This window comes from Podarcis melisellensis (genome assembly GCF_964234715.1).
Source record: "Podarcis melisellensis genome assembly, chromosome: 5".
Classification (NCBI taxonomy): domain Eukaryota; kingdom Metazoa; phylum Chordata; class Lepidosauria; order Squamata; family Lacertidae; genus Podarcis; species Podarcis melisellensis.
The window spans coordinates 55,126,891-55,271,069 of NC_138537.1; the positions used below are offsets into that span (position 1 = coordinate 55,126,891).

Below are 144,179 nucleotides of genomic sequence, written 5' to 3' on the forward strand. Positions count from 1 at the left end.
CGTACAGCTTCCGGGTTATGTGGCCAGCAAGACTAAGCCGCTTCTGGTGAACCAGAGCAGTGCACAGAAATGCCATTTACCTTCCCGCCGGAGCGGTACCTATTTATCTACTTGCACTTTGACGTGCTTTCGAACTGCTAGGTTGGCAGGAGCAGGGACCGAGCGACAGGAGCTCACTCCGTCGCGGGGATTTGAACCGCCAACCTTTTGATCGGCAAGTCCTAGGCTCTGTGGTTTAACCCACAACACCACCCATGTTCCATTGGAGTTGGCCAGTGCTGAACCTTGCCAAAACGTAAGCCAAAAAAGCAAGGTCTCACTGGGCAACCAAGTGCAGATTCCAACCAGGTAGATACCCCAAACCAAGCACGGGGATGCCAATCAGGTTGAGAGGGAAAACAAATCCCTTCTGGCCCTGACAACCGGCAACCCAAAATTGTTCAGGGAAGGCTTTAGCCCGAGGGGAGGTGGGCGGGAAGCTCTCAAGGCAACATGGCCCTGAGCACCAGAGGAAGCAGGCTTATATAGTTTTTCCCTTCCTTTTGCAAGGGTTCATGGGGCAGCTATTTTCCCCATGAGCCCATTGCACGGGCAAGATACTCACAAATAAGGCAGCTTGGCAAGGTCTATACTCAGATTCCTCAGGATATGAACCACTATATCCTATATGAACCGTCCAGTCAATATTGTAGGCAGACGTTTGCTTTGAAGCACAGCATGGACAAAATAGTAAATAGCGAACCAAATCATCTATGCAGGCATGTCCCTTTCAGGAGCAATATATACATGTTTACAGGAGTCATATTCTGAAACAGGTAACGCCTGGGTCATCTGCTCTTAAACCTGGCCCAAGCATTCATAATTTACCCAAAATTAACAAGTCTGTTGCAGCTCATTCCAAGAAAAGCTACGTCAATCAGGCAAAATGTGATCTGTTAAATTATCTATTGCACAGAGACTGGCTTGGGAATAATAAGCATAGCATATATATTTTTCTACCTCTTTCCATCAATGTGCATCATCAGTGTGCATCATCAGTCATGTAGACATTTCTTGATTTAATCAGCGGAGTAAGATTCTGGCCCTACACATTGCCCAGACATATGTTGCAAGTGTCCACAGTCTTCCTGCAAACCTACTCAAAATGTACTGAGATCCAATTCTGAAAGGAGCAGCTCAGGGGCAGCAATCTATTATGCCATCACACCTAAAGAAATGACTAATGTAATACATGTGACTGATTTAAAGAGTTGCATTTAACCCTATTTAAATGTCAAAGGCAACCTGAACTAAAAGGCTTGATTCTCTTCAGCTACCTTTCTACTCTGCGTACAGAAATAGCACTGATTTCAGCCAAGTGTTTTATCAGGACATCGTGGCTATTTTAAGACCCTAATAGCTTTTCACATGGCTGAAAACAGCTCAGAATTGGCTCAACTCTGGACCACCTCAGGCCAATTGCATGCTATGTATATTCAATATTCCTGCACCAAATGTAGCAACATAGAAATCATATACACTATTCAATCTCCAAGGTGTTTTTGCCCCTCGTGGCTCTTCAAATAACATCCCAAAGAAAGAAGTCAGACATGGTAGTGTTCATTTAGCAATGATTAACAGAAATATTAAATGAAAGCATTAAAAAACCCAGTTCATTTGGACAGCACAATAATATACGATGATTTATTATTTAAGTATTCAAAATTCACAGTGCTCTGCTCACAGCCAAGTCTCTTCTTTTGTCAGGCGTGTGCAATTTCTAACCTATCAACCTGGCCATGGTCTTCCAGCGATGTATGACAGCCTGAGGGGAGCTGGATAAATGTTCAGATTTTGCAGATTGCAAAGCAAGCATGTAGGCAAGGACACCACAAAATACGGCTGGTTGGGGTTATGGTCTCCACATCTTTAACCCTAAACCTCATTCAATACTTTGCGTTAAGGCCAAAATTCATGTGACGTTAAATGTGTGTAAGTTTTTAAAGTGCATGTTTTTATTCTTTAAATAGCAGTCATGAGATGAGGGGAGGAGAACCACAGTATGTAGGCCAGGTCAATTTATCCCTTTCCCTTGATGCAATGGTACCATCATTGCATATCCTCCAACATTCCTCGGATGAAAATAGGGACATTTCTCCCTCATTCCTGCAACTGACCCTCCTCAACCCTCCATTTTTTCTCTCCCCCACCTTACAGAGCATTTCTAGCACCACCACACCAATGGGAAACAGCACACCACTCTGAGAAAACCCCTTAATCCCGATTTTTATTTTATTTTATCCTATGGTAGTTTTACAAAAAGAAAAACACATACCAATAAATAAACTTTAGAAAGGGGAAAGTTTACAAAGGATTTTTTAAAAAAATAAATAGATGAATAAATAAAGACTCCTTGTGCTACACTCCCCTTTCTTCCTGCCCAGGGCAAGCCTGCTCTCTTCCTGCACCTCAGAGCTGGCCAGCAGCAGAGCAAGCCAATCGGGTGCCTGGGGCGGCGTGTGTGCCCTGTGCCCAGGTGTGGGCCAGCCGGGGCAGGACACACTGCAGGCCCTCCAAGGAGTCTGCCTGCCTCCTCCCAGCTACCCTACAGCTGACGAGGAGGCAGCAGGTGGATCGTTTTGTCCAAGAGAGAAGGTGGGCAGCTTGTAGCCGCCACATCTTCTGCCACTGGCTCATCCTCCTCCTTGAGCTTGGAGGTGGCACTGGCAGGGGGAATAGGGACATACCATGGCCAAATCAGAAGCCAGGATGCCTTTCATGATTCCGGGATTGTTCCTGGAAAATAAAGACACTTGGAGAGTATGCCAATTTCCCCTCATACCAATTAAATAAGTTACTAGCAAGCATCCAGGGTCTCACTGGGCAACCAGGGTGGGGCATGCTATAGCTAATCCTCCCCCTGTGCTGCTTGTGGAGGAGCCCTCTACTATGCTTACAGGCATGTCTTCTACACACACCTGCACACCTCAACCTTTCCCCCATGCAGGCCAGCAAGAGGCATTATCAGACTTCAAGGACACATTCCAGAAAGGCAAACACATTTGGTGCACCAAGCAGGGCCAATGAATGGTGTAGCTTGGGAAGAATTCCAAGGATGAGACAGAGAATTCTGGAGGGTTATAGTCAGCTTTCAGGTTTGGTTTTCCCCACCCCTGACTAAGCAAGGCCATGTGAGCTACTTTGCTCCCCCTCAGCCCCTTTTACTGTGTCAGCGCTCTTTGTTTTTGTGCATCTTCAGGCAAACGCCTGAGCATGGCTTCTAAGTCAAGGTGATGAAATGCTGTTTGAAATGATAATTTGCATTCATGTTTTTATGTCAAAAAACAGTGTAAGAGAGCGATGCCTAGAAGAACAGAAGAGGCGGAGACAACGAGCAACCAAGAAGATCAGTACATTCATTGGCACTTTTATACTCTGTTTTGCGCCATATGTAATCACAAGGTAGGTTTAAGTTCATCTTTTCTCATTTCCATCCGCAGCGCACTCCTGTTATTTGTATCAGCAGACGATTAAACTTCTGCTTGTCAAAATTATGCTAAGCATTTTTCACTGTGCTGAGAAGCGTTGCCATCTTAGGCGCCCGCATTTTATGGTCCCAACTGTGGCCAAAGATTTGTTAGTGGAAGGGATCAAATCCAGCATCCCAGTGGGAAAGTCTTTGATATGGATTAAGGAGAATACAGTGAGACTCTCATCAAAGAAGATCACATAGAATTCAGAATGTTGTCCGCACATTTCAGTGGGTATGTTGTGCTGTGCGATGCAGAGCAGATGTTCTGGGACACATGGTGGCTACTTTAAATTAATGCACACAGATGTGCCAAGTTTACAACAAGCATTTGAATGAAGGGACTGCCAGCATTTTCTGAGTCCTGGTCCTTATTATCAAAATGGCATCTTCCATGCATAAGGGGAAGATATCATCAGTTTTAAAGAAACTCCAAGTTTTGCCAAAGTACAAAACCAGCCCAAAATGTGCTTAATAGTGACAGAATACTAATGACTTGTTCCACGGTGTATGATGGATGGATGGACAGAAAGCTCAATGGGAGTGGTAACGCAAGAGAATATACTGAACAGGAGAAGAGCTTACTGCATGGGTTTTCATTCAGGACCCACGGTATCTGATTACTATGAGGTAGAAAAATGTAATCCCAACACATTTTTCTTGAAAAAAACACCCATGAACAGAAAAGACTGTTTGGGCAATTTAATTCTGATAATATCCAAGAGCCCTTTGAATTTTGTCATTTACTGTATCTACTCTCTTCCACAATGTTTCTTGGCCCCCTTCAGCTATAACTGGTGATACCCCTTTTTTGCACACCACCCCAACATTTAGAAGCCATTGTGGAATAACATTTGAGGTTGCCTCTCCATATTCTTAAGATGCATCAGTCTTATGAGAAAGGTTCATCACAAACAGGTCATGTCACAGTTTTTCAGACCTGGAGCTACAAAACCAGTATTGCTGTTCACAGCTTATTCCTGATTAATAAGTGCTAGAAGATGCACAACAATGTTAATTTTGAATGACAATTGTGAAACAAATAAATAATAGATATTATGACATTCCTTGTTGAATTATGAACATTTTTGCATCCAGTATCAGAGAGGTTCACAGAAACCCCTGATTGTTGCTATGTTGCAGGCAAGAAGCAAGAAGGAAAAGGGGAAAAAACAACCTCTGCATTTATAAACCTCACTCAAAATTGGCCTGGTGGAAATGAATTATTGAAATGTGGATTACTGTGCTTCAGAAGCAACATAAGAGGGAATGAGCTAAAAGGCTATGTTAGCTTCTCTGAACATTTGGAATGTGTTGATTTATTTTTGACCAAGCGCTTCATGGAAAAAATGATAATATCTTGGCACCCATTAAACTTGGAGTGGGATTAACAGCAATGTTCAGCGCCCTGATAAAAGTCAAGACCGTAGGAAGCTTGTCACTCACCTTTCTTCCACTTCCATTTTTTTTTTTTTAGTAGATGGATACTCAGAAGTGCTTATTAAATAAAAATCAAATACTTGGAGGGGGGATGTAGTTCAGCAATACAGCATGTGCTTGTCTGGTTGAAAGCGCTTTGGCTTGCCTTGAGCAAGATAAAGCAGCTAACACTTTTAATAAACAATTTAATAAATAATAATGCTTTGTACCCAAGAGGACCTAGATTCAATCTTTGGTATCTTCAGGTTGGGCTAAGAAAGATCCCTGTCTGAGACCCTAAACAGCCACTGACAGGCAGTGTAGGCAGTATAGACGATACTGGGTTAGATGAACTCACAGTCTGACTCAATATATGCTTAATATGTCCACATTCAAGGTCCATTGATTCTAGTGTGAAAGACTGCCCCCCCAGTGGGTTAGCTGGTTCAGGATATACACCCAATGCTTATGCCAAAACCTACTGATATCTGTAATCAACAATATTGGGGCCATTTTGATCCCGTGCTTGTGATCCCTTGTCATTATTTCTCCTTATTTCTCATTCTCTCTCCCCATCCTGATGGCCTGGGCACACTGTGCCTGGTTCCGTAAATGACACCTGCATTTGGATAAGCATCTAATTTAAGTCCATGAGCATATGCTTGTGCACGTAGAGCTAATTTTCTCAATTAGAGTGCAAATATATAAATTATATCCAGTGGGATATAAGACACAGACACAATTTAAAAATAAAAACATTATCAGTTGTATTTCCAAGTGTTGTATGGTATGAAAATTTGAGGGGAAAGGAAGGGCACTCAAGGAAATGTAGTAATAAGTGTCTAAACTCCCCCTCCCCTTTGAAGGCCATTTCTTCTCGATGTTCTTTTATAAAAGGTTGGTTGGAATTCATAACATTGATTGATAGCAAGTAAGATATAAACCACTTTGCATCTTAGTGTTTCAGGGTATTCACAGAGCTTTCATCAACTTCCATCAGAATATCAATAACTCTACCTTTCGAGCGGGGAAAGTATTCAGATAGCAATGAGAGTATGAATTATGCTTTTTCCTACATTGTGACTTCCTTAACCTATTCAGTGAAAGCCTTTCTAGAAAAAAAAACCACAGAATGGCCTGCATAAATTGAAATGCTTCTTAATGGAGATCTTACACACAAGAGTGGCACTCATAGCATGTGACAGAAAAATCCCATCTGGAATCTGACAGAAAGTAATTATAAGAAAGTGGAACTAATTGTTCACTTTAAAATCAATAGTATACCATTACCTTCAAATGTTCCCCTTGGGTAACAGTGCCTATAAATAAGCTCAGCTCCTGCGTCCATTCTGATTTACCTCTGCACTAGCAGTAATGGTGTGCAAGGGGACTAGTGTTCACCTAGGGCATGACTCTTCCCTACACAGGTGCAACATCTATGTGGGGGAAGGATCCACAAGGGTTCAAAAGTGTCCTGTTTTCTTCTCTCCTCCCCACTCTCAGTTTATATTAAGATGACAAGATAGGGGGGAAAGCATCAGGCTCCCACCCCTTAAATGCTTGTGAAGAAGAAATTGAACAGGCGTACCTTGCCATACAAACTATTAAAACAGCAGAACCCTGTCCTTGTTCGTATCTGGCCACTGTAGTTTATGTAGGCAAGTGCACACTCCAGCAATTCACTAGGTCAGCCCAGGATAGAGAACATTGTCCAGTTCAGAGGGTCCTCAGAATTACTCCTTGAGTGACATATATATGTTCACAGAGACAACATTGCTATGGGGATTTTTCAGGAAGTATTAGGAGGTGGGGGGTTTCAAATACCTGCTTCCCCACAGGTCCTGATGCCAATCTTGAAAATTGCATATGGATAACCAGTTTCAAAATGCCATTTCTGAAATTCACTGCTCTTCGTGCTAGCTTGCCTTTTCAGAGACAAGCAAAACCTCCCCCCCCCCCATCTCCAACAGAAATTGTTTTGTTTTAGTCTCGTTTTTATTATATGTTTTTGGTATCTTGTATAGTGTTTTAATTAACTGAAGCTGTCTTGGTTTTACAAAGATAAGCAGCATATTTTAAATGAATAATAAATGTGCTCCTTCACATGGGAATTATTTCAAATGCAATTGAGTCAGCTATACCGATTTCTCTGGATAATCTTTTTCTTGAAATAAGGAAAGGTACATTTATAGAGATGGCTGCAACTATCTCCCTTAAAATAGTCAGTCCCCAGTATGGTTTTCCTATGCAATTATGTACTTGAGTAGATAAAGAGAGAATAAGCACAATTTGTTTGTATGTGCTAACTATATCATGTTGGTGATGTAGGTATTCAGATATAAAAGTATGGGTGGTTTTTTGGTTTTTTATATCTGTACATATACAATCAAGTTAACTAAATGTCAGCTTTCCACAACCTCATGTCTTCCAGTTGTTGAGTCCCATCAAAACCCAGACAGTATGGCAAATAGACAGGGACTAAGGGAATTGTAGTCCAAAGCATCCAGAGGACACCACCTTGGGGGTGTCTCCTGTATTTTCAGAAGCAATTTAGCTAGACTGGTGACTGGGAGTGGCTGCCGAGACCATATAACACCAGTCCTGAAAGACCTACATTGGCTCCCAGTACATTTCCAAGCACAATTCAAAGTGTTGGTGCTGATCCTTAAACCCCAAAATAGCCTTGGCCCAGTATACCTGAAGGAGCATCTCCACCTCCATCATTCAGCCTGGACATTGAGGTCCAGCTCCGAGGGCCTTCTGCTGGTTCCCTCCCTGAGAGAAGTGAGGTTACAGGGAACCAGGCAAAGGGCTTTCTCGGTATCGGCGCGCTCCCTGTGGAACGCCCTGCCACCAGATGTCAAGGAAATAAACTATCCGATTTATAGAAGACATATGAAGGCAGCCTTGTTTAGGGAAATTTTTAATGTTTGATCTTTTATTGTGCTTTTCATATTGTCTTGGAAGCCGCTCAGAGTGGCTGGAGAGGCCCAGCGAGATGGGTGGGGTATAACTAGTATATTATTATTATTATTATTATTATTATTATTATTATTATTATATACCAGATGCTGTGGACAAGCAATAACTATGGGCAATTGTAGTATTCTCAGAGGCTTTAATGCTGGTGGGAATAGAATGTTTGAATTTTGGTCTAATTAGGAGGTTCTAGTCCTTGATATGTTTATCTGACAATCATATTTACTCTTTTCTTGACAGACTGGTAGAATTATCATCCATAGTCCCCATCAACGCACACTGGGGAGTTATTTCCAAGTGTCTGGCTTATAGCAAAGCTGTTTCAGATCCCTTTGTGTACTCTTTGTTACGACACCAGTACAAGAAGACATGGAAGGACATAATAAACAAGATGCTGAAAAGGAGCTCAATAAATTCATCAGCCCTCACAAGTGAATCACAGAGTCGAAACATTTTGCAAGCAACTGATTGAAGAGCTGAGGTTAAACTATTTATTCAATGTAGCCTAATACTGGAACAGTCGAGGAACAATAGCTGGTGCCATTAGGATGATCAGCTGACAATATTTTGGAAAGCCTGCCTTTTAAGTCTTCAGCAACTTAGGTAACGAATTTCATAGCAAAGTTGGCTGCCTTTTAGTACTGATATCTTTAGTACTGATAGTATCTTGTTTGCAAAGATCCCCACCAATTTCACAAAATGTGTGGAAAAGCAACATTCTAACCTCAAGGGGGTTTAGATATGGATAATGATAAGAGATTGTGTTTACATATTTCCCCACCACCACCCAAACAAACAAAAAACTGGATAATATTTGTGCCAGTTTTGATGTGTGGCAGCAAATTGACATCTGTGACCATGCCAACTATGCGATCAGGTGAAGACAATCACTCCTAGTTTTTCCTGAGATTGCCCCTACTTAGTCACACATACCTAATTACACATAAACCTGTTAAGATAAAACTCTTAGGCTGCAATCCTATACACACTTACCTGGGAGTAAGTCCCACTGAACATAATAGGATTTATTTCCGAGTAATGATACATAGGATCGCATTCTTGGTTTGCACTGGTTTTCTATGTGCAGAAGGAAACTACTATTGAGCCATGGCTGCGTTTACATTTGTCAAATGACGCTCTTGCCTGTGGTAGGCTGCAGAACAATTGCTTTCATACATCAAAAGAGACACAGCTTTGTGACTCTTAATTTCAGCTACTGATTGCACTGCTTCCAGTCTGCAGACTTATGGGTCTTGGTGACCCACCATTCAAATGGTTGACCACCAATAGATTAGACGATATAGTCCATAGTCTGCATCTGTTTGGGGAGAAATGGGATATACTTGCAGAAGGAGTACAAGTCTTTTCACAAGACACTTCTGATGCTCCTCAGTTGTGTGTTAACAAAGCTATAACAAAACAGTAGGAAGCTGTGTCTCACTTTGCCCAAAATGTTTCCATGTTGTAATGGTTTTCTGACTGTGAAAATACCTAAAGTGTTGTTGCATTTAAAGTGTCAGTGTCTAATGTCCGCAGTGCTCTGGCTTGCGTAGGCTGCTGGCAGTCTAGAATGTAATGCTCTTCACAATGCAATAGCTAACTTTGTTTTCTGTCTGATCGTGACGCCCTGGTTGGTTGCTTCAAGAACGTGTACAGAAATGTTGCATAGGTTTCCTTAATCAATTCTCAGAACTAGATATAAGTGTTTGCACAGATGCCATAAGGATAGGATTAGCTAAATCTATTTTTTTTAAAGGAAGAAAGACTTACGTAAGAAGTTTGTTTGTTTGTTTGTTTTTTAAAAAAATGCTTGTTATAAAAATAATAAGTATGACACTTATAGCCAAATTTATTTTTTTTGAAAAATCTCTGGAAATATTTTGTTTCCAGTGAACGCAGTACTCCAAAACTAAAGAATGCTGGGAATTACTTTTCTAAAAGTTAGTTTCTAAAATAGAAACTCAGTTTCGAGAAATGCAGAAGGAAAAGGAAAAGGAATAATTCAGGCATCAGCCCCATCTTCTCTTTCCTCTTGTGCATAGTTTGCTTTTAGTGTGAGAATCCCCTTAATTACTGATCCCACTCCTGTACACATATTGCTGTGTGTACCCAGTGGTGTGTATAAAGAAGGGACTGGGTCAGGCCTCAGATGAAATAAAAACACTACACCTAAAAAAAAGCCTCTGTTTACTTTCTATGCCTTCTGTAACCATGATGGACAATTTAATTTAAAGCAAGCAAATAACCCTATAAAAATGCTATAGGATTTGTAAGAGAGTTTCCCTTCCATTTTCTAGTTCTGCTGTTTTTGTTTAGTACCCATATTTCCTATTGATTTTTTCAAGCATTAGCGTACAAGGGACTTCTCTGTCAAAGATGCATAGGCTATTTGCCTTTATGCTTTGTGCTGAGTTGGAAGGGAGAAAATCATTTTCTCTTAGAATTAGACAATGACCGCTCCCCACTTAAAACGGGGGGCGCCCTTTGCGTGGACGCATGCAGCCCCTAGATCTGGAGCAGCTTCAACAGCATAGGCTTGGCTTTGCCTTCCCTCAGGTGGGATACCTGGAGGTCTCCGCCTACCTCAGTCAGTTGTCCAATCCCACCTGGGGGAAGAGTTGCCAAGGAGACCAGGCCAGGTAGGGGAGGGATTACTTGCCCACACAAAGGAGGGAGGATCTTACCTGGGAATTCTCACTTGGTTCCAATTATGTGGCAATTATGTGGGCTGTTTTTTCTTAATCCATAATTGATTTCAAGGGAGATGCTAAGTATATTCCTCAGTGGCATTGTGGGTGTGGGTGTGGGTGTGTGCACGCACACACACACACACACACAAACTGTACATATGAATGTCCTGATGTGAACTGATGCACCTACATAATTTCCATGAACGTTTATGAATTTCTTTTCTCCAAAATGCATCAGTCAACTGCTGAAGTCTGATCTGAAAAATGTTGCCTCAATCCATAACTCCTACAAACTGCAGTGCTCAAAGAAGCATTTGCAAACATGAATTGCCCTGTTTAATGGCATAATGATCTTCTTCTTCCTTTGAAATGAATTGTGAGAACAATGGCAGTGCTGTGGATGGAAGTGTTTTCTTGTGGTCACTTTCAAAGCTGTTCAATTAATTACCAACTGTAAGCTGAATTCATATCTCTGAGCCTGTCATGGGGATATCTCCAGCTTCAATGAAAGTAAGTAAGAGGATGGTTGTAAATGAATAATTGATTTCATTGGTGTTATAAGTTGCTTCTAATGCTAAACTGCTAAAGATACTAGTAACAAGATTTCTTAAATGTTCTCTTGCAACCAACTTAGTATTTAATCAAAACAAGCACTGCCTACTGTTCATTTAATATTCCACCATGTAAATCCCGTTTTTCTTTCAGTATTTGTTTGGCATACTTACCACATAATTAAATGGTTTTATATATTTGACCTACAAGGCCTTCTTCCAGTGATTCATACAAAAGTAGCTTCACTGATTATTTTGACGCTGTAGCTTATTAATAGCACTCAGTACAAGCCAAAAAGTCATATAGAAGTAGGGGAAAGCCCAAGGATAGTACTTTTGAGCAAATCATTTTTGCTGTGGTCGGTTCCAGATAATAATCGAAGAATCCAGTCCTGTATTTATTTCTCTGTAGACATACATAGGATTACACTGCAAAACCTATTTGGTTCCAACAATCTGCCACACTACAATTTCTTGAGAGACATACTTCCTCCTCCTCTTCCTCCTTCTTCGCCTCCTCCTCCTCGAATTTACCCTTTGTGCCACTCACCCAAATTGTCTGCTACCAAGATCAAAGGATAATAATATTAAATAGGCCAATCATTTCCCCAGGCTTTGCCTGTTATAACATTAGGATGTGGTTTACAAATCTTCAAATCTGGCATAGTGAAAAACTTAAAAGTGAATAAAGATATGAGATTCAAGAAATAATATTGGGAATTTTTGATCCAGCTAAAGTGAAGCCCTTTCAGGGCCCATTTAATGATATCCCAGTGAAATCAAAATGACATTAGAAGTGTATCACTTAGGCTGGATCCTGGTTTGTGTACTTTCTGTATTCCAGAAAACTAACATTTTGCTTTGGTTTTAGTATTTTTGATGAATTGCATGTATACCTAAGAAAAGATAGCATGTGGCAAACAAAACACTGCTGAAACACTGCCCCTAAACTATTTTTCAAGCTCACAACACTGAAAATGTTTATTCTGGTTGGGGTCTACAGATAAATATAAAGGAAGAATAGGGTTTTGTCAGCCAGACCCTCAGCACTGAAAAAACGAGACCTACACTGGGAGGAGATGTATGACTGATACTATGTTTTGTTAAGCTTATTGGGATAGAATTGTTGCTTATTAATGCCTCAGTTCAGAATCCTGTATGTATATCACTGTACATATAAAGCTGTTAAATGTGCCCCTTTAATTTCATGGGGTGGGGACTAAATTCATGGGTTCAAAGAAGGGCCTATTCAGAGCCGTTTCTTCCACTGAAGCAGAAAGTCAGCCTTTGGAGTAAAACAAAAAGCATCTTAGCACATAAGAAAGCACTTGATTTTAGCACATGGTTTTGGTCCATATGTAAATCTTGGTAGCAGCACCTAGAAGGAGTGGCTTTTATGTTTACCCATGAACAAATCCCAATGAGTTAAAATAGCTTATGGAGAGAAAGTCCCACATACGATTGTTTTCTGAGCTGTGGCATTCACAGCTAAGTACAGGATCTCAAGCCAAGCCAAAACTAACTTTGGCTGAACTGTAAGACGTTGATTTAGAAATCAAGAGGACTAGACAGTCCTTAAACCCTAATTTTGAACTAGGTGGTATAAAAATGCTTCCTAAATTGTGCAAAGTCAAATGGTTGTATCCAACTAAGTTCTACTCTGAGTACATCCACGGAAATTAATGGGCGTAAGTTACTTATATCAATTAACTTCTATGGGTATACTCTGAGCAGAGCTTGGTTGAATACAATCCCCAAACATTCCCTTAATGTTTTAACCATGTTATTTGTTTGTGATCAGCTGAGTATTCCAAAATGTTTGTTGCTACTGCTAACACTGACCTCAGAGAAACCGGATCCAAAAAATGATCACAGTTAATTTAATCAATGATTTTTGAATCATGTCCAGAATATATCTATATTAGCTGGGTTTCATTTTTGTTAAAGTCCTGGTGGCCAAAGAAAACAAGGGGAAGAATCACAAAAACTGGGCCTTCATGGATAATGGCATGCTGATGGAACTCCTGGTTATAGCCATGTCAGGGAGTGGTGAGCTTCATCCTCTGCTATGTGATGACATCACCCTCTTCAATTGCATTGCCCAGGATCTGTCATTTGGAGTTCTGTATTCTGACGAACCATCATGCTCTGATTCTTTACTGGAGGACCTTCTATCTGAGGTGAGATGATTTACAAATAATTGAAAGACTTATCAGAGAACGGAAAAGAACCTATGGGTGTGTTTACACTCAGACTTAATAACATGATGTCATACCCTCCATAATGATAATTTTACTATTTATACCCCACACACCTTACTGGGTTGACTCAGCCACTCAGGGCAACTTCCAACATATATAAAAAATAATAATCATTTTTTAAAAAAACTTCCCTATACAGGACTGCTTGGGGTTCAGATAACTTCATACCCTCCAACATTTCTTCAATGAAAATAGGGACATCCTAATAAAAAGTGGGGCATTCCTCGATCAAACCAAAAACCGGGATGGCTTCTCTCAATCAAGGACATTCCTGGAAAACAGGGACACTTGGAGGGCCTGTGATGTCTTCTTGCATCTGTGTGGCCACTTTGAAGTCGCACAAATGTGCTCTAGTGTCCTGCCAATGGCTCGTGCTTGTAGGAGTTCAACATGCACTTAAATCTGCCTGTCCTCATAGGAGGTGACTATGTCTATAAGACAAATCCAAGCATGCCATTGGCATGGCAAAAGCTATTCTCTGAGCCCACAATACTCACATGTATATATATAGGGGGAGGGGAGAGAGAGAGATATTAAATATATATATATAAGACACATAAGCAAACTCTCAAAAACAAAAAACAAAAAATTAAAGATCTCTATCTCAAGGAACTTTGAAACTAATCATAAATTAAATTTTTACTGTAGTGGACACGCACCAGGCATAGGATGCAGAAAGTTCCTAACAGAGTGATCCTTGGGCATGGATTCACCTTAAGAGTGATAAAAGGTAGAAGGAATAGAAACATTTTTCTGTTCAATCATATGTTGGTTGAATGTGTTACCGGTATTTTGAGCAGTATATCTCCCTTGTAGCTTGTAGCTCTTTCAGGGTACATGTCTCTGTCAATTACACTTATAGGTAATGTCCCCCCATTTCTCCTCCCAAAATGTATTGGTCGAAATGCACATCCCTAGCTTCTGCTTACAGTCTGTATTTCCACATTGTGGAAGACCATTATGATTTTGAGGAGATAGTGCCCAGCAATAGCCCCTCTCATGAGCAGCTAATGCCTTAAGATCTTGTGGGACTGGGATCTTTAAGAAGCTTATTCTGTTTGTTTCCTGTTATTCTATATAATAGTAGTTTCTTACAGCTGGTTATGTTGAGATGGCACCATGAGGATATTTTAGTCTTTCAGATAGGTTTCATACAGTATTAGATGTTGTTTACGTTATCTGTCTCCCAAGAATGAAGCAGCTTTTATTTTGGGTGAGAACAGAGGTGTCACACAAACCCCACATGTGAATGTTAGCTGTGGCTTACATAACCCCAATAATATATAAGTCCCAAGAGCACACCAGTTGGTTGAGTTCCTATGCGAGGCTATCTGGATAGTGATGCACACTGGCCACCAGCTCAGCCTCAAAAGTCGTGTCCATTGCTGACTGACATCCCAAACCACCAGAGGGCCTTAAGATAATGGCAACTCTTTGTAGATTTATTTGGGCTGTTTAATAAAATATTTAACCTTCACCCCATTTGTGTGTTGATTCTGTTCTTTGGCAGAATATAGTCAAACAGAGAAAACATTGGAGACAAGTATACTAAGGCCCATTAAATGAGTAAATTAGCCATTAGGGCATCAGACATACCAGCTTCTATGTGGTTTGTCTTCATGACACATAATATTGCATGCATGCAGTTGGCACTGTGGTCTAAATCACTGAGCCTCTTGGACTTGCTGATCAGAAGGTTGGTGGTTTGAATCCGCACAATGGGGTGAGCTCCTGTTGCTCTGTCCCAGCTCCTGCCTAGCAGTTCAAAAGCATGCCAGTGCAAGTAGATAAATAGGTACCGCTGTGATGGGAAGGTAAACAGCGTTTCTGTGCGCTTTGGTTTCCGTCACTGTGTTCCATTGCAGCAGAAGCAGTTTAGTCATGCTGGCCACATGACCTGGAAAGCTGTCTGTGGACAAATGCCGGCTCCCTCGGCCTGAAAGTGAGATGAGCGCTGCAAGCCCATAGTCACCTTTGACTGGACTTAACTGTCCAGGGGTCCTTTACCTTTACCTTACCTTAGACTTCCCTGCACCATGTGAACTAAATGCCAGGACCTGTAAGTTCATGAACTGATACATAAAGATATGTGCACATTTTATGAAACTTTTGTACATTGTATGTAAATTGATTTATTGTTATATTAATGCCTGTTACATCAATTAGTTAGACTGAACTATTTTAATAATGCACAACACATGACACAAAGTAGATAACAGCATGTAATATGTAATCTTGTTATCTGTTACCACATTGTGCAGTTAACACATTTTGGGCATCCATTGCTGCATCTTGCATGCAATGTGTAAATAGATCTGGATATTAGCCCCTAGCAACCTTGCAGCTTTAAGAAAAACACACTGATGAGATCTTTGAATATCCATGTCTTAATTCTATAGTCAAACTCAATTAGGTGTGTACTTTCCTAGTTGTGTTTTTCAAATTAAGCTGTGGGTGAATATTGTGCATTAATATGTTAAAAAACCAGAATCAGATATATCTTCTAACTCCAGTAGATTTCTAGCTGAGCTATGTAAGCAGGAGAATCCCATTCTGCAGCTCTTCTGCACTATACCATTTCAGCCTGGGGTGGGTGGTTAAGTATTTGAATGCTCCCCTTTTAAAACAACAGGACCCATTTCCTGTGAATGGATAGGAATTTTCTTAAAGAGTTCACACATGCAAGTAGTATATCTGAAGAAGTGTGCATGCACACAAAAGCTCATACCAAGAACTAACTTAGTTGGTCTTTAAGGTGCTACTGGAAGGAATTTTTTTTGTTTTGACTATGGCAGACCAACACGGCTACCTATCTGTAACATGCAAGTAGGTGCTTGCAACCAAGGTTTTGACTCATAACACCTTTGTACACAACATTTCCCAAATTCATCAGCAACTCATGGGAGAATAGCCTTCCTCTATCTGCTGGTCTCATTTTTAAGAATTCACTTTCCTCCAGTACTGACTCCCCAATCAACACCCTTCATATTTTCCTTCAACCATAGAGCCCACTTTCCACCCAAAGATTTTAATCACAAATCCCACTCTTTTATTTCCTCTTCTATCCCAGCTCTCTCCATCTCTTCCATCTTACCTTTCCACATGGTATCTCTTTGTCTTTCTGTTTGTTTCTCCCTCCTTCCCTCCATGTCCTTTCTGATGTGTACACCACTGATGGCAAAGCTTTTCAGGAGCAATGTGTTATAAGATGTCTCTGTCCATGTTTCTTGTAGTGTGGCTCATTGGCTTATTAACACAAGTTAAAGTTACTTAAGAAAAGATATGGTTTTATTATTTATACCTATATCCAGAGCTTGAATCATATAAGTTTGTGGTGTGTTGTCTTGGCTTTTCTATTCAAGTGGTCACTGGGTAATTTCTAGTGAGCACATCATGAGCTCTGCAAGTACATTGGAATTTCCAACCAACACAAAATACCCTGGATAAAGTAATCTTGCTGCTGTTCCATGCCTACAATGTTTTGTAGGGTCTAAAAATTCTTCTAGTGATACAGGATCAAGGTGTTTTTGCTTTTGCTTCCTGGATGGTGCAGATCACAAATGGTGGGTGATGTGCAGTCCTTAAGCATTTAAGTTTTCATTTTTTGAAAATACTTTGGCTTTCCCTGATAGTTACTAGAAAAATAGGAGGACAATAACCTCAGCCAAATATTCAGAAACCAATGGTTTCAACTTTGCTTATGCAATATTTAGTATTGTATTGACAGTCAAACAGAAGACATAGAAGATGAAATATAAAAAAAATCTCTTTTCAATGCTGTAAGTCAGTGACACTGATTCTGTGATCAACTGTAGCTGAGCTTTAATAAGATTACCCATAATATTTAGAGTACTTGTAAGCAATGTGTTTGGAGGATCAGGAGATAATTCCTTTGGGATAACTGAATATTTAAGCCCATATGAGTGGGCTAAACAGAATAATAATTCAGCCTTAACTGTCCCTTGTTCAATATATGATTAATATAATTTGTGTTAGTCTCAATATTTTTTATGTTATATGTTCATTGATGGACGGGTGTGTGGAAGGAAAGAGCAGGGTGAAGCTTTTTTTAGCCGCTCTAGACTTTTTAAAAGATATATATAAGTGTGATTTTCTGTTCACCATAATAATTGTTGAGTACATGTAAATTCTTGTTTATGGATTTTGTATGTTATAAAATTATTTTTAAAGAGAGAGAGAAAGGAATAATATTGAGCTAATGAGCTATAATATTTGTGACCATTTGTCATGAGTATGTCTATATTTATGCAGCAGGTTGTCATCCTAACGGGCCATGGTTGTATTATATTGAAAAGCAGATACACAGGTGATATTATAACATGAGTCTGATGCCATGCATGCCAGTGCAAGTAACTCTGTGTAGTAAAACAGACATGTTATTGCACATAGCTACTGTATACCCAAAGGCTCGAGTCAATATGTTGACGTATGTACTGGCAAAAAAATTATGTGAAAAAGTTTGTTTTGTCAATGTTCTTGTTGGGGTGCTAGACAAATATAGTCTTTCTTCATAGAGTTTAAAGCTATCTGTGTTTGAAGGGAAGGGGATTCATCCCCCAAATGTGCAAACATTAAAAGCATAAAAACCTTTCTGGTTTCACTAGAACATTTCAATAATGAAAAAAACTAACAAAAGAGAATGACCAAATTAAGTGGAATTACTATATTCACTTTGCTAAATGTACTAGCATCTATTATATTTTCTGCCGTTGATAGATTTATTGATTCTGGTTCACAGCTTCCTGAAATCAGCAGAAAGCTTCCTGTTAATATGTTTGCCAAGCACATTTATTTGGAGCATTTGCAGCCAAAATCTTGGCATTGTACCTTGGTAAATATAAACGCTAGGACCTAGTTTTGGAGAAAACATAGAAAGGCAAAAGCAATTTCTTAGTGCAGGCATGGGGAACCTGGGGCCCTCCAGATGTTGCTGGACTCCCTGTCCCATCATCCCTGACCATTAGACATGTGGGCTGGGGCTAATGAGAGTTGGAGTCCAACAGCACCTGTAGGGCCACAGGCTTCATATCCTTGCACTAGAGCAGGGGTCTGCAACCCGCGGCTCCGGAGCCGCATGTGGCTCTTTTACACCTTTGCTGCAGCTCCGGGGCGGATACTAGCGAGGGGAGGAGGCACATTGTGCGCCCCGACACTCCCCACTGTGGCGGGCGCTGTACTGGCTGTGACGTCACATGGGGGCGGTGTGTGCGTTAGTCACTCACCGTCCCGACGTCACCTTCCCGCCCGCTGTCAGATCGCGGCTCCGGAGATATATTTGTTGTAAATGTCGCAATGGTTTTGCGGCTCCCATATTTTTTTTTTCCTTTGGAAACGGGTCCAAGTGGCTCTTTTTGTCTTAAAGGTTGCAGACCCCTGCACTAGAGCTTCAGTCATGCCAGGTAGGCAGTATTCCTCCATGTAGTGCCCTCTAAATGTTTTGGACTCTCTCATTGGCACCAGCTAGCAGGGCAAATGGCTAGGAATGATATGAGTTGTGGTCGAAAACATCTGGAGGACTCCGGGTTAAGTAAGAGCTGTGTGAGCCATTTCTGGGGCAGTAGTGGATCTCTCAATTCCCAGACCACACTCCCTGCTCCATAAGTTGTTGGATGCTCCAGTTTGGGAATGACAGGTAAAAATTAAAGACGCAAGCTCTCATCAGACAACTGCCTGCCTCACAGGTCCAGTGAGCACACCTGCTGACCCCCACAGGGCTTCTACTTGCATAGAAGAGCCCTTTTCATAGACTCTTTGCACCTAGGCTCCCCTTCCATACTCCTGTCAGACACACAGCTCCTGGGGGCATGGATAGTGCACATGAGTAGCAGGCCCAAACCCAGCTAGGGAAGGGTGATAGCTCCGTGAAGAGCATCTGCTTTGCATGCAGAAGGGAATGTCTCTGGTCTAAAACCCTGGAGAGCCGCTGCCAGTCAGCATACCTAACACTAATCTAGTTGAACTAACAGGCTGACTGAGTATAAGGCTGTTTCCTATGTTCCATTCCCCCGTCTTGTGTTAAGTGAATGCATGGAAGAGATTTTATGGAAAGGGCTATAGTGAATTGGCTCTTGTGGTTCTGGCATATGCTACACATCATCATGATAGCATAATGTCATGTAGATGGCATGACTGTGGACTCAAAAAATTGAATAAAACCCAAGCCTATCCCTCTTTAAGTGGACTTCATTGTGTAAGCTCTGGGGTACAAATATTGCAAGGATTGGAATTTGGATTCCAACTCACGTCCAACCCCAGCATGGCAAATGGGTACTGAAAGGGAAATGGAATCCAATAACATTTATAGGGCCTGCTCTATAAGCTTCAATGGCTAGGAAAGACTATAGGAGTGGATTCTGTTTAGGAGGTAACTGGCTTCAGAATGGCACATTTTTCTGTATCACGTCAGTGGTAGACATAAAGAGATCCTAAATGGTCAGACCTTAATGAAATCATTGTACTGTTATGAAGTTGTCCTTCATAATAACCATAAAGTAAATTGGTGCACAACTGCTAGAGCGGAACAAAGTGAGCTTCCCTGTAGGAAAACATTAATTGATCACAAATTGCCTTGAAAGTAAAGGGGGTGGGGATAATGGATCGGTGCCTTGATTTGCAAACTGTATTTATAAACCTAAGGCATTTTCTTCTATGGCTATTTTTGTAAAGACCATTTCAGGGTGAAATACTCATATCCTTCTGAGTTACGTATCACTCTTAGAATTCTCAAAGGAATGTAACATTTAATATTTATTCTAGTGATATTTGATATATATTGTCCCAGACAAATACAATTCTATTTCACTGAAGGCTTTCATGCCTAGGATTTAAGATCCCACTTTATATGTTACTAATACCCTGGTACTCATTCATTTATTCATTCATTCATTCATTCAGCCTTTATTGGCATAATTAATACTCTAGTACAGGCATGGCCAAACTTGGCCCTTCAGCTGTTTTGGGACTACAGTTCCCATCATCCCTGACCACTGGTCCTTTTAGCTAGGGATGAAGGGAGTTGTAGTCCCAAAACAGCTGGAGGGCCAAGTTTGGCCATGCCTGCTCTAGTATTTTCTTCTTTTTCTGCAAGTGTGAGTGTCAATGGTATAAATGGTATAAGGAATCTTGAAGCTAATTTACATGCCATTTTCATGGGGTGAGGGGTTGGCTCCTAGGCAAGTGGTGAGCAGCAGCATATCCTCCAGGAAGTTGTTGCAGAGCAAAAGGCAGGACAAGGCTCTGAAAGAAGTGTCCAAACATTAGAGATCCATCACTGGAATGTGGCCTTTATTTGGACTTCCTCTGTCAATCACTCAACTAGACCAATAATACCTTTTATGACAACCTAGCATTTATCACAGCTTGTCAATAATGAAATTAAGTGATCAATTTCTCAGTGGTTTGGAAATGAAAATGAGTTCAGAAACTATTGGGAACCAAACATGGCAAATTCCAAGGATGTACAGAAACAGAAGGTGGTTGAAGGGGAGGATGCAACTTTGAGGTCCACTCCCCCCCGCCCACTTCACTGCTGTATCTTTCAAATCCCATGAGATTACATTTCTCAGTTCCATTCTTACATTTAAACCTATAAACCTATAAAGTTTGAGAAACCATAACTATTCGGCATAGTTCTGCATATCAAGGGAACAGCATTTATGGGAGCCTACCTCACATGATAAAAAAATTCTGGTTGCAGAACTAAAGTTATGGGTTGGAATCAGACTTTGCCTTCTTCAGGCAGAAAGATTCCTTCCATCAATGAAACAGTTTATGAGCCAGCAGGACCAATGGTCAGGAACTGTGCAGGAGGTAGCAGTGTGGACTGTAGTAGAGTTTCTCTCACCACCCTGCATCAGTTGAAGAGTCTGTCTGAGTTGAATTCTGATCTGGGGATGCTGCTCTTGGAAGGAAGAAAAGTCTAGATGCAACTCATTTTCAGGTATTGGCCAAACAGCTTATGCCAACATTATTTCTCCTATTCTTCTGTATTTCAGATATATAGAATCTTCTGCATAAATAGATTTCCATTATCATCCTTATTTTGATTTCCAGTCATTCTTGGATTCCACAACGATAAGAAGTGATTGTTTTGTACATTTACCTGATTATGTATTTTTTTAAAAAATAAATCAATAAGGGGCCTGTGTTGCCTGTTTTGTTTACAATGGCTTGTGCTGTGTGAAGGCATATCAACTGTTGTATGATATTTTTCTTATGTAAAATTCACGCTGAAAAGACCATATAAATGTATGTGTGTGTATATGTGTGTGTATTGGGATTTTGTTAAACTCTACTGGTATAAAAATGTGGTTCTAACTACATGAACTTCTGTGATAAATTTTTATCATAAAAGTTTACATTAAAAATCAACAACCATGCTGGCTCAGTTTATATCATTATTAATTAACCATTAGAACACAATTGTAAATATGAAATGATTGATAGATCAGACCTGTCTGATGACTGACAATCATCACCAATGTCATATTAAGGGGCAGACTCAATGTGAGATCAAGCACATAATTACCCCTTGGCATTTGTTTTTTAAGCAGCCACTATGCTTAAAACTGGCCTCTTTTGTTTTGAATAAATAAATACAGACTCGGGGGGGGGGGATGTGGCACTGTTTACTACAGACAAAACCTTCATGAGCAAAGAACAGCTCAGCGGGGGGGGGGGGGTGATTCTGGGCTGGGAACTAGTGGTAGACCAAAATCCCACCTTCATTTTCATGTGATCATTTGCTCTCCTGTAATCCCACTATCTAAGGTGCCTTCAGTGGTTTTCAAAGAGGTGGAGGAATACATTTATAATCATTTTTCATGGGTGAATTTTTCTGGGGGTGGATGGAGTAAAATACTGAAAAAGGGGGCAAGTTAATTTCTCACTCAAAACGAGAGGGATAGTGCCTGTTCGTTTTAGATCTTATCTCAGGTTCTACTAACACCACTTGTGTTGAAACTGTGAACTATGATTTATTTCTCCACCCTGTAGAGAACCACATCTTCCTGAGTATCTCTTGCGGTGTGAGATCTGGCACAGGAAGTGGAACTATTTTTTTTTTTACTCCCCCTTTGGTATAAAAAATGCAGTACTAAACTGGGGGAACCTAATTCAAATTGGGATGACAGCAGAAGGGAGGGCATGGTTAATATTTTCCTCTCCAGCTACTATTTGAGGTAGATGAAATGACTAATTGCAAAATGACTAATTGGTAGCTGGCACCTTGGGAACCATCAGCATCTATGGGAGAAGATCGTTAACAAGCATCTTTCCACACTTTGTTTATTTTCTCATTTCACTGTAGTAAGCAAACAAAACTGCTTCCAATTACTGTGGGCAGAACACTAAACAGCTGGCTTTCACCAAATATCTCCCAAATGTCACAACTCTAAAAGCAAAGTGGCTGGCATATGAAGCTCTCTGATACTGTGTAAACTGAAGAAGGTTTTTTCCCCACCAGAGTTCACTACCAGCAGCTGGGAGAGAGTGGTTGCATTCACATCAGATTGCTCACCATGGGGACCAGTGTCTCCTTCTCCTGCTTCTGCTTGCCATGCCATTTAGATAAGGGATGGTGTCAGAGCTTGGCATCACTGGGCACCTCTTAAGTTCCACCTCTCTGCATGGGGCCCACAACAGATCACACACACACACACACACACACACACCCCTAGGCCCCTAATGCTCCTCCTGTTTGTTATTGCTTCCTGTTTATATGTCTACATCTCTTGCCAAAGCTTTCAATTTATGCATCCAGTATGTCTATCAAGGAATCCATTCATCATGATGTTTCTCCCATCCCTATCTAGGTAGCCCAGGCAGCTGCTCATTCTTGAAAGCAGCCAACTTTCCCCCAAATTTTGCTTAGCAGCATCTAAACCACTGTTCTCCAAACTTGGGTCTCCAGATGTTATTGGACTATAAATCTCATAAACTCTAGCCATTTTATCAAATGCTTGGGGGTGATGGGAGTTATAGTCCAACAACATCTTGAGCAAGCAAGGCTGAAGAACACCGATATAGCTGTCCAATGAATATTCCAGAGTCTTTAAAAATCCAAAGCTTGCAATGTCAAGAATAGTGCAATGAGTTAAGAAAGAAACTCAGGCACGACAATCAGATTTATGCGCAACTTGAGTGGAAATCAGTCTGAAGGGAAGGAGAGATTAACCACCACCCCAAACACACACTCTCTCACACAGTTCTGCATCTCCCCACCCCAGTTCAAAACCATTTGTATTTCTTTTCATTTATTCGTATTTTCTTGGCAGCCAAGCTGTAACGACAGAGAACATTAGAGGAAGGAAATCAAAATTAATTATGTGGCAGTAAACAAAAGCTTATTCATGTTTAGCACTTTGTCAGCAGACAGAAATGATGCTTGAGAGGAAAACAGGATTAAAATATATTAACCATTCTGCTTGTCACAAAATATAAGTGCCTTTGACAAGTGAGAGACATTCAGGAGGTGTTTCCTAACGAAATATGATAAAAGAATGGTCGCACTGGAAGACAGAGGAGGCCTTTGAAGAGGCAAATAAATCCTCACATGGCCCACAACCATGCTGATTCAGTGTTAATAGGTGAAGGGAACTATCCTATGCTCCTTGGAAGGGTGGTTGCCAAAATATACATTTTTTGTTTATTTCATAAAAAAATTATATACCCCTTGATTGTGAGAAAACCTCAAAGCAGTTTACAAAAGGTAAAACAATAAAAATTTCAATAAGAAGAATTAACACCAATAAGACTTCAAAAAGTTAAAATAATGATAAATTCAATATAGATTGAAACTTTCCTAAACTTTCTAAATATCTGGATAGGCTTGTCTGAACAAAGGCAGGGAAGTTCAGGGAAGTTTTTAATGTTTGACATATTAGTGTATTTTTGGTCTTTGTGGAAGCCGCCCAGAGTGGCTGGGGAAACCCAGCCAGATGGGCGGGGTACAAATAATAAATTATTATTATTATTATTATTATTATTATTATTATTATTATTATTATTATTATTTCTAGCAGGTGCCCAAAAGAGTACAGTGAATGTGCCAGCCCAATATCAATGGGCAGGTATTTCCATTGTTTCTGTTCTTAAACTACCACTCTCATCATCCCTGATGGGATATGTGGTCCAACAAAGCCTCTCCTCCTACAAGAGGAGAGGTGTTGTGGGCGGGACACGATTTCTACGTTGTGCAGGGGGCGTTACGCCCCCTGCCCCACTCACCTGGCTGGCGCACCACGCCCACAGGTAAGCACCCAACCGGGCAGCAGTTTAACTTACTGCTGCGCCAGCCATTCCGCCTCATTTTCCGCCTTCTCGTCGCGAGTCAATACCTTCTCACTTGCTGTAATCAATAAAGTTGTGGCCTTTTCTTGCCCATTAACCTTATACTCTGTGTCTGTGTGTCTTCATTCCACAAAGCGGGGATCGGGTCCTCGAACCACAACATCTGGGGACCCAGCATTGAAAAACTGTGCTCTAAAGTGGCTGTTACTGGAGTGCTGGTTCTGGATGTGGGGAGGAAAGGTCCAAATTCCAGCTTTGTTATGAAGTCTGACATCCGATTTGACCAATCTTGAACAATTTAATTGGAAGACTTCCAAGCTGTTCATTTTCAATATATTTTACCTAATTGAATCTTCTTTAATTCTCAGTCTGTCACTTGATAGAGATAACATCTCCCCTTTTCATTTCATTTTGCCTTTTGTATCTTCCTGGTAAAACATTACTGTCACTGAACCTGCCATCGCTTATGTAAATTTCAATACTGACAAAGGATTTCCTGGTGAATATTCATATAGATGCCATCATTAAAGCGTACTTAAGCTTTTGCAAATTAATTCTGCAGAGGGTTTTGGTTTTTCTCCCATTTGCATTTGCATGTAATGCATTTAGTTATGATGGATCCCATTCCTTCCTAATTAAAGCTGCTATTCCAAAGTATTCTTCAGTTTCTGCCTTGGGGGTGATATTTTTCTTTTCTGTATTATATCTAATTTCTATTCAGTGCTAAAGATTACATCTTCTGGCTTTCATAGCAGATCACACTATCATCTGGCTGTAATCCAATCTCTAATGAAAGCAATGGCAAATCTGCAGAGACTTTAGCTAAGCTTTGATTTTACTCTACAGAGAGCCATGTTTAATAAGGCTCTTTAAATTTTTCTCTTTGCCAGTGAGAGCTAGATCTTTTAAACTTTTCACTTTTCCCAGACTGGAAAGGAAAGGAGATGTAGCCAATCAAGTTAGGTAAACAGGCTCGCAGCCATGAACATCTTCAATCATTAACAGTGCGAACATTTTCATTGCCATGCTTGGGGATGTGTATTAACCACATCCATGGCTTTGAATAAAACCAACTTTGAATGGAAGCAAGCCACTTCATGTATGGCCATGATCATGATCAAACAGCAAAGCCTTGAAATTTCAGATGGTGCGACTTTCAAGGGACCTAAAGAATGTACTCTCAAAACTGCAGGCCTTTTATTTAAACATTATGTTGAACCCTAGTATGGTGGGGCACAAGATCTTATCCACATGTGACCACATCCACCCTCTTTGTGCAGTCATCAGGATGTTTGGAATACTGTGCACATGTAAGGACAGTGCATACACTCCTGAAGCTCTGCTAGGCATATGACTGTGCTGAGCAAGGGCTTATGTGAGCATGGCAGAGGAAGTGAACAGCATCATAACTTGAACAACAACAAAAATGACATCTTTGGCATCAAAAAGATAAGAAAGATGGTGTGAGGACAATAATATCTGAAGCATCATGGCAGAGCAAGCCCTGTCTGTAGGTACCACCCATCTCTCACATAGGCAGAGGGAGGGAGAAGGCTTTCACCCTATTTTCAATATTCATTAATAACATTTGTAGGTTGTCCTGAACTTCCATTAAAAGAGCAGCATCCAAATGTGATTGATAAACTGTGAGGATTATGGTAACCTGAGATCTAAGGAAGGAAAAATACATTTATTGAAGCTCTTTGGTTGCCCATTTCATTCTGAAATGTTGTGAATGTTAATTAAAGTTTTTCTGTGGTTAACCTGGAAATTACGCCACATGCTGCACATGCATTCAGCAGGCACTCTGAACAGTCCTTGTGTGTATTTCTGGGACATTATATTGCTTTGTTTTATTTTTAAAAGGTGCAATTATGCTCTTTAGGGCATCATTTGTCATTTTGCTATGGCTACTGGTGAGTCACTTTCTCTTTAGACACCTGCCTCCTAGGTGTGTGATTATAATAATCTGAAGCTCGAAAACTTGTTGAGCATAATCACTTTGTTAGATTCTGTTCAGTCAAAATCAGTCTTGCTTTTGTGTCATGTAGCTTTTGCATAACCATTTTCTGCCACTGAAAATGTTAACACCAATCACAACCTGCACTTTCCAGACAAACACAATCTTTGCCTTCTTGTTTTTACTGTTCCTTTAAAAAATAATGGGGGGCACCTTACTGAGGCAGGCACGTTGTGCATGGAAATATCCTCTAAGACTCAGTAGAGTCTTGTTTCTTTTTCTTCCTAACTCAGCATCTGCACATGGGTACTTCAAATCATCCTGGTACATTTCTGATCTCATCAGTGGTCCATGATAAGACCTGGCTTTCTTTCAGGTGACGGTAATGTTACACAGTTGCAATGCGTTGTTGGTTTTTGTAATGTTGGGGCTACAAAAATCACAAGCTGTTAATATTTCTCATCAATGTATCCTTATAGGAAGTGGTCTCTTTGGGATATGTAGGGGTTGACATATCAGGAGAATAAAGGTATCACAGGAATGAGTTGGTACCAATAACAGAATACTGCTGAAAATGCAGCACACAGTCCAAAATAACACCGATTTGGGTAAGAAAACCTGTGGTAAGTCATTTTTTCTGTTTTGTTGTACCCTAAATTTTGAACAGCACACTGTTATGGATAGAATACATTAGCAAGAACCTCAAGTTTTTTATTCTGCAGTTTTCACATCTTTGTAAAGCAGTGAATTCCACCCACCACAGATAAAAGCCCTGTTCACATCTACATGATTACTTACTTCAGTAAAGCTAAGTCAAGAGCCCTTGATCTGCCAGCAGTTGTTGATGGTCTTTCAACATATTTAATTTCAACCTCTGATTCACCTCTTGAAAGTTTAAACAAATCAGAGGGTAATTGAAAGTGTAGCCCTCAGCTTCCCAAGTGTTTTAAAATGTTTCCCAATTTGGGGGGACGGGGTTTGCTGTCAACATGGCTCAGCATGCAATGTTTCTTTAAAAAAATAAAAAATCCCAGGCAAGGTCACAATCTAAATATCCATCTACATAGGCATATACTCTTTAGAGATAAGGCTTCCATTAGGGCTGAGCAGACTGAAGACAGGATGCTTTCTGAAAACATTTACACCACCTTTGAAAGCCACCCCTTTCTACAATTCATTTGGGAGGCCTTTTTCTACTAGGGTTGGGAAAGCAGAGCTCTGACTGACTCCAGCTGCAAAAACTGAGGCTTTGGGACTAGGGTTTTGTTTAGAGGGTTTTGTATGCGGGGGGTGGGGTGTTGTTATAATTTTTAATATATTTTATATTTTATAATGAAATATGTGGAAATTGTTTGATTTGGTTGTGTACTTTTTGATGTTTTATTGTTTATTACTAGTTACAGATAGGTAGCCGTGTTGGTCTGCCATAGTCAAAACAAAAAAAATTCTTTCCAGTAGCACCATTTGTCATTTTGCTATGGCTACTGGTGAGTCACTTTCTCTTTAGACACCTGCCTCCTAGGTGTGTGATTATAATAATCTGAAGCTCGAAAACTTGTTGAGCATAATCACTTTGTTAGGTTCTATTCAGTCAAAATCACAGTCTTGCTTTTGTGTCATGTAGCTTTTGCATAACCATTTTCTGCCACTGAAACTTAGTTGGTCTTTAAGGTGTTACTGGAAGGAATTTTTTTATTGTTTATTACTATTGGTTATGCAGTTCGAAAGCACGTCAAAGTGCAAGTAGATAAATAGGTACCACTCCGACAGGAAGGTAAATGGTGTTTCCGTGCGCTGCTCTGGTTCTCCAGAAGCGGCTTAGTCATGCTGGCCACATGACTCGGAAGCTGTACGCCGGCTCCCTCGGCCAGTAAAGCGAAATGAGCGCCGCAACCCCAGAGTCGGTCACGACTGGTCCCATTACCTTTACCTTTAAATATGTATTTTGTCATATGGTGAGCTGCCTTGAGCAAGGCTGTATAACGATGGAAAGGCAGTGTACAGATAAAATTATGTAGGCACGTCAAAAGGATGGGTAAAAGTCTTCGTAACATGGTTCCATTCAAATAGCTTCTGAGAGTGAGAAGAACAACACCTTCTATTTCTGAACTGGCTTTGTGATATAATGTAGCCAAAAATGACTGGTAATAGAGTGTTACCACAAAGCCAGTTCAGAATGAGAGCTGGGAGCCTTGCTCCCACTTTGAAATGACTTTGTGTTTTTGTCATATACCCATATCTGATTGGCTTTTTGATGATAGTGATATCATCCCCTGTAGTGGTGTGTGGTGAGGTGGAGTCTCCATTCCAGCAGAGGTGTCACTGTTGCTCACCTGGATGGGCCAAGGCTAGGCAGTGATAAGGTTGGGGCAGCACAGGTACACTCTTGGCACCAATCCAGCACTCACTCCAACTGTGCAGCTGCAACCTGTCATCACCCCACTGCATCCAGGTAGGAGGTATGCTGTGAGTTTCCTGTTTGACTATTGTGCATGGCTCTGACACTATAATTTGTCATGAAAGTGCAAAAGAAGAGGCCAGGCATAGGGTAGAGGCAGCTTATAAAGTTGACGGTGTGCCCCAATGCCAATGTAGGCCTCTTGTGAAAGAGCAAAGGGGGTTGTAATGTTCATCTATGAAGGCTTATACAGAAGAACCATCCCTGCCAAAATGCAGCACCAAAATTGCCACCAAGAGAGATGGAGAGCTTCATAAACAATGGCCATCAAGATAAAGAGAAGGGAGTCTGGAATGCACATTTCAGTTCCTTCAAACCCATCTTTCATGCCACAGATATTGGGTGCTTAAACGATTGTCATGGCCCCAACTTTTGCTTTTTCAATGGACTGAAAATCTGTGTCCTGAGCAGCTGCGTAATAGACAAAAATTCACAATTGAAGCTTTTCGTAACTTACATATATAAAGACTGCCTGTTGCTTTATGCTGGTGCCAAACTCTTGACATTATATGGTGTGGTGCAAGTGGTCCTAATTGGCAAAGGCAGTTTTAGAAATATATTCCAAAGGGATTCCCACAAATAAATGCACTTTTCAGATTTCCAGGTCATCCTACAATACCATATTACAGAAAGCAGAAAAGTCACTGGATTGCACTGCGCAATCTGCAGAAAGCCCCCCCCCCCTTGCTTGTGACCTTCTAAAAATAGAGCTGTATGTTTCAATTAGAAGCTAGTGATAAAACACGACAGCATTCTGCACCTCATCGTGTGGTGTGAGCTTGCTTTGAATGTAGGGCAGGGAAGCAGAAAACCAACACTGAAATCACCTGTAATCACCACTTGAAAATCGACACAGGATCTTTAACAATTAAAGTTTGAAAGCGACAAATAAAAATAGCCTGTTTAAACCCCTTGGAAGGAGTAGACTGCATAATAATTGATTGCATGTTCATTTTTAGAAGATTGACCTTTCCTTCCAGTTGTGTGATGTGGAGATTTGCTTTCAGTACTTTAGCTATCATTTGCCTTTGTTTATTCCATTAAAGAAAAAAAAGGGGGGAAAGGGCGGGGGGGAGCCTCTTCTCTGCCCAGCATGGAATATCACTGCTGATCTCATTTGGTGTCTTCTAATAATTGCAGGTTTTAAGCAAGCTGGAGACATCAACTTTTGCAAGAATTAAGCATGCAGTGAAAAGGAACAAGGGGGGAAATGAGTGGGAGTATGGTAATTGCATCTCTCTAAAGGCAGGCAAAGTGAAACAGAGCAGCAGATGGTGTCGACATCTAAAAGAAAATACACCGTGGACAAATGTAGACAATAGAAAAGGAAATTATGAGATTTTTTAAAAAACAAAAAAATCCCCATAAGCCATGGTTCTACAGGGCAACAAAGGCTTTCTAAAGGGCACTAAGAGGTGGAAATGATTACATACACAAGATCATTGCACTGGCATCGTTGTAGAAGTTAGGGTAGTGAATGGAGGGGAGGAGTCTGCTCTGACTCCACAAACATTTTTGCAGGTTTGTAAGAAGCACTCCCGCAAACTGCGGGAGGCAGTGGAAGACAAGAGTTCCTGGCATGCTCTGCTCCATGGGGTCACGAAGAGTCGGACACAACTAAATGACTAAACAACAACAAGAAGAAGCACTGTGACAGAGGATTTTTTAAAAAATCCAGTAAATTCCCTTTGCTCTGTCTTCTCTATTTAATAGGCTACAAACCTGCTCTTGCTTCCAGTCCTATTCAGCAGAGGATAAACGTCTGAACCTGAACTATGCAGACAGTGGATAATTGGGTAAATTGTGTACCTGGACTTTGCCACTTCATCCTGCAAGAGGAGAACTGTATCATCTGAACAGTTTCCCGTATAGCTAGCTAGGTAGATGCTATATCTATATAAAGCCTCTTCTGCAGTCAGGCAAAAACCTTGCAAGAGAGTGTAGGAAATGGCAGTGGTCTGGGCAGTGTCCAGAGAGAGCTCTATGGAAACCACATTCAGTTGGCAGGCCAGAGATTCTCCTCCCACCTCCCCAGAATTAGCAGATTCAAGGAGTGGGACCTTCTGCTTTCCAGTGCTGCAGTTAAGGAATTCCCTGCTTTTGGTCAGGTTTTGAAACTTTTATTCCCATAGGTATTTGGCGTTGGAGATTTCTCTTGTGGTTAAAATAGTTTGGCACTAGTTTTAATGCCTCTCTCTGGGCTTATCCATACTTTCTTTTGTTTCATGTTTCTATATTGCAGCTTAAAGCAACTGGAGGCATAAAAGCTGACTCCTTCTGGAATAAAGCATTGTTCAGACCCATAGATTGTTATTCAAAACTTTACTTGCAGAACTTCCTTCAAAACAGAACAAAAACATCAAAGATACATCCAAATAATTCCATGCAATATATTGTGTATGTCCAGCACAAGCTCAGCATCTTATAAGAAATAAAATATAATTTTGAACAGACCTAGAAGCAAAGGTCTGTCTCTCTTTACAGCCTCCATTTTGTCTGGAGCTGTATTCACTCTCTGGACAGGGTCTTTTACACATTCTTACTCTCACAGTGTAAAGACAGCTCCCTTTTGAAATGGAGATTTGCAACCAAATACCCACATCACATGTTCAAAGGTAAACATTCACTTTTAAAGCAGATAACATTTACAGTTCATTATCAACCAATTAAAGCTCAGAACCCTTTAGTATGCTGCCATGGAAAAACCCCCATGTTAGCAATACGAGTTTAGCCATTCTCCATTTCAGTGTCAATTAAACAATTACACTTAATATTCTAGGCACAGGTCAGCACTTTAAAGCTCTGTATCTGAGCCCATCACCTTTTTTGGGTGCTTTTCCTATGAAAACCCACTATCACAGAATTGGAGTAAACGGCAAACCACATAAAACTTGAATTGCTGTTTGTTCCGATTCAGTGTTAAAGAGTGGGTTTTCTTGGGGGAAAGTGGTGTGGCCAAAAGGGGGAGGGGCTCAGACACAGAGCTGACCTGTACCTACAAAGCATAGGCAAAAGGAAAGTGTGAAAGAGCCTCCTCCCGCTATATATATTTCTAGTTTGATTTGTACTGTTCTGTTAGTGTTGTTTATATTGCATTCTGGTTTGGTTAGATTTGTAGAAAAATGGGGTAGAAATTAATGAATAAATAAAGTTCCTTAATGGGGCAATTCTATAACATTCCACTGAAAATGGTTTATTCCTGACACATTCCTAGTGCACATCTCTGAGGTTTTTTTCTTCACTGCTCTGCTTAAGCACCCCAGCACAACATACCCCAGCTTCTCTGTAAAGGAATGGCTTTCAAGGGAGCTGATCAAATTTACAGCCCAGATATAAAATATTTCATGTTAGACTTCATCTAGAACATAGCATAGGGCACCACTGTATTTTCAATGAACTTTTCAGGTATCATCAATAATAAAGTATACATTTCTTCAGGCTGAAAGTGTACTTCTGAATACAACATTAAATATGAAGAAGCAGATGCTGTACTTGAGATTTGCCAACAGTTACACCACACATTTCCTGTTGCTGTTGCTGCTGTTGTCATCATTATTAATTTCATGTATGAATTGCTTTCCATGAAGTATCCCAAACAATATACAAAGGGCTGTTATTTACCAATGGCAGTCATTTCACAATGCTGTATTGATTAGTTGCGTTCTGATCATCCTGGCCAATGCAATTTCATTTAAGCCCAATATAGGCTTGAGTTTATTTTCAGTAATCATGATTTAGAGACAGCTATGCAAACAGGTCATTCCAGGGTGTTTTGGTTTTAACCTCTTAGCAGTTATTTCTGATTATCTGCTGTGTTTCTCAATGAACAATAGTCCACAAATCAGAGATAGCAATGCTGCTGTCGAATCCACACTTTTCACCTCCCAATAATGGCAGAGGTGAGGGAAGAGCCTTGCTTTTGCCAAGTCGCTAATATCCACAACCTCTTCTGTTTCCCCTCTTTGAATGGAGAGTTGTTATCTGCGAATTACTAGCAGAGTACATTAGCCTTGCATGTTGCTTCACTGTTCACAGTGCGCATGGAGGGGAAGGAAGACTGCACCTTCTGGCCACACCTCCAACTTTGCCTACCAGCTTCACCCACATCTGAAAAGGAGAGACTATGCATGGACACATATTATTGTCACACTAGAGGCTGCTGCCCCTGTTCACTTGCCAACCCCATCTACCTAACAACCCCTTGCCTACCTGTCTCCCTTTATGCCTGACCAAACCTCCCTCTCTTGATACCTCACCCAAAAGAACCTGTCTTATCATCTCATCCAAAACATTTACCACCTTGCTGAAAATACTCTCTTCTTCCTTTGCACCTCACTCCCCAAAAGCCCAGCCCGTCACATGATCTCATCCCTGCCCCATTTTCTTAGCTGATGCAGATTCCCCAGCCTTGCAGTAAAATGAGGTTGCCATTATGAAATCCAAGAAGCGATACATCAAGGTTTATTGAGAAAATAATGTTTAAAGTTATATTTCTCCAGTGTAACTGTTGTCTGTTTTATATATATATAAAATACAGCCCTGACATTTGTTTGCAACATCTTTATTCCACATGCCACTGAAAAAAAAATCCTTGTTTAATATACGGAATAAGCAATATCTACTCTAGTTGTGCAGTCATTTTGTCTTCCCAGATAATAGCTCTCCTCATACAATCAACAGTTTTGTCCCTGATTACATTTTTATTCTGTGGAAAAGTAAGTGTTGGGAGTTTATATTTAGGCATGGATGAAGAAGGATTTTTTTCATAATCTATTTCATATTTCACACAGCACATTAATTATTTTAGCTACTGAATTAATTAACAGTGGCAATTTCCACCCGTATCTAGTTGGATAGTTTCTTTACCACATCTAACAGGAAGTTTCAGATAACCAGGTGTCAAGTAAGATGTAAGTCACCATCAGACTGCCTAGATGTTCTGCAACATTCAGCATAAGTAATAACTGAGAGAGAAAAATACCCATTACCCACTTGTCATTTTTGAGAAACAAAGATTCAGGTTATTATTATCCCATTGTCCTTTACAGCACTGAACATGAAATATCACTGTTGCTTTATGAATATACTGCTTGTTGGCCAAACCACAAACACTATTTGCTTTTAATTAAGTTTCATCTGCTTGTGATAATTTAATGGGCCCAAGAGCACTGCCCCTATTCCACTTACTCTGCACTCGGCTCCCACCTGTGGCTCCTAGAAGCTGTTACCATGCAACAGCGGCCACACCCAGGAACTGCTTCGACTGAACGACTAAACCTGGTGAGGAGAGCCGATGGGTGTCAAGCCCTCGTTGAGTTAAGGACCTCCCCTGCATGCAAAGATACGCTCTGGCAGATTGAGCAGACGAAACCAATAGCAGATCCAATGGTCAAGAAGGTGGTTTCTGCATGTGCTGTAGAGGTAAGTGACTGGCAGATGGGGCTTATCGACCAGGGAAGGTAGCCCATCTAGGCCATGCCTCTAAACTTCAATGGGCCTACTCTGAGTAAAGCCAGCATTGGCCACAAGTCAATGTATCTCACCGTGAACAGAGGGTGAGGGGTCATGAAAGCCAGCCCTATCCCAAATATCCCCAGGGGCTCTATCACTGCCTGTTCCACCCCCAACTAGGAAGATCTGAAGGGGTGCATTTGAGTGAACGTACTTTCAGGAATCCCACAAGTAAACCAGATAATGCAGTATTTCCAATTGTGGGGAGGCTTGTATACGTGTTCCCACACACTGTTAGAATCTTCCTTCATATCTTTCCACACAATATGAAATCATAGAATTGTAGAGTTGGAAGGGACCTCAAGGGCTACCTCAACTGCCTGCAATGCAGGAATTACAGTGAAGGGGAAGGCTGGATAAAGATAAGGAAATGGGGGGTGGGGCCAGAGCTTAAATTTTCTGTTCCATGAACACTTGGTATGCTCTCTTCAGGATCAGTCCTTCCTAGAGCAAAACATGTTTACTAGGAAGTAAGTGTCACTGTTTCCAAATGCCTAGGGTTCAGGTGGGTTCAAATATGCAAATTTCTCCACAAAAGACTTACTGTGCTTCTCATTAAATCTGAGTTGATTAGTTCTGATCCTGATGCAATTATATAAAAAATGTTTTCCCAGGACTGTATTAGAAGTACAAATATTGTTTATTCTCAGCAAAAAAATTCAATTAAGAGAAGAACACAGCACATTCCAATTATATAATACCTCAGGCTTCCTATGACTCACTCAAACCTATTGGCTCCAAGTATACTGATGGGTTTAATGAAGCATAACAACGTAAGCAAGAGTAGACGAGATGCCACAGCGGTCACATCTAAATGCTTTGTGGATTCCCTATAGTCTTTACACTGGCAGTTCACATTAACTGATTCTCAAACCATAGTCAAGAATCTAGATTACCTGCAAATATAGCAGATCTGTTTTGAATCAGAGCTTAATGTATGCAGTCAAAGTGCAGGAATAAAATGCAGGCAATTCATCCACAGAAAAAGATTCTGGAAATTACTGGCAATTTGAAAGGAATATTCCACTTTAAAAATTGGAATGTTAAGTACTTTACAGATAATTTGACTTTAATGCCTGGGGTTTAAGCATATTCACAAACTGAACTTCTTGACTTACATCAAACCATTGGTCCTGGCTTTCCATGGGTTCCTTATTGTGTTCACCATGGGAGGCAGTTGAGGAAAAGAGCGAGGAGATAATCCGGTCCCTGGTGCTGCTGGTGATGAGCTAGGGTATCTGTTGCCAAGTCATACCTCTCCTCCAGAGTAAATTGGCTGTGCCGGAAGGCCTCTAGGGGTGAGACATTGGAGTGGATGCAACTTCTTCCTTAAGATTCACTCCCAGGCTATCACTGAGGCCTTACCTAGTAGCAGGTGGTGTGATGGGGCTGCCCTCACCTGACCTTCAGGGCACAGAATTGCTGCCGCTTACTGAGAAGAAGCAGAGGACCAAGTTGGTAGGGAGGTCAGTGCAGTGCACACACACAAGTGGAGCCCAACCAGTGTTTCTGCTGCTGTGTTTGCACTGTGCTAACCTCGCCAATGCCCATCCCCTCGCCTCTCTTTCCTGATAAGCAGCAGAAATTCAGCCACCTGGAGGTCAGGTAAGTCCCACCGCCCACCATGCTGTCCACTACTGGCCTTATCTAGAATTCTAGCATTGGAGTAATTGACTTCTCCGCCCAACCATGTTTGTCATTTCTATGGACAAAGGTTAGCACCACTGGTTGGTGGGACTTTGGTTGCCATTCATCAGTTTTGGGAGACAATGGCAAAATGCTACTTTAGGGCTGAAGTCAAACTGTTGAAGAGCTACAGTACCTGCTGTGGCTGTAGAGACCGATATGTGAGAGACATGTTTTGCTGCAGTTGTGGTAGATGAAGGCATCCAGTTGTGCTCTCTGCACCCCTCCCAGCACTCAGTGATCCTCTAGACACTGCAGTGGCTGCACGACTTGGCTGATGGGGCTAGAAAGGAATTTTATGTGCACTCATGAGCCAGCTTCTAAAGATTTTTTTTTACCATAGATCACTTGAAAATTGTTGTAGAAATTGTTCTGCATTGGGCTGGATGCTGGATGGTTTTTAATTGTATTTGCATTGCTTCTTATAATAGAATCATAGAATTGTATGGTTGGAAAGGGACCAAAGGGTCATCTAGTCCAACCCCCTGCAATTCAGGAATCACAGCTAAATAATCCCTGACAGGTGGTCATTCAACCCCTGTTTAAAAAGCTCCAGTGAATGAAAGTCCCACTACCTTCCAAAGTAGTCTGTTCCACTGTCAAACAACTCTTGCCATCAGAAAGTTGTTCCTAAAGTACTCCACAAAGTGGCACTAGGCAGAGAGAGCAAATATAGACTTATTTTGTATGTAGGAGTAAGGAAAGGAGGAAAAGGCCCCTTTCGTGAGGTGAAAAATTGAAAGAGCCTCTGAGGTTTGGCCTACATAGCAAAAGGGATGCCACTTTCAGTAAAAATAATAATTGAAAGTTCACCCATTAGTGTAAATAGGGTGTCATCCTCTAGAGTCCCAGTTTTCAATTCCCCCTGCTTATCTTGAGTCAGCAGATGAGGTAAAACTGAAAACAGTCTTAGATTTACAGAACGCAAACATACCTTTCGTTCAGCAGGAGCCATCAACAGATTCACAGTAGATCTAGCCATTTTAGCAGATCAGAGCAACAAGCAGAAGTGGATTAAGCAGCCACTTGTAGATAAATCAAAATTCGCACACCACACCCTTCTATAAATACCTAATTCAAAACCTAGAGTGACGTCAAGCAATAATACATCCTGACAAATGCTAGTCAATTCAGGTGACGAAGTATATGCCTGAATGAGAGCAAGTCTTTGGACATTTTGAATTTTTGACTCATAGCTGAACCGCCACAAGATTGCATTAAACGTGATGGATTCACTGCCTCTGGGCACAGTTTTATTGCTCAGAAACTCTCTTGCTGTGTCAAAGCAAAGTGGAACAATCCTATTCCAGATTCCAGCCTTTTCATGAAATATCAATACAATAATTTACATTATGTACAGAACAAAACTGTGCCTTAAGTCCCTAATCCTGAGAACTGAGATCCAGTTAACAAAAGCATTGTCTTATTCTGCCAGGGCTTCAGAATGATTCATATATGACAAAAACTACACAAAAAGCACCTACCCACATGGGTACTTCATGAGACAGTATTGTACTTAAAAGATTTAAACTCCATGCTTTGGTCTACATTAGGGTTGCCATATCCCAAGAAACGAAAATCCAGACACAGATGTTGTTGAGCTTTCTTGGCAAAATTACAAAAAAATTATGTTTTTCAGTTATTGGGGGTGGGGGTGGGGGACGGCCAAAGTGACAGTACCGACATGGGTTGCCATATATCTGGATTTTCCAAAACATTTTGCCAATTTCCAACAGGACACTGCTTCCAACTGCAGTATTTTGGGTATGTCTAGGAAATTCTGGAAATTCTGGCACCTTCATTACATATCTTTAGGTGCCAGGAGAAAATGTTTCTCTATAACCAGGCCTTTGGCTGATTATCATTCCATGTCCTTTTAAATGTGCTTGTGGGAATGGGTTTATCGGTTTGTTTTTATTTTATTATGTATTTTGTATTCCCATTTTGTTTGTTTTTTCAGTTGTGAACTGTGCTGTTCGGATGAAGGGCGATATACAAATTTAATAAATAATAATGGTGATGCAGGAGAGATCCAAGGCCCAAACAAATTTGAGGGATTTGCACAGTCATGCAGTCAAATTGGCGGGGGGGGGGGGGAGATGTACTTCCCACGTCTGACCACATGTTTAATTACCACAACAACCATTCCAATCTTCTGCAATTCATTGGTCAGTGCCCAGCAGTTCCTCTATCTGCTCCTCCTGTGCCAAATCTCTTCTGGTTCACAGGACATGCCACTTGCTACTTGGTTGTTAGCGGAGAGATTAAAATTAAGCCATCATGAACAGTCTTCTGGGAGAGCATGCTGGCTGTTCCTTAGCAACCCGCCATTTTTTCTGTCCTGCTGCCTCCTTAGAAGGTGGCAGTTCTGCTCTGTGTCAGTCATGTGAGCATGCTTTCTCGGACAAGCAGAGGGCTTAGGGAGAGAGATATGGGGTGTTGGGAACATTTTCACTATATGCACTACTGGAAGTTAGGATTGACAACTGACCAGGAGGTAGGAACAGTGCTTGATAGTACCCTGATGTGGCCAGGGGATTATGTTACACTCTCATTAAAGGCACAGCTATGGGTGCCAGTTGAAAAGCCGGCAACCCCAGTGAGAAGTCAGTGGGACTAGGGGAAGTTTCATGCATATAATGAGTTGTTGAGAAGGCTGGGGGAGAAGATCTCCCCGGGTGGACCTGCTGTGATCCAAGGCTGTCTCAACCTGCTCCAGCCAACCCATGGATTGACCCAAACCTGTCTGATTTCATTTGGGATCTGGGATCCCAATTCACAGCCCTAATAGATGCCATCCATTATGGAGAGCACAGTTATTTTGTATAAAGATAACCCTTTTGGGACGGCATCGTCACTCAGTGGTCCAGCACATACACAAGGTCCCAGCAGGGGTGTAGTTTGGTAACCTTTGGTAATATGGTGCCCTGAGCAAGGCTAAAATTTGGCAACCCAAATGGATTTTCTCCATTATGGATCTTCTCAATTTTGTACCCCCTTCCCCACACGACCCTATATCCAGCACTGGTTCTAGATTCAATCCCTGGTATCTTCAGTTAAAAGGAGTAGGTAGCTGGTGATGTGAAGTCCTGCAAAGCCACAACTAGTCACCAGCAGACAACATTGGTGTTGATTGACAAAAATACTCACCTGGTATAAGGTATGTTCACCATGCAGTAACATATGAAAGGGAAGACAATCCTTTTTTAAGCTTCCCGTTTCCTTGTAATCTAAAGGGAAAGAAATGGAATTTGTATATATGTGCCCTTCATAATCAATTCTTTGTGCTGGTATCATGATGCACACATACATACAGCAGAGGTTGGATGCTCATCTGTCATAGATGCTTTCGTTGAGATTCCTGCACGGCGAGGGGTTGGAATAGATGCCCCTTAGGATCCCTTCCACCTCTACAATTTTGTGATCCTATGACATACATGCACACATTCTTCAGCCTCATTACCTGTAAGCAAGCACTATCATCAGTTGGCTGCAGCGTGAAGATTTGCAGTGGTTGGAATGTACGTGCTGCTTGCTTTTAATGAGACTTAGTCACTCTGCACATTTTGTGGCTTCTGTTCATCACAGAGGATATGTTGGTTAGTGTTAATAAATTGAATATAACAAGTATGTTGCACATCCACTGTCAATTTCCTACTTGCAGCAGTTTTATTTTCTTTAGTTCTGAATGTGACTGAGACAATCATTATTATTCTTTTACACGTCTCACAAGTATATACTGAGTAAGACAACCACTGCAATTAAAAATCATAACGGTTAACAAACAGTGTACAGTAGTACCTCGGGTTACAGACGCTTCAGGTTACAGACTCCGCTAACCCACAAATAGTACCTCGGGTTAAGAACTTGGCTTCAGGATGAGAACAGAAATCACATGGAGGGGGCACAGTGGCAGCGGGAGGCCCCATTAGCTAAAGTGGTACCTCAGGTTAAGAACAGTTTCAGGTTAAGAATGGACCTCCAGAATGAATTAAGTTCTTAACCCGAGGTACCACTGTACTTAGGAGGGCTCAGTAAAGTCTTGTTGCCATGCATGATTCTATATGTGACACAACTGGCTTATTTTCAGACATAAGAGAAGAGTTGAGGTTCTGCCATTGAATGGCATAATGTTCAAACCCTATATAGCTGATACAAGCTTACATCAAGTTACAGAAGTTGAAGAAAATGTCCAGTACTGACTGGTTGGTTGTTTTACAAGCTGATCTCATTCATTTATAAAGACAGTAGCAACACACCGTTTTCACATACATTATCCTTATATCTCTGCAAGGCAGGTAAATACTGTTATTTCTGTGTTGCAGGTGTGACGCAGAGATGAAAAAGAATCAATTTTCTAAGCTCACCTGTTGAGTTCATGGCAGCGATGTCTTGATTCAGGGCCCAGTTGCTGTGCTCCAAACCTCCTCATCTTTCTGGCCCATCACAATCTAACTATAAAGAAGCCTGCTTTTCCATCATTTTAACTAGTTTATGTCCTGCAAATCACTAGGAGGATACTCAAGCTACTATTAATGTTAGAGAATGGAAGTTTCCCTGGTATTCTATCTGCTAAAGATTTCTCCCTCTCACTTGTCCAGTAAACCTGGAAGTAGCAAGAATATGGAACACTAGTTTAAAGATGATGTTAACTTTATAGTGAGACCAAATATTGAGGTCACTTTTAACACATTTGCAAGGGTGGTGCATTTGTTAAATATTCAACAACAATATGGTGACTGGTGATGGGTAAGAGGTGAAGCTCAGTGGTCACTTTTGCAGAGCTATTTGCCCACCAAGCTGTTGCCTTCATGACATCATGCTGAAATCTGTTCCAACATGGCCCCAAGTTGGACTGATCTGGCACCACAAAGGTGGTATCTGAAATAACTCTTGAAAGAACCCACCCCGATCTAATGTTTCATTCCTCCATGAAAAATGGGCACCATTTTAATTGCTTTTGCTTTAGAAATCTTTGTTCACTTTTGCATTTTGTTTGTTGGATTAATGACAGAACAGGTGTCACAGATAGTACCTTGGACAGAATCTGAATTCTGTCTCCCAGCTTAAAAGTATTTCAGTGCTGAATCTTGAAGTCTCATTTCCAACCCCAAACCCAATCCTTGTATTCACAGAATCTTTAGTTCAATGGTTTCAAGGAAGTACATGGTCTGAGGTTGTGTATGTGTGGAATTTCTTCTGATTATAAAGTCTCTCCTCTGGGTCAGAGAATACCGGTGCCACATGCAATTGTTACGCATCAGATCTTTTTAGAAGACAATATTTTATTCCACATTTTTCAGATGAGAATATAAATCTAACATTAAGTAGTGGAATCCCAAGATATTCTATAATAAAAGATCCCTAATTAGAATACTGTCAGACAGGGTTGATATTACAATCTACTACGGGAGTAGGTCTCAGTTTAGATGCAGAGCATGATAGCATAATTTGTTACACTGTAGAAAGTTGTCTGTACTGCTGGCGCCTCTGCCTTGCTCGCTGTCTATTCCGCCGAAGTGACAGACTAATGGGCTGTTTCCCAAATTTCTCCATGATCTCTTTGATTCGGGCCAAGTTGGTTTTGCTGATGGTAAAGTCACACCGGGTGGCACCCATGTCATAACCCACAGCACAGTTTTTGGTGGCAGCAGTATAGCCCTCCGCTTTTGCAGTGACGACGTATTCTCCAGGGTTTAGAAGGCGCCAATAATCTCCATCGCTTGCTGTTGAAGAAGGAAAGAATAAATATTGTGATGCATTTTTGTTTAGCCCTAACTTCCATCTTTCTATTTAGTATCAAGGAGCTTATCCATCCTTGCACGTGAAATTATTGCTCTAGGATGGGGATTTGGGAATTGGTGTAGAAAAAAACTTAATTATCTCCAAGACTGGTCGCTTGTAACCTTGGGGATTTAGCTACCATTTTCATGTTCTAGTTATATAGGCCTGAGTTATTCAATTTATTGTTTCCAATTTGTAATGCTGGGGAGTCCAGTCTATATTTTGTACCAGTCCACCTAGGTTTGCAACAGTTCCAGTCAAAGTTTCACCCAATAGCTTTAGAACCAAGACTGGGGCAGCTGGGGACATGGATCTCTGGTGTGGTTTTCCTCATGTTTGTTTTAGTTTGTTTTAAATAAATAATTTTGGTCACCATCCTTTGTGCCAAGACTACATCTTCCAATAGTTTTCCTTCCCCAAACCTTCCCCAAGGAAGTTCTAACCAGCCTTTAGGAGCCATTTTCATCTGATTGAAAGAACACTGGAGACTTATGGCATTTTTCTAATAACCTGAAAATATACAGGTTGAAGAATAACTTAAGGCTTGCAGATACTAACACACAGGTAGTATGAGCAAAACAGCAACATCATTCCCTCAAAATCAACCTCCACAATGCAACAGAAAGGATGAAGAGCAGTATACAAGTTATAATAAAAATAAAAAAATAAAAAAACATATTCTACTCCACTGTTAGCAATGGAGGAGTAGGTAGATAGAACTGGATGTCACTGATCAGTGGTTCTGGAGATTCATTTTTCCAAAAGTCAAGAAAAACTGGGTTCTGTTTGAAGAATCGGAAGAAACAAAGGAAAGATTCAATGCTCTGCATTGCATTTTGTTTGATAATAGATTCTTGCATCCTTCAATAGGAAATGTAGAAGAAGACTCTGTATGATTAGTAAAAATGTGAATTGCCATCATGTAATACTGTGTGTGTTCGCATTACCACTTATTCCACATCCAGTGCACTCCCACTGCTAGTTTTTAAAGCTGCATTCACACTTTAGCCACAATCATATAGACCCTGTAGTTTATCAACAACAACTGCTGTCTGATGCACTTTTCCTCTCAAACCAGATTCAATCTGACTAGAAAACCTAAGCAGCATTCGCTTTGTACTGACAGCTGCTACACATGCGCAAACAGCAGCTTCACGAATAGGAGTTCCAGGGGGGTTGCAGGGGCAGGGAAGCCAAAAAGGTCAGGTGCATCAGGAGAAGACTTCCCTGCCCCCTCTTTGATGTAAACAACACCATGCAAATGCAGCTTGAAATTCAGCGGGGGGGGGGGGGGGAGGAGGACTTTGCTGTGTTTTAAGCCACTGATGTGAACATAGCCACCATTACAGTGTTTATGTCTCATTCTATCCTTCCACAATAGTGATTCTGCTGCCTGGGAAACTAAAGCGTATGATTAAACTTTGTTTCAAACCCATTGATTCCAATGAGACTCAATTGGCTGAAATCTAAATATTGTGAATTGGGCTGCTAATTAGCAGGCTGGGAATCTGTTGTGGATCACAGCAACACACATACACACACGGGGGTTCTTTTGGGGTGGAGTTAGTACAGTATATGCATGATTTAACTACTATGAGCTTTGCGGTATAAGAGAATGTTAACTGTTAGAAAATACGATAAATTATTGCGTATGAGGACCTTATCTGTGCATCCTGCAGAGTCTCCTTTATTTTCTGAGTGCATAATAGGGACACAGGAAGCTACCTTATACTGGGTCCGACTGTGGGTTCAGCTATCTCAGTATTGTCTACAGTCTGGCAGTGGCTTTCTAGGGTTTTAGGCCACAACATTTTCTCCAGTCCCTATCTGAAGATGCCTGGGATCAAACCTTTGACATGCTGCATTCTGCATTCTACTGAGCTGCCTTTTCTCCCAATACTTAATACAAGCTGCACTTCTTCTGGAGGAGTTGCCATCAAAATACTAGCTCACAAGGGAAAGAGGTAGGCAAATATTTGAACATATTTTCAAGTTTCCTATAAACAATTCCTATGAAGAATGTAGAAAGTCTCTTGCAGTTGACATTTCTTGCACGATGCAGGGCATTTCGAAAGGTAAATTGCCTGCACTTTGTTTTGAAGTATTGTCAGCATGCTGAATCTGGGTTATTCCCTGTGAAGCCAGTAACTTCTCCCGCAGATTACCTGTAGCCCGCTGAGAGCCTTTCTCCATGTTTCTGAGCATGTAATGCTACATAAAAACATAAATACACAAAACAGCTCCCTGTTTTCACACTAATGCAAAATGACACCGTTACTATTATTTGTCTTGCCCATGGGTAACTTACAATGCCCTGAAATACTATACTAAAAAGACAAGTTACATTAATGGAATGCGTGTTGATCAATGTTGGGCTGGTACTGCTCATATTTAAGAGGATATGAATTGTGCCCCAGAAGATAAGTGGGTCATGAGTAGCACAAACAAACAAAACAGCTTAAACCTAACCTAACCAGCAAATATCCAAGGTAACTTCCCTACCTCTTCCTGTGAGCAGCTGATAGTTGAGACTAAACCATCTATACTATAGCAGTGAACCTGAAAGACCTTGGCAAATTATACTAAATTGTTGAAATGCGATAGAACACACAGAGCAGGCTGATTGGAATTCAGCTCACCTGACTTTTCATACTGTCCCTCAAAACCTATTTGCTTAAGAATGGCACACAGCAAGCAGGTAAACATGCCAAACAAAGCTTGCCCAAATATTTGATACCTGAAGCACAGGGGTTTTGTTTCCAGATTAAAACTGGAGGCACATGTCAGTCTTCCACTTGGAAAATATTCTAGGTGTTTTTTGATCTGCAACAACTGGCAAACGTTCTGCCTCCACCCCCAATTTCTCTCAGTAGGTTAGTTATCCTGCCCTCTGTTATTTTTCTAGTCTGGGTTTGAGGAGGAGACTTTGCTTTCTGGGCAACAGTGATGCTTCTGAGATAGTGATATACATAGCAACTGTAAATATAGGCTGCCTCAGGGAATGCTTGACTTCTTCCCTTGCTATGGTGTCACAAGCTATACACTGTCCAAAGTAGGGTGTCAAGAAAGCCTGGTTTTGCTGTTCACTGAATTCAATGGGTACTACTTCTGAGTAGACATGCATAGGATTGCACTGTAAAGATATGCTTCATTTTTTAAAACAACAACAACAAACAAGCAAAACCTGATTTTTCAAGACAGTAGATAACTGACATGCATACTTAGACAAGTTATTTTATGCCATTTTTAAGCCCATAGAATCATAGAATCATAGAGTTGGAAGAGACCACAAGGGCCATCGAGTCCAACCCCCTGCCAAGCAGGAAACACCATCAGAGCACTCCTGACATATGGTTGTCAAGCCTCTGCTTAAAGACCTGCAAAGAAGGAGACTCCACCACACTCCTTGGCAGCAAATTCCACTGTCGAACAGCTCTTACTGTCAGGAAGTTCTTCCTAATGTTTAGGTGGAATCTTCTTTCTTGTAGTTTGGAACCATTGCTCCGTGTCCGCTTCTCTGGAGCAGCAGAAAACAACCTTTCTCCCTCCTCTATGTGACATCCTTTTATATATTTGAACATGGCTATCATATCACCCCTTAACCTCCTCTTCTCCAGGCTAAACATGCCCAGCTCCCTTAGCCGTTCCTCATAAGGAACGGCTTAGCTGTTGCTCAACTCAACAAAGTGCCTCATTAATAAAGTTGCCAGCTAATTAACTTGGCATTGTGTGTTCCAGCCCTTCTCTTCCGACACAGAGGCATGCAATTACCTGTGCGAATGTCGTGGTTAACGCCTTCTACAGAAATAATAGCATTTGGAATCCCCTTGCCATGTAGATCCCTCACCATGCCTTTAATGCCTCGGTGCACCTGTCAGTAGAAGCAAGTACATGGAAGTCAAAAATGAGGCATTGACAGAAAAAGAGAAGACATGCCAGTCATGATGAACCAAATGATGTCAGCTAAATCATAGAGAATGGTATTTTTGCATGATATATATGCTGTTCCAAAACTATGTAATTCACGTCAGGCCAAAAGCCTGAAAAGAAACATATGCTCTTAGAAACAAGAAACAAGTAAAGTGATGAATGTCAGAGGTGCCCATGAATGATATTTTACTGTAAGTTTATGAATGAGATCATTTTCTATCAGTATTGGGTGGTGCCATATTTCCAGCATCAAACATGACATGGATCTTGTGGGATATATTCAGTTGGTATTTATTGACTGCATGTGTTTATGCTTTTTTCTCCTTCAAAATATGACACCTTAACCCCTACAAATGTTATTAAAATGATATCTACTAAAGCACATAAAAATCATTCCCAAAAGTGTATTTAGCACAAACACACACAAACTTGAAAAAAGACCATAGCTTAGAAGCAGAGCAATTGCTTTGCATGCAGAAGGTCTCAGATACAATCTATGGCATCTCCCAGTAGGGCTGGGAAGGCCCATCCCCAACCGAAATCCCAAAGAGCTGCTGCCAATGGAATGACTTGATGTAAGCCAACTTCCTATGTTCCTAAACTCCTCCCATAGTAAGGAATTACCTCACCTTGAATGCCCATAAAAGCTTTGTTTTAAAACCTTCAGCGAAGGGCTCAGATGGAACGTGATAGGCAAGTTGTTCCACGGCCTTGGTACCATGACCCAAAAGACAGTGTGTCCTTCTTTCACACAGTCCTCCTCCCCTGGAGATCTGGCATGACACGACCACTCTTTATGGCAGGTGAAATGCCACAAAGCATTTAGCACCTGCACACAGCGACTTGGTTTGCATGATACGCATATCGTTCAAGATCCTTCCCATGGCCTCTTGAGCATGCTGTCGGATGGATAGGAGATGGCTCTAGCAAGATTGCATTAAATAATCCAAGCACACAACATGACCTGTGCACCTGGTGGCCATGGGTATTTGTATCATTTATATAAGAAGGGTGAGGGTTACGTGTAGATGGGCAGAAAAGATAAAAGCAGTGCAGATACGTCAAGTGGGGGAAAGAGTTGCTGATGTGTAGAAAAAGAGGAAGGCAAAGTTAATGCCGAGGACACATGCATAGGTGCGTAGAGTCTCACAGAATTTTCACCAGTCATTGCTTATCCAAATGTACTTTGCATCTCATCCAAATCCACATTTAATAGCATAAGGAGAAAATCAAAGACCCTGTATTTTGTTTACATTTAGAAACATGTTCCGCTGGCATGAGATTCATGGAGATGGCAACATGTACATATGTCTACTTCTGACATGTACGTATGTCTCTGCCTACTTCTCTCAGAAAGAGACACATAATATATTGCAGTTATTTCTGTTCTAAGATAGGGAAATGGTGGCACATGTTTTTCAAAAGCAACGTTGAAAGCTCTAAGTCTTGGATCCAGTGCTGCCATCTTGCTCATGTTTCAGACTTCTGCTTGTGCAATGTAACTTTCTCCTCAACCCTGCAGCCTTCGAACACCTTCTAAATATGCTCTGAAGCTGATTCTGGGGACACACCGGGGGTGGAGATGAAGTGGAATTCCCATTGCATGAGTGGAGCTCCATTTGCACATCACTGGACACAACCTCAGGTTTCATGGGGCAGGCCCCACGGAAGTAATTTGTTCTGACTTTTCGGAACGTGATGTGCCAGATGTATACCTTTCTGTTCTGAGTTAGTGGAGCCTGACCCAGATTTTGACTCAACTGCCAGTGTCTTTGGAAAGACTTTGCATTCTGCTCTCCCCCTTGATAAACTCATAGGCAAGTAATGGAAAACAGTGTTGTGGTAACCAGATGTAAAACACCCCAATTAAAGAAAAGGAGTTCACTTGGAACAAAACCAGTTTTGAATCAGCCCAAGTGTTCTTATTTCATACCTGCTCCATGAAAACAATAAGGGACTCCCTGTTATTTTCCCACTCTTCAGGTAATTCACTTTCGTGGGGATATTTATCACAGCCAACATATATGGATAGTTCAAAACAATTTGTATGTAGGTAGCTGAAGTCATTTATACCTGTCAATGCAATGAAAAGAATAAATAAAAATAATGTAATAAAAAAATAAAATACAGCTTTTATTTAATTTAGGAACTAGACACAATCATTTTAAATAATTAAATTTTCCTAATAGTTGTGTTAAAATAGATTCGATAAAAAAGCTTTTATGGAAATGCATGCATTTTGTAATGATATCAATAATTTAATTAAAATGAACTCATAAAACATTCTGCCAGTAAAATGTGGAGATTTATATTCATTTTTAAAAATATAACAGACATCTTGAAATTTAGCCTGGCCTTGTATTCTGTCGGGGTTTCAGAATCTGGATGGACTTCCAGGAACTTTTTAGAAAGTCATGAATTTTAAGATGGCAATGTTACAAAAGTCTTTAGTTTCAAAAGTCTTGACATGCATGTGATTAAATTGTAAATATTATTACTTTCTCATCCAAAGAGGTTAATGTCAGGCCACCACAACTTAGTCTGCAGGTCATCAGGATAATGTTAAATGGTTGGTAAAAAAAAGAAGTGCATTGTTCCAGAAACACTTGCTACTGTGAAACTGAAATTAATTTATAAATATTATTCACAAAAATGCAACTAAATTGCTGATGCCAAAGGTATGTGTACTATTCCTTAAACAGTTGTTACTGTATCTGGGAAATTCATTTATTATTATTATTATTATTATTATTATTATTATTATTATTATTATTATTATTTTGCATGCATATATATATATATATATGTGTAGTTTTGTCTCTTTATTTCTCTTAGTGGGAATAGGAATACTTTGTTCGTGAGCAAACTGAATTTCAAATTATATGGCAAGTTTTAAGCTTATAGATGAATTTTAATTGTTTTAATTCATTTACTTTATAATGACCAAATATAGAAGAACATGGATGGAACTAAGTGAAAAGAGGGTGGGGGCAGGAATCTATTACTATACAGCTGCTACCGAACACTTAATGAGCCTGAAAACACCTTCTGGTTTCTCTGTAGGAGGATTATGTAATGCAGATGTTAAGCTTGTCGATAGGGAAAGATTAAAATATCACAGTGTCGGGTTCTGCTGGTATGCTAAAGCTTTTCTCTTTCCCAATTAAGAGTAAGAAACATTTTTACTCAGTCTGAATTAATATTTTTCCAAAGATGCTTTATCTACAAAGTTTCATTCAGTTTTTTAGACTGTCCTAACCCAGAGATAGGTGCACGGGTGGCGCTGTGTGTTAAATCACAGAGCCTAGGACTTGCTGATCAGAAGGTCGGTGGTTTGAATCCCCGCGACGGGGTGAGCTCCCGTTGCTCGGTCCCAGCTCCTGCCAACATAGTAGTTCGAAAGCATGTCAAAGTGCAAGTAGATAAATAGGTACCGCTCCGGCGGGAAGGTAAACAGTGTTTCCATGTACTGCTCTGGTTTGCCAGAAGTGGCTTAGTCATGCTGTCCACATGACCCGAAAGCTGTACAGCAGCTCCCTCGGCCAATAAAGCGAGATGAGCTCTGCAACCCCACAGTCGGCCACAACTGGACCTAATGGTCAGGGGTCCCTTTACCTTTCTTTAACCCAGAGATGGGGCACCTCTGACCCTCCCAGTGTTGTTGGACGACATCCCCTATCATCCCTGACCATCCTAGATCAACCTGATGGGAGTTGAAGTCTACCAACATCTAGAGCAGGGTTCCCCAAAACCTCAGTTTCCAGCTGTTTTGGAATACAACTCCCATCATCCCTACCTAGCAGGACCAGTGGTCAGGGATGATGGGAACTGTAGTCCAAAACAGAGGGAGACCAAGTTTGGGAAACCTGATCCATTGGCAGAGCAAGCTGCATGGGCAGCTTGGATAAACATTACTGCTAAGAAGATCATAATTAAAATGTAGCAGGAATTCTGCGAAGTACTGTAATAGAGTCAGATATTTATTGAACACATGCTGTGTAAAAGCTGCTCTCATTCAATTAACACCTTTTAGCTAATTCCACTTTATGTTCATTAATCTGAGACAATTCCTCTTGTATGTCAAGAGTAAGTAGATGGAATTTTAAGTCAATATTTGAGAATCATCATCACACAATGTTCCAAAACTTATCATTGCATTAGGATGCATATTATTATTATTAAAAAAACATCAGAGTATAATATAGCTGTAAAAAATGAATTTGATGAACTAAATCCAAAGCAATAATTGCTACCAGGTAGTACTTATTTTTGTGGTTAAAGCCCTAGCATTCTGGATCAATTCATTATCAAGTTTGCACAGCACTTAAGAAAATGAAAGTCATCAATTAATGAAGCAGTCAGTTCTGAATTTAAAATGCATATTGTATGGGGGGGAATAGGACATGTATTGGGCCAACTTATTCAAATGTTTTTTTTTTATGCTGTACCACAAACATATGAAACTATCTCCATTTCCTGAGTTCAAAGAGTTTTTGCAGACAGCAAAAGAAATATTCTGCATGCTGGCATGTGAATCATTATGTCCAGGCCAAGATTAACTTCATGTGGTCCAATGCAAATATTATAAAATTAGCTTCCAAGTTGTGCACTGTTTGTTCAGTGAAAGCGCAGCTTGTAGCAACGAAACAGGCCAACAAAAGGACTGCAGGAACTGTTATCCTTATTACTGCTAAAGAGACAATGCTATGGAGCCATTCATTACTCTGTGCCCAACACACACAATTCACTTGAGGTGTTTTTAGCTTGTTTTTACCAAGGTTCATCTTGATGAGATTCATGCCAAGCAAATGTTCAAGCAGGAGCTTTGAAAGCAACTGAGATCTTGCCCACCCTGAATCCTCTACTTTGCACACAATATCCATGGAAGCCAGTTAGTAGTCTCATGTGCTTCTAATTGGGTACCCAACTGATCTGTAGGCAAAGGCATAACAGAACGTCTCTTCTCTCTTTCGCTGTTAGGCGGAAACAAGAGAGTTGGATGTGACTGATCATTTCTGGTCTCTGAGTACATCACAAGGACACTCCAGGAGAGCACAAGGGATGGAAAGGCCTTTATACCCAACACAGAAGCATTCTTCTCCCGCTCATATCCCAAAATATATTAAATGCCTTCCAGAATGATGATGCCGTTAGAATTCATCAATATATTATTCTTTTCTTAACATAAGATAACTGAATACTTATTTACCGATAGCAAAAGCAGGTGCATATGTGCAGCTAAGTTGTTGGGTGCATGATTTTCAATGTATTGTCAGGTTTCAAGAAGAGAGTTTTCTTCCCAGACTTGTATGTGTTAATTATATCATTTAATGCTTTAAACACCAAATTCTATGATTCTATGAGTTTGTGAACATTCTTTTGAAACCCGAACATCTGACGGGGCTTCTGCAGCTTCTGAATGGCTGAAGGAGCTTCCTGCAGCCAATAAGAAGCTGCAATTTGGTTTTCAAACATTTTGGAAGTCGAAACAGACTTCCAGAACGGATTCTGTTCAACTTCCAAGGTATGACTGTAATTAGAGAAGAAATAAACTGCAGTAGTGTACACCTAAGGCAAATAGCTTCTGATCCCTGAATATATGGCTTATCAACTAGGTACTTTAGGGCTTAGCTATATATTACATTAATTGCAAGGTTTGCGGCCATATGTAGGAACCTTTTTTAAAATAATAATAATCATCATCCTAGGTGCATCCTCCTCCTTGATTTCTATCAGGACAGGAGCAAGTAATGATGGGAGATTTGACTCTTCCATCTTCTACAATGATCCAGTTGGAAATTAGTCCCACACCATAAGTAGTGGTTGAGAAACATCAACAACTTCCCATTGTCGTAAATGGGACCTTTTTTATAGATAATTGCAGCATTTGCCACTGAAAATGGGGGAAAGATTCCATTGGGATTGTGGTTAAGGAGAAAAGGATTAAACATCACCCTCTCTACATAGCAGTTGTGATGGAAAATGAGCCCCCGCACCTTGCGACTTGGTTGCAAGTCACACGGTTAACATGTAGCCAAGCCCTTAGTTTCATATCAACTGCCGGTTGCTTAAACAGATGCGTAGTCCCTACTCTATTAAATCGCTTTGACAGGTACCATTTAAATTCATTGCACTATAAAGGCAGAGTAGTATGCACAGCTGTTGAGATCAGCAACAGAAACCAAAACCTCCATGGTGAAAATCTGACAGCTCTGCATCAATCCAGGATGCATTGTAAAACACAAAGAGGAAAAGTTAGTAAAGTATTGTTTCTGCGCTGCGTAGGTGGGTGACAGCCATTCAGTTTAAGTTAAGGTGCTAGAACAAATAGTACAGGCGGCCTTCTTTATTTTTGAAAGTTTAGGGGTGTTCTGCTTTACAGACACTTACTTCCTGCAACTGTATGCCATGAAGCTCCATTTACAGTCCCGTCTTCCTTCTGGAAGTCCTCCGTATGGCACACTCTCCGGCGAGCGTCTGTCATCAGCCGATGGGTGGAGGCATAAGAATATGCCAGCCACCTAAAAACATGGTCATCTGGGGTAGGCGTGTGCTCCTGGGTTTTCCACGTCGACCGGACCATATCATAGGGGTAGGCAACAACAAGTTCTCCACCTTGTAAGTTGCCACCAAGCACAAAAGGGTTTTTCTCCATCCAGGCAATCACTGCTCGTGTTTCAACTGCTACCTGGGAAGTGAAGGAAGAAAAATAAAATCAGTTCAAGAGGTATGAGAAACTCATCTTGGAACAATTGCCACATTTATTTATTTTTTAAACCAACAGCATTTTTAAACAAATGGCAGCCATTTCTAGCACATCTACAGAAGAAGAAAGTAGTCCCAGTTTAAACACTGTAGTTTCTTGGCCCATTGAGGGGTTGTAAATGGGAGAGGTATGGATGGGAGAGAGTCCCAAGGGCCAGATAGGGAAACATGGATGGCCGCATTTGACCTGCTTTAAACCATTTCAAACACAGAAGGTGAGTTTCCTTCCCAGTAGCATTGATCCTACTCACTGTAGCATTTTCAGACAGGTACCATTCTGGTATTGGTATGTGATGATTTGGGACCTTTCTCATAACCCTTTTACGATCTTCAGATTCCCAAAGCAGAGTATTTAAGTCAGGGAAGTTATTGTTGATGTCAATGCCATCTTGAGTCCATCTTCCTAAAGACCAGCCTCCTAATTCTGAACCCTGTAACAAATTAGGTTAGGTTGTATTATAGTGACAAAGTCTGTGTGCCTTTCTTATAGTAATAACACAAGTCTCCGGAATGCCTACGATTATGGCAGACGCTGCAGCGTTTTCAGGACCTTGGTGTATTCCCCTTTTCTAGAAAGCTCACATTCCTCTAAAAAACTTTTATGGCACTCCTGTTTCCTTTGTAAAATGTATCCCACTGCATGGCTTATGGCCAAAGATTGTGGTTTGCTGAGTGGAGATTTATAAAAGCTGAAAGTGAATAATATTCAGAAAAAACGCTAATTAATTTGTAGAAAGAATCAGTGCTGAGCCATAATTTTTTAAAAAATTACTCTGGTGCAATAAAGCATTGTTTATACACAGCTTCAGTTATTAACTTAATTGCAGGCAGGAGAAGAAATAAATTCAATATCACTTAACTGCAAAAATCTATCTAAAGACTCTTTATTGCTTCTCCTGACCACTCTTTTAAATTGCACAATATGCCACCAAGGCACTTTTAGGTCTTAAGAAATGTTGGTGCTTTGATCAAGATGTCACGTTAAGTGAATTACTGGAAGAAAGGCAAGTCGAGGAGGTAATATCAACTCAGAGCCGAAACAAAATCTCTCAAAGTTTCATGGTGTTCATATTTTGAAAACTGAATTTTGGTGTGGACATTCTACCTTAAAATATGACGCTGGAAATTCGGGTTCTAAATCTGGCACCAGAAACCACACATTCTGCTTATTTAAATAAAGTCATAATATAACATTAACCAAGTCCTGTTGCATGCCACCTATCATATACTGTAAAGTGCTGCTGCCAGTATTTTTGCTTGCATTACACGCCCTTAAAACGTTATCAGAATGGCATTGAATTTGACTGCCCATGAACAGGATGAAGAAAGGTGGGGGTGGAGAACATTTCAACTCAACCCAGTTTATGGCCACTATTGCATACTCTTGTATTATCTATACTCTCATACTTCTTGAAACTGTATCAACATGAATTACATATTATTCTAATATCTTCCATTTAATTTTTTTCATGTAATCCTACCAAATACCAGGAAACAATCTTCTGACTCAAAACTCCAACTGAAAGTTCTGCAATGCCCATGTTTATATGCCTCAAAAGGCAGCATATGTCTTTTCTATTAATCGATCAGCTGCATCCCAGCACAGTTCTTCCTTACCACTTCGTAGGCCTTTTCATATCCGTCTGGGTTGATTGAAGGTAGAAGGTGGATTCTGGTATCCTTAATGAGGCGTACAATACGTGGGTTCCCAGCCAGATATTCCTGGCACATAAACTGCATTAACAAAAGCAGTAACTCGCGTCCAAGCACCTCATTCCCATGAGCCCCTGCCATGTACCGAAATTCTGGCTCACCTGTTCAAAAAACAAAGGAAGATGTGAGCACACCAAAAAACAGAATCCAACTAAGGTAATGGGATTTGGAGGGTCTGGCACAGAAGGAAGACACAACAAAACTTGGTATATTCCAGCATATCATTCATGCCTCTTCAATACCATATGATAGGGACAGGAAACTTCATGGCCAAGAAACAAATCCAGTCCCTAATAGTTTTATAACCAGCAAAGCTATGTTTCCAAGGAAACTTCGTCTCCCAAGTGTATCTCGGTGACTTTTCTCTAAATGTGCAATGGAGGCAAAGGGGTCTCTTTAATTCCCTCTCCTGCACTTTGGACAGTAAGAGAGAAGCTTTAGCAGAGTCATCCCTTATTACATATATCAGCTGCTCTTTCCAATGCACAAAGAGAGATCTGTCAATTTTGATTTCCCTCAGCTTCACATTTTCTCAATCTTAAACTCAGTTCTCCATATTTCCCTATTTCCCTATCAGTTTGCGATTATTACTGCAAATTTCAGTGCAAATTAGCAAAAAATTCTTCTAGGGTAATTGTCTCTGTATACATTTGTCCCCAATATGCAATTTTTTGCAAAACAATTTCTCCCAATATAATGCTTTTTGTGTTATTTTCCTAAATATATGCATTTTTATGCACACCTTTAGTTTATGCACTTTTGTACAGATTACTTGGCTAGAGAACTGAACTGCAAAATTCAGAGAATCGCAAATTTCAAAGGCTGGCTGTGTTTTGGTTGGCATATTGTTTCACAAAGGGCAAGCTGGATGGGTTCACCTTTAAATGCAAACTGAATCAGGTTTCTCACCCACCCCTATGCACAAGGCAGGGAAATTTCTGTGTGGTAAAAATTGAGCCCACTAAAGCCTCCGCTGCTCTTCACATGGAGGAACAGGCTAAAGGGCTGTTTGTTGGTAAGTCAATTGGCAGACAGTGTTGCTGCCTTTCACAGTCAAAATCATTGCTGACTAGGACCACAAACTCTTTCTCTCCACATTTATGTATTCCCCCTACATGATTATGCAATTTGAACCACCACAAAGCATACAAATACTGGGGCAAATGTTTTCTTCTTACATCACTGTAACAATTTGGTTACTAATAACTACCTCATTATCATTAATATTTTTTTAATTATAGTACAATATGACCAGCAAACATTCATAATCTAGATTTTATTTATTAGTCTACAAAACCGCCAAGTTACCTTATACAGTGTGTGTGTGTGTCTGCATATATGCACAGAAAATTCATTAAAATATGTGATCATCTCAAACCATGAAGTCAAATACATCCATATTCATGAATATATGTATGTGCATATATAATAGAATTTCTCAGTTCAGAGCACTAAACGTGAAAAAATCACATTAAGTAACCATCTCTCTCTTTTTTCTCTCTCTCTGATGACACAAGTTCTCTATTGGGAGGGGTGAGGATACTTTAATCAGTTGGTGTAGCCATATTTGAAATATCAATCCTGTCAATGGTAATTCTGTTTTGGCTAGGCTGGGAGAGAGAACACAGGTAAATGCTTTTGCTTCCAAGAGTGGAACCACAAGTCATTTCCTTGTTACAGGACTGACTTACATTTGTTGTCTACACAGGAGGCAAATACCCCAACATTACTACTTTTCACATATTTGATATACCTTTGTTCAAAGGCAGAATGAAACATGATGTTATTCAAAAAAAAAGCCCTTCTATGCTGATCTGTTTTCAATCAAAAGCAGAATTTGGGGTGGGGTGGCTCAGAACCATAACCTGGTAGGGTGGTGTTTAACAGCATGGCTCTGATCAAAATCTGGTAGCCCCATATTTGCTATATGCAATTAGAGGGAAGCTCCCATTGGGACCATGCAGCATAAAAGTATAACATTAAGAAGGCCCTCGGATACACAGAAATTGTTAACCAGATTGTCTTCTAGCTCTTGCTGTCTATTCTGACAATGACTGTCAGTGCATACTTTTCATCATTAAAGTTGGCTCCATTTTTTTATTATTGCAAAAGAAGAATATATGATTAGCATAAAGGAGTTTGATCCCACTCTTTGGATGGCTTCTATTTATATTCCTCTTCTTCTCTAATTAGAAGTATAATCAAAATTCCTCCCACATGTACTCAACACCATGACTGCTTGTAGGCACATGCCTCCACTGCGAAGTGCTGCAGACATGTGGAATGTTAAAAATTTAAACATTCTAAACAACTTCATCCACCAGTCCGCCAGCCGGGATTTTATCTGGTCAGAATATATCGTCCTAACCAACTTCGTGTTCTCCTGGGTTGTCTGAGATTTCAACAGCATACAGCTTTAGCCCTTGGTGGCTTTTCCCAATATTGTAAATTCTTGTGATATTTGGACACATCTCATTCACCACTTTCATCAGCTGTAAAATAATCAAAGAAAGAAAGACATTTGTACAGATTAACGAGAGGTGTGATATAGATAAAAGCGTGTACCTCACCCCATGATTGTTTCCATGTTGTAAGACATGGGGAAAATGAGTATCACTGATAGCACTCGACAGGGATGGGAAACTAGTAGCCCTACAGATGCTGAGAGACTCTGTTGCCCAACATCCTTGACTATAAGCCATGTTGGCTGAGGCTGATGGGAGCTGGAATTCAACTTAATCTGAGAGGGGTGCAGGTTCCCCAGAGCTTGAGGCAGTATGCAATTTAAAAAATCACCCTCTGGTGTAGGATTGTGTTTAATGTCTATGAAAATGAAATAATTATGTAAAAGGGAGGAATAGTCTAATAAGAAGGATGCAGGGTTTTTAACGTCATTCAAGAAACTTTGTGCTTCGTTGATTAATCATACAGGTGCTGCTTTGGGGCTTCCCATAAGCATCTGGTTGGCTACTGTGATAACAGAATTCTGAACTAGATGGGCTATTGGCCTGATCCAGCCAGCTCTTCTCATGTTCTCTTACCACTTTTTCTTGGTTGATTCTTAGCTAATAGACTAAATATGTGGTTGGTTGGGCTGTGTGTATAGTATATACAACAGTTTCCACCATGTGTGTACTCCATAGAACAATTTCTCCAGTTTGAAAATGTACCCACAGGGCCAAAATGTGGGCGACATTTTGACATGGGATATATATATAGATATATGATGTTTAAATTAGCTGACAATAGCACTTGTTTGGTCTTATGGTAAAATGACTTTTCCTTTCCGCCCCCCCCCCCCAGAAATGCAGTAAATAAGAGAAAGCATTTTTTTTGCCCTATTTCCCTCTCGTTTCCAAAGCTGTGCAGTACAAATTGCATATTTGGCAATGTGATATGTTAATGCCTGCCTCCCCCCTCCACCTTTTGCTTGTGTTTGCAGAAACAGAGAAGCCTCTGATAATATGCCGTCAAAGCTATTAACAACCAGAAGACTATAAATCATGCCCAGAGTAAATTTGCTAATAGACAATTATTATGAGTTGTATGCAGCAATTATTTCTTCTATTAACTTTCTGGCAAAAAAGCTGCATAAATTCCCTCAGAGAACCCATTAGTTTCAATCTCAGCTCATGCAGTGCCCAAGGCTGCAGAAGGATTTTGAGAGCAAATCTAAGCCAGTTGTCGCAACCTTTGAGGAGAAAGTAGTGCTGTGGGGCCAATTTATGACGAATTCTCTTTCAGGTTGTTGACTAGGTCCTTAGCCAGACTCATTCCATATATTTATATTTATCTCTTTCTTTTTCAAGAAGCCCAACATTATCTGTTACAAACCATATGAGACTAATGCAGAGATCATTTCAATATCTCTTCCCTGCAACATGCAGCACATGCTGACATTCAATTGTGGTCGCAAAACACAACACGGCTTCTCTTGGCTCAGGGTTTCTTTTTCATTTTTGTTATGACAATTTATTTAGATATACAGTGGGAAACTGTTTGGTGTCCACCCCCCACATTGCATTGCTTCCTGGAACCTGCACACAGACTATAACAAGCCTATGAAACAGACCTACTAAACCTGTATTCACAATTGCCTGGAAGTAAGTAGCTGTGGGTTAAACCACAGAGCCTAGGACTTGCCGATCAGAAGGTAACCCCCACAATGGGGTGAGCTCCCGTTGCTTGGTTCCTGCTCCTGCCAACCTAGCAGTTCAAAAGCACCTCAAAGTGCAAGTAGATAAATAGGTACCGCTCCGGCGGGAAGGTAAACGGTGTTTCCGTGCGCTGCTCTGGTTCGCCAGAAGCGGCTTAGACATGCTGGCCACATGACCCAGAAGCTGTACGCTGGCTCCCTCGGCCGATAAAGTGAGATGAGCGCCGCAACCCCAGAGTCGGTCACGACTGGACCTAATGGTCAGGGGTCCCTTTACCTTTACTAAGTACATTGAACAATAGCAAACTATTGAGTTTGCTTCCAAGCACACATTTGAAGAAATCTCTGGCCCTCCAAATGTTGTTGGACTCCCACATCCATCAACCCCAGCCAGCATGGTCAGGGAGGATGGCAGCTGTGGACCAACAACATCTGGAGAGCCACAGGTTCTCTATCCCTGATGGATAGGATTGCACTGTAAGGTAGTTTTTGAAGGCTGGTTGAGACATTTTGATAATAACTAATATAAAAAGTAAAATAAAATATCACATAGCCAAAAGTGATTATGTAGCATTAATCTTGCATCATATTGAGTATATGATCCTAGAATGGCTGGTATCACCCATGTGATCAAAGAAGGAAGAAAAGGACCCAATTATTTTCTTTCTTTTTTGAGAGGTGGCAGTGGGAATGGCACCTAGACATCAGCAAAAGGAAAATCAATGCTAGCAAGCGACAAAGGTCAACATTAAGTCAATTATGGGTCATATTTTAGCCCCTTTGAGATATCTAGTTCTGCCCTAAAAATCAAAACAAGCAAATATTACCTCTAAACACATGCATTTCTTAGAATTAGCAAATCACTTTTTGATTACACCGTAGCTAATATTTGGATTGTGCAGAATCAATATCAGTGAAAAGAGACAACTAAATGCTGCTTAATGGCCCAATTATAATAATACTCTCCAAAGGCTCAGTGATCAGAGAAGCAGAGAAAGTGGAAGGCTCTGATGAAGGATTTTGCTCTCCACTGACCAGTTAAGCTGCTGCTACCATTTAATCACATATCTTTTTGCTCATTATATAAGACCAGAGGAAATAATTTTCTCCTGCTTTAAGCTATTAGTTTTCCCCAAATATATTTCAAACCTGACCAACCTGTCTTTGCACAATTAGGATCTAAAATGCATTTAACTTTATTGTTCTTGACACTAATTATGCCAATTGCATTTCTACTCATCTAATCTGTCTGCTGAAAATATAGGCCATGAAATCTCTTGTGAGCGCAGTATGTGACTCAGTACACAATTGCTCAATAAAAAATGAATGATGACTCATTCAGTATAAATACGCTGAAGATTCAGCACACTAAAAATGATTCACATACTTCTTGTCCAAACATATTACCTTTATATATTTGAAGAAAAAGATAGGAAGAAATATCTTTAACACATTCTACACCTACATCTGTGGTGATATAAATCTGTCCACAGTGCCATGTGCTTGAAGTTAAAGGAGCATAATTATAGCTGGTAGGTCTAAACTTAGACTGGCAGGGATTAATGCCTATGTGAATCTTGGTCATTTGTGTGGCACAAGCCTTCTGTTGCCAGTCACAGTACCTGTCAACTCTGGATGAAATACTGTTCACGTCTACAGTGGTATAAAATTATAGCTATAGAATTGTAAGGCTGGGACCATTTGCCTAAGATGCTCCACACATTAACCCAAATCCATGCCACAAATTCACATAAATGGTCAACCTTGTGTTGTATTACAAGGAGAGAAGGGATGGATGAATCAGTCCTTTTCTGATCTATTTCATGTGTTCATCCAAAGTATGTTCCATCATGTTTCTGCATTAATTTGCTACTTAAAAGAACTACATGAAAATACAGGTGTTAATGTATATATTTCTCTCATACGTTGATTTTTATTTATTTGTTTATTTATTTATTTTTTGGAGCCAATAACTACATCAGAACATTTGGGTAGTGTGAAGTCCAATGGATAGCTATGTTCTTGGGGTGTGGGACATACAGGAAGTCCCATCCACTCCAAAATAATGCTTCTGATTGTAGGCCCTTCTCTTCTTTAATACTCATCAGTGGAGCAAATGTTCTTAATGGGCTTGTGTGGAGCACAAGGGTCTACATCTAAGTGGTTTTGGTGCCAGCAGACTTTCCTTTTATCTCATACAAGTGGGATGAATATCCCCCATTCACATGTGCAGAACCAACCTGACAAAGGTCTTTCAGATAGAACAGTTTCAAAAATTTTGTGGAGTGAGGAGAGTTCTCCACTTGTGGAGGTGAGGACTTGTGTTCTTGTCTTCAACCACTTACGCAAAGTGCCTTGGCCCAGTTCAATCTCTGCCTTTCTCTCTCGTTCACATACACTAAGATGCATGGCATTCTGGAGGGTCCTTTAACCCACATTCTGCTCATGGAAGTCTAGATCCATGCATAGGTATCCAACCCAAAGTTCACAACTGAGGAATCTGCAAGCACGAATAGCTTTTTTCTTCTTAAACAAGTAATTACCTCACACTCCAGCCATAATGCAAAAAATTAAATTATTTGGACAGACGCAGTATGAATCTTTATATGAATATAAGTAAATTTCAGTGGGATAAGATTCAGCAGAAATAGTTTTTATGTAGCGTGCTCTGAAACCCACATATTGTTTCAGAACATGCTGAATTTGAAAAGTGATTCAGGTGGTGATGGCCTATTATTGCAGTGCTAATGATCCAGTCTTTTAAAGGTCACCACACAAAGACATTTGCACCAGAACCTCTATTTGTTGTGTCCTACCTGCCTCATTTCTTTGTAGTTGTGGTGCTTAAAGTCAAGGTTGTCTGTTGTTGTCATTTCATTTCTTCTGTGGTAATAATTATTTGGGTCTATGATAAAAAAAAACCCAGGAGGATACAATGAAGAACCACAAAACAATTTAAAAGTAAAATACTTTCAATCTAAAATTAGGGTCCCCGATGCGACTCTCAGACACCCACATTGTCACCCCCTCTAAAACTGAACTCTACCATGGTACCCTTGAAACCCACTAAAAAACCCCTCCCTTTCCATTTCTTTGTTTTTAAAAAAATATCCAGACATTTTAGCTTGAGGAGATGTTAGTTGATGGCAGATACCATTGGGGATATCAGAGAAGGGTTGCCCACTTTATTGTCTGTGGTGTACTTATTTTGATGGGGATATAAGTGTTTTGCCTGCTTTTTGGGGGAGGGAAGGGTATATAAGCATCATCAGTTTCTCTTCTGTGAAATGGGTACCTGAATCCAAATGTGTACCAGGCCCAAAAAGGTTGAGGGTTTTTTTTAAAACAAAAAACCATCAAAACAAAAAACAAAAATGGAGAACCTGTAGCCCACAGGCCCCTTGGAGCAAGCAATTTAACCCGCAGGGCCTTTTCCTCCAGAATAGGCTCACCTGTTAATCAGCTGGTATTACTTACGATAACTGCTGATTTGGGGGCAGGGGGGAGGTTGAATTCTGCATTGACTTTCCAAGAGTGAATAGGCACCTTCAGCCAATGCAGCAGTCAAGACATGTACTGGAGAATTCCCCAAGTACCATTTCAGAAGAAGTGCCAGCTTGGCCCTGCAACCGTGAGTGCCTGACCCCTTCATGGGGAATTTTGTGGGTGCTTGGGCACCCAGGGCCCCAGGGAGTTGGCACTTATGCACTTCAATGTGGTTACGGAGGAGGAACAGATGCTAGTAGTCATCTTCTGATCTTCTGATTCAGACAAGTAGCACGCTGTGTGACTATATTGTTATGGAGACCACAGCTTGCCCAAGACCACCCAATGAGTCCTGATCTGGATTTATGTTGCTATCTGCTACATTACCAAGTGCCTACAGGTGCATAATGATTCTCATTCTGCAAAAAATGTCATCCTGCCTTGAAGCTACCAATTCTATGACATACTCATAAATAAATAAATGTGTGTGCTCAAAGACATTTCCTTCTCTGCTTATATCAAGATACTTTCTTTTTTGAAAGTAATTTCCGGGTGGTTCCCTCCCCCCTCTTTTTTTCCTTTGTGTTCAATTTGTGAGAGAACTAGAAATAAAAGTACATTGATCCCTTTCAGGCAATTGCAAATCTCTGTATGTCATTCTGTATCCATCTGCACAGCAATATTCTGGAAACCAGAGAAGAATCTGAAGAGCTTTATCTTCCTCCTCTGAGCCTTCATTACCTTCCTCTTCAGTCTGTGCCTGTCATATTTCCTCTTTCTTTTTTGAAGACCATTTTGCTGATTCTCCACTGCTGGGACTATGAACTGGTTGAAGCACATCCAGCCCCCCAAGAAACCTCAAACATTAATTGCCTGCTTTTAACTAGCTCAGTGATTCATTGAGGAATTCCAGAAAACTTTCTGGGGATTCTGGGGCTATTCAGTAAGGATGTTTCATTAACTTTATCCCAGAGTAATACAGAAGAATTATTATGTGCTCTGAAAAAACATATCCAGCACATCCCCTGAACCAAGGGAGACAGGCAGGATGCTTGCCATCAGGCACAGTTGTTTTAATAAATAATTCAGACAATTCCCACTGGAACTGGTCCAGGAACTTTGCTATTATGCCAAGCCTGGTATTAAGCTTGTCACTTACCTGGGAGAGGGCAGCCTAGGATTTCCAGCCTCATGCAGATGCTTCCATCTTCATACCACGTCCTAGGGTTTATCCGAATGTAACGTGCAACAAGAGGTACTGGCAGCTCATTGAGGACTGGGATCTCCTTTTCACTGTTGCCTTCAAAAATCTATGTCAGCATACAAGTAAGTGAGCATCGTTAGTCACAACACCAGGAATAAGTCAAAAGGTTTTCTCCCTCTTTCATAACACCGGAACTCGTGGACATCCAATGAAGCTGCGTGTTGGAATTTTCAGGACGGATAAAAGGAAGTACTTCTTCACACAACACATAGTTAAACTATAGAACTGTCAACCATGGCAGGCAGTGATGACCATCAATTTGGATGGCTTTAAAGTAAGGTAAAGGTAAAGGGACCACTGACCATTAGGTCCAGTCGTGGCCGACTCTGGGGTTGCGGTGCTAATCTCGCTTTATTGGCCGAGGGAGCCGGCATACAGCTTCCGGGTCATGTGGCCAGCATGACTAAACCAGAGCAGCGCACAGAAACACCATTTACCTTCCTGCCAGAGCAGTACCTATTTATCTACTTGCACTTTGAGGTGCTTTCGAACTGCTAGGTTGGCAGCAGCAGGGACTGAGCAATGAGAGCTCACTCCATCGTGGGGATTCGAACCACCGACCTTCTGATCGGCAAGCCCTAGGCTCTGTGGTTTAACCCACAGCGCTACCCGAGAAGGCAGCTATTGATGGCTACTAACCACAATGGCTATGTTCTGCTTCCACAGATGGAGGCAGTAATGCTTCTCAGTGTCGGCTGCTGGAAATCACAGGAGGGGAGAGTGTTCTTGTGCTCAAATCCTGCTTGCTGGTTTCCCACAGGCCACTGTTAGAACAGGATGCTGGACTTAGATGGGCCAATGGCGTGATCCAGCAGACTCATCTTACGTTCTTATTAAATCTGGCCAAACAGAATGAAGAAACCAGAAGCACAGGATATGTAACTGGAATCCAGTATCAACTATCAGATATGCCTTTTGCCAATTTCAGTTATTCTGCTCATGAGAACTTGACAAGAAAGGCCTCCATTGAAATTGAGGGAGTGAGTGTTACCTTTGAGAAATTTTATTAAAATGGAGCTGTGATAAATAAGTGTGATGGAAAAAAAATATTATGTTTTGTGATACTAACCATGTCTCCAGAACCATTTTTGACAGTGATCCATGCATGGCTGTCATTGCTCACCATAACTTTGTAAGATGTTACCCAGTCACTCCTAGAAAGAATCAAAAGGTTTTACTTGTTAAGAAATGAATATTGATTTACTGACTCACACAATATTCTAGTACAATAAATCCAAACAAGGGAAGTTATAGAAATGTAAATTTAGCAGACAATGCAAGAAAACCTAAGTTTATGAGAAGCATGGGGTAAGAAAAGTAAATGTGGACAAATTCCTCAAGGAGGTTCTCATGCTGAAGCACCTTCAACATAAATGGGAGCTGTACAAGAGTGCTTGCAGAGTTTAAATTCATTTCAGTGGGAGAACTCCCTGGAGAAATTTTTGCCCATTCTTGTTTCTCATCTTTTCCTTTATCTTCACTGCAATAAAAACTATGCATGTCAACATAAAGTATATAACTCTGCTTACTTTTATCCTAATGGCTTGCAGATGAAGTGTTGATGTGTTCAATGAGTTGTTCACCGGAACATGGTCTTGCTTGCACACTATTTGAATTTAATGGTGCTAAACTCTAAATGAACTACATTTAAAGATCCACAGGATCAAAATTGCTTTTCCAAATCAGATCAAAATGCATTAAGTCCATCATTCTGTTTTCGAACGACACCCTGCTCCCAATCAAATGGAATGGGAAAGGTCCATGATTAGGTCTTCCAAAATCTTTTTCTTTAGATAAAAGCAACAGGGGTGGGGTGGGGTTTGAACTGAATCAGCGCTCTTTCCTTCATCCACCATTTCCCTTATCTTAAAGCTCTATTCAGGCATTATGACCACAAATAAGTAGATTCCCCACATGGTGTAGAACACACTTCAACTCATAGAGGGTAGCCGCCAATGCAATCATCCCCATTTACACATTTCCCCATACCCAATAAAAGTTCATAGGCATATTTATATCCCGTCATTCCTTCCCAAGGAGCCCTGGGTAGCAAACAGATAAGCCATTTACTTATATGTGCATCTGTCATCTACACTGCAAAAGTGAGATGGTCCTGGGCTACTATGGTTTGGCTGCTATTTTACAATTGGATAGCACATAGCCATATCACCCCTTGCAGTTCTACGGGAAAGGAATCACTAACAAAAAAAAGGCCGTACACTCAGAAATGAATGTGAACCTTTTTGCAATGCAATTTGAGGGCAGCAGAGCCCCTGATGCCAATTGGAATCATAGTAGGATGCAATGAGTTAAAGTCCCCTACTTATTGATTGTGTACCTGCCACCCACCCACACTGACAGTCTGTGGAAACAAAAGCAAAAAATCTTGTTCACTCCAGGACAGAACTATGCCATCTAATTTGTCTCTCATTATACTACGACCCTTAGGTTCTTGAGGGGCAGATAGCAAGGATAAATGATATGAAATTAATGTAAGTTTTGAACGTAGATATGTTCTCTGTTTTCTATTGTGTGACAGAGTTTGGTCTTGTTTTTGACAGATCACATTGGACTAACGTAGCAAGATTGATCCCACTTAAATGAATAGGTAACTTCACCATTATTTCAACAATCTGGTATTTAAAAAAGAAATCTGCTGAAGATACTCGGGGGGGGGGGAGAGATTTGTGGATTATGTTTGTATTTAAAAGCTGGAATCTAAGGGCTTTTTATACACTGGTTTAATGCTTGTCACACAATCTTTTGACATCAATAGTCCCCAAGCCCTTTAAACAGTTTCCTAATCTTCTATCTGTTTAGAAATCTCTAAGGGCAGAACTTTGCTCAGGAGGGGAAACAGAGTGGCATCTCAAGTCTTTCTAGATGTAAAGTGATACAAAACAATGCAAGTACGAGCAATTTCAAAGCTTCATACAAGTTCAGTAACTAATCTCACTTTGTTTCTCCTTCCCTGCTCCCCAACCACATTAATGAAAATTATTGTCCTACCTGATCCTACTGCAAAGGTGAATATTGCTTTGGAGGGAATATTCCATCTAGCAGCGTTAGAGAAGAGGAACCCAAGCCAAATGCCAATTAAAGAGAAAACCAGTAGAAGAGTGCAAAGGAGAAAAGAAAAAGCAGACAAATACCTTATCCTAAACATTCAAAATACAACCACTAATGAGATGCAGCACTACTGAATTTGTTAATGAATGAAATTGCCTAATTAGTTAAAAGCAGGGGAACTGGAATTTTTAAAACTCCATAAGCAGTGGCCAGTCCAGATTTTTAGTTTGCCTTATATAAGCATTCCTCACAATGGTTATCAGTTCAACGCAACTACCAGGAACATGTAAAAAACATCTGGCCATGTTGTTTGTCAGTCTTAGGTATGTCTATTTTGGAGTCAGGCATCCTCAGAATAATAGTTCTGAAGGAAGTCCTGCTGAGTTTGATGGGACCTACTCCTAAATGGGACGCTGGTGGCGCTGTGGGTTAAACCACAGAGCCTAGGACTTGCTGATCAGAAAATTGGCGGTTCGAATCCCCACGATGGGGTGAGCTCCCGTTGCTCGGTCCCTGCTCCTATCAACTTAGCAGTTCGAAAGCACGTCAAAGTGCAAGTAGATAAATAGGTACCACTCCGGCAGGAAGGTAAACAGCGTTTCCGTGCGCTGCTCTGGCTCACCAGAAGCGGCTTAGTCATGCTGGCCACATGACCCGGAAGCTGTACGCCGGCTCCCTTGGGCAATAAAGCGAGATGAGCGCCGCAACCCCAGAGTCAGACACGACTGGACCTAATTGTCATGGGTCCCTTTACCTTACTCCTAAATAGGTGTACGTATCAGAGTGCAGGTCTGAATATCTCATCAGGAAAAAAGCATGAGATTGATAGCATATTTCACAGTGAAGCATTTTGGATAGAAAAGCAAGCACTATTTTGTCTTCTCATTTATTTCTCCCTTTTTCCTATAAATCTGTGGTCAGATTTACCTATTAGAAAACAGATGCATGCTCTCCATGTTTCCAAACACACATTGGGTATGGCCAAACATACTTTTGGAAACACACATACAAAATTTAAAATGTGTCACGTACGCAGCAGGCAAAAAAATCCTAACTATAGGAAGCTGGCAGAAGTTACATTGTCTTAAGTTAAGCTGGAAAAAGTTGCCCCAGATCCAAACTCCCAGGAGTGGGGCTACTGCCAGTTGATCAGGCCTGAGCCTGGCAGAGGGAAAACAAGTCTTTATTTTGACTTTACACCACCATTTTCATATGTTCTGCAGGGTTGCTAGATCATGTAACTGAGCTGAAAGGTGGTTGGACTGGGTGTAAATCTGCCCTTGTCTTGTTCCCAGCAATGAGAGCTCCCCCCATGGCCCCAGAACACCCATTTCAGGAATTACACCAGCCTCGGTTCAGTCAGCTAGTCAGCTTCTGCTGAGTCCGGACTGAGTGCTGGCTGACCTGGGATGAAAGATTTACCATGGCCAGGGCCGGATTTCAGTTTGATGAGGCCCTAAGCTACTGAAGGTAATGGGGCCCTTTATATGTCCAGCTGTGCTTTGTCAACAACAAATTGTCACTGTTTTTTCTGTTGAATATATGCCATATGGTAATTTATGGACCTAATAGGTAACTAAAGCCATTTGCACATAACAAAATATGTATTTTATCAAAGTAATTGTTGAACTGAAATACAAATCCATCTGAACTAGGATGAGGGACTTCAGCTGGTGTAGCCTCAACTGAACCAAGCTTTGTCCACCTCAGCCAGAGATCTGCTTATTCCAAACTTGCCCATCCTGGTGGATCTTGGGTTTGGCTTATGGTTAAAAATGTAGTTTGTGAAGTACAATACATATACACACAGTGAAGTACATCAAACTGTGTACAGATTTCTCCCCCCCCCCCAAAAAATGTCCTTCCTTTTTTGGGCAGAGAAATTGTGAGGACCATTTCACTGATTTTCTCAGGGGGGAAGATAATTTCTCCAACAATTTATCAGGGGTGGGATTTACCATTAGCACAGCTTTTTCCTCCTCCTTGGTTTTTCATTTTCTGTTTATTTGTGTTGCCTCAGTGGTAGCAAGAAGTACTGTGTTGGCATTCTCCATAATAAGCAACATCTTGGATCTTCCACAATGCTCTAGGACCTAATGTCATCCATGGGCATTTGGGAGAGGTTCCAGAGAAACATGGTGGAGAATATTCAGAGAAAATTTTCTTTCTTTATTGAGGGGGATGGAGAAAAAGATAAACCATTTGAATGTTTTTTTGGGGGGGTGTATTTTGAGAGGTTTTGACCCAGCTCTGATTGCAATAGTCTTCTATATCAAAAATAGCTCACCCATGTTTATGTAAATAAGTTGCAATAAATAAAATCTGAAAGAGATTTTTCATGTAATTTTCAAAAATGAAAGATGTTTTTTAATCACAGAAGACATGCTGAGGGGCTGAACTAAATTAGTTCAAAACTACTATATGCCTGTAGCATGCAAAATTAGAGGTATGAATCCCATTTATGGCTATATAAAAATATAGGAGGGAAAATCAACCATCTGCATAAGAATAATGAATTCATTATCAAGGCTATTTTTGAGCATAGAACAGACAGTTCAAATCTGAATTTTTAAAAGCTTAAAAAGCAATGTTGTCACAAATATATTTTGTGCAAACATGAACTTTCATAATTCTGCACAAAAAGCTGAATCTAAAAAGAAAAAAATATTTAAATATTTAGCTATTTGCCCAACTGGGGTCATTTGGAATCCTGTTTGATTCAGATACTTGGTACGAATAATGTTCTATTTTCCGTTTGAGTCCATTTTTTGTCAATTGGCTTAGCTTCAGTACATAGGAACAAAAGGAGCTGCCTGACACTGTGTCATACCAATGGTCTCTCTGCCTCAGTAATATCCACACAGACTGGCAGTGAGTTTCTACCCTACCAGGAGATTCCAGGGATTGAACCTGTGTTATTGACATGATCATTCCCAAGAGTCCTCTCTGGTGTCGCAGAACTCACACTTCAGACAATGAAGCAAACTGGGAGACAACTGGAACTCAGGTGGTGGAAAATTCACACGAAAGCTGGCTGAACACTTGTTAGGTTACATAATTCTGCCTACCAAATGACAGGGAAGATGGCAAAGGAGAACTACTTTGCTATTGCGTTGCATTCTCAAAGAGTTGTTTTGGGCGGTCACAGTGGTAGATGGGCCTCTGGTGTACTCACAAGCATGCTGTGACCAGTTTGCATGGCACTTTGACAATAAAGCCATTAAATTCCATGTTGCCTCAAGTGCTGTGGCTGTCAAATGCAGCAGCTTCCTATACCTTCTGGAAAACAGCTCTGGTGGAGAGGGTTGTCAGAATCATAGGATATGCAGAAGAGGAGGACTAATACCCTTCCCTGCATACTGCAGTTCCCATCCCAGTTGCCCCCTTTCCCCACAGCTGCTATTTTTAAAATAAAAAACAAACACATTAAATGCTGTCATGCACTTGAAACAATATTCCGAACACAATCACATCCACTACTGGCCTACCCCCTAGAGAAGGCAGGGCTCCAGATCACATAGGCACAACACACACCTGTATAGTTTGTATGCCTTTAGACCGTACGATGAGCATGCATGGGGTCATGATCCTGCTTCTTCTTCCTCTGTGTGTGCTCACAATAACTTCTCAAGAGGGCCTTCATTTGAAAACATGGGAAGTTTCAATGTTGGAATTTCCAGAGATGAATACCCAAGCAAAGCTTCTGCCTTCATGAGTTTGTCAGACTAGCTCTAATCCCCAAAGCACTTAAAGGATTTGTCCCTATCACCACATAACCTCATACTTCAATGCAATTCAACATGATTGGCAGTTTCTCTTCAACAGAGGGTCAAGTCTCGAATAGCAATATTGGAGATTATTCATTGGGGAAGTTCAGGGAAACGCTCTTCGCAATATATGCAGCACCTGCAGATAGAATTCGCCTTTCATTGCCGCAGAAACCCAATTTAACTACATTACACAAAGCCATAAAGAATGAATGGAAATTCTAAATAGTCAAAAGAACGGGTTTTCACCTTAATCATAACCTTCCTAACATTTACAACTAGAACCCTTTGAAGCAAATCACACTCAAAGACTAGGTTGAGATTTTCTCTCTCTAATACTTTAAATTGGTAGTTGTTTCCTATGCACAGCCAAATGACAAGAAAAAAGTATAAAGCTAAAGGTACCCTTGACCGATAGGTCCAGTCACGGACGACTCTGGGGTTGCGGCACTCATCTCGCTTTACTGGCCGAGGGAGCAGACGTTTGCCCACAGACAGTTTTTCCTGGTCATGTGGCCAGCATGACTAAACCGCTTCTGGCGAAACCAGAGCAGTGCACGGAAACACCGTTTACCTTCCCGCCTGAGTGGTACCTATTTATCTACTTGCACTTTGACGTTCTTTCGAACTGCTAGGTTGGCAGGAGCTGGGACCGAACAACGGGAGCTCACCCCGTTGTGGGGATTTGAACTGCCAACCTTCTGATCGGCAAGCCCTAGGCTCTGTGGTTTAAACCACAGCGCCACCCGCGTCCCTATAGTATAAAGGTAGAGGTAAAGGTAGCCCTGACCGTTAGGTCCAGTTGCGGATGACTTTGGGGTTGCGCTCTCATCTCGCTCTATAGGCCGAGGGATTTAAATAAATTTGTGCCTGAAATGAAGTTGGTCCTCTTGGGCAATTGTGTTTTGCTTTGTCATTTTTTTTAAAAAAAGCAAAGGCGACACTCAACTTATTTTTCTAGTTGCACATAAAATTAAGAAAAAGGGGCACATATGGGTAGGGTGCCAAGAAGGGAGCCTCAGGGCACTATGGTGCCCAAGGGCACCATCTTAAAGACCTGAGGCTTAGTAAATCTTCAAGGCAGGGTTGGTAATCCTTTCCAAGTTTAAAATTCATTCATTTCTGCAAGCCAGGTTGCATGTCTGGTTCTCATTGGTGCCTTCTTTTTATTTTTCTAGACAGCCTCCTCAGGTTTAACCTCCTGCTGGAAAGGCTTTTTGGCACGTGGCCAGTATTGATGTCTGTTAGCAGCTTCGTGGAGCCACCAGCAAGCATTGAGTATCTGACTGGGAAATGAATGCCTCTTATAAAAGAATGTAGCTATCCTCTGGCAAAGTGCCATTGCTGGAAAGACAACAGAAACTGTGGGTGGGTGTGCGCGCGCGCACGCGTGTGCGTGCACACACAGAGAATTTCTTAAATGCATTTTCGTAAGTTTTGAAGTAAACAGATTTATTTGAAGAAAGAAATAAAAGAAAGAAGAAGGGAAGGAGAGAGAGAGAGAGAGAGAGAGAGAGAAAGAAAGAAAGAAAGAAAGAAAGAAAGAAAGAAAGAAAGAAAGAAAGAAAGAAAGAAAGAAAGAAATTGCTGCAAAATGTACAATATTTGGATGGCATCCAGTTTCCTTTCCAGTGTTGCAGCACTGAATAACCTATAGAACAACCTCATCCCAAAGCCAACCAGGTAGTCAGTATTTAAACAATAAGTGTCCAATTATCTCTGAGGCTCAGGAGCGGCTGGCAATGGGAAGGGAGGGAAGGGTTGCACAAATGCCCTCCTGACAGCAGGATGCTTACCTGGACAGGGCAGAACCAAGGGAGGGTCAAAGTTGGAGCTGTGCAGGCACACTGCCAGAGCCAGTCCAGTACTACTGCACAGTCCCATGCCTTGCCCGTTCTTTGACCTGATCCTGCACCATCCTCATAAGCTATAAACAATCACAGGCAATATGCCTGTGATTGTTTCTAGGTAGTCTGTTCTTGCAACACAGGGAGTTTCCTTTGTTCCATCCCCATAAGCAGCAGTGATGCAGCTGCTGGAAAGGCAGCTCCCCTGTGCCAGCTCTAGCATGACACTTCCAGACAGATTTTAAAAAAAGAAAAGAAAAAAAGAACAGCCAGTGTGCAATATATGAGCACTGAATTAAATCCACCACTGAATTATGGTGAAAATAAAGGCCTCAGCATTCAAGTCGAGTGAAGTAATTCTTTGGCTGTTGCAATGCTTTATGTCTTGTTGTTTAGTCGTGTCCGACTCGTGACCCCATTCGTGGACCAGAGCACGCCAGGCACTCCTGTCTTCCACTGCCTCCCGCAGTTTGGTCAGACTCATGCTGGTAGCTTCAAGAACACTGTCCAACCATCTCGTCCTCTGCCGTCGCCTTCTCCTTGTGCCCTCCATCTTTCCCAACATCAGGGTCTTTTCCAGGGAATCTTCTCTTCTCATGAGGTGGCCAAAGTATTGGAGCCTCAGCTTCAGGATCTGTCCTTCCAGAGAGCACTCAGGGCTGATTTCCTTCAGAATGGATGCGTTTGATCTTCTTGCAGTCCATGGGACTCTCAAGAGTCTCCTCCAGCACCATAATTCAAAAGCATCAATTCTTCGGCCATCAGCCTTCTTTATGGTCCAGCTCTCACTTCCATACATCACTACTGGGAAAACCATAGCTTTAGCTATACGGACCTTTGTTGGCAAGGTGATGTCTCTGCTTTTTAAGATGCTGTCTAGGTCTGTCATTGCTTTTCTCCCAAGAAGCAGGCATCTTTTAATTTTGTGAGTGCTGTCACCATCTGCAGCGATCATGGGACCCAAGAAAGCAAAATCTCTCACTGCCTCCATTTCTTCCCCTTCTATTTGCCAGGAGGTGATGGGACCAGTGGCCATGACCTTAGTTTTTTGATGTTGAGCTTCAGACCATATTTTGCACTCTTCTCTTTATATCTACTGTTGCACAAATGCATCCCTAAGGGGAAAAGCAGAAGCACCACACAGACAAGACCGGTAAAAGCTCTTCTTAGCTAGGTAATAACCCCAGCATAGGTGGTGATGAATAGTTTCAGCTCTTAATTAAAACTGTCAGCTGGTATTTGTGTTACGTCAATAGTCCCCCCCTCCCAACTTTCTCATAAACTGGTATTCAGAAGAATACTGCCTCTGACCATGGAGGCAGAACATAGCCTCTTAAATGGCTTATAGCTCCTTTAACAATTGGATGGAAGATTTCCCATTATTGTTCATTAGTCTGAATAAAAAAAGCTTCATTTTAATCAGCACTCCATAAGTGTTTTTGTTTAAGCATCTTAAATTAGTATTTTGATTAAGGCTACAATGCTAAACATACTTACTTGGAATAAAACTGAAATCAGCAACTTGCATCTGAGAAAATATGTTTTGGGTGAGTGCAATAATAGGAAAGAAAGCTCTAATCTATGCTTGGAAAGTTATAATATGTGAAACAAAGCTTCTTTCCCCAGCCAAATATATAGTTTTGCTCCTCCTGGCCCAAAACACACATTAGAGTGAAGACATGAGGCAGAGTTATGGTTATAAAGTGTCTTGACTGTGTGGTGGGCTGGATGAGGGTCAATAAACTGAAACCAAATCCTGTCAAGAGAGGCCCTGTAGGTGAGTGGTTCCACAGTCTAGTATATAAGCCGATTACCCATTCTGGAGTGGGTTACACTCCCTCTGAAGTACATAGTTTGAGAGTAATCCACAACCCATTGTTTTCCTTGTATGCTCAAGTGGCCTCAGGGGCTAGAGCTGCTTTTTACCAGCTTCAGCTGATATGCAAGCAATGACCATTCCTGGAAAGAGATAGCTTGTCTATAGTGGCCCATGCACAGGCAACCTTGACAATGGATTATTTCTATGTACTCTATGTTGGGCTACCTTTATGTCCAGAAGCTGCAGCTAGTGCAAACTGGGCAATGCCACTTGTGGCTGGCACTGCCTTCTGTCAGCACGTGACACTGGTGCTGAGGAAACTGCACTGGCTGCCAATATGCCACCAGACCAAGTTCAGGATTCTGTTGTTGGTATACAGAGCCCTAATGTAATCAAGAGAAAGATTCCCTGTCTCCCTGCTCAATCACTATGGTCATCTCTGCAGGCCCCCCTTCTGGTACTGCATGTGCCAGAGGTTTCCTCTGTGACTCTTTGCCCCAGAGCCTTGAGTGCAGTGGCACCTGAGCTGTTGAACATGCCTTCCCCTGAAAAATAAGGCACCAATGACCAGGACTTTCCATTGTATGCTAAAATATTTTTCTTTCTTTCTGCAGTTTTCCTAGAAAGAGGAGCCTATTCCCTGATAGGAATTTGTTGTCAATTTTTTTTAAAAAAAGGAAAGAAAATGTTTTTTTTATTTTAGTTTTATTTCTTGGTACACTTATATTCCAACTTCCTTCCAAGGGGCTCAAGGTGGAATACTTCATTCTCCCTCTCCCTGTTTTATCCTTTGAAGAACCCTGTGAGGTAGGTTAGGCTGAGAGTTGTTGACCACAGCACCACATTTTCTGCATTTTGATGTAGGTTGATCTATTTTTTGGTGCTATGATAGCTCTAAATATTTCCTGGTTTGTACTTATTTCAAATAAATCTAAAGCGGCCATGCACACTAACTTGGTGATCTGCACCAAACATTGACAAATGTAACTATCCTGAAAGAAGACGTAGGAACAGCCTCCCTGCTTTCTGCCTGAAAAATACTGCCCTGGCTCAAAAAAATACTGCCCTGGCTCAAAAGAGCCAGATTGAAGAGCGCCAATCCATGCCTTTCATCACTTACTCACCAAAAAGAGTCCCCCACTGGTTGAGTTGATCTGTATTTAGGGGCACAAGGGCTCCAGCACCCAAAGGTCACATCCTCTTGCACCAGCTGGCAATGAGAAGTAGGTTAGGTGACTGACCCTTCACCTTCCAGGTGCTTCAGGACAGCCACAGTCAATGCCAGGAATGATGGGAGTTGTGGTCTATCCCTGCACCAGAGAAACATTCATTCCCCACCTCTGCACAATATAACCAATTCCCAGGAATGTTTGTGTTACCAAACCCTAACAAATTCTTGTAGAAGGATAACACAAACAACTTCTGAGCACTTAATATCATGGATGTCTTCGCTTTTTTGGTACTCCTGCTCTGGAGCAGGAGTCATAATAAATAACCACTTGCACTGACATGACAGATCTTAACAGCTCTGCTTGACAGTAAGCAACAACATCTGCTCTGGGGAAACAGTTAGAATATATCATCCAGACCTTTCTCTTGACTTTGTTTTAGTTTCACTGGAGCAGGCTCACAAGATAAGGGTATAGTGCATGACTCTTCAACTCAACAGCAAAGGCAGCTAGCTTTGAAAGTGTATTGACAGCATTAATAGTAATAACATTAGATGAAAATGGTAATCTGATTCTTGGCCTAGCAGAAAGTCAGGAAGATCTGTGTGATGCTTGCTAGCAAATGCTAACTAGATAGTGCTAAGCACTTGAGGGCTTATCCTAAAAGCCACAAGATTGTACACAAACACCAAGCTATGATAATGTTTCTCAAAAAGCGGAATGTATCCCAATTGCCACAAGTAGTGCAAAACGTCCCTGCCTTCTAAAACAGGAAAGTAAGCCGTGATCATGCCTAGAGCAGGCTGGTAGAAGCAGTTTGGCTACAGACTCAGGATCTTTTGTTTACCGGGAGTCCAGGCTTGTTCCATAAATACATGGCTGGTAGGAACTTCATTGTGTGGCCTGAATTATCCACATCAGAAAAGTAGTGAGAGAAAAGTTTGCAGAAGAATAAGAGTTAAACATGAATTGAAATCCCTTGTTCTGTGTATACAAACTTGATTAACTAAGGGTGCTAAGTCAGCTGCATCACAAAAGGTAGGCTCAGTGAACTGTAAGCACAGTTCACCACTGAACAGATGGACAGACTCACCAGCCAATAGAACAGTGGTTCAGAGAAAGATCTTGCCCTTCCCTGCCCATCTTTCTACTTACTCTTTTGCTTACGAACGCTCCTGCTGCCTCCTCCTTCTCTTTCTACAGCAACAGGGAAAGGTTCAGCGCCCTGAAGTCAGATGCCTACAATGGAGCCAACACTGCCTTCCTCCCATTTGAAGCACCTGGCAGTGGTGCGCTTCACTACAGGGGTCTCCAATGTGAGGCCCATGGTTGCACATGCAGCCACAGACACCTTTCCTCTGCCCTTCGCCAACTGAAATAAGACCTGGAAGAGGCATTCTGTTGTAGCCAGTAGCAAAAGAGGTGTGTGTGATTGATTGATTGATTGATTGATTGATTGAGTGAAGGTGCTGTGTTTGTGTGGTGCCCATGAAAGTTTACTTACTGCAAATGCAGCCTAAAATCATGGTGACAACCACATTGCCAGAATATTAATTAATATCAATTAAATGTACTTTCCCAAAGAGACAGAGCAGTGGTGGGCAATCTCCAGCCAACAGGCTAAATTAGCCCTGTCTGTCCTTCCTATTTCTCTCAAGTTAAGCTCCAGTCAACATGAGTGAAAGAGAATAATCAGTCCCAACTTAGCAACCTGCCAAGAGCATTTGCTAACAAATCCCAGAAGCCAGAGTTGGGGAACTTCTGTACATGACGGGAAGTAGTGTTGGTTGTTTTAAAATATTGTCTTTCCCTTGAACAAGGCTTATTTCTCTTGTGTTTAATTATGTTGGTATCATTATTATGCATGCTATTGACTTTTTATTAGGTTTGCGAATCTGTCAATTTCCGTTTCTCTCAGTTTATTGCTGCATCAGCTTGTGATTCCCACTCCCACCCCCATTTAAAAAGTCCTTGGGAATATTTACCAGCATTTGCATTTCTCCTAATATCCACATTTTTGTTTGCAATTTTGCCTAATACACACATTTTTGCAAAGCCATTCTTTCTAAAGCAATGCATTTTCTGTGTTATTTTCACTTTATGCATTTTAATGCAAACATTACCTTAATACAGTATAAGGATTTTTGTACACATTACTTGGTGAGAGAACTGCATTGCAACATTCAGAGAAGTGTGAATTTCAGAGAAGTGCGAATGATGGCAGTATTTCAATTTGCATCTTGCTCCAGAAAGTATGAATGTGGTAGATTTGCCTTTGTAGGTTCTGAATCTAATTTCTCCTCCAGCCCTGTTTTTATATAGCACAAAACTATCACCCAAATTTCTGGGTTTTCCGTAGAAAGTCAGAAAGAATCCATGCACTTACAGCCAGAGAGAATTCCTTCCTTGCGTGATAACTCCTGTGAACTTTGTTAGTCTCCGAGCATCGACTTCAATCCACTGGTACGGATCATTTCGTCCTGCACACCAAGCACCATCATAAAAATCATTTTCATTAACACCTGCCTGAAAAGAAGGCAAAGCTGTCTTTATAAATATGAATAGATACATTTTGAATTGTTGTTGCTTTTTTAAACAATGAGAACATGAAAATATTGTTTCCTCTCACTTCATTTTTTTGTCAAGACTGATAAGTCAAGGCTGGGAACATGGAGCCATGTTTAAGATAGTTGTCAAGACTGGAGAGTTAGAACTGCCTTTCTCTCACATTTTTCAAAGTTAAAGTCAGTTTTCTGTATTTTCTCAGCAACTCGCTTTTTTAAAAAAAGGGGGGGGGGAGAAAAATCCTGATTAAAATCTGCCAGTATTTTAGTGCTAATTTATCCCAATAAACACATTTTTGTACACATTATACACATTTTTGCAAGAATTCTCGTTTCCCTAGACACACATTTCTGCCTATCTTTTCCGGCTAATGAGTTAGCAGTAAAAGCCCCATGCTATACCCTTAGACTTAAAAGCATCAGAACAACAATAATAAATTTGTGGGATGCAAAACAAAAATGAGAAGAGAATTATGTAAGCCGGTCAATACATTCTTCAGATGGCTTGGACTACAATTCCATCATCCCTGACCAGTGGCCATACTGGCTGGGGCTGATGGAAGATATAGTTCAACAACACATAGTAAAGGGCACCAGGTTGAAGAAGGCTGAGGCACAGGCAGCTATCATGCACTATGGATGGTGCATCTCTGTTTACCTGGAGCTCATTTAATCTAATGTTGTATTGGACAATTATGCAAAAAACTAGGCATCTTTGGAGTGCTTAGAGGATCCCTGCAAATCTAAAGCATGCAGAGCTGTTGCTACCATGCATTGTGCAATATCCTGAGCTTTCTTAACAATAAACTAGAATCTGCCCCCCCCCCCAAAGAAATACCTCTTCATTGACCCACAATCCCAGTCTAGCCGTAGCTAGACTGGTGACTGGGAGAGGCCGCCCCAAGACCACATAACATAGGTCTTGAAAGACCTACATTGGCTTCCAGTACATTTTTGGGCACAATTCAAAGTGTTGGTGCTCACTTTTAAAGCCCTAAACGGCCTCGGTCCAGTATACCTGAAGGAGCGTCTTCACCCCCATCGTTCGGCCCGGACACTGAGGTCCAGCGCCGAGGGCCTTCTGGCAGTTCCCTCATTCCGAGAAGCCAAGTTACAGGGAACCAGGCAGAGGTCCTTCTCGGTAGTGGCACCCGCCCTGTGGAACACCCTCCCACCAGATGTCAAAGAGAAAAACAACTACCAGACTTTTAGAAGACATCTGAAGGCAGCGCTGTTTAGGGAAGCTTTTGATGTTTAATAGACTATTGTATTTTAATATTCTGGTGGAAGCCGCCCAGAGTGGCTGGGGAAACCCAGCCAGATGGGCGGGGTATAAATAATAAATTATCATCATCATCATTTCTGCATGGCTCAAGGTGTCATCAAAACCACAATGCTCCTCTGATAGGCAGGACAGTTCTAAAGGAAGCTTAAAGCAAGAAGTTTAAAGCCTTGCACAATCTCTGATGGCATGGAATTGTGATGATTGAAACAATCCCAATTAGCTCCTCAGATGATTTGATGCAGGGGTTTTCAGGTGCTACCAAGCTTCTAATCAAGCCAGATGTCTTTGCTCCACAAACACTCAGCCAAATTACACGTTTCTTGCTGTCATTGTCAATATAATTAGCAAAGAAGAACTAAGGATGTCTCTCAGCGTACTGCAACTGGTCCTCCTAAACCTCTAAATGTGTATAATGTGTACAAAACCTCTGGGTTTTGGATTTTTTGTCAGAACGTTCTCAGAGGGTTAGAGTAGGGTCACATATGTCCAAAGCCCTTAGCCTTAACACCGGCTCACCACAGGGTTGTGTGTTGAGTCCCCTGCTCTATACTCTCTATACGTATGACTGTACAGCCATCTATTCCAGCAACAAAATCATCAAGTTTGCTGATGACACTACGGTGGTGGGGCTCATTTCAGGAGGGGATGAGTCCGCCTATCGGGACGAGGTGGAGCGGCTCTGTGTTTGGTGTGGAGAGAACAATCTGGCTCTTAATACGGCTAAGACCAAGGAATTGGTGGTGGATTACAGGGAAAAAAAGGCGGACATTCAGCCCTTGTATATCAACGGGGAACGGGTGGAGAGGGTGGCGGAATTCAGGTTTTTGGGAGTGACTATCGATCAGGGCATGACTTGGAGCGCAAATACCACTGCTCTGGTGAAGAAGGCCCAGCAGAGAATTTATTTCCTCAGACTTTTAAAGAAGAACAATCTGAGTGAGAGACTGCTGGTGTCCTTCTACCGAGGCTCCATAGAGAGCATTCTCACATACTGTATTTGTGCTTGGTTCTCCAGTTGTACAGCTAGGGAGAGGAAGGTGCTCCAGAAGGTCATAACCACAGCCCAAAGGATTATTGGTCATCCTCTCCCATCTTTGGAAGAACTGTACGGTTCCCGTTGTCTTAGGAAAGCAAACAACATCCTGCAGGATTCATCTCACCCGGGATACAGTCTGTTTGCACTACTGCCTTCTGGCAGGAGATATAGAAACATCAAGTCAAGGACAAATAGACTGAAAAATAGTTTCTATCCAAGAGCTGTGGCCTTTTTGAATGCTGTAACTCGATAGTGTGACCTGGGAGTTTGATGGGTGTGGGTGTGGGTGTGGCTGGAATGTGGTTTGTTTGGTTGTTGTTGTTGTTTTGCTTTTGTTGTTTTTTAAGGGATGGCATCCAATTTCGTTGCACTTGTGCAATGTTGCACTTGTGTAATGACAATAAAGAATCTATCTATCTATCTATCTATCTAATCAGCCAACTCAGTGGCTCACTCTCCCTTCTTCGTACGTATATTGGGTATCTGGCATCTGGGGACAACACTCCATACATATGACTAAGTGGGCACTGGGAGAACATGAAAGCTGGTGTCACGATACATTTGCTGGCCTTTAATGTGCTACCAGGCTCTTTGTTCTTTTTACAAATGCTGTGTATTTGATTTTAAATTTTGCTGACAATCGTAGAGTGAAAGACTTAAAGGTGGTTTCCTTTATGTACACAAGTTTCCCATACATTGTAATCATGTTTATGCGATGAGTTTGAATGATTTCTTCTTTGGGCAATATTATTACACTTTTCCTAAGCTTCTAAAATAGCAGCTATCATAAAATGTCAAAACTGGCAAGGACAAACCTAAGGGAATGGAAAATCTAGAAACGTCCCCCCCCCCCTCCAGTTTGAAGTGACTTGGAAATGATTGATTTGAGACCAGAATGATCTTAAATGGAAAGGATAAAGAAAAGAGTAGCAAAAAACCTCCCATTGACACAAACTGTCAGTCATGGTGCACCACATGAATTATGAGATCAGAATTATGAGATTAGCACCTGGTTATCTGGCTGCCACATAGCAGGAAAAGTGGGACTCTAGCATTACCGGGCATGTCCATTGCAGATAAAGTTATATCACAGAAAATAGGCAATATCTGAACAGGAAAAGCCAAACAGATAAACTCAAATGATTAAACACTGCCATGGATTAAACACTGCTCCTGAGTGATGGGATTATATATATATAGAGAGAGAGAGAGAGAGAGAGAAACTGATAAAACTAGAAGTCAGAAGCAACAGAGACTGCTGAACAGAGACTGGATGAAATCTCTATCCTATGGGAAATGATAGTGTTGTGGCTAATGGATTTCAAAAAGACACATGAATTTTGACCACACACAGGTCAAGTCTAGGATGTGAATGTTTCAGTAGGCTTTGATTTGAGGATCCTCATTCTAAAAAGTGACTTAAAGCTGAGACGTCCACATGACGGTGGAGTTAACCCACCTGTAGCTTATTACAGCATATGTGGGCTACATAGAGTCTCAAAGTTTTTATCAGTAGCTATATTGGCATTGCCATTATTATGGGAGTACACTTTGGAACCAGAAAGCCTGTATAACTTTAAATCTCATGCCAAGAGCAATTTTTTTTTTAATTCCCCAATATCATTCTAATAATAGCCTCATTATAACAGTACCATTTTTATCCAATTAATGTAATTAATAATGTCAATTATTGAAATGTCAAATTATACAATGTAATTAAACTGACCCCCTCACATACTAGAGTTGATGAGTTCATTCTTCTACATTTTTTCTGCATTCCAAAATTTTAATAATTCCATTCCATTCAGATGGGAACAGCTACAATCTTGTGATTTCAATTCATGTTGGTATAATAGGTAATTTATGAAGTTTCAAGTGAGGAACTTTAGCTGTAATCCTTATTCTTTCCTGTGTGTGACAATTTTTTTCATGATGTTTTCCCATCCATATATAATGTTGTATCCTTTACTCTCACTGCTGGTAGACTCCTTTCCTCCCTGCCGCTCATTTATGGCCATTTATCTCAAACACATTCCTTTGTGGATAATGGAGGTTAGGGATTTTGCTCTATATTTTCAAAGAATAGCATTTCTTTCCCCCTTCCCTCTCAGTTCCTTTCTCTCTCACACACAGTTCCAGTTTTGTTAAAATCCATACAATATTCCAATTTTCTCCATCCTCACTTGTGCAGATATTATTTAATAAAACTTGCATTCTGGGGGGCATTCTGTCATATCATAAATGTCAAGAAAAACCTTAAGTAAGCAAACCATGGGCTCCCCTCCTCACATCGTCTCTTTCACCAAATGAAATCCGCTCTCAATCCAAACCTTTCATATCCTTGTAGCTGGGCTGTTTTTGCAGTTTCTTATCTCATTGTCTCTGGCACATGCCTGTAGTTTACTCCAATTAAAGTCCAATTAACAGGATGACCTTTGCTTCCAAGAATGGGAGCAGGCTGGGGGTGAGGGTTGTGGCAGCCAGAGTGCTCCTTGCACCCGGTGCCTTTGTCTGCCCTCACATTCCATGGGGAATTGAGTGCCAGATCACTAGGCAAACTGTGGGTGAGAGACTGGTTTCTCTTCCAACCCTATCATTATCTATTATCTCCATCTGTCTCTCTCCCATGTTAGTAGGAGAAACTCTGTTCTTAGCACACCGGAAACAGGAAGCCAAGAGCAACTTGCTTAACTTTTGTAAACCTCCTTGCTGATAGTTCCCAAAGTCATTTTTTATCATCTGTGTTAAATTTTCTTTTGGACATTAATGCCAGAACATTCAGAGTAAAGAAACAAAATTAACTAGCATATATTCTTTAAAACAAACAAAACATGTTAGCCATCAGTATGGTCAAAATCTGTAAGTGTCCTTTGGGAGAAATTGCAGAGTAATCCCATCCTCTTGACCCGTTGGAAAGGTGAACTTACCTGAATATTTAGCCGTGCTCTGTGGGCCCCAAGGCCATATCGCTTTACAGTAGAAGCATGGAGCTGGAAGTCAGTAATTTTTAATGTTTCAAGACCAAGTGGAGGGCAACCTGGAAAGCAAGGATTTATATCTTAAGTTGAGAAAACAGTGTATGAACCACTATATTTGATTGTGTATATGCACAGGTTATATGTGTATAAATATAAACACATTTTCTGACAAATGCATCTCAGAGATAGATTAATTAGTTCTACAACTTCATATTGTTTTTTGATTTCAATTTAGCAAGCTGCCATACATCCCAGGTTACTGTTTTTAATTAAAACCAATTATCAAGTCCTTCATCCTTCTTTCCCTTTTCCTTTGAAACGAACTTAGTCATATCTATCCAGATTTAGACTGAAAAATGTTTTCCACAGCCCAAACATTTCAAGTTCTTCCACTCACAATCTCCCTTCCTGGGGCTTTTGGGCCAACTGAGGAAGTGAAAAGCAAGACTGCAAATCATAGTTCTTTAATCTTTGTTTCTAGTTCATCCACTTCCAACTATTAAGTTAGCATTTAGTCAACATACCAGTAGAATAATATCTGTGTTCAAAGTAACCACGGCATCCTGATTCCTCTAAGGTCAATCGCCAGGAGTTAGTAATGATTTAGAACTGTGTTGTCTTCAGTCTAAAAAGCTATTTAAAATCCATAGCAATGTCTTTATTAGTCCCATATGAGGACACGACCTCTCAGCAGTCCACTTGAAAAGCACAAAGTTTTCCAAAGAAAGGGTTGAGCCCTTGAGTAGATATAAACATGCTGGAGATACAAAGGACACAGTTTGAAACAGTTTTCAACAAAGTTGGTGTGATGATAACAGAGGTTTTCTCCCATTTTATTATCCGTAATTTATTCACAATTGTCTCATGGCACCACTGCAGCCACATTATTGCACCCTTCTGCAAATGAAACCACTTGCAGAATGATCTGTATTAATTTGGCTGGATTTAGAAAACAACTCTCATCTGACCCATACACATGGAGGAGACAGAGGAGGCAGTGCCTTGCCTGCTCACCTGTCACACCTGTCCTACCTTCAGTGTTCTAGGATGTCCACATAGGGCACTAATGTCTGAATAGCTCTGGTGTAAGTAAAATCCAATATACAATGGATTGTGTGGTGGATCACCAGTTTTTTCTGAAATAACTGAACATGCGAAACCGAATGGAGGATTTTATGGTCCTTCATGCAGAGACGTCCTGGGATGTTGTCACTGCTGTCTCTACAGATTCAGGACAGGTGTCAACCAGCCCAGCATCATAGAGGTTGCTACATAAAGCATCCTGGGTGAAACAGTGGAAGGATGATCAATTGGTGTTTCCTAAGAAGTAACAAATGACTGGAGATGTTTTCTTGAATAGGCCATTTATCTGTATGGTAGTGTCTACTCTGTAAGTGGTGATGCAAGAGAAGAAAGCAGTTGGAACACTGACCCTAGCGCTGACCTCTGGACTCCTCACTGTTCAAAGAAGTGGGGAGCACTCAACTGTTATGTTGCTGAAGTAGAGTCAGAGATGTTTCTCAGTGGTATGATCCTCCCATGTTATTTTGGTAGCATATGCATTGATGTTGGGCTATAACATGGCTCTTTCATATGTCAGCGTTGTCTGTAAGAAGAAAGCACATGGCTTCTGATTCTGAATGTTACCAGAGTGGTGTTGGACTGGACCTCCAAATGTACATAAGCGCATAAGGCCAAGGGACTATCCAATCCAGTACAGCATCTTGCTCCCCTCCTGGCCAACCAGATGCCTATGGGAAGCCCACAAGCAAGACCCCCATTTGCAATTCCCATATTGTCTCCAACAGTGGAGGGAGATTGTAGCCAGCACTGCAACTCTGGCAACATACTGATGGGGCTTCATATTCCTAAACCTACATTTCCAAAAAACAACAACAGTTAACTTATAATTGCTCTGTAAGCTCTTCAGATAAGAAAAACAGAATTGATTCAACCTGCTGAGTAAAAATGTGCAATACCACACAAGGGATAGAAGCTGGATGGTGCCAGAAAAATGATCATGAGTATCTTTTTCTTTCTTCTTTTGCAAATTTCTGCTATTCAGTGTCTTTCACATGCATAAAGTGATAGAAATTCAAAAGTCACCTTTGCATTTCAGTGGCATTTTTTACTCTCTGCAAGAACTCCATTATGATTATCTGACTAGGTCTGCCAATATTAAATCCAATGTTAGTAAAGCTTTTATGCTGATGTAATTAACTACTTGATCTTTGATACTGGACAGAAGAAAATGCAATTGACATTAACAGCAATGAGTAAAGATGTGAACAAGTTACAGAGAGTGAGGAAAATCTAATATTGGCCATCTCTGCTAAGTACAGATGTGAAGTTTTAATAGTATGCATTGTTTTTGACAGGAGAGGTCTGAATGTTGTATCATATCTAGAAAAAAATACAACACAGTGTTCAGCCTTCTGTTCTCAAGCATGAAGCCAAACTTTGGATTTGTAGATGTGCAGAAATGTGCCATATTCATTGATCTAAATTTGATTGTTACCAAATTTACAAATAAAAAAGAGAGGAGGAACTGGATTTAGTTTTGGAGACATGGCTCTGATTCAGAGCAGAAAATATATAAACATACAAACACTGCAGATAGACCTGAATAATATCTGAGTTTTTAGGCTTTTCTTCCAGCCTTATGCTAAAACATGGTCCAAAATTAGTTTTTGCAGGCATGGCTAAGCTGACATATTTTCATAGATATCAGGAAGGAAAACATGGACAAGATTTCTTGATAAAGTTGACAGAACATTATTGACTATACTAAAATATAGGGTTCATTACCACAATTGAGTTACGGATTAGAACTGTATTTGTGCTATTGTGAACTTCCCTGGAATCTGTGGTGAAGGGAAGAATAGAAATGTTTTAAGTAAATAAATAAACAAATAATATCAGCAGCATCACTTTTCTTGTAAAATACAAGAAGCTGTACATAAATGTACATGTCCCTGATTGCAAACCCTCATCCTACACCATTTCCTTCCTGCAGTCTATCCTTATCCATTTCCTTTGCCTTTCCTGAAACCTCTCACTCTATTCTCATCACTATCACACACACACAAAAGTGATGGACTCAAAAGGTTGACTTGCAATGCAGCTGAATCTTGCCATGTGACCCACAGGATTTTATCAGTATTGAAAACAATAGATGCACCGTTTTCTGCCCTGAAGCTTTTTTGAGTTGAAAATATGGTTTGATCACTTGGTGTTGTTAAACATTGCCGTGGACAGGCTTTGTGGAGGTTGGATGAGACTGAACAACAGACTTCATACAATTGAAATAATTCTGTTTTATTTATAGCTGCAGACAATTGATAGGGGGCGGAGGATAAATTGCAGCTATATTCTGCCACCTTGAGGATGGATCCACTTATATGATATTTCCACATTTGTCCCTAATTTATACCAGATGCTTGGTATATTAATCTAGAGTTTTGAGGGCTAAAATTCCGAACATGGAAGTTTGGGCATCTTGAATACCCCTTACAAGTCACCAGCAAAGAATCAAGTTCTAACATTTTCACACTTAGCCATTGTCGACTTTTGGAATGATGTTTTGCGTATTATGGGCCAGAGTTAAACACTTAATTTGTTTCTTATATTTTTAAAGCAACAGCCAAATATCGGCATTGGAAATAAAGAGAAATTGATCTCTGTTTGCAGTTTTATCTTTCTTAAGCCACAAGGAGACCCTGTTTAACATATCCTCATTAGAACACCTTCAATTTGGACTAATCCTAACTTTTGCCTTTAAGTAAGGTGAGCGGACATGGCACACCAGGAAAAAATACCCTCCTTCCCTACAGAGCCTTCTTGGGTGAAGATTAGGTGAGGAGGCCCTCGTTCACCATCAGAAGTATGGGAGAGAGGGCATTCTCTGTGAACACCCCTAAACTGTTTTTTTAACATTGTTGTAATCTGTCCTGGGACCTTATGGTGAAGAAATTTAAAACAACCACAAAAGTGTGAGAAGTACTTGAGAAAACTGAAACCTCTGAGACTCTTGAGGTAATCAGGGCTGGCCTAAGACATTTGCTACCTGAGGCAGAACAACAAATGACAGTCTTGCTGCCCACCATCACACACAAGTCAAGGTCCATAATACCTAAGGCCAGCCAAATTATTTTGGTATCTAAGACAAGTGCCTCTCCCTGGGAGTAAAAAACTGTTTTTCTTTTTCCTTGAAGTAAAAATGCAACAACAATAAACCATTTGCTAGCCTTAATGACATCCACAATGAGCTGCCTGTAGTTTCTAAGAGTTGAATGAATGAATACATAATAATGAATGAATACACATAAATAATTTTGTATGCCACCTTTCCACAGCTCAAATCATGCTCAAGGAGGGTTACAACATGAAAATAATATATAAATTGGCAACATAACAAAAATAGCCGTAAACAATCATTAGAAAATACACAACCAAACTGAACTACTTCCACTTAAATCACAGCAAGATTTAAAATAAAAATACAAAGATGCCAAAAGAAAAAAAAACCAACAGCAACAACCCCTGCCCAACAAAAAACAGCAACAGTGCCAAACAATACCCCAGCCCAAGAGTGTGTTCAGCAGCAGCTTTTGTAGCTGTAGTCAGTCAGGGCCCTGCCCTCCTAAACCTGCAAGGTTTTCCAGGACTCATAGCCTTAAGTACTGCTTGATACCTTTTGTCCCTGCCTGATCACTGAGGGCCTTGGGTAGTCATTATTCGTGGATTCCTTTGGCTCAGGTTTATGGTAGGGCTGCCATACATCTGGATTGTTCCAGACATTGCTGGGATTTCAAAGGCGGAATTGAGGTATGGGGAGAATTTTTTTTTGGGGGGGGGGGGAGCTCAACAACTTTGGTGGTGGTTTCATAAGAAAAAGCTCAACAGCTTTCAGTTTACGGCTCACATCAACCAGCAGCCATGTGTTTAGTGTTGTAGGCTAACTTCTTTGGAACTCCCAGCCGAGATCAGAAGGGCCCCCTCCCTGTTGAACTTCAGGTGCTTGATGAAGACCTTTTTATTATCGTAGACACTTTAGATAAGCTTTCCTGATTTTATGGTTAGTTTAAACCAGGGGTCAGCAAACTTTCAGCAGGGGGCTGGTCCACTATCTCTCAGACCTTGTGGGGGGCTGGACTATATTTTGAAAAAAAAATGAACTAATTCCTATGCCCCACAAATAACCCAGAGATGCGTTTTAAATAAAAGGGCACATTCTACTCATGTAAAAACACGCTGATTCCTGGACTGTCTGCAGGCCGGATTTAGAAGGCGATCGGGCCGGATCCTTAGTTTGCCCTAGTTCCTTAGTTTGCTCACCCATGGCTTAAATTGATTTTTTTCCTTTGTATCTCTTTAGTGATATCAGCGTGCACTGCTTTGAAACAATGGTATAAGTGGCATGTATAAATTGCTGAAATAAATAAAATTAAATAAAAATATTTCTGAAACAGCCACACTCTGGAAGCCTTTCCCTAGAAAAGCACAAATGTGGATTTTCAAAAGCGGGATGGGGCCCCCTCAGCTCTCCATTGTCTTTGGAATTTCATAGGTCTTCACTTATGCCTTTTAAGAGCTTAATGATATCGTTCCCTTTTCTGAAACCAGCTGCATCATGTTGCTTTCACAGAGACAGATCAGAATGCTTCAGCTTGTTGGAAATATTTTTGGAGTTCAGCATCAGTATTGGGGGTAATGCCCTCTCCTCCCACTGAACATTTCGTCATTCTTTGCACGATAGCAAAAGAACAGGGAGATAATTATCACTGTGGTCCCTCTACTCCAAACATGGAATTGTTGAACCAAACATTTTGGATATTTAGAAAGGCTGAATTGTTTATTCATCAGTCTCCAAAGGAGTGCTCCTTTGCACTTCTGGGTTCCAGCTGGCTGTGTGGCTGCCAACTTTTTTTTGTTTTTAAAAAGCACATTTAACGTTGAGCTTCTGTTATTTTGGCAGGCTTGAAAGTGGGAATTTCCAGTAAATCTGTTCTCATGAGATTTCCCCTCCAAGTTTTCAGACTGAAGAGGTTCAGTTAAGCTTTAGATAACATACAACAGGATATCTTTGAAACGGGTATGTTTGAAACTACTGCTGCTGCCTTATCTTGTCTTAAGCAATATAATTTTATGATGCTCATAAAATGAACGCTGTATATATATCAAAGACCCTGTGGACATCCTGTTTTCAAACTGTTCTAATGATTAAAAACATAGCTTGAAAAGAGGTTGCTTTCCTGTTTGCACGCACGGTAACCCAATACCAAAATGCAGGTAAATTATTATCATGTTCCTCCAAGTATATTGCTGTGATGTGTATCTCTAAAGCAGTAATGTAATGGAGCATCAATATATTTATTAAAAAAAAAAGAATCAGAAGGGATTTTTTGAGCAGAGAAATTGCAGGTAGTAAGAAAGACACTGTGGGTAGATACAATGTGTGGCTAAGTAGTTACAGTGCTAGACTAGGAGCTGGGTGACCAGGGTTCAAATGCCCATCAACCATTAAACTCACTGGGAGACCTTGGGCCAGTCATGATCTCACACTAACCTACCTCACAGAATTGTTGTAAAGATAAAATGGGGAGAAGAACCACCAGGTTACACCACTATGAGCTCCTTGGAGGAGCAGAACACCTTCAGTGGTGGCCAAACTCGGCCCTCCAGCTGTGTTGGGACTACATTTCCCATCACCCCTGACCACTGGTCCTGTTAGCTAGGGATGATGGGAGTTGTAGTCCCAAAACAGCTGGGGGGCTGAGTTTGGCCACCACTGACTAAATGATAAATATGGAGTAGAGAAGTGTTAGGAAAGGATGGGGTAAGCAGCCCCTTCCCTAATAACTTCTCTTGTTTAAAAAGAAGCCCCCTTTTGAAACTGTTTTGCTTTCAAAATAAAGCACAAGGACTCCACTACAAATCCTTTCATGTACTATTATTTAGAATTCTTTTCTAAATAATAGTACATGTATTATTATTTAGAATGCTTGAAGGAATTCTATCACCAAAGCCAGAATAATGATATAAGAGCCCCTATGTCCTCCTCACTAGGAAGCCATTTGCTTTTAAGTCAACAGTAGGAGGTAAGTCTGATTTTGTTGTGGCTCACTCCCTAGTGCATGTACTTCAGGATTATAGCCTAAGCCTTGGAACAAATTGACAGCAATAGTTATGCCACTAACAAGGCCCTGGTTATAATAATGCAATTGGAGCTCTTGAGACCTTCCTGGGTTGGGCCCTCGCAGCTTACCTAAATTTCCAACTTCCAGTTTTTGAAAAAAATCCAAGTCTCTAGCCCTTGTAGAACCAGAGATGGGAAATGCTCTAGATCAGAGTGAACTTGACAACATTTCCAGCACAATCATTTTGCGTTTCCATACTGGCATGCAACACAAAAAGACTACAGTGCAATCTGATCCTGTAGAACAGAGGACTTCCCTAGGAACACCATCATACAAAGAGAGTTCATATATGCAGCCTAACCTTAGGAGAATCCCTGGACATCTCAGAGATAAAACTGGAAAAGCAAGCATTTACCACTAGTGACCAAGGACAGGTTAAGGTTGTTAGAAGACTAAGAGCAGTTCCAAAATTAACAAACAAACAAAAATCCATATGTGCTTGTAGTGTGGTTCATCACCTTAGAAATTATCCTCACATAATCCATAGTAGTGACCTCTACTTTCTTGCCCACAGCTCAAATGATAAAGATTTTTTTAAAAAATAAAATCCACTGGATGCATCCAACCATGCCTAAACCAGAACTTTGGATCCTTGCCAAGGAAAGACAAATATCAGATCAATCGTGGGTTAAGCCAGGGTTAACCAAAATGGTGCCCTCCAGACATTGCTGGACTACAATTCCTACAATCCCTTTCTATTGGCCATGCTGGCTGCTGCTGATTGGCACTGTAGTCCTGGCAACCACTAGCTGTAAGAGTGTATGACTTTGTTTTTAGACATTTTCAATATGTTATTTTATTTTAAAATGCATTGTTTTAACACGGATGTGTTTGCCACCATGGGTTCCCTTGGTATCAAAGATAGATTATACAGTGGATAAATAAATAACATTAGAGGACACCACATGGGCTATTCCAGGGACATAGGCACTGACTCCTAGGGGCTGAGGCAGTTTTGTCTACCCCCCAAAAAAAATTTATAAGGGGGCCAGGCCCCCTCAATATTCAGGGGATGTCACATGACATTGTGCAACCTCATCCCGCCCCCTCCGCCTATCCTCTGGAGAAGCTGGCACCTCTGTCCGGGGTTAATAAGCTATGCAACTACTAGTATTAGGTAGGTACCATCATTGTATTGCTTTCACAATACAGATCTACTCAGGCATGCTATTTTTATTAGATGCATGTTTTTGCTTTTGTATTATTAAAAAATCTTCCAAAGTTATCTCTACTTTGATAATTTTATCACGTCAACTTTTTTAAAAAAAATATGTTTTTATTGCTTTTTAAATGTGTCACCATTCATGTAAACTAGTTAATGATTTATTTAGCGGTATATACATATTGCTAAATATATGGTTTTCTTTTCCTGCCAAGACACCCTGACTGTAATAATCTTCATACAACAATCCACCAAATATTCATTTTTCATAATGGAATGCATGATGGAATGGTTTACAAGTCAAGATCCTCTTGAAAAGAAATAAATATCAGTAGACAAAATGAATCACACACATATAGGGAGAGCAAAATAAGCAGATTTTTACGCAGTCTGGTCTGCATGAGGAGGCAGAGCAAGAAAAAGATGGAAAGGAAAATTGCTTTTTTAAAGTAGGTAACCAATATACCAATCAGTTGAAAAACTGGATCGTTTCTCCTCTTCCAAAATATTTCCATTTGCTTTCTGCCAACAAATGCTTTCTTTTTTAGGTTGCTTTAACAAATCTTCAATTCTGCCAGGCACAACAAGAAAAAAACCATTCTTGTTTTCCTACAGAACCCTCATGAATGATAGTGTCTCTCCTCCACATGAGTATAGGAAATGAGACTTATATAAGTTTTATAAAAATGCATAGGCCCATATCTATGCCAGCTCAAAGATTTTGGCTCATGTCTTCCCTTGTATAGCATGGTCAGAATGGAGTCTATTATTTTCCAACACAGTTATTATAGCTAGGTAAATATGATTTACGTTCAGTAATCAAGTTCAATTAGAAAGCAATATGCAATTTGTATCTTAAGATTTAATTGTAAGTTCCTCTTCAAAGAAATGAGGGAAACTAATAATGTCAGTTTGTCAAAGCGTGAACTTTAAGACAGGGGCAGTGCATCCTGTTTTGCCACCCGAGGCAAAGTGGGACTGTGCCGCCGCCCCACCCCCGCCAAAGCCTCCCTTACCTGGGTTGTGTGGCAACAACGGTGGGTTCTGGAAAAGATCCCACAAGTTCTTGAGGAGCTCTTGTGAGATCTCAAGGAGCGCACAAGATCTCATGAGATTTTGGCAAGATCTCATTGCCACTTTTCCACCAATGATGGAGGCTGCAAGGGCGACGCCTCTTGGGCTTCTGCAAGTTGGCTCTGCTTTAAGAACGTAAGATGAGCCTGTGAATCGGGCCCATGGCCCATCTAGTCCACCACCCTGCTCTCATGGTGGCCAACCAGAGGCCAGTGGAAAACCAGTGAGCAGTCCATGAGCGCATAAGCACTCTTCTCACCCATGATTCCTAGCTACCAGTATACGTGCCTCTCAGGATCTCATGAACTGCCAGGATGGCAGGGAAAAGGATCCCAGTGAGGGGGGCAGCCGACACTGGGACATTCCAGGGCAAACAGGGGGTGGAGAATGAAGTGCTCCCAGCATGATGGAGGATGGCAAGGGGATGAGGATCAATGCACAGAATCCAGAGCAGCAGGACCCATCACCAGAGCCAGAGGGACTCCTGTCCCCACAAACAAGGCAAGCTCTGAGGCACAGGGAACAGCAGTCAGGGTGCTCCAGGAGGCTGAGGCAGGCAAGGGCCCACTGCCCAGCTCTCTAGCTGGCCAGGTGGGCCTTGTTAGCTCTGGGATGAGATGTATGATTCCTCAGCTGAAGTAGGCTCAGAACAGGTGAGGACCACCTGCCTCATCAAGCCCAGATGCTGCAATCAGCCTGCAAAGTACAAAAGGGAAGCAGAGCTGAGGTGCTGTGTCTGCACAACTGCTTGTGTTGTGGGGCCTTGACTTGGATCCTCCTGGGCCTCTATTGGACTGTGTTTTGGGTTTGACTGGACTGTATCCTGACTGCTGGACTTCAGACTTGGCTACTTGGATTGACCCTGGACTGCATTTCCTGACCTTTGGATTTTGTGTGGCTTGACTCCTGAACTTTGGACTTGGCTTACTGACTTGCTACCAGGTAGGCCCAGGGGTTCAGGACACAGGATAAGTGAAGAATAGCTTAAGTGTTCTCTTTGCAATAGAGCTGAGCTTATGTTGTTGGACTCCCAGCCAACACAGCCAATGATTGTGAATTATGTAAGTTGTAGTGCAATAGCAGTTGGAGAGCCACAGGTCAGCTAGCTGGGTGAATCTCATGATCTGCACCACACCTCTCACTCTGCGAGAGGTCTGCCACTTCAGTTAGGCAGGAACCTGACAAATTCCCTTGCCTCTGGAACAGTCAATCTCTAGCCAAGCCTTGAAGCTAGGTTATTTTTCTAGTGTTAGTACATGTAAATGAATCAACGTATCCAAAGACAATGGCCTTTTTTCTTTCTAGAGAGCAGAAGCTTTGAAATTCCTTTTTATACTGGGTGAGAGGTTTCTTTGGCAAAGATTTGTGATGCCCTAGAGGATGAAATTTGGAAAGCCAAAATGCTCCATAACAGTAGTTGTGCCAGTACATGACTATCAGGCCAAATTCTTTAAAGCTCCAGTCCAAACTATTAGTCATATATGGTTTGGCTTCTTCCATTATAAAACAAATGCTTTCTTTGAAAATACCTCTTCTGATCCTATTTTGCATCTCATGGGGCAATGAATAGCCTTAACTCAAAATCTGCCAACGTTATTGAAACAGGACGCTTAGAAACTTTGTAGAGGTATTAGTCAAACATTATTTCAGATGAAAGCTTTGTTTCCAGTTCACCTGATTCTACTTTATTTCCCTTCTCCATCATAAAGCAATACCCTGTCTCTTTTAAAATGCATGTCAGAGCCCAGAACAACAAAGTATTCATTTTTCCTTTTCATTGTACTTGTTTAAACATGCCTTTCAATGCTTTTTTCCAGTCACCCCTTGATGGTTTATTCCTAATATATAATGTAGCTACTTTACAATACTTCATTCCAAAGATCAGACTGTTTGATAATGATGTACCTGCTCTCTGTAGTGGCAGATTTGCCCCCCCCCCCATGAGAAAGACACTCAACTTGGTCTCTCCCAGAGGGAGGGGGTCATGAGTCACAAGATCAGAGTGTCCAATGGAGTGCCAGAACAGTAGACAAGTCTCTCCCCGCCCTAACTGGAGATGCATGGGATTGAGCCTGGGACCTTCAGGCTGTTTGGTTTGACATGGCCAGAACAAAGCAGTGAGATGTAAACAAACTGGGACAAGCATAGTATTTTCTAGCTGGTGCTCTTGCTTAGTCAGGAGGGAATGTAACTGAACCCCAAAACCCCTGATTGTTCTGGCCAATGGTTAGGCCACAGCATGATTCCCTTCTACTTTGTTATCTCAGAGCAATCTGACAGTTAGAACCAAATATAATTTCTGACAGGCAGAGAGAAAGGAAATCTGCCATGCCTGTTCCTGCTCTGGATGAGGGATGAGGCCAAGTTGCCTCCCCCCCCCCTTGTGTGGATATTCTTCCTAGAAGGCAAGAGATACCACTTTTCTGTGGCCCTTGGTCCCCTAGGTGATGGATGGGGGCAGAGTGTCCTTCTCCCCACTCCATAGTCCCAGGAAGTGTGACAAATGGAAGCATGATTCAGAATTTGATGTCTGACTGTCAAAATGTGTTTGGCTATTTTTAAGACTATATTATTGATTGATTTATTGGTTTCCATGTGGATGCAATAATTTGAATCTCTTGCCAGATTTTTAAACATAAACAGTGAGGGTGTTTTGGCTAGAGTGGAACAAATGCAAACCATTCAGATTTGATTTCGCTTTCACTATTGCCAAACAAACGAGCCTTAACATCTGTTTCAAATGATCCTTCAAAATTGTCCTGGATACTAGAAGGAATATAACCAAGCAGCCATTCAAGCTCTAGGGAGCCATGCATCCCAAGTTAACCAAGGAAGCTCCTGAACAAAGGCGTTGAGAATCTTTGGGTTTGTATGACCTAAATTGAGGTAAGGATTAACCCAGGGTTGGAAAACATGTGGGCCTTCAGGTGGTGTTGGACTCCATTTCCCATCAGTCTTGGCCAGCATAGCCACTGGTCAGGGATGATGGAGTGGTAACCCAACACCTGTGCATGCTTATTCTCACCACAGGGTCATACTGTTCAACGTGTTGCCAGAAAACAGGCTTGCACAGCCTTCCCCAAGCCTGGGAAGCATTTACCCAGTTTTGGGAAGGAGGCACGATGCTCTGACAGGATCCAAATGCCCTCCCTCCTCCTCCCCCCCCCACAAAAAAGGGGACAGAAAAAAGCACTGGCTGCTAGCCACACTATATTCATGATGGTGCAAATGTTTAGGTTCAGCCTCCTAGCAATACTTTAATTCCTAATCATTTCCTGATGAGATTCAAAAGCATCAAAATACGTAAGTGTAGGTCTAAGTATATTGATAATACAACTGAGACTGACCTACCGTATTTTTCGCACCATAAAGGTAAAGGTACCCCTGCCCGTATGGGCCAGTCTTGACAGACTCTGGGGTTGTGCGCCCATCTCACTCAAGAGGCCAGGGGCCAGCGCTGTCCGGAGACACTTCCGGGTCACGTGGCTAGCGTGACAAAGCTGCATCTGGCGAGCCAGAGCCGCACACGGAAACGCCGTTTACCTTCCCGCTGGTAAGCGGTCCCTATTTATCTACTTGCACCCGGAGGTGCTTTCGAACTGCTAGGTTGGCAGGCACTGGGACCGAGCAGCGGGAGCGCACCCCGCCGCAGGGATTCGAACCGCCAACCTTTCGATCGGCAAGTCCTAGGCACTGAGGCTTTAACCCACAGCGCCACCTGCGTCCCCTTTTTCGCACCATAGGACGCACTTTTCCCCCTCCAAAAATGAAGGGGAAATGTGTGTGCGTCCTATGGTGCGAATGCAGGCTTCCGCTGAAGCCTGGAGAACGAGAGGGGTCGGTGCGCACCGACCCCTCACGCTCTCCAGGCTTCGCGGACCTCTTCGCAAGGAACGGGAGCACTCCGGCTCCTTGCGGAGAGTTGCCAGCATGCCGAAGCCTGCGCGCGCTGAGCTCAGCGCGCCCAGGCTTCGCGGACCTCTCCGCAAGGAGCCGGAGCGCTCCGGCTCCTTGCGGAGAGTTGCCAGCATGCCGAAGCCTGCGCGCGCTGAGCTCAGCGCGCCCAGGCTTCGCGGACCTCTCCGCAAGGAGCCGGAGCGCTCCGGCTCCTTGCGGAGAGTTGCCAGCATGCCAAAGCCTGCGCGCGCTGAGCTCAGCGCGCCCAGGCTTCGCGGACCTCTCCGCAAGGAGCCGGAGCGCTCCGGCTCCTTGCGGAGAGTTGCCAGCATGCCGAAGCCTGCGCGCGCTGAGCTCAGCACGCCCAGGCTTCGCGGACCTCTCCACAAGCAGCGGGAGTGCTCCCACGGCTTGCAGAGAGCTGCCTGTTTGCGGGCTGGGGTCGGGGGAAGCTCGAGCTTCCCCCGCCCCAGCCCCGCGCCTGGGGGGGGGGAAATAATTTTTTCCCCTTTATTTCCCCCCCAAAAAATGGGTGCGCCCTATGGTCCGGTGCGCCCTATGGTGCGAAAAATACGGTATATTTAAGATAATGGCTGCAATCCCACACACATACATGCAAGTAAGTCCCATGGAGTTCATTAGCCTTATTTCTGAATAAACTTACATAAGATTGCATTGTACTAAGCATGCACTTAAATACTACCGCATATGGGGGGAGTTTTTTCATCCTATTTTTACTGCAGATGTACAATTGTGTAAAGATGAACTTTGCACAGCTCCCTAGAGGAAACCAACCAGGAAATGTTCAGAAGCCCACAAGAGTGTGTAGTATTTGTTCAGTACGGTGTAAATCTCTGGAGAATAGTTTGAAATTGGTCTGGTGTGGCCTATCATTTCTTCATGATTCATTTTCATCTGTTCTATGGCACTTAAATAATATTTTTCTAGGGTTATACAACATCAATTGGAATTTACCTTTTGAGATAGTTCAACTCTATATTGTGGGGTGAGCTAGTGGCATTTATTTTGAAGACTCTATAGATTTGATTGAACTACTTAATGCAAAAGTAAACTTTACTGCTGCAGAAGTGTTTCTGCAAATTTTCTACAGGAGTCTAAGGAGAATGTGAAAAAATACATGTCAAGTGTCATGTAAAGTACACCTCAAATATTTTTTTTTAAAGTTTGTCTAGTTCCTGAGGGCTATTCCGTGCATAAAGCCACTTCCGGCTTGCCCCAGGAGGTGGGGTTGCGGGCTTCACGCCCAGCCCCCGTGAGACCAAGGGAATCCCGGCCAGGGCGCTCCCCCCCCCCCAGCCAGCCAATCAGCTGGCTGGCTGGGGGGCGTGGTTTGCCCTATTTAGAGCCGGCGCAGAGGGGGCTCGCCCTCTTTTCGCCGGCTCCCCCCTCACGTTTTCCCACCCTCCCTCCCTTTAGGTAGACTAGATAGGTCTTTGACTTTGCTATGGACTTCGGTCTGTCGCCGCAAGGGGCATGGTAGGAATTTTTCCCAATCGGCAATTTGCGGCCTTTTGGTTTTTCGCCTACCTCGTAGCAACTCATCACAACTTCTCGGCATTTGGCGGTAGGCATTGGTAAGAAGGGGTTAAGAGGATGTGGGGGGGGAGGAACGCCATCACCTCCCCCCAGCGAGTGAAGGGTGGTCCGTTAAAGGACTCCGGGGGGCGTGGCCCTGTCCGAAGCCTATGGAGGTGTGGGCCAAAGGCATGCCCCAAAGCGGTGACCCGGGGGAGCTCCTAGTCGACGTGCCTTGGCAGGAGACTCCCCCGATCTAAGGTTAACCCTTCCCCGTGTCTCCAGCAATTGGGCTGGAGCCGGATAGTCGTTAGGACCAATGCCTAAGCCAATGCCTCTCATTCCTGAATTCAATAAAGTTGTGGCCTAATTCGCCCAATTAACTTCAATTTATGTTGTCTCGTGTCTTTATTTATCCTGGTGGGGGACGGGAACTCGCCACGCAATGCAGATTAAGGTGCTAGATGGAGGTAATTTTGAGCCTGACTCCTTCCTACAGCAAGAAGGACCATATTTTGAATGCTCTCCCATCATAAAAAGAACCTCCCTGCCAATAATAAATAAGTGCCTTGGGAAGAAAGTTCTTCTCTGTTGTGTGGCAGTTCACTACCCGCAGGGTGATTCTTTTAATCCACTCAAAAATTCAAAAATATGATCTTTCCTTACAATTTGATTTCTGTCTCCCTGATATGCTGGATTATTACAAGCAGGTAATTTTTTCATTTAATCATTCAAAAATATTATGCCTTCCCTTTGCTGAATGAAGTGGTTCAGTTCAGAAAGCTACCACCTACATCTGTCCCATGCTGCCCAATGGAGACAACATTCAGTCCTGCTACTGTTTCAGAAACCCACCTATCAAGTACCTTTACAGTACAATATTCGTGGAAAACTAGTTTGGTTGAACAAAATCTCTCATAGGAATGAGGGCTGCCGCTTATAACTAGGCAGTTTATTCATCCACCCTTTCCCTTTCTGTGAGTTCAATGGGAAAAACTGTGGGGGAAACAGTCTCAAGGGTTAAATGTGGATCTCCACCCCTCTTTACCTGATCCACAGAACTCTCCCTAGACGACCTTCACCATTTCCCCAGGCCACAACCCTCAGTAGATCTCCCCCCCTCCATTTTTTTTTGCCTGGCTGGAATTTGTCCTTGAATTCTGATAATTTATGTTGCTTGTCTAGATGTGATATGGAGAGGGCTGGGTGAATACTTTCCCCCCCTCCACCCACTTTAGCATCTTAGCTCTGCCCACCACTTCCATGTGGCTCTTGGAAAGGTGCCAGAAGGGAATGTGGTTTTGGGGCTGAAAGAGGTTTCCCATCCCTCCCAGGACTGATCAACATGGCCTGAGGTGTAAATTAAAAGTAAACACAACAGCAAAAGCTGCAGGTTTCGAGCCTGTAGTTGTGGTCAGCAGCTAATAAGAAGGTTCCAGAACACACATCTGGAACTGACGAGTGTTTCGTAATGAGCTAGGCTCTCTTGAGGAGGTACCATTTCATCTCGTTATTTCTCTCACAAAATTGTTCACTAAAGAATGAAAAAAGTAAGATGCCATCTGAGAGGATTCAAGCTTACTTTCCCAGCTCTCCTCATAAGTGCTTCCTCTTTCATAGTCACCATCTGGTGTCCTTTCATTGCTTTTCTTGTTTTTCTCACCTTTCTTGTTCCCGTTTTTAACTGCAAGGAGAAAAGAAAAATATGGTGTATTGTTTTCCCCCAAATATAGACTATCAAAACATAAAAGACAAAATCCAGTAAATGAAGGGGGGACCCCATATTTTAATCCCTTCCTCTTTCTGCCAACAGCACAATATCATTCCGGTGCCTTTTTCAAAGGCCCCAAAAATGAGATGACTTGGGGGGAAAGGGCCATTACTCAGTGCTACAGCACCTCTCTTGCATGTAGGGGTAGATGGGCCTGTCAGTTACAGGCTTCTCACTTTCTCATTTTCCTACTCTTAAATCCAGTTCTCCACACTTATTTATTTATTTGGGTGGGAAAATCCTCTTGAAAATTCATGCATATTTATTTACTGTTTCATAAAATTCATGGTTGTAAGAGAAACCTTAAACCAGTTCGCAAATTGTGAGCATTGTGGATTTAGCCTAACAAACACATTTTTTGTATGCAGATTTGCCTAATATACACATTTCCTGCAAAGTACTTCCCCCTCATATAATTAATATCTGTGGGTTATTTTTGCATTTTCATACCCATTACACACACTTAACTGTTTCTCCCTGGAAATCAAAGTGGTGTGCAATTGCTTAACTTATGTGGCAGAGTTTTACCAACAGATGTTAGGACCTGATTCCTGTATGAAATCGGGATTCTTAACAGTGAGAATCTGTTTCCAGACTTCAAGTGTATCTGTATCAGTGAGGATGCAAAGTTAAGAGCCCTACAGACCAATGGGTTGATTGCGACCTATGTTTTTGTAGGCATTGCCTTATATTTTGGTACTCATGACATGACTCATAGAGAGCAGACAATTTCCTGCAGAAGTTCATGACCCAAATTCCCATAAGTATGCTGTAAATCTTAATATGAAGGTACCGACTACTTGAGTCTCGGGGAGTAGCATTAATAAAGGCTGTAAGAGGGGAACAAGCTGTGAGCTGGAAACACTCTTCCATCACTGGCAAGTATAGGAACATGGCAGGCTTCCTATTTTATCTTCCAGACACAACCAGTGAATTGGTTTAAATTCCATCAGGGGCAGAAAACAAAGAGGCAGTGTCTTTCACATGTTATGCATTATCCATAGACAAATTAAGGTGCAAATTTAGATCCTGGCCTTCACCAAAGTATTGGAGCTTTACTATATTTGGGAAAGTGCAATTGTGCTCATGAGCTGCTTGCGAGTTTCCTATAAGCATTTGTTTGGAGACTGAGAACAAAATGCTAGATGAGATGAGCCCTTGGCCTTATCTAGCTGGGTCCTTTTTAAGTTCTTATGACCTAATACAGAGTTTCAGAACAAGCATATGATTCACATCTAGTGATCTCAAGGAAGTTTTGTCTTGTAAACACTTAGCTGGGAGTAAATCCCATTGATGTTGATATTTTTGTTTTTAAATTATGTTGCTTGTTAGGAGGAGGACTCCATGATCCAGTAAAGATAGATCTTGACCCAGATGAGATCAGTGGTCAGCTTCAGAATCCACAGTTTGGTGTATTTTTATCAGGTGATCAGAAGATAGCACACTGCCCCCTGCCATTTCCCACCCCCTTTAAAACCTTTGAAACAGGTGCTCATAGAACATGGTAGCATTCTATTGCTACAAGGGGCAATTGTACAGAAGAAAGCATGGCAGTCCCAGTGCAGAAGTGGCAGTCCCATGTTGGCTTCCCAGTTGCCAATTGCCCCATGCAGACGTCCCTGATGCCTTGTCTCTCTTCATCCCAGTCCTTTTTGGGGGGGGTCGCAGGGGTACACATACCCCTAAACATTTTGTGAATCTAAGTTTAGCCTCACTGAGGGGCAGTATTTCAATATGAGTAGGAAAATGAGAGTACCCCTAAACATTTGGGGGGGGGGAAGAAAGGACTGCTTCCTCCTAATAAGCAACATCAACCCATGTGTTTGATAGCTGGTGTAATGGCTCCACTCCACCGGGCAGGCTATGTCTGCTCCAGAAGCCAGCCATTTTTTCATATAATTCCCCTGGGGAGGGATAGAACATCTCCAGATCCCATCATTCTCATGGGATCTTTCTTCATGTACTTTTAATACATACAGCGGCAAGTAGCGCTAGCCCCACAAATTTTGGGCAATTGGATACACTATTTCAAATGTTCTAAAGGGGAAAACCAGGGAGTGAAGTACTTTTAAAGGTGTACTTGTGTTTTAAGTGTTTCTGGGCATTTTAAAAAGGATTTTTCATTAACAATCTGCATCAAAGCAGGTCAGGACAGACTTCGCTCTGTAACCAAGAAATAGGATGGGCCTGATTTTAATGGATCTATCAATCCCAAGTTCTAAGCCATATTAGGCATCCGGATGACAGGTTGGAAAGCCAGGATATAAATATTTTAAATGAATAAGAAACAAACGTGGAGATTCAATCAAGGACCATTTCTCTGGATCCTCTTGACTATCCACTATTCGAATAATTTATGCTGATTTCACACATGGCAGTAGACTATGCAGCTGATAAAAACAGTGGCAAAAAAGAAGGGAAGACTGCAATATGCCATTTTGTCACTTTATGCACCCTTAGTGTTATTTTGCACTCCCTGAAACCAGCCCCCTCTTTTTGTCCCCCTTTCAAATTCTGAGTCACAAATTTGAGAATGTGAACTTTCGTCACACCTCTCAGCCCAACTTTCAGTAGAGGCTCTTTGGAGCCTCTCACTTTCTGCTGCAGCTTGTGTGTAAAAGACTTAAAAGTTATCATGCAGGGAGGCACATTTGCAATCAGTTTTTGAGTTTCCTGTGGCTTGTATCACATGTGAACCAATTGACATTCTTTTTGAAGAACATCGTCAGCTCCCCTTCCACCACTTCCCCCCCCACAGGGCTGGAATGAGCTTAAATGAGCATAAATGAGTTTATGTATAGTTTAAGCTTTCTCCTCTGAATGGAGTCCCTCTCTTTAGTCATTTGTCCCATATTAGGAAAGTTAGAAAGCCATATTGCCTCCCTGCTAATACTTTCCACTGCAGCAATCCTAGATTGCCATCATGTAGGTTTGTAGTGCTGAGGTTTACTGCTCGAAAGCACTGCTGCTACCAACCGCACACACAACATGCAGCAGGGAGATAGCAAGAGACAAGAAAGGGAAAAGAGATCCCCACTTGCTGTATGGCTGCAGCTGTTCTCACAGAGCAAACCTGAAAAAGAAGAAAGTGAGACAAGAAAAGATACAGGAGGAAGCCTTGATTCAGAGCCAGACACTTCAGTTCAAAGCAAGATGGGGAAGAGAGAGGAAGTAAAAGAACAGTGTGTGTGTGTGTGTGCGCACACACACGCGCGCACACACACACTCATTCAGCAAAGCAAGAGAGTACCACAGCAGCAGAAAATACTGACAGTGTACACCGACCACAAGATTCAGTTCAGAACCTGACTCAGTGCTTCAGAAAACAGCCAAATTTGATCCAAACCCTTTTAGAGGGTATCGTGCTTGGAGAAACATCCAGTTTTGTCAAAAGAAAAAAGTTATAGCTGTGCGAGCAGTGAGAGGTTAAATTGACAAAAATGCTTGCCTCGTATGCAATGCTATCAAGGTCAGCCTTACCTTTAGGCATAAGGAGGTAGCTGCCTCAGACAGCAGATTTTGGGTGTCATGAAATCATTGTTATCAATGATCGGTTTTTCCTTTGAGGTGGTGGGGCGGGGGGAGGTGCTTGCAGGATTTCCTGCCTGAGGAAATAACATAATTTGACCAGCCTTGGATGCTACCCAACATGACTTCGACCAGGAAGGGGGCACCATTTGCTGCCCCCACGCAGCCAGCAAAATGTCTTGGGTCAGCCATGAAAATAATTGCTTTGCATTGCTAAGACAGAGGAATGATTGAGCAGATAATGTGGCAACTCAATGTATTGTGGGTCTGTTTCAAAGTCTAGTTACGAAGCACTGCAGACCAGAATCCAAGATAGGTATGAGAAGGAGTATCTGCACTAGCTGGAGGGGAGATGACTGCATAACTTGTGTGTGGTGGTGACAGTGCATTAGCTGCACGGCAGATTCCTATTCCAAGCAATCACTGAAATGCTTAAAAATGTACATTTCATCCTCAGCATTCATAAGAAATTAACCAGAAATGGAGGCACGTGTTGACACTCATGGAAACGAGCACAAAACTAGGTAAGCACTTTCAGAACCATCTTAAAGATGAATACATTCCCAAGGAACTTTTCCTGATGTATATACAAAATGCAGAACAGTCAGGATTTGTTGGTTTGGCACATCAAGATTTCAGAAATTAGAAACATAATGCAGTTTGAAAGGCTTGTGTTTCTCAGGAATGCTATGGAGAAGAGACGTTTGGCATGGAGGCATTTCAGAATAAGGAATGTTCCCTTAAATAAATTACATCTGGCAACTCCGGCAAGATATTTTTATCCTACACTTACTTAGATGGAAAACATAGTTCTCATCCTAAAAGCCTTTCTATGCAATCTTTCCCTGCCAATAAAATCTTTATATTAGGGGTGGAGGGAATACAATTTTGTTGGCTACTTCTCGTCTGGTGCAACAAGGATTTATTTATTTGAAAAATAATAATGCTTAGCCTTCCTTTAATGTCTTGCATCAGCCTTCACCAGCCTGGTGCCCTCCAGATGTTTTGGACTACAATTCCTAGCAGCCTCAGCTAGCCCAGATGTCCTGACTGCTGATGATGGGAGTTGTAGTCCAAAACCTCTGGGGGCCACCAGCTTGGCGAAGGCTGCTTCACATGTATTATCGCAGTCCTACTTGCAACTACCTGATTTATACTTGATTTATACAGGAAGCTTATCCTGTACATGTTTGCAAAAAGTATCATGCACCTACTGAAGCACATACATCACAAGCTCCTCATATTCACATCCTATATTGCATTGCCTATAGATTTATAATGCATGCACCTATGGCAGGCTTCCTCAAACTCAGCCCTCCAGATGTTATTGGCCTACAACACTCATGATCCATAGCTAGCAGGACCCAGTGGTCAGGGATGATGGGAACTGTATTCTCAAAACATCTGGAGGGCCGAGTTTGAGGAAGGAAGCCTGAGCTATGGTCTATAATGTACACACACAGCTACTATGAACCAGAAAGTTTCCTTTCAGGATGCAGTGAAGAGAGTGGGCTGTGCACACCCTGACTCGCCCCAATTCCCATAGGGCTTCTCCCACCACAGTACTGGCCAGGGCCTCAGATCTGAAGGGAGCACCCAGGTTCCTCATCCTCTGCCCCACATCATCGCAGAGTCTTGGGCAAAAATGCTATGTGAGCCCTCTCAGTGGCCCTATTCCCCCTGTAGGACATAGAATCATAGAATTGTAGATGACCATGAGAATCATCTAGTTCAATTCCCTGCAAAGCAGGAATATGGGGATCAAACCTGCAACCTTGGCATTATCAGCACCACACCTCTAACCAACTGAGCTAGCATGGTCCTCGAGCTTCACTCAGGTTGTCCACAGCATGTCTGTGAAAAACAGTGGGAGCAGCAGGCATGTCAGCTGCTCCATTAGTCCAAGAACCCACAAAGTGAGCAGAATAGACCACTGATGCGTGGGAGGAGGCCAGAAATATAGAGCGGGGAGGGGGATCAAAATAAATAAAGGAAGAAAAAACAATTGCAAGTCAGACATCTAGCACAGTTGCTGCAATGAGCAGAAAAATAATTAAGTGCCCTTCCAGGAGCCTCAACAAATTTCAGGTGGTCTATGAGGTTGGAGTTTGGGAACCACTGTTGCAGAGCATGTCACCAGAAGTCCTGTAGGCTCTCACAAGACATCCTGGCTTGGGAAGGTGGTTGTGGCAAACCTGTCAAAGCCATAGCAACATAGCATTCGTCATTTTCTCTTTAGTTACTGACCTCCTACCTACCCTTGCTTTGATAGTAGCAACTCTGGCTTGCCACTTGGGCACTGGCCTGCTTTGTTGTGGTTGAGAAAGATGATGTCTGCCACTTTGGGACCTTTCTTGCTGCCAGCTGAGTTGTGGTCAGGGCCAGGGTTCCAGGCACCGCCCCTCATGGTAGATTTTTCATCTATCCTGAATTTAGTAGGTGACCTACTATCTTTCAACCTCTGCACTACATATGCAATGTGAGGTTAAGAAGACCTGATATACAGACTACAGGTCTTGCCAATGTGTGTATTCCTTGTCTGTCTGGTCTCTCTCTCTCTCTCTCTCTCTCTCTCTCTCTCTCACACACACACACACACACACACACACACACACACCCCTACCCCTACCTCTACCTACCTACACACACCTATCTGAAACCATCAATTGCTGGTGCGATAATAAGATTGCCTGCTTATGGACCAAATGATTCTCCATGCATCCTGTATAAATCATGGAGTGTTGAAGCTGAAAGATACACAATTAGTGAAGGACAACTACTTAGTTCATGGTAGCAGCAATATCTGAGCTGAAACTTCCCAGGTCAATCCGTTGGCTGCTATAGTATCTGCATCTGTATAATTCCCAGAAGTGAATTATAGGGTATAAATATGAGGAGGGCACTATAGGAAGTGTGTGAAGCAGGGGCTGTATGGCATTTATCACTTCAAATATGATGTGATCCACGATGTGTCATTGGTGGGAGGGCGAAGAATAGTTCTGTCAATTCATATTTATGCATTGTAATAAAGTGTAACTTTGAATTGGCCCAATGCAACTGATTTAAAACAATGGGAATGGAAGGCAAGCTATCTAGCACAGTGTTTGAAACAGCTGCATTGGAACTTTCTATCCCCATTAGTTTACATTAAGCAAACATGTGTATAAGTGTTCATAGTGTTCAGACTGCAATGAATTTTAGCCCTACTCTGATTCAGAGGAACTACTGATTGGTACCAGCTGCTCAGCCAAAGGGCAGATCACATGTTCCTAATTCCTGTCCGTCAGCTTTGCTTCATTCCGGTGCAGACCCAGCTGATTGCTTGCTAAAGGTAAAGGTAAAGGTACCCCTGCCCGTACGGGCCAGTCTTGACAGACTCTGGGGTTGTGCGCCCATCTCACTTAAGAGGCCAGGGGCCAGCGCTGTCCGGAGACACTTCCGGGTCACGTGGCCAGTGTGACAAAGCTGCATCTGGCGAGCCAGAGCCGCACACGGAAACGCCGTTTACCTTCCCGCTGGTAAGCGGTCCCTATTTATCTACTTGCACTTAGGGGTGCTTTCGAACTGCTAGGTTGGCAGGCGCTGGGACCGAGCAACGGGAGCGCACCCCGCCGCAGGGATTCGAACCGCCGACCTTTTGATCGGCAAGTCCTAGGCGCTGAGGCTTTAACCCACAGCGCCACCTGCGTCCCGATTGCTTGCTACAAACACCTAATTAATCCCACATGCCTTTAGTTCTGCCGAACTGAAGACAAAAGGTAGTTTTAACGCTAGCCAGTTGAATTTTCATCTTCTGTACACAATCTGTTTTCTCAAATCCCATTTTACACAGGCAGGTTGTTGTTCCTGCAGGCAGATTCACAGCTGTAAATTAAGGTTCCTTATCTCCTATTGGTACTGCCCTATGCTGTCCTGTCCTGTCCTGTCCTTAGGAAAATAGTTGTTTGTCTAGGCATGCTGTGTAATTAATCTGCATAGAAGAATCTCACAAAGGTCTATCTAAAAGTCCCATACATCAAAAGGCATGCAGAAAGGCAGTCGTCATGTTGCTAAATTTCAGTGAAGTGAGACTGGTGCAAGCAGACACATCTTTAAGGTGCAAGGGTTCCCTAGCAGTGTATGCTGTATCAGCATATTCCTCCCAGAGCACATCCCTCTATCTCATAAAGCCATATCATAACTGCACAGGTCCTTAATGTTTCCTGTCCAACATTCAAACACTTTATGGTCCTAAAAAGAGGGGGGGAGATACCTGTGCTTATGTCTTGAATGCAAATAAACAAAGGGCACAACTGATACAGTTCCCAAAATCTGTACCTTTAAAGCAACAATGCCAGGTGAAAATTATCTCTCAGCGATGAAATACCTTGAGCAATTCTGGACAAATATTTGGAACATATTTCAATATTCTGGGCCATATTTCAGCTGCCTTAGCTTACTACACTTAAAGTATTGATGCAGGAATAATAAGCAACTTATGTTACATAATGTGCTATAAAATAATTAAAGTCATAATAATATAATGATCATAGTAGTGTTTGCCGAGGTCAGATTTGCAATCATAACCATGTCTACTTAAAAGTAAGTCCTGTTGAATCCAGCATGGCTTACTCACAGGGAAGTGGAGTTAGGACTGCAGCCTCAGTGTCCTGACCCCAAGGCCCAGACTTTAATCACTGAGTTATGCTAAGTCCTGTTTCACAATAAAAATTACAAATTGATTTTAGTTTATATCCACTGAGATCTGGCTTTTGCAGGGGAGGCCTTTGTTATGAAATCAGAAGTTCACACTTCCTAGAAGCAAATCCCAGAACCCATATATGAACCTGGGCAACCTGCGAACAAAATTCAGCCCATCTCTACCCTTGTTGGCAACATGACCATTTTACTAAGCAAAAAAGAAAGATGCTGTTTGTTAGAGGGAAGAGTATGCACACAGGATGTGTGACTTCAAGAAAACTTTTCCTGAAAACCTTTAGAGCAAGAGAGAAAAGGAAGTGGAAGCAAATTTTAGTCTTCCCAAAAGAGTGAAGGCAGGGGTTAAAATTAGACTTTCAGACCAGCATGATCACTAATTCTGTTAGTATAACAGCTGTGATTAGTACGAGGGTGTTTAACGTCATTAGCAGTGCAGTTACTATTTCTGCTTTTCTGCTTCGGATATTAACTTATGGGGGCGAAATCCTTTGAGACCCATCTGGAATCTCAAAATTTCGGGAGTGAAAGAGGAAAGTTACCTGGCGGGGTCTCGAGAGTGGATTTATCTTTTTTGTTGGTTTTCTTCATTTTTAACTCCTTCTTGCCCAGCTTGAATCTTTGGGGTTCTTCTGTCTCCAAAGGGAGCTCGGTTTCTTCCTCCCTTGGCTGTTCTGTGAAAGGCGAATACTCCTCTTCAGGATCTGGAAAGGAATAATAATGATCCCTGTTGATGATTTCCTGCAGATAGTAATCCTGCTCTTCCATAGGTAGAGCCCAGGTTATATCACCAAGCAGTGTCAGATCAAAAGCACACAGCGCGAGGCAGAGCTGAGCAAAAGAAGCTTTCTCGACAAAGGAGGTCATTATTATTTTTTTGCTTTTTTGCAGTAGAAAGCTCCTCTGTGAATATCCAATGTAGGATCAGTAGAGAGGGAAAAACAGCTCTTGGCAGTTGGCAAATTCCAGAGTCTGGGATAAGCACTTCTGCTTTGGAGTAGTTTGCAGAAGTTGCAAGTAATGAAGAGGGAGTGAGGACTGGAATCAGAGGGAGGGAGGTGGTTGCCTGAGGTCCATGTGATCGTCGGGGCTCACCAGCCAGCCAGACACACATGCAGACATACGGGAGAAGAGAGAGCTGGCATTTGGCAGGTGTTAGACTCTGTGAATCCTTTACAGATCTTTGCTCCTTTCTCTGCTTTCTCTTCCCTCCTGCTCCTCCCCGCTCCCCAGGCAATTAAAAACTTTAATCCAACTCTTGGCACCTAAGATGCTGTGTTTTGAGAAGTGATATTAACACAGAGTCTAAATACTGTATATTCAAAGAAATGAAAAACTGGCCATGAGCCTCGCTCTCAAAATCCCTGTACAAAAAATGCATCTCTATTCTCTTGCCAGGACTATATGCAGTGGGGTGTTGTTGGATGAAAACTTGGAAGGGGGAAATGTTTTCTCCTGTGGTTTAGGGGCTCCTGCTTCCCCTTACAGAATATTAAGATTGCATTCAGATTCTATGGAACAGAAAGGAAAACATGCTTGTGAAAATTCCTTCTACTCTTCCAGCTCTTGATGAAAAACAGGTGCAGACCGTCAACAGCATAGAAAGTTTACATTTTACATTTATAATCCCTTGATAGACTAAAAGGTTAATAATCAGGATTCTTTCTTTTGCAGATTTTCAACTTTATTTTATTTCAGGCATTATTATTTTTCTGAACCCCCTCCTCCCCTTAATCAGGTGGCCCTGGATAAAAGATCAGTTACTGAAAGCCTGAATTCTCCTTGAAGTATGTAAAATAGTTCCACGTGAAGGTTTTTCAAAACAGGAATGAGTTAAAAGCATCGGAAAGATACCTCACCTTCCAAAACACATTTCAACAGCAAAAATAAAATGTTGACATTTCTCTTTACTGGAGTTCTGTATTTGTACCAATATAATAGAAAGGTACTACAAATCCCATGTAACTTTTCCCCATACACAAGTCAGTGTCATTGCTAATCCCGAGCCAAAATGACAAGCCCATTTTCACATTCATTTTCATCAATTGCAAAATAAAAAGAAATCAAGTACTATTCTCAGCTTTCCCCCTGCCTCCCCACCTATGTCCAGATGGAATTTGTATAAATGGTCTTGCAAAGAAATAAAGTGACATCAGCTTTTAATTGCACAATCACAGACAACTTTCAACTTCCCAAATTTGCTCTAGCTTCTTACCAGATGTCAGTGATGGGAGTAGGCTGTGCTATGTCACACACAGCATGGGAAAGAGTTTTAATGCAGGGGTGCTCCTGAATTTATCTAGAAATACAAAATGGAACCAGTAATTCACCAATCAGCTCTCTTGTAGAACAGAATTTCATGGATATGCATTTTGGTATGATTTCATATGATGCAGATGTTGATGTGCTTACTTTTACTTAAACCCTTTATTACTTGCTCTCCATTGCAGCAGCAGAATAAACAAACAAACAATAGAGATTATAAATAGTATATCAATCCACTCTACAACTGGAAAACTAGCACAATGATAAAGCTGCTGCTTAAAGGTACTTAAAGGTACAAAGATTCAGCAAACGCCTTGCCAAAAGGGTGTGTCAGCAGCTGGAGCCAGAAAATCATAAGAGTTGATAAAGTGCATATTTCTGTACATAGATTAATTCAATTTCTGGTCCATTGCCTTGATTTGAGTGCATTGTGAATATAACTTGCTTTCATAACAGAGCTCAGCTGTAGGCACAAAAAATGCCAGTGGTTGGCTCATCCTGCCTGTATCTGGACACACATACCTTCCTCCAGGCATGTTTAACCTCCACCTTGGACAGCAAATTCTTAACAGCAGTCATTAAAATAACCACCAAATTGAATGCAACAGGGTTGGTCTGTCAGGTTCACAGTCTCTATCAATCTATATCAACAGTAGGTAAATCATACAAGAAGTTGCACAACTGTGAAAGCATACAGATATGCATCTAATGGGACCTAAAATGCTTTTTGCAGCTGATCTATGAAAGATTGCATCTTGCAATACCTTGTTACAAAATGCAACAAGGGAGACATGCATGCACCCATCCCTTATCTCTAACTAGCTATACAGTGGTACCTCGGGTTAAGAACTTAATTCGTTCTGGAGGTCCGTTCTTAACCTGAAACTGTTCTTAACCTGAAGCACCACTTTAGCTAAAGTGGCCTGCTGCTGCTTCCGCCACACGATTTCTGTTCTAATCCTGAAGCAAAGTTCTTAACCCGAGGTACTATTTCTGGGTTAGCGAAGTCCATAACCTGAAGCGTCTGTAACCCGAGGTACCACTCTACTTCTAAATATAGCAGCTCTTCAGCAATCTTCTGGCACTAGAACACTTTCTCATGGTACTGGTGCATTATTTGCTTGCTACTAATAGCACCTTAATTGACTTTGTGATGCTCTTACAGCTAGTAAGAGAAATGTTTGTCTGATATTGTGATTTTTATTGGAGTGAATTATGTTCTTCGATGATGCCAGAGGGGAGGGTGGTAGAGACAGCCCAGATGAAACCATCATGGATGGGGGGGGGGGAGAGATGCAACCCCATTATCATAGTCAGATCATTTTCTCATGAGGTTTGGAGTGGTGGTAGCTTTGTTCCCCAATATGATGACCCCCCCAAAAAACCTATGAAATCTGAAATTCCTGAATGCTATGGTGAGTTTATGTTGGACAAAGGTGGCCATCCTGTTGGGTGCTGGAGATCTCACTGTGGAACAGTGTGGTGAAAAGGGCACCAGCACAGTCACTCCTGAGCGCTCCCTCCCACATTGCCAAGCCCAGAATTCCACCTGGTTTTCTATGGAACTTTGGAGAATGAAGCAACCTGGATAACAGTCAGATCACAAACGGCAGATATCTCATCCATCAAATGATTGGACATGGGTTAGAACACTATCACATGGTGGTGAAGACAGCAAAGAGGTCTTCCTTTTCTGCTTCTACCCCACCCTCAAGTAGCTATCCCTTAGAACTGGTTCAAGCGTTGAAGGACTTGTTGCTATCAGCCCCAGCCAATGGGAGGCTGAAACACTTAAACCCCTGCTATGACAAGTTTGCAAGGCACTTAAGTGTCTGTGCAGCTTTTCTTTTGGATTTATTGATAATCTGCATTGAGTATAAATCAGATATACAGAAATTAAAGGTAAAGGGATCCCTGGCCATTAGGCCAGTCGTGGCCGACTCTGGGGTTGCGGTGCTCATCTCGCTTTATTAGCCGAGGGAGCCGGCGTACAGCTTCCAGGTCATGTGGCCAGCATGACTAAGCCGCTTCTGGTGAACCAGAGCAGTGCATGGAAACGCCGTTTACCTTCCCACCAGAGCGGTACCTATTTATCTGCTTGCACTTTGACGTGCTTTCGAACTGCTAGGTGTGCAGGAGCAGGGACCAAGCAACGGGAGCTCACCCCGTTGCAGGGATTAGTACCGCTGACCTTCTGATCGGCAAGCCCTAGGCTCTGTGGTTTAACAGAAATTACATCCTCCCGAAACCTGTACCAATATAGACGGTTATATGCAGCAGTATCTCACCCAATGGGGTGGGGCTTCTCAACAGCAGTGTTGCTGCTGTGTACCAGGAGGTAGAAGGGGCATGGTAGGAGGTGGCCTGGAGATTGTGGCTGTGTGGGCATGCTGATGGAGCTAATCCAGTGTTCCTGACCCTCCTCCTCTCCAGCAGTGGAGGACCAACACTGCTATGAAGCTAGCACAGCCTCTCCACCCCACTGTTAGAGTGCTATATCATAGGGAGAAAAATTCTGGTACAGTAGCTTTCTACATACATGGAGTTTTCTATATACGTAGGGTGAGGATTTCCCTTTCTTCCCTCATGTGCAATCTAAAATCATATTATCCAAGAAGTGTTCCGCATGAACTGCATGCTGTTTGTGTGCATTTAAGTGAGTTCTACCAGATTTTAGCCTTGGGTGCTGAAGCCATACCTGGGCTTTGTGTTGACACCTTGTTTGTTGGTGAGCTATACAAGGATAAAACTCAGATGGTGGGCCACTCAGTGAGAGCCAACTATCCACATCTCTCAGCAATGCGTAGCCCATTTATAGCTGAAAGTTGTTCAAACATTCACTCCCTCCTTGCCAAAAATAAATTGTGTTCCTCAAAGCCAGCTTCGGTTCAGAAAATGAATGCCTGAATAAAATTACTGATACAGTTTATGATTAATTTCCTTATAGAATGCCAAGGTATTTAAAACTGCAGTGATTAGCTTAGTTATGAAAATGCACAGTTGATGAAGTCTGGATTTAGAAAGAGAGAGTGGCTGCATTAACTCTTTGAGAGAGCACATATGGCTTCTATATGTTTTAGCAATAAAGTATTGCTAAATGTAGCCTATCCCCACCCCACCCTTCACCACCCATGAAAGAAGCAGGGAGGGTTTTGTCTCTCAATACTTAAGATCTGGGATAAATTGTGGACCATAAAATGGAACAGAAAATGGAATTACATTTTTTTTAAACACTCCCCTTTTTCCTTCACAAAAACCATTTACAGTATACCTGCTGTCTATGGCATCAGAATTTACAACCAACCACAAGGCCAGGAGGTCTTGAAGGTGCTTTTGAAAAATACAAAACAATCTGTGTTTAAACACTGGGACCATAATTTTTAATAAACAAAATCCAAATGACATTAAGTACTTTTTCATTCTGAGCAATCTTCATTTTGAGCATCTCAAATCCTGCCTTCAGCTGTTACCGGTATATTAGTTAAAACTTTAACAAGTTGCTTTCACTCACGTCCTATAGCAGGAGGCTGTCAGAAAATAATTGAAACAGAATTTTTAATATAAACTGGGTTTAAGGGGGCAATTGTCTGAAAAAATCACTGAGTTAATCAGTTTTTACAAACATAATATAAAATCCATGTTAGACAAAGATGGACCTCTGGATATGTTTGGACTAAAGCTTCCATTAATTCTGACTGTTGCCTATGATGGTGGGAGTTGGAATCCAACATCTGGAATGTCACTGCTCCCTCATCCCTGATGTTAGGGATGCTTCCAAACTTTTTACATTGGACTTTGGTGCTTGCATGATCTGATCTGATTTCTGAAGTGGAACTGTTTTACCAAAGTGCAGGTTTTACAGCATATGAATGCACTGAAGAGCATTGTGGGGGGGGGGGGGGACATCAGGGAGAAGTAAGTGAATGAGCAAGCCACTGGAGGAAACAGTTTTATCAGTATGTGAACAGGCCAGTAGAAGTTAGGAATCAAGCAGAGGCACTTAAGCAGCCAAAGCAGGCCCGCCAATGGGGTATTGTGATGGGGATGGTATTTTTGGAAAACTCCAGCAGAAGCGGTGCTTTGGCCACCAACAGAGGTTTGGTAGGAAGGAGGGAAAGTTTTAGCAAGGCCCTGGAGAATGGTGGGGGCTGGATTTGGGAGCCTGCAGAGATAAGATGCAAAGGTTTGGTGGGGGAGGGGGTTTTGGCAAGCCTGCCCCAGGTGAGCAAGGTCCAGGCAAGCCACAGAAGATTGGCAGAGGGAGAAGGAGGTTTCAGCAAGGGGTAAAGAGAGAGGAGATTGTGGGCTTGGTGAAGAGGGTTGGGGTGGGCAAGTGAAGGGAGCAGGGTTCATATCCTCCAACATTTCTCTGGTGAAAAAAGGAACATGCTATTCAATAATAATAATAATTTTACTTATGCCCCATCATCTGACTAGGTTGCCCCAGCCACTCTGGGCAGCTTCCAACATATATAAAACATAATAAAACATTCAACATAAAAAATCCTTATACAGGGCTGCCTTCAAATTTCTTCTAAAGGAGCCAAGGTCACATAACTCCATATCCTCCAACATTTCATGAATCAAGTTTGCTTTTGCTGAATCAAGGAGATGTGAAAAATACCTATTTTTAAAAAATTCTGTCTCCTTGAGGGGGGAAATGCAGCATATGTTGCTTTAATTAAGCCTCTAGGTTAATACTGAAGCTCGTTTAAATTATTCAAGGAGACACACAACTCCGGATTGGATAAAAGTATAGCATTGTCTTTACCTTTTTCCACAAAATAATTCATTATATTTCCTTTCTACTTTCATATAACGAAGGAGAACCTATTGCCATGGCAACAAAAAACTTCCAGGTACTTTTATCTCCACCCTAGGCAAGGATGCCATCACCATCTGACTTTTAAACTTTCTTAAAGAGATAGTTTGGGTTGTATAATTTAAGCTATTATTTTTCATACACCAGAAGGCCTGATGGAGAGGCCCCTAATAGATGATGTTGAGTCATTCTCTGCAGCAAGCAGCTGGGGGAGAGCAGGAATGAATATTTCACAGCACAGCCCTACTGTATTTTTATATTTAATTATTCCACATTATTCTAGACAAACTGTGTAGGAAAAACAACCATTTAAGGGAGTGGGAACATTATACCACTCACTGTGCCTGTGATGACCTCACAAAGGCTGTGAACACAGTTAACATTTCTTCTGGCATATTTGAAGGGATCTAGTGTTTCTATTTTAGGATCCTGAGAAAAACAAATTTCTCCATGGAATGGTATGCTTCACAGATTGAATGCTGCTCAATCAATTGACCTGTCTTAATGAATGCCTGGGAAAACCTCCTTCCACAATGCAAGGCGTGAGGGGGGAAAAACCTTTAGAAGCATTTGGACATTTATTTCATTTTTATCCCATTCCTTTTCAAACAGGGAGTGGGGATCTTGAGGCCTGGGGGCCAAATCAGCCCTCCAGGCTCACTATCTGGTCACAGACAAGCCATGATCAAGCCACGTTCATTATCAAGCCCCACTATGCAACCTGTGTCATGGACTGGCTGGATGCGGATGAGTGGTGGAAGCCACCAGCTGGGGAATCCCCAATGGAAGAAGGTTCAGAGCCAGGGGGTTGGTGGTGGGATGACAATGAGTGGTCAGAGGGAGAAGAGCAGCAGGCCTGGAGAAGGAATTGTCAGAAGCTGCAGAGGTAACAGGGTTAAGGGAGCAGGAAGAGGCTGGGGAACAGGGCAGTCCAGAGGCAGAAGCAGAGTCTGGAGAGGCAGAAATGAGGCACACTTCTGAAGAAGTCAGGGGGTGTCCCCTGTTATGTAGTGTAGTTTCACCCTGGGCCAACAGGGGGATACTGTATATAGTTTTCACTCAGGTCTGTAGATAGTTTTCACTCAGGTCCGCAGCAGTTATTTTAGGCGGGAACTCTGGGCTGTGGTTGTTACAATGTTGACAGCCGGCTGCCTATAAAAGCAGGCCGGCTGAGCTGTTTGCAGTCAGTTCTATTCCAGCTTACAAAATAAAGAGCTACTTGAAGAAATCGCTGTGCCGGCTGCTATGTCAACCCACAACTTAATACTGGCGACGAGGATGGGATGGATGGACATCAGAGCACAGCCAGATGCGGCCAGCCTCTGAACTGAGCTGAATCACTGAGCTGAATCACAGAGCGAAATCACTGAGCGAAATCACTGGGCAGAACCAATTCAGAGCTGACTGTTCTGGCTAGAGCACTGTGTTCCATCCATCGCCCTTCACGCCGGCATCGGAATCATGGCTTCACTTGTGCCTCTACTGCCGTTTGCACCAGCCTCTGAATCATGGGACTCCTACCTCGCTGTGAGTTCCGAGACTTAGACGATGCCCTGATGGATCGAATCGTCTGCGGGGTCCGGGACATCCATCTGCAACGGCGTCTCCTAGCCAAGTCAGACCTCACGCTACAGAAAGCCATTGAGGAGGCTGTGGCCTCAGAAGCTGCTGAACGCTCCGCCCAGGAGATCCGCAAGTCCAGCAGCCCGCGTCTTGCTAGGGAGCCAGTTCCGGTGCATCATGAAGAGGCCAGCAGTGATGAGGCATCCTCCAGTGAAGACGATGACGTGCACCAGACAAAGCGGGAGCGCAGGAAGTTCCAACAGAAGTCCAAGGGCCAACCGGAATGTGCCGGCTGCGGAGGCAACCATTCCCGTGCCAAGTGTCGATTCAGAGACGCCATCTGTAGGAAGTGTTCCAGAAGGGGCCACATCGCTAAGGTCTGCCGATCGGCTCCGTCTGACACCCCCCCTTCATCGACTCGCAAGTCCAAGTCTTCACTCCAGTCTGCCAAGGAAAGTTGTTTCGCTCTCACCAACTGCCGCTGCCCGTCTGGAACCACAATTGGCCAAACCGACTCGCCTACGCGACGCAAGCTGAACGTCACGGTGCTCATTGAAGGAGCTCCATGTGACATGGAGATCGACACCGGGTCTGCCCTGTCCATCGTGTCATGGAGCACCATCAAAAGACTGGTACCCAGAGTGTCCAAGAGGCAACTCAACTCCCACCGCGTACACCTGAGAGACTACCAGGGAAACGACATTCCCGTGGTAGGCGTTGGCCGGTTCCGGATCGCCTTCAAGGATTTTTCGGGCCTGCTCCGGTTGGTGGTGGTCGAAGGTCAGCGGCCAAGCCTCCTAGGGCTAGACTGGTTTGATGCCCTCGGCCTGGAAGTCACCGGCATCAACTGCATCTCTAACGCAGAGACTGAGGGTCTGGTCAAAGACTTTGCCGAGGTTTTTGACGGCACCTTGGGGCAATATACAGGTACGCCCATCTCCGTTAGCCTTGATCCACAAGTCTCCCCCATCAAGCTAAAGCCACGCCGGGTTCCCTTTGCTCTCAAGGCTAAGGTGGACGAACAACTGGACAAACTGATTGCCCAAGGAGTTTTGGAGCCGGTTGACCACGCCAAGTGGGAAACCCCCATCGTCACGCCTGTCAAGCCAGATGGGTCGGTGAGAATCTGCGCTGACTACAAGTGCACGATCAACAAGGCACTTCAGCAGCACGCTTATCCGGTTCCTGTTGTCCAACACCTGCTGCATTCCCTGGGTGAGGGTAAGGTCTTCGCTAAGCTGGACCTTGCCCAAGCCTATCAACAACTGCCAGTCGATGATGCCACTGCTGAAGCCCAGACGATCGTCACCCACCGGGGGGCATTCCGTTGCCGCCGGTTGCAGTTCGGGGTGAGCGTGGCTCCTGGCATCTTCCAAAGCCTTATGGAGCGTCTCCTGCAAGGGCTTCCGGGCGTGGTACCATATTTTGATGACGTCTTGGTGTCTGCAGACTCACACCAGCAGCTGTTCGAGCGCCTCCGTGCCGTGCTGACCAGGTTCCAAGAGGCCGGGCTCAAGGTAAAGAGGGAGAAGTGCCAGATCGCTGTTCCACAGGTAGAGTTCCTGGGCTATCTTATCGATGCCTCCGGCCTTCACCCAACCACATCCAAGATCCGTGCTAGCCAGCAGGCCCCCACCCCAAAGAACAAAACGGAGTTGCAGGCATTCCTGGGGCTGCTGAACTTTTATAACATGTTCCTGCCCCACAAAGCCACAGTGGCTGAGCCTCTTCACCGACTCCTTAGCACTAAGACGCCTTGGGCCTGGGGTCATCGGGAGACGGCGGCCTTCAACGCGGTCAAGGCTCTCCTTTCTTCAGACAGTGTGCTGGTACAGTACAGTGAATCCAGGCCGCTGGTCCTTGCCTGCGACGCCTCACCTTTTGGCATCGGTGCTGTCCTTAGTCACCGTTTCCAGATGGAAGAGAAGCACCGCTCGCCTACTTTTCCAGGACACTATCTCCGACGGAACGGAATTACAGCCAGCTCGACAAGGAGGCATTGGCACTTGTGGCTGGAGTGAAGAGGTTCCATGAATACCTCTATGGCAGGACTTTTGACCTCATCACTGACCACAAGCCACTCCTGGGCCTCCTCGCCGGTGATCGTCCAACTCCACCGGTCCTCTCGCCACGCATGCTGCGATGGACTGTTTTCCTAGCTGCCTACCACTACCGGCTCATCCATCGCCCGGGGAAATCAATGGGCCATGCCGACGCCCTCAGCCGTTGCCCTCTTCCAGCATTTGTGGAAGACCCGGCTCCAGCTTCCTCGCTCCTTCTGATTGAGGATCTTCCGGCAGCGCCTGTATCAGCTACCACTGTGGCCTCAGCGTCTGCCCAGGATCGCACCATCAGCCGGGTGCTCAACTGGGTGTGGAGGGGGTGGCCACAAGGGCCTTTTGCATTGGAGTTCCAGCCCTTCGCAACCAGACAACATGAACTCTCAGCTCATCGCGGCTGTCTGCTGTGGGGAGACCGCGTCGTGATTCCCCAGGGACTCCGTCAGCGCGTCCTGGAGTCTCTGCACGTTGGCCACCCGGGAATTGTCAAAATGAAGGCATTGGCTCGGTGTTACGTCTGGTGGCCTAATATGGACGATGCCATCACTGCCTGGGTGTCCGCCTGTCAAGCGTGCCAAGAGTCGAGGCCTGCACCACCGGCAGCTAAGGGACACACCTGGGAGACGCCAAAGACACCCTGGTCGAGGGTGCACATCGATCTGGCTGGCCCCTTTCACGGCCGGACCTTTATGGTAGTGGTGGACGCCTATTCCAAATGGCTGGAGGTCGCCCTGATGCCCTCCACCACTACCGAAGCTGTCATCCGGGTGCTGCGAGGCCTGTTTGCAACGCATGGGTGTCCTGATGTCCTTGTCTCTGACAACGGACCGCAGTTCACGTCAGGCACCTTTGAGTGGTATATTTTGGGACTGGGCATCCGCCATGCCCTAACGGCACCCTTTCATCCATCCAGCAACGGGCAAGCGGAAAGAATGGTGCGCTCGGCAAAAGAGGCACTGGCGCGCCTGGACCGGGGAGACTGGCATGAGCGGGTCGCCGAATACTTGTTCGTGCAACACATCACCCCTCATGCGGCCACAGGGAGGAGTCCTGCTGAACTGCTTATGGGCCGCCGCCTCAGGTCACCGCTCGACCGGCTACACCCGGACTTTGCCGTGGCTGAACCCCCAGGCTGTGCCAACGCGCCACGGTCATTTGTCCCAGGAAACCAGGTCTTTGCCCGGAACTATGTGGGGGACATTCCTTGGGTGCCAGCCACAGTAGTGGGAGTCACTGGACCTCGCTCGTACCAGGTGGCACTCGAAGATGGACGCTTGTGGCGACGGCACATAGACCAGCTTAGGCGCAGGGTTGGGAACTTGGACACTACCGAGGTGCCCCCAACTGCGCTTGCAGCTCCAGAAGAGACACGTACAGATGGCGAGGCCCCACCTACACCTCCCTCGCAAACTGCCAGCGTGGAGCCAAACCAAGCCGCTTCAGAACAGACTCAGACCACTCCACTTGCGGAGGCTCCACCCACAGCAGCGGATCCAGGGGAGTTGGTTCCAATGCCACCTAGGGTCGCACCACAGCCTCAGCAAGAACTGTGTGGCCCTCCGGACTTGGCTACCAGTCCCCGGCGGTCTGGCAGAGTTTCCAAGCGCCCAACTTATTTAAAGGACTATGTTGTTGGACATGTATCACTGTTGGTCTAAGTATGGGAAATGTAACCGATATGCTTTTGTGCCTAATTGAACCATTACGCGTAGTGCTGTATATAAGGAAACCATTACGATTGTAACTAACACCTTATCTCGGTGGGGAGGGGTGTTATGTAGTGTAGTTTCACCCTGGGCCAACAGGGGGATACTGTATATAGTTTTCACTCAGGTCTGTAGATAGTTTTCACTCAGGTCCGCAGCAGTTATTTTAGGCGGGAACTCTGGGCTGTGGTTGTTACAATGTTGACAGCCGGCTGCCTATAAAAGCAGGCCGGCTGAGCTGTTTGCAGTCAGTTCTATTCCAGCTTACAAAATAAAGAGCTACTTGAAGAAATCGCTGTGCCGGCTGCTATGTCAACCCACAACTTAATATCCCCCTCCTGCTGCAACCAGCTCTCCTCTGGTCTCTCAGAACCCACAGAGGTATGAAGAGGGTGGAGCAGAGGCAGGCAAGGTGACCGAGTCTCAGATTGCTTGTAATGGAACTGGGGGAGGAGGAGACTTAAAGAGCTGTGGGAAGGTGGTGAACTTGACTCCCCACAACTGCCTCAATGGAGGGCTGATTTGGCCCCCCAGGCCTACTGGGAAGAGTAGCTGTGCTCACTAGGCTTGAGCTGTTCGATTTCTTTGAATAAAGAGTTAACTTCACTGACACCTTGCAAGTTGTTGCTGACCAGCTCCCAGCTCCCGCCTTGACAACCTCCTTGAGTGCTTTTGTCTGGTTTATATGTCTGTCTGAATTCTGATAAGGCTTCTTGCCTAGATGGAGGAAAGAGAGGGATATGTGAATGTGAAGGAACTAGACTACTGTACTAAAGGTAAAATCTGCATTCATTGCTCTACCACTTTTCCCTCTGGCTGTGCCCACCGCTGGCAAGTGGCCCTTGGGTGGGTGTTTAGAAGGGAATGTGGCCCTTGAGTTGGATAAGGTTGTCTACATCTCAACACAGCTTTCAAAAAATCCTCAGCTGCCTAATGTCTAATATACAGATTTTTGCAAGTAACTTTCCTTGATAGAATGCATTTTGTATGCTATTTTCAATACATGCATTTGACTGCACCCCTAATGTAGACATTTTTGTAACACTTTTTTGGGGGGTTGGCAAAACTGCATAGCAAAATTCACAGAACAAATTTTGAAGGCTAGATGCATTTCCATTTATGTATTGTTCCAGGGAGTGCAAATTAGGGCAGGAGTTCCCAAACAGTAATTCACAGACCATCAATGGTTCACAAGCTTCATGCAGGTGGTCCATGGAGTGTCTGTGAAGAACACAATAATCTGAATTCTATGGAATTCAAATTGTAATACAATAAAATACTATATAAAAATAAAAGAAGCAATAAAAATACAATTTAAAACCACCCAACATTGAGCACAGCACATTTCAATTGCTACAACAGGCAGAAAAAAAATAATTGTTAAGTGTTCCACCAAGACCCTCAGAAATTTTCAAGTGATCCGTGTGGGAGGGAGTTGGGGAATTAGGCTTTTGCATGTCATACAACAAAATAAATTATATGACAATTTAATTTTCCAGCTGTGTAACAAATGTGCTCAGACCTGACTTAAGAATCATTAAACATGGGCCTGTGCCAGCATGTCGGATGAAGTTGTTTTTAAAAAGGTGAAATTGCAGAAACGTATTCAGTCCATTAAAGACAAAATATTTCCTAATGTATTATTTGATGCTTAATACAGAAGGAATTACACAAAAACATTGCAGGCCCATGTAAGTGACAGATGCAGGCCATTAGTGGACTAAATTTGACAGTTATTTGTTATTTACCCACTGGAAGACAGTCAGATTGCTGTTTCTGTGAACATCAAAGGAGGTAGCAAGATTCCACAGGAGACATTGGATCACATTTTCCAAAGCTTAAAGAGTTGTAGATAAAAGTCCAGAAATACCATAGTGAGAAAAACCAGAGGAACATGGGAGGAACAAAGCATGACCAAGAAGAAAATGCAGATGTGGTTAAGGTTGGGGGTTGTTGGGGGGTTAATGCTTTCATGTAGAGCTAGAAAACAATTTATTTTTATCTGTCTAGGACCAAGTCATAGACCTTGCTCATGGGCAGATCAATGTGGAGTGCATGAACCTGACCACAGCTGGGATTATTGTGTCACTGATTGTGGTGTCACATGAGAGTGTTCACATGACCCCCTTTCATGCATTCACAAATTCATGTCAGGGAAGCAAGGGTTTGGGCTGTCGGCCATGCCCCTTGCACAAGCCCCATCAACCACATGTTCAAGGTCAATGTGAGAGCCACATATTTGCACCAGTGGCCATTCTTAGGTGTCTGTGTAGGGCTCCTCCACAAAGGAAGTCCTGGGACAATCAGGATGTTCCATTTTCACCAATGAAAAACATAAGGCCAGCAGGCATTGTGGCAGAAAGGTACAAACCCATGAAAACCCACTTTCCCATCGTACGTATGAACCCCATACGTATGTGGCTGTGCAGAGGCACAAATGATTGATGGCTCTGCTGTACCTGCTACTAAAATCCAATATCTAAATGTTCCTAATGTTTAACTGGGTATCTCTGCAAATGAGCGTGGAGAGTTCAGCTGAATGGGACACAGCTGTAGGCAGCCTGAGGAAGTACCAAACACCTTGAGCCTGCCCATAAAAATAAAAAAACCAAGTCTAGGATGAGAGTCTAGGGCAGGCACCCCCAAACTTGGCCCGCCAGATGTTTTGGGACTACAATTCCCATAATCTCTGACCACTGGTCCTGTTAGCTAGGGATGATGGGAATTGTAGCCTGAAAACATCTGGAGGGCCGAGTTTGGGGGTGCCTGAACTAGGCTGATGTCTGCTGTTTCCAGAAATTCTTCTCATTGTGAGACTTTTGTTGACGAGCTGAGTGTTTGTTTGAAGCCTGGATGAGAACACAGAGAGGGTGTGTCAGAAGGAACACACACACCCAAAAATTATATGTAACTGTGTATTTTTATAATATTTTAGTTGTCTGTTTTTGCTTCAGGTTTTTTTGTTTTGTTTACTATTCCACTTAGAGATTTTAATATATTAAGCTGTATAGAAATTAATCAATCAATAAACAAGTCCACAGCCATAGTCTAGAATAGAAATGTATGAGCTTAATACAATTGATTTCAATTTAATGTGCTCTTAGCTTTAATTAATTGTGCTTGTCACTTAATTGTGTTGGATAATGGCCCATGCGGTTTTAATACTCGTGCCATCAGGTTATACAACTGATTTAAGGGTTCTACAATGAACGTAAGGGCCTTTGTCAACAATAATACTTTCCTTGTGGTTTGGGAGCCACTAGCCTCTGCAGTCCCTGTGTAGTTGTCGTCAAGGACTCTTTCTTTTACACTTAATTGTTGAGAGGCGAAGGCAGCTACAGATATATTGCTTGATTCAGTAGACTTCCCACCTCCCTGCAAGTTCAATTTAGGTAGCAGAGAAAATCTTTCCACTTTCCTGCACAATGTCTTAATTTCAGATATAAGATGAGGGAGTTGAACTGTGGGAAAGGGGGAAAGCATTCAATAATGCTGGCAGGGGTAGTGCAGCAAATTGCTAGATCTTCCATTTGTCTCTTTCTGTTTAAACCTTTTCTTATTTTATTCCCCAGATCTTCCTCTGGGTCACTGAGTATCAGAATTCATGCTATCCAGAAAGTGAAGGCAAATTAAGCCTTCCCTAGATAGGTTCTTCTTCTTCTTCTTCTTCTTCTTCTTCTTCTTCTTCTTCTTCTTCTTCTTCTTCTTCTTCACTGAACAAGCAGTGGGGGGGGATTGAACTGCTGCACACTCAATTGTTATTATGCAGAAGCCTTGTAAACATTCCTGGTTTGGTAGCAACTAAAATGGCTGGTGTCCAGACAGTCATCTGGACATATCAGTACTGGGGAGGGGAGGGGTGTCACAAGCTTCAGATGAACTTCCAGAGCAGTAGCCACAATGGCAAAGACAACACAAGAATATTGTGGCACCTTAAAGATTTAAGGAGGATTGCAGACCACTTTTATCAGATGTTGTGTACTCCAGACCACAGTCTTTAAGGTGTCACGAGATTCAGCCAGACACGCCATCCTGTGAACAGACGTTTTTCCATTTGCAGAAGGGACTCTGATCCAGCAAAAGCTCCCATTGGAGGGAGGGGGAAAGTGATTTTTGCTGATTCCCCCCCCAACTTTCCCCACAGCCCCATCCTACCTCCCCCACATCTCCAGAGGGTCCCCCAACCCCACAGAGCAGTTTTTGCAGGAGGCACTAGGGAAGAAAGAATTGGTAGAATGCAATTTGTGGCTATCCTGGATTCATAAGAGCTTTAGCAGCCAGTGCAATGCCATCGATTGGCACCATCACCTGTAAACATTGGAGTCATGAAATTCTAAACCTTAAATTGCAAGGATTAACTTTCTAACAGTCTAATGAAGCACCGTTTAGACTAATCTTGCACTTTTCAGTGATCCTATCCATGGGGATCTTGAGAACCTGCAATCACAGCTGCAACACAGAGCATGCCTTAACTGCATATACTCTTTTTCAAAGCTCCATTTGCCAAAATAATGAGCATATCATTAAAAAGCCCAGAAAATACACAACCTGAAACAGTCTTCTTAAAGACATGTTTGCCATTGTGGCTTCCAGAGCATTAATTTCTCTATAAAGGGATCTTGATGACCTTTCATCTGTTGTATTTGCAGAAGCATGGATCTAATAAGCATAATTCCTCAGATAGTTTACTAAAAGCTGTCAAATCAAAAAGGGATTACATTTCACCACACCAAAATATGCCCTAGCATTCATCTTGGAATGTGGCCATGACAGCTGATACCTGGAGAGGGAACCTCAAGAGAGCTGATTCTGTCCTTGTGTTCCCCTGAACTGAAGAAGGCAATTGACAGAGAAACTTTAGACCATGCACCCCAGGAGATAGCTCAGTTGCTCCAGCATGGTTGAACACCTGCAGGCACTGAAGAAAGATGACTAAAAAAAAAAGTATCTGTATGTCATATGAGCATATAGTGACAAAGTTAGGGAAGATGAGGGAAGAATCAGTTTCAAATGGATTTATGCACAAAATGTAGCTGTTCTGACCCAACTGAGCCTTGCCTACATCGGAGCAGCTCTTGCATTGAGCGCCAGCTTCTGTCTAAGCCACTTTCACATTGTTGATTTTCCTTTTTTAAAAAAGTCTAAATACAAAATACAAACTATGTATATTATAAGCATAATAAGAATTTTAAAAGTCAGGTCCCATGCAATGCTGTATTTCTGTGGCACAATTTTGTAAGCATTAGCACCTATGTCTTTTTATACAGTTACAGTGGTACCTCCGGTTGCATACAGGATCCGTTTTGGAGCTCCGGTCGGATCCCGAGGTGTGCGTACCCGGAGGTGCTGCTTCTGCACATGCGTGTGGTGTGGTTTAGCACTTCTGCGCATGTGCGCACGATGAAACCCGTAAAAATACTTCCGGGTTTGCCTTGTATGTATCCCGAAGGATATGTAACCGGGGGTGAACACAGGTAGAGGTACCACTGTATATGCATTGTTGTATGAATCTGTTTATGTTCTGGTAAAGCTGGAGCATATCTGTGTACAATTTCAATATATCTGGTAACAGTTGGTACCCACTAGACCTTGTAGGGCTGCTAGGAGATCACAGAGGTGCAGCCAAGTTGTTCTGGCCAGGGGCGTAGCTAGCTGCTCCGGCACCCGGAGCGGCGGGGGCAGGACGATCCACCCAGGGGGGCGCCGTGGCGATCTGCCCCTGGAGTCCACCTGACAGACACAAGCCCCAAGCTGCCGTTTCAGGCAGTGCGGGACCCCGAGCCACCATGTTACTCCCAAGAGAGACGCATGGTTTGGGCGCGCTGCAGGCCAGGCCCCGTGGTAAATGCTGCCTCCCACTGTGTGCCATTTTGTCACCCTCTCAGGGATGACACCTGGGTCGGCCTGCACCCCCCTTCCTATGCCCCTAGTTCTGGCTTTCTCTTCATTCTCCTCCCTCGCAAAGGTACTGTGGACACTTGAGATTCCAGTTGTACAAATACTTAGCACCCAAACCAATTGAGAAGTATCTTTACATTGGTTCAGATGTGGTCTCTACTGTCACTGCTGCTACTCTGGTGGGAGAAAAGGTGTGTGTGTGTGTGTGTGTGTGTGTGTGTGTGTGTGTGTGTGTCCCCTCAACCTGTTCTGGTTCTCTTACTGCCCTCCTATTTTGCAAAGAAACAGTGGACACTGAAATGATAAACATTAATAAAAGTGCAATGTTTAAGTGTCCTATTTTGGTTCAGAAGGGGTCCCTGCTGTCATGCTTTCTAGTGCAGATTCATTCCAATGTAACCATTTGTTCTTCAGAGGTGAGTTCCACTGAATTCCACTAGGATTTCTTCCTGATTAGTATGTACAGGATTGCAACCTAACTGGTTAGTCGTAAAAGTGCCACGCAGGACTGTTAGCAAGGGACCCCAACAATTTCCAGACAATGGGAAAAGATTATTCTCTCTTCCCAGATTATTCACTTCTATGTCACCTTTTAGTAACGTGGAATAAGTTGGAGGGATATTAAGTGGACTAGGACCAGGGAGTATAGGGACAAAATCACCACTTAGTCATGAAGCTCACTGTGTCCTTGGGCTAGTCACTGTATCTCAGCCTAGGCTACCTCACAGGGTTCCTGCAAGGATAACAAGGCCAATAGCATACAAAATATATAACATGCAGTAAAAGCTCCTTCTGTAAAACACAATGTGAAAAAGAGCAGCTTTCTGTTGCATTCTTCTGCTTCCTGTTATTTTACTGATGAGAGGGTATCACATATTGGACTAATTAATTTAAAGCAGCATGCTGTCTGGGCTTATGTATCTCAAATGGCGGTTCCCAGCATGAACTATATGGTATCCTGGGTAACTGAACACACGTACATGCCATGCAGCTGCCTTCATAATAAATTATAATTGCACTTTAGATAAATGTTAATTTATACTTATGTCTGGAGGGATCCCACATTTTTTACTGAATGTCAGTAAACACCTTGAGTTCTGTGTGCGTTTGAAATAACTGATAAATAATAATTGCCTTTCAAAAGTTATGAACTTCCAAGGATTGTCCATAGTAATGAGATTAATCTCACTGAGCTGCACCCGAGTGGTCAGGGATGATGGGAAATGTAGTCCCAAAACACCTGGAGGGCCTAGTTTGGCCACCCCTGTCTTAACCCCTTCATGCATTAAGTTAAGCATGTTGGTTATAGAACGCTGATTTATCCCACAGATTCGAGGATTCTTTGAGGGACGCCCTGGCTGTTTAAAGTGGTATGGTGCTGCTTAAAATGTCTGGTGTGGATATGGCCTTATACTACTCACATGTCAACATACATGCTACAGTGAGAAAGGGATGCTGGCAAGCCTCTGGCATGTCTACTTTAGCCATTTTTCAGCTCTTCCTGAGTGAGGGGACTATGTAAATAAGGGAGTCTCTACTTGCATAACTTCAAATAGAATTTAAACTCTTGGCTTTTCAGGCCTTCATGCTAGTCCTGTGAAGGTCTAAAGAGCAGACTGCACACCTAGGGACATTGGGGGAGGGCTAGTGTCCCCTAGTTTTATAGCTCCCACATTGAGGCAAATGCTTGAATGCTGCTCGATTCAGGGTTACATCCTGTCAGAAGAGGATTTCAGTACAGAACACAAAAGATGACAGCATGCCGACAGTGATAGGACTGAGACGCTTGATTGCTCAGACAATCTTCTCTTGCAGCAGGGGAAAAGGGAGGCTTCTCATATTCACAGAGCAGTTGATATGAGAGGATGTGCAATTGGGAGGTTATAATTGCCAGTCAACTTTGTCAGGTTCTAGCAGTGACATGGAGGTCAGAACCCAATAGTTGCCAGGTTGATGAGGGAAAGTTCTTGCAGCGGAGTCCTATTTCACTCAGAGTGCCACTTAGCAGGGAAGAGCAGAAGGCCTTGTCATCCTGTCCGGATCTTTTCCACAACAACAAGGCAGTTGTGGAATACACTCCTCCCCAGGGAAGCTTCCATTTTACAATTTGGAAAACTTGTAAAACCTTTTACCCGACGGATTATTATTTACTATTATGCCAATATTTTCACTGTTTAAAGTTTAAGCCCCCATTGTGCATTACATGGGTGAAGGGGGTCCACCATACAGATGGACAAATCGGACAGCTTTGGTTCTCCCCATTTCTCATTTTTCCAATCTTAAATTCAGATCTCCTCAACTTGTGAATCCTTTTTAAAAAATCTTGATGAGAATCTGTCAGCATTTCAGAGCGAATTTCTCCCAATAAACAATTTTTTGTATGCAGCATTGGCAATTATGCATTATTTTGCAAGCAATTCCCCCTAATATAATGTGTTTTTGTTTGTTAGTTTGGGCTATATCTGCATTCTGTGCACTTTTATATGCACTTTTGTACACATTTTTTTGTCTGAGAACTGCATTGCAAAATTCAGAGGGGTGTGAGTTTTGAAGAATAGCTGTGTTTCAGCTTGTGCATTGGTTTGAGAAGTGGGAATTAGGTAGCCCTAGCCCACACATGAAGTAATAGATGCTGATGACATGTCTGAACCTCTACCTATGAGCAGCTCAGTGTGTGGGCATCAGGGTGGGTAGAGGATATGCCACCCATGTGGTTTTGTGGGCAGGGATCATGAACCTTGTTGTGTGCCAAGTCTTTCTTCAAGGATACGATTTCCCTTTCGCTCTTTGCCAAATGGCCACACTCAGTAACTCCTTTTATTAGTTTTTCAATTATAACCCAACTATACAATACCAATTAATTCCAAATTAATACATTAAGGGTGTTTCCTGAGCTCCTTGTCCGATGCATTCTTTATGATCTAATATTACTGTGTTTCATATTCCTATTACAAGCATATGATTTCTCAAGGGAGCTGTGGTTGTACACTGCTTTGGGCATCTTCTGGCAGAAAGGTGGCAATGAAATTGCAGGAAAAATACATTTATTTTCATTCTAGTGTATTTTTTAGCAGCCATTGCATCTCAGGAAAGATGTATTTTCTCAATTAATTTCAGGAAGTTGTCCAAGTCTTGTGGGCTGATCTTCCAGTGAACACAGCTTTCCAAATGGATAATCATGTAAACATACACTTGGTGACAAAATAAGACAATTTTGTAAAAATTAAAAAATAGTTGAACAAACATCTTTAAAGTTTCAGCTGTTGCCTGGTGTGCATCTCTTTGCCAAATGCCATTCATACAACATGAGGTAAGTGATCATAAATGTTGTCCAGATGTTTCCCTGTCTCAGCTGAATGGTGATTAATTTTAAACTTATCTGAAAGGTTCTCCATGTGCCAGATGCAATTTGTGGCCTGGAAGTGCTGGGTATTAACGGCATCTTGGGCTGGCCCTGGAGGGAAGCTGCTGCTGCAATGGAGGCTGTTCTTCACCCAGTCCCCACCAGCTGTCTTCTTACTTACAACCATTCTAAGGGGCAGCAATGCCTGTACCCCTTCTAGAACTCAGCAGAGAGGAAGATGGTTGGGGTGGCGGAACAAAACCAGAATTAATAGGCTCTGTTCTTGGCTCTGTTGGTCTCCCTGTGTCTTCCCTATCAGTCTCAATGGGCACCAGCCCCCATGGACTTTACAGTTGTTAAAGAAATACATATATTATTTGTACTGAGGATGAGACCATAATAGATTGTATATTTACAGACCAATCTGACACTGAACTAGGCATACAGAAATTCCACAATCAGCATATCTTACTCTTTATAGGACTAGGCCATTTGAAACATAAGGCACTTTATAGGAAATCCCTTAGGCTTTTAAATGTGTGTGATTATGTATTAGCAGCCAGAGGCCATTGAGCCTTTGTTGTGCTTTTAAATGGAATCCAGTCAAGTTATTTGACACAAGAAACAATGTGTTATTAATCACATTCATGGATTGATTCAGAAGCCAAGCACCTTACTACAGTTAATAGTAGCTTTCCAAGGTAGAACTTTTGGAATTCTTGAAACAAAAACGAATCAGAGTTTATGGTTATTTAAGATAGCAAAGAAACTACATCAGGCCACTAAGAATTAAACCCATGGTCCTGTGCACATGGTCACTATTCACTTCCCATTAACATGTGTTAGGAATGAAATCCGAACAAAATAGCAAGCACCTGGGTAGGTGACCTGAAAGAATTCCAGTGGGAAATATTACAGGTCAAACATGGTGTGCCTGCTTTTTATTTAAGCTAAAAGAACAAAGACCAGTTTGTCATTAAATGATTTCATGGTACTTGCTCTTAGGTACCAATCAGGTGGTTCTTTCATCATAGCATTTAATAATGCATTTGACCTCCTATGATCAAATGAAGGGCCTTCATAGCAATTTCCTGGGCTACATTATTCAGTGACAGCGCTTTGATCAGCCATCTGTCACATTATTTCTTTCATCAACCCTCCCCCCCCTCCAAGTTTTAAATAATAATTATCAACTGGCATTTGAGGGTGGAATAGGTACTTTTGGGGCATATTCCTATCAGTTTGATTCATGATATGGAGCTCCTGGCTTACACAGAAGGGGAGAGAGCTCTTGTACTTGAGGGTCCTGCTTGTGGGCTTTGCTTCCCATAGGCATGTGGTTGGCCATTGTGAGAAGAAGATGTTGGACTAGATGGGCCATTGGTCTGATCCAGCAGGCCCTTTTAATATTTTATCCTTAGCATTTTGGAGGTCTCTGTTTTAAATTTCTATGTTTTGTAAGCTGCTTTGAAGCCTACATGGTGAAATGTTGTGTGTGTGGAGTGATGGACAGATGATAGATAGATAAAACACATAATACATTCAATGCCCTGGGTAAGGTGGGCCAGGAATTATGCATGTTTTTATTTTATTTTGTATACTGAGGAACCATGTTTAAACATTGCATCCCCAGCAAAGGCTATGTGTTGCTGTCTGCTGTGTTGCTGCTTCATGTGCAAGAATGCCCTCAAGGAAATTATGACACTGCCCCAGGCAGTCCTGTAGACTATAGACAGTTGCCATCTGGGTCTCCTCTCAGAGTGTCTTCAGTTAACTTTTCTCTATGTGCATTTTTTAGTTTTCTATAGTGCCTTTCCAATATCAGCAGCTGAGCACTTCACACAAAACCACACACACAAGATCCATGTATTGGAATATCATAAAGTGCTCCTTCCGCTGAGGTCATGGGGTCAAACTATATGTGATGTTAATTTAAAAGCAATTTACATGCTTTAAAAAAAAAGTACTACAGTGGGAAAACCCTATCAGGAACATGGTGTGCAGGTTCAGCTGTGTTCCTCCCACCAAGCAGCAGCTAGGAGATGCTGTAGAGCTGCCCTCCTGACTGTGGCTTTGCTGCCTTTTACCTAGCTGATGCAGGGGCGGGGAAGGGCAGAGGCAAGGCCAGGGCTGTGGGGGCTCACTTCCATCTTTGCACCCCTGCAGTTCTGTCCTCGTTCCTACTCTGACCCGCCCATGTACCATCCAGGGAAGCAGCAGTAATGCAGATGGGATTGAAGCTCAATGGAACCACCAAACCACACCAGCTGCTCTTGAGGGCAACAGCACAAGCTTCCCTTGAGGGCTAACAGCTTCAGGTGGGTGATATTTGATGGGAAAGGGAAAGGGTTTTACTCCCTCCTACCCTGGTGGTGCTGTGGTCTAAACCATTGAGCCTCTTGGGCTTGCCAATCAGAAGGTTGGTGGTTTGAATCCCTGTGATGGGGTGAGCTCCTGTTGCTCTGTCCCAGCTCCTGCCAACCTAGCAGTTTGAAAGCATGCCTGTGCAAGTATATAAATAGGTACTGCTGCGGTGGGAAGGTAAACAGTGTTTTCGTGCACTCTGGTTTCTGTCATGGTTTTCCGTGTGCCAGAAGTGGTTTAGTCATGCTGGCCACATGACCCAGAAGGCTGTCTGTGCTGTGGACAAACAGCGGCTCTCTTGACCTGAAGTGAGATGAGTGCTGCAACCCTATAGTGACCTTTAACCATCCAGGGGTCCTTTACCTTTACCTTTTTTTTACCACAGTCCTGCCTGTCATATCCACCACAGTGTTTAAAAAATGCACAAAAGGGAATGCAATGAAATGTCTGAAAGCGTAAAAATTAAAAACAGTATGAAAGGTTTTAACTTGGCATCTAATAATAAAAAGAGACGATCCCAGGGAGTCTTTAGGGAGAGGATATTCCACAGTGGTGATACTACTTCCACAGAGTATGTAATCAATAGTCAATAGTTTCATCACTCAGTGATAATGGAATATTCCACATAGCCACTTTAGAGGATCTCCTTTCCGTGTGATGGTGGGTGCAGGCCATTTAGGCCTGTTGCATTTTTAAAAGTCACAACCAGCCCTATATTGTCCTTTGAAGGTCAAGACAAGTACAGGTGAGCTACAACTGGTATCATGGCTTCTCCCTGAATCCTTCCCCCACCAAAAGGCAGCATTTTACACTGGACATTGTTCCAAATGTTGTTTAAGGACATGATAGCACAGAATGAAAAAGAAAGCATCATGGCCTCATCATTTCAGTGCACTCATTCTTAGCATCAGCCCTAGGAATGCCAATCACAGATTTATATTGTCCACCAAACAAGAAAACTCAAAAGCAAAGAGCCGTTACTTTATACTGAAGTTAGGTTCTGTGTTATGATGAATTGCATCACAAATGCTACAGCAGAGACACATTCTCTGTTCCTAAGTGGAAGTGACTTGTAAAAGGTTCAGAGGGAATCTAGTTTGGAGGACAGCCAACTTAAAATATCACGACCATTTTTACACAAATGGGGGACAGGGACCCCAAAGCACAGTTCTCCCAAGGGCAAAATGTTATGCTGCTGATTTTAAAGGAAACATGCCAATAATTCAGGGGGCGCTAACTTTATTTCAGTGCATCTATTCTTTCAGACCCTTGAAAATATGTTTGGAGAAGCATTTGTGTTGGCAAAAAATATTTCCTTTCTCCGTATATATAGAAGCAGAATTTATTGTTCTAAAACATGTCATAAAACCCCTATTGTATTTCAGTGTCAACACTGTGAAAATACCAATAACCACTTGGAGTTCCAACAGATGTGAATGTGAAAACAATAAACAGATGTGCACTTTTAAATTCTATCTTCTTATAATAGCTTAAAGATGCAACTGTGCACATTTACTTGAAATTAAAGTTTGTAGTCAACCAGCATTTGTTCAGAGTTGACCCACTGAAATGAATTTGTTGTTGTTGTTTAGTCGTTTAGTCGTGTCCGACTCTTCGTAACCCCATGGACCAGAGCACGCCAGGCACTCCTGTCTTCCACTGCCTCCCGCAGTTTGGTCAAACTCATGCTGGTAGCTTCGAGAACACTGTCCAACCATCTCGTCCTCTGCTGTCCCCTTTTCCTTGTGCCCTCCATCTTTCCCAACATGAGGGTCTTTTCCAGGGAGTCTTCTCTTCTCATGAGGTGGCCAAAGTATTGGAGCCTCAGCTTCACGATCTGTCCTTCCAGTGAGCACTCAAGGCTGATTTCCTTCAGAATGGAGAGGTTTGATTTTCTTGCAGTTCATGGGACTCTCAAGAGTCTCCTCCAGCACCATAATTCAAAAGCATCAATTCTTCGGTGATCAGCCTTCTTTATGGTCCAGCTCTCACTTCCATACATCACTACTGGGAAAACCATAGCTTTTACTATACGGACCTTTGTTGGCAAGGTGCTGTCTCTGCTTTTTAAGATGCTGTCTAGGTTTGTCATTGCTTTTCTCCCAAGAAGCAAGCATCTTTTAATTTCGTAGCTGCTGTCACCATCTGCAGTGATCATGGAGCCCAAGAAAGTAAAATCTCTCACTGCCTCCATTTCTTCCCCTTTTATTTGCCAGGAGGTGATGGGACCAGTGGCCATGATTTTTGTTTTTTGATGTTGAGCTTCAGACCATATTTTGCGCTCTCCTCTTTAACCCTCATTAAAAGGTTATTTAATTCCTCCTCACTTTCTGCCATCAAGGTTGTGTCATCTGCATATCTGAGGTTGTTGATATGTCTTCTGGCAATCTTAATTCCGGCTAGGGCTTCATCCAGTCCAGCCTTTCACATGATGAATTCTGCATAAAAGTTAAATAAGCAGGGAGACAATATACAGCCTTGTCGTACTCCTTTCCCAATTTTGAACCAATCAGTTGTTCCATATCCAGTTCTAACTGTAGCTTCTTGTCCCACATAGAGATTTCTCAGGAGACAGATGAGATGATCAGGCACTCCCATTTCTTTAAGAACTTGCCATAGTTTGCTGTGGTCGACACAGTCAAAGGCTTTTGCATAGTCAATGAAGCAGAAGTAGATGTCTTTTTTCGGGAAATCTCTAGCTTTCTCCACAATCCAGCACATGTTTGCAATTTGGTCTCTGGTTCCTCTGCCTCTTCTAAATCCAGCTTGCACTTCTGGGAGTTCTCGGTCCACATACTGCTTGCGCCTTCCTTGTAGAATTTTAAGCATAACCTTGCTAGCGTGTGAATAGCCATGACTAATTTAGATCCATTAATTTCAATGGGTCTACTCTAAGCAAAAATTAGTTGAATACCACCTTAAATCCCTTTGGATTTAGTACAAGTTACTATTCAGTTGGCATGTACGTATAGGATTGCACTATTAAGGGTTGGAACAGGATTAGTGGAGGGGGTGTTGAAAAAAGGACAGATTAAAACAATCACAGAGCACAGAGTGTAATTATACTGGGAGAAGAAATTTATGTGAAACAATACTTTACTTAGGAGACAAATCAAAAATTCATTAACTGCCCAGGGATTAAATTATCTCTCTTTGCAATGCAGTCAAGCAATTGAGCACTTGGGGGCGGGCAAAAATAGGAGAAAATGGGGGGAGAGAGAGAGATTAGAAAAATCACAAGGAGTGTCGACAGAATGGGGGGATTACTCAAGTGCATTTGGGGATTCATTGGTAGAAGCAATACTGCCAATATGTTGAAAACAGAGTATCAAATTATAGAAGGAAAAACCTGAGACAATACCCTTACCTAACTTAAGAAAGGAAATGACAGAAAGATGGCTGAAGAAGCTCTTGGGAAGAATCTATCAAGCCCAATCCAAAGAGGTTTGTAGGGTGAGGGGGTTTGTTGAGAAGATCAGTAAGTTCAGTTGATGTATTTAGAGTTTCAGGGGGAAGCTAAAGTACATACCCAATGGCTCAATCCAGCGCACTGTTAGGAATGTTTGAATCTCACTGAAATAAAGGGGCTTATGTATGCTTACCTCTGCAGTAAGTTGCCCGTGCTATAATGGCATCAGTTTATTATTTTCTTTTGCCATTTAAAAAAAATACTAATTCAATTACATTACATTCCTCTACATTTTGAATTTGCATCTCTCTGTGCATTGTCACTCCCACCAAATTCAGCAAGGGAGCCCCTGTTCCTGTGCTATTTAAATCACCGATACCCCTGACAACACATCTATGCTGACAATTTACCTTAAGACACCTTTTGTTCCGGTTCCTCTATAACACAAACAGAACAGAACACAGAAAGATAGGAAATCTCTAGGATCACAGGAGACACCTTTCCTGTGCTATAATACCCACTAGGATTCAATACTCTCAAGTGACTATAGTGGTTGCCAAGGCAAAATAAGCTAGTATAAAGAGCTTTTCAGGAGAATGATTGGTGGAACAATTTTGCGTGGACCTGGAAGTGACATTCTCTTTCCCCTACCTGTAAGGTGGGAGTCCCCTGTAGAGATTTGCTAGTTAGCTGAGGAAAGTGTCAGATCCATTGAGAGTACCTGTGAATGAGAGAGAACACCAAGGCATACAACCCCACCCCAAAACCCCCCCAAACAAGTGTGCATCAAAAGTTTAAATATGCAGCCATCAGGCTAACAGCAGCAGCAGCTCACCTTCAGCTATTAGGCCTCTGGTCTTCACACCATGCTTCAGGTATGCACCATGACTCCCTCAGAACCTTTGGCACCTGTCAAGGCCACCTGCCCATCCCATTTTTATTTTTATTTAAATTGAGTTCTGAGGGGGCATGTAATTTGGCTGAGGGATGCATGGTTGGTGGGGGGGTAGTTTACATTTTTTAATCAATTTTTAGAGGTGTAAGAACCTTGCCTGGATTTTGGTGGGGTGGGAGGTTATAAGTATCAACAATTACTTTTGTGAAAAGGGTTTTTTGTGGTGCCCGCCTGCAGCTTAGACTTGCAACTCCTCCAGGTCTCTGAACAAGGAAGAAAAAGAAGTAGGAATTCAAATCAAAATTATACTAATAACAACCTGAGCATATGCTATTATGGCTTCTCTCAGTATGTCTTCTTAAGCAGCTCAGGCTGAGTGAAGAAACTACATATACTCTTAAGGGACTGGTTGACTGTAAAAAGATTTGACTAGACTCGTTCATGCTGTCTGAGTGATTAAAATTATCCAGATGGATCTGCAAAAGACTAAGGTCATATAATTGCTTCCCCTTTAAGAAATAAATTCTTTCTTGAGGGTGTGGGTGTGCGCACATTCATTTTCTCTCTAACTCTCATTCTCACACACATGTGTGCGTACACACACACCAAAAGAAAAACCCATAAACAAGCCTAGATCTTTGGATTTCCATCTGGATCCCAAAGCAAAACTGGCTTAAAATACAGCTGTTGCCTTTTTACCGATAACATGTGGTATTACTATATTTCCTGTCATATTTTTACACTTCGTAAAAGCATAAGCCTTTTTATGAGCAAGAGGCCCAATAAATTTTGATTCTAATGCTTTACGTTATGTTTTTTAATCTTCTTTCATCATCTGTGGCTATGTGTTATATTAACCACAGATGCAACCGAAAGAAACAAAAGGGAAGAAATTAATTAGAAGCATTTTCAATATAATTATACAGTCTTTTCAAATGTAAGATGAAAGAGTTTTTCCATGTAAAAACCGAGTGTTTTGTATAAATAATCTGGTAAATGGCCACTTGTCTACTGTTCCAGAAATGCTTGTGCAAGCGCTAGTGGAATTGTCCACTCACGCTTCAGACATGCATAAACTCTTGCTGCAGCAGATCCTGTTTGGGTTTAGCTTTCCCTTTTTTACTGCAGAGATAGGAAACTGGGTGAGATGTAAGCCTTGGGCCTCCACATCTGGATTCCTTGGCCCACTCTTCCCCTGCTGCAATTAGATCTGAACAAAATCCTTCCATTGGAGCCAGTGTAATACTCCCCTCCCCCTTTACAAACCCACATATGCAAGCCTATTTGTGGCTTGGGAACCTTGGCTGGAGAGCCTGTGGCTGGGGACTGAAGGACTGATTTCCCCTTCCCACCCCCCACCCCCCAATTATCACCACCACCCTATTGCCCTCCAGCACGTAGAGGGTGAAGGTCTGAAGCAAGGAGCCTCTAATTGTGAAGGCTCCACATGTGATTTTGAATCCCAGTTATGCATCTTTCTAAATCCAAATCCACAAGTTGGTGGGCAATGCGGTTAGTGATGGGTGGCAGAGTTAGCATGCTTATCCCTGATCTCTCTACTCACTTGTGCAAGCAGAAGGCTGAGATAGTCTACAATCCACAAATATGTAAACCAATAATAATCTCAATAATCTGAACTCTCCCACTGTTGTGCCTTCTTCTAATAAAATTAGCTCTGTGTCTGCCTCCTTCCTCCAGGTCATTTAAACGGGGGGGGGGGGTAAACTAGGTTACTGAAGGAGAGAATCTACAAAGATTGGCTCCTTATCATTTCTGTCTTTTGGCAGTTCCTTGTGAATTTCCACTTCACATACCAAGGGAAACGTCAAAAGCAATTACGGTTTGTTTCTTGTATGGGATTTTGTACGAAAGTGAAGTCTAAACCTCCAGAAATAATGTGGTGATATTTTTAGCCTCATCCAGTAGTAATTCTGCTCTCTGGCACCCTCACCCCAAATCATTATAACAAACTTTGATGTTTTGCAGCATTTCCATATCCTTCTGTTTTTCCTTAATTGCACATTTCAACAATTTGTATTTGCATTGATTTTAATCAGGTGTGCAGGTGAATGCACTGGACTGCCGCTTTTAAATGCACAGATTTGTATTAGATTGTACAACTCAGCTAGACTGGTAAAGAAAAAGCAATTTATAGGCATTGTATGTGTGGTATAACATTGTACTACCAGATGGCGATGTGGAGTCCCGTTTTTCTCTACCTGTTTTCCCTGTTTAAATTTACATTACTTTAAACTGAAAGTTTCTTTGATGTGTCAAGATCCAGCCTGTGTCTATTTCAACACAATCCCTTGTTCTGTTGTGCAAGGCTGATTAGGTGAATTATGGCATTATTTATTCAAATGAATATTTATAAATTGTACTTTTGTTTGAAATGCCACAAGTTGGTACTTTTGTTTGAAATGCCACAAGTTGGCATTACAGCCCAACCAGTCCCCTGGGAAACTCAATTTTAAAATTTCAAACGAGTAAAAGCTGGTCCATGAAGAATCTCAGGTGTGAAAGGCCTGTCTGAATGATACAATTTTAGGAGACATCTAAACACAAGAAAGAGTGACTCCTGCAAGGAGTGCCAAAGGTTAAGGCCAGCCACACTAATAGCTCAGTCCCTGGTAAGAGCTGCCCTATCACAAGACCTCAATATTCCTAATGCTAACCATGCCTACCCAAATGTAAGTTCCATTGAATTCAGTGGGGCTTATTTACAGGTAAGCAGAGACATCACCTTGCCAACAAAGGTGTGTATAGTTAAAGCTATGGTTTTCCCAGTAGTGATATACGGAAGTGAGAGCTGGACCATAAAGAAGGCTGATCGCCGAAGAATTGATGCTTTTGAATTACAGTGCTGGAGGAGACTCTTGAGAGTCCCATGGACTGCAAGAAGATCAAACCTATCCATTCTGAAGGAAATCAGCCCTGAGTGCTCACTGGAAGGACAGATCGTGAAGGTGAGGCTCCAATACTTTGGCCACCTCATGAGAAGAGAAGACTCCCTGGAAAAGACCCTGATGTTGGGAAAGATTGAGGGCACAAGAAGAAGGGGACAGCAGAGGACAAGATGGTTGGACAGTGTTCTCGAAGCTACTAACATGAGTTTGACCAAACTGCGGGAGACAGTGGAAGACAGGAGTGCCTGGCATGCTCTGGTCCATGTGGTCATGAAGAGTTGGACACTACTAAATGACTAAACAACAAGAAGAAGAGTTAGGATTTCAGCCTTAGTTTGCAAACATCTGATTGTTTAAATGATTCATTGCATATTAACAGAAACCTTAGTTTATCTGCAATTTTGAGATAGAAAAGAAACTGTGCAATAAATTGCTATATAACAAATAATAGCAACCCATCTCCTGGGATCAGAATGCTTCAAAATGCAGACTTGATGTTCTATGCTTGAATGGCCACACCAGTTAAAACAACCTTGCTGCATATCCACAGCAACAGTGTCAGGGCAAAAGCGACACCTAGAAAAAAATCTCCCTATTGTGCTAATTTGGATCAAGGAAGGTGTTTTTGACACAAAGGAGCAAAACATGATTGCATTCTTCTGTACCTCAAAGATCCCAGGAGAGACTGTGCCACATGATGTTTTTGAATGTGTAATTTATTTCTTATAGCTTTATAGTTACTTTGCTTTATAGTTAAAGCTCATCTTAGAAAGTATTTCTACCTGTCCTGTTGTAAAGGGTATCAAAATATACTGTGCTGCAACATGACATGAAGGATCAAACTTAAGTTTTCTACTTTCCAGCTAGGGTTGGAAGAATCTGTCAATTGCAGTTCCCTCTGTTTCTCATTTTTCCAATCTTAAATTCAGTTCCCCACATTTTGCAGAAATTTGTGATTTTAAAAAAACAACTCATGAAAATTCATAAGCATTTTAGTGTGGATTTCCCCTAAACACATTTTATATACCGTTTTGACTCAAGTACACATTTTTGCAAGCATTTTCCCCTAATTCAACTCATTTTTGTTTGTTGTTTCACTAATATCTTTATTTCCATGCACTTTTTACCTTAATACCTGCATTTTTGTAAGCATGGTTTGGTTAGAGAACTGCATTGCAAAATTCAGCTAAGGATAGCTGTGCTTTGGTTCACATTTTGTTTTGGAAAATACAGATGTGATAGTTTCAGCTCTAAATGCATACTGAATCAATTTTATTCTCCATCCTTTGTTGAAAGAAATCTTGTCTGAAATCCTGGGAGCCACTTTTCTCCACCAGAGGTGGGAAACTGGGCAGGAAACTCGACCCCTAGTTGTTTCATGTACATAACCCCATGGGCCAACTTTGACAGGTGGGTGGGGCAATCCATACTGACACCAGGTGATTGGCACATGTGTCAAAAAGGTTAGTGTAACCACCAATCAGCTGAATCTAAAATGCTTCTTCTAAATGGATAAAGTGAGCCAACTCCCCAGTGGGGCGCTCACTCAAAGCTTTTCCTTTTTCCTTCGTTGCTTCATCTTTTATCTGATGTTGCACTGCCACTCCTAACCTGAAACCTGGGGCCTGCACCTTCTCTTGCCACTCCTTGATCTGTGCACGAAGTTTAAGAAGAAGCAAAAAAATCACTTTCAGCTGATCATATGCCCCAGGAAAACCTTTTATCCTTTTGAAATGTGCTCCTAAGTTCTTCACAGAAGCTGGAGACTTCCTTCCTTTGTAAAAGTCACTCTCAGAATGAAAACACATTACAGAACCTCTGTGAACTATATTAGCACTATTGTCCAACACGTGGGAGTCATCATTTTCAAAAAAGAAAAGCATTTTGAATTGTTCTAAACTGTAATCACCTCAACTGTTTGAATTTACATTTCTACAGCAAATAATGAATGGGCTGGATTTGCTCTTGTCATGTGTGACAGCGTTTAAACTAGAGGTTAGTTTTTTGGAATGAATTCCCAGTACTGCCAAACATTTCAAATTAATGGATTTTTAGGGTGGGTGAGATATTCAATGTGTTTTAAATTAGGATATTCTTCCACTAAGACGTATTAAAATTTCATTATATATCATAAAGGGAAATAACCATGGGAAAATAGTAAACATATTAATAAATGTGATTTGACAGAAAACACCATAAAATCGTTTATTTTTTTAATAAAAATTCTGAGTACATAATTCATTGCCTAATGTTTTCATTGTGTCGTGTACATGCAACCTGTTAGCAATGGTATTCCCTAAGTTTAAAACCACTCACTCATCTACTTATCATAATCCTGTTGTTGTTCAGGAACCGCCTTGTTCTATGTATCCCTGCCTGAAAATTGCACTCCTCAGAGTGGGCCTTGTTGAGATAATCGCAGGCCCCAGAGGTATGCTTTATTATGTGCTATAAATTGGGATTTTAGTGTTGCAGCTCCAGCCCTCTGGAATCAGTTATCAACTGACATTTCAGTAACCATTAAAGACATTTATGTTTAAGAAGGTGTTTCCTGAAGTGTCACCCAGTTATATTATAGAATATTAATTGCACAGCTGTAGAATTTGTTTTATTGTTTTTGATTTATTGAGTAATCTTTTATATTTTATCTTGTTTACACCACTTTGGTGGCTTTTGGTTGTGCAGTGGTTTATAGATATGCAAATAATAAATAAATACATACATTAATAAATACATAAATCCCCTCCCACACACATATATCATGTCCCTGATGTCCAGCCCAGCTGCTTTTCACACACTGGTGCCAAAAGGTCTGGAAACCTGTTCTGTGTACATAGGCTCTGCACACAAATAGTCTGAAGTGATTGAAAAATTAAATAGACATTTGCTTTAATGTAATAGCAACCAATGTGAAAAACAAAGGTGGGCACTTTGATTTTCATGTTGGTCTTCTTTTGTCACATCCTTTGTATGTCAAGCATGCCTGAAAGTTGCCAGGCATTATCCCCTCAGGGAATAAGATGAAGTGTGCAAATGTCATGCCGTTTGGATGAAAATGCCAGCATTACAGAGTAGACAACCAGACGAGTCTCCCTCCTGGATGGATTTATAATGGTGCAAATGGTTCAGTTGCACCAGGGCCAATGCCTGCTAAGGGGCCAGACTCTGAGCTTTCATTTTAAGAAAAGGAAGCAGACTTCTTAGTAATTTCTGTCGGTTAAAGCAGCCTGGCTATTCTTGAGCATTGGTAGCAAGGTCCATCCAAGGTCCAGTCCCAGGGAAGCAGTAGTTCCAACAAGGGTTCAGGCTCAGTCAAGAGGCACTCCAGGTCAGAAGGGGTTCCAGCAGAAGTCAGGTTATGGAGTGTGCCAAACTCCAAGTAAACACACACTCAGGTTCAAGTGTGAGACATTGTTCCAGCTTGTCCCTCGGTCTTGGAATTAGGTTTTTAAGCCAGAGCTGCCAAAACCCCACACTGGGCTCAGTTGCAGCTTCCCAGATATTTCTGCAGAATGTACTCCTCATTAGGAGGGCCCTACTCCCAAATGGGACGCGGGTGGCGCTGTGGGTTAAACCACAGAGCCTAGGACTTGCCAATCAGAAGGTTGGCGGTTCGAATCCCCACAACGGGGTGAGCTCCCGTTGCTCGGTCCCTGCTCCTGCCAACCTAGCAGTTCAAAAGCACGTCAAAGTGCAAGTAAATCAATAAGTACCGCTCTGGCGGGAAGGTAAATGGCGTTTCCGTGCACTGCTCTGGTTCGCCAGAAGCAGCTTAGTTATGCTGGCCACATGACCCGGAATCTGTACGCCGGCTCCCTTGGCCAGTAAAGCAAGACGAGCGCCGCAACCCCAGAGTCGGTCACGACTGGACCTAATGGTCTGGGGTCCCTTTACCTTTACCTACTCCCAAATAATCTTTTATTTATGACGAGTCCACTTCTGCAACTGAACTCTCCTCCTGACTGTGAGAGTCTCAACCTGCCTCTCGAGGTGCTGTTGTTCCCAGAGGCTTGTGTTGTTCCACCTCTGCTTCAGAGGCCAAGTTCCCCTTCTGTGGGGAGGGAACCCTGCCAGTCTCCCCCGGCTGATATTCTGTTTCCAAATTTCTGCTGGCTCCTTATCCTCGTCCACCAGATCCTCTTCAGAAGAGGAGTCACCTGGTGGGGAAAAACAGCAGAGAGTTGATGACTGACCCAAATTTGGAAGTGAGGAAAATCAATTAGAAGTTAGTTTAAAATAGGAAGCTGCACGTGTTTAAATCATTTTCTTTTTTGTTTTATTAAGGTTGCCAACGTGTTTCTGGTTTGTAATTTGGTTAAGAGTTGTACAACTGCACATGCTCAGAATATTTAGTGTTTTGTTTTTTAGGTTATGAAATAATAAATATGTTCATTTGTAAGATATCTCAAGTTATATTTACTGGGTTATCTTATTTTCTGCATACCCTTTTTTGTGTGTGGGGGGGGGTCCTATTTTGTGAACTGTACCGGAGACCCCAGTCTCCTTAATCTGACATTGATCTCCCTTGAAATCGAAGTGGAAATGAAGGCCTGCCAAAAAAACCATGTTGGTAACATGTTTCGTTGTTCTGTATGGGACAATGACAATAAAGATTATCGTATCGTAAATAGAATGATAGAATAAAACAAATGCATTGAACACTTATAATCCCTATTGCACAACCTTATGACTACCCATGCTACCTAAAAGTCTTTTAACTGCAGGTACCTTGGAATGAATCTGAGACTTTCTACCTGTTGGACTTTCTCTGACAGCTTTGAAACCCTGAAATGAAATTGTAAACTGATTGGGGTTTTTTTTAAGCATTAGAGAAAGGCAGTGTGCTTCTGAGTACCAGTTAGAGGAAACCACAAGAGCAGAGAGTGCTCTAATAAAGACTCCTGTCAGTAAACACTGCTTAGACTCTTGGGCTTTGGGTCTGGCTCAGACAAAATTCTTCAAGAGCACTGCACATGCTGCTCCTTGACACTACCTGGGGCATTGTCTAGTCTTTCCTTTTGCAGGGGTCTGAAATATCTTAGATGGGGGAGAAAGTTGTTTTAATTGGGAGAAAGAGAACAAACCGGGATTTTTTTAAAAAAAAAAGCTAACTTCAACACA

The 144,179-nt window shown here is 42.2% G+C and overlaps 2 protein-coding genes across 2 annotated transcripts in view; one reads left to right on the forward strand and one right to left on the reverse strand.

Moving 5' to 3' along the window:
• The window catches only part of GPR26 (G protein-coupled receptor 26), a 17,853-nt gene extending 8,889 nt beyond the window's left edge, over positions 1 to 8,964 (forward strand). Inside the window, exons 2-3 of the mRNA XM_081912400.1 lie at positions 3,328 to 3,441; positions 8,147 to 8,964. Coding sequence (XP_081768526.1) covers positions 3,328 to 3,441; positions 8,147 to 8,378 — 346 coding nt within the window. The 3' untranslated portion in view covers positions 8,379 to 8,964. The remainder of the gene's footprint in view (positions 1 to 3,327; positions 3,442 to 8,146) is intronic.
• Positions 8,965 to 39,979: 31,015 nt separating this feature from the next.
• Positions 39,980 to 109,002, reverse strand: CPXM2 (carboxypeptidase X, M14 family member 2). Its single transcript, XM_081912677.1, has 14 exons — positions 108,370 to 109,002; positions 99,416 to 99,517; positions 82,915 to 83,024; positions 77,489 to 77,628; positions 64,501 to 64,585; positions 63,327 to 63,477; positions 61,498 to 61,586; positions 56,894 to 57,017; positions 54,430 to 54,626; positions 53,064 to 53,243; positions 52,438 to 52,735; positions 47,981 to 48,120; positions 45,889 to 45,988; positions 39,980 to 42,059 (listed from the first exon to the last, which is right to left on the reverse strand). The coding sequence occupies exons 1-14, from the start codon at positions 108,692 to 108,694 to the stop codon at positions 41,788 to 41,790; spliced, it is 2,313 nt and encodes a 770-aa protein (XP_081768803.1). The 5' UTR covers positions 108,695 to 109,002; the 3' UTR covers positions 39,980 to 41,787.
• Between the last annotated feature and the right edge of the window lie 35,177 nt (positions 109,003 to 144,179).

Excerpts from the sequence above, each read along its gene's own strand:
- CPXM2 (XM_081912677.1), bottom strand. The coding sequence starts at position 108,694 with ATGACCTCCTTTGTCGAGAAAGCTTCTTTTGCTCAGCTCTGCCTCGCG. Across the intron at positions 63,478-64,500 it reads AAAATGGTTCTGGAGACATG|ATTTTTGAAGGCAACAGTGA; the intron begins GTTAGTATCACA and ends ATGCTGACATAG. Across the intron at positions 57,018-61,497 it reads ACTACAAAGAAATGAGGCAG|CTGATGAAAGTGGTGAATGA; the intron begins GTAGGACACAAC and ends ATTATTTTACAG.